Source organism: Watersipora subatra, chromosome 1 (assembly GCF_963576615.1).
Source record: "Watersipora subatra chromosome 1, tzWatSuba1.1, whole genome shotgun sequence".
NCBI lineage: Eukaryota > Metazoa > Bryozoa > Gymnolaemata > Cheilostomatida > Watersiporidae > Watersipora > Watersipora subatra.
Window position 1 is genome coordinate 61,647,987 of NC_088708.1, and position 144,179 is coordinate 61,792,165.

General features: G+C 32.2%; 2 protein-coding genes and 2 long non-coding RNA genes across 4 annotated transcripts; all 4 read right to left on the reverse strand.

Annotated features, from left to right (window-relative positions):
• Positions 1–3,561: 3,561 nt before the first annotated feature.
• LOC137394498 (receptor-type tyrosine-protein phosphatase epsilon-like) lies at positions 3,562–28,913 on the reverse strand. The gene is made up of 7 exons (XM_068081224.1): positions 28,818–28,913; positions 28,392–28,533; positions 8,250–8,372; positions 7,306–7,437; positions 6,223–6,359; positions 5,178–5,313; positions 3,562–4,421 (listed from the first exon to the last, which is right to left on the reverse strand). Exons 2-7 carry the CDS (start codon positions 28,458–28,460, stop codon positions 4,347–4,349), a joined length of 672 nt encoding a protein of 223 aa, XP_067937325.1. The 5' UTR covers positions 28,461–28,533; positions 28,818–28,913; the 3' UTR covers positions 3,562–4,346.
• On the reverse strand, positions 28,647–52,650 carry LOC137389968 (receptor-type tyrosine-protein phosphatase kappa-like). Its single transcript, XM_068076173.1, has 19 exons — positions 52,356–52,650; positions 49,498–49,610; positions 47,517–47,712; positions 46,991–47,359; positions 45,997–46,109; positions 45,016–45,211; positions 41,365–41,745; positions 41,006–41,126; positions 40,482–40,543; positions 39,728–39,921; positions 39,297–39,381; positions 36,661–36,734; positions 35,851–35,887; positions 34,144–34,241; positions 31,000–31,131; positions 29,854–29,993; positions 29,509–29,659; positions 28,818–28,922; positions 28,647–28,676 (listed from the first exon to the last, which is right to left on the reverse strand). Exons 1-19 carry the CDS (start codon positions 52,600–52,602, stop codon positions 28,647–28,649), a joined length of 2,844 nt encoding a protein of 947 aa, XP_067932274.1. The 5' UTR covers positions 52,603–52,650.
• A 188-nt stretch (positions 52,651–52,838) lies between these two features.
• LOC137394507 (uncharacterized) lies at positions 52,839–60,892 on the reverse strand. Its single transcript, XR_010978329.1, has 3 exons — positions 60,754–60,892; positions 54,164–54,276; positions 52,839–53,028 (listed from the first exon to the last, which is right to left on the reverse strand). It is a non-coding gene; the product is annotated as an uncharacterized lncRNA (long non-coding RNA).
• Positions 60,893–68,413: 7,521 nt separating this feature from the next.
• Positions 68,414–85,340, reverse strand: LOC137385803 (uncharacterized). Its single transcript, XR_010977803.1, has 3 exons — positions 85,234–85,340; positions 77,795–77,886; positions 68,414–68,504 (listed from the first exon to the last, which is right to left on the reverse strand). It is a non-coding gene; the product is annotated as an uncharacterized lncRNA (long non-coding RNA).
• Positions 85,341–144,179: the final 58,839 nt, after the last annotated feature.

Below are 144,179 nucleotides of genomic sequence, written 5' to 3' on the forward strand. Positions count from 1 at the left end.
AGTTCAGCTTTCGCGGCCTCAATACTTAATGAGGTAAAACATATTCATCAGAAATTGACAAAAACTAAAATATATAAATATTTTACATACTCTAGCCAAGTGAGGTCCCAAACCCATGACATGCCCAACCCACATGTAAGAAAAAATAGAAAATGCATACGAATAACCAAAAAGTGATTTTTTATTAGATGAGTTTAAATTAGTTTTTATTTCACAGATGTTCACTTTTCACAGGGTGGGACAAATCCTGATTAGCTGCAAAAATCGAGAGATTGCTGAAAAAGTGAATTATTGTATAGATGCAAAGGGCAGACTTACATACAAGGATGTTGCTGTTATAATGTTGAGTTTGAAATTACAAATTGAAATTTATGACATCCAGGCATCAGCAGAGTTATGCTGTAGAGAAGATAGGAGAATAGAGGTAAATCTATCTTTAACTTTGAGTCTCCTATATATATATACATATATATATATATATATATATATATATATATATATATATATATATATATATGTATATATATATATTTATATATATATACATGTATATATACATGTATATATATACATATATACTAAACTAAAGGTAATAGTTTTACTACTCATGAATCCATTTACTAATTAAAATTAATAAAATTATAATTTTTGCTATCACCAATCATATTTTCATAGCTTTTTTATCGTTTTACCTAGCTAAAGTATTTACTGCGAATCTTCTTGGGCAGCTTTAGCTACTAAATTAGATTCATGATTAGAATTTATGTTCACTTCTTACAAGTAGAAAGAGAAGAAAATCGATTGATCAATGCTTATCTTAACTCCCAGAAACAGAGCTTCGAATTGTTGGCTTGGCGTACTTATGCTTTTGTTAAACATTTATTCATTTTGTAATTTTCAACTCTCAATCTACATGTAGTTCCCAAATTGAAAGCTTTCAGTAAATACGCGTCACAACGACATAACAATGAATGACATATTGTTTCACATTACTATTACTGTTGTTTTACAAACTATTACATTTGTTTTATTGATTACAAGATGTTTATGTGTCGCGCCTGGGGGAGCAGTGGTATCAGTGTGAAAACTGGCATACATGGGAAAGAGAGACATGAATTTGTGCTGCACAAACCATGATATGTTTTGTTTGAGTTTCCTGCAGTAGAGTAATTTGTCTTATTACATGTATATGAGCTGAAACTATGTGAGTGATCAGGACTTGGATGAATGCTTTTAATAAAAACTTTCAACCAACAAAAGCAAAAACTTTAAGTTATGATTGTGCTCCTATTATATACTTGAGCTAATAAATTCTTCTGACAGCAACATTTGACAGAAATGTAATTATCAATGCACACATTTTTTCAATGTTGAGTTACCCTACAGGATAATATTATTCGATGGATTTAAAAAATTGCAAATTTGAAGGCAGAAACTACCGCGCATGCTTAAAATCAGTTAATAATTATAGTTGTTGGTTTTTTGAACATGATATGACATTGTGGAATATATGACAATGATGATTCTGATTTACCGTAGACATCATTATGGTATGTATATGTTTTGGTTTGCAGATACGTTTACATATAGAATAAAAAAGTAAAATACAAAGTAAAACACTAGCTATACGCATGTGAAGGTTTTGCACTCCTGTAAAGGATTATGCTGGCCTTTGCCCAGGCACGATCTAGCTTGCAATAAATGTAAGAGAATGAGTGTGGTTTTTCTTTTGTTTTTATTCTGAAGGAAATTCCATTAGTCGTGGAGCTGTGACTACTGCTCCGCTCTCCCGCCGAAAGCGCTCCTTACATCTACATGCAATTTACCCCTTCTGGATAATGGAACTGAGTAAGGAAATCATATAAAAGTGAGAATAAATAGAGTCGCTAACACGTTGGCGTAGTTATAATAAACTAACAAATTATTAGCGATACGATACGTAATAAAAGCGGCAAACACAACATGCAAAATATATACAAGTAGTTATAAGAATAATACGGTAATAGAAAGTCATGGCCCTGCGTCCACCACACACTCCTCTTCATTATAGATTGTGTCTAATTAAAACAAAATGGTGGAGCAACTAGCCTGGCCCAACTAGCCTACCAATCAATCATTTATCGTCAGCAGATAACAGATTACTGATGATGTATCTTTGTTCTGGCGCTACAGTCGCCTCTTTACACCATCTCCACCATCTCAAGCTATTTGAAAAATTTAACTCCACTCTGTATTTGAACGCCACTTCTATTTGACCTCCACTATAAAGGATGGATTGAAAAATAGAGCGCCATGGCATTCCATTAGAGGTTTTGCTGTATTTCCTGTGAATAAGCTCACTTCGGTGGTCACATCATATTTCTTGTGATCTGCTCACTTGACATTCTTCACTTGACCTTCTTACATTTAGTATTTCTATAGTTTAAATTCTAACACCTAATTTATCAGGGATAATGGCATCATATGCTAAATTCTAAATTTTGAGGCACAATTTTCTTCTAATTGGATGGACTTGTGCTCTCTTAAAGATTTAATGGCAGCACAAATGTTATTGCATTAATAACAGCGGATAGTGTTACAGGTTGGCATTTCAATAATAGTGTGGGTGATTTCAACCGAGTACCAAATTTTACCAACATTTTCAAGTTGTGAAAATGAAAAGAAAGATTTGTGATCTTTGCAAAATTGGATCGGAAACCGCTATGATGCTATATAACTATATTAAAATCTCATCTTCTGAACTACATGTAGGTTAGATAAAAACCATGTGTATTCACAATCTTTATTTCTAAAAGTGGAGCATGCTTCAAAAAGTTTTTAACGTTTGACTTCAGAGAATAGAAAATTTTTATGGACAGCTTTATAAACTTCTCAACTTTTGTAAAAGAAAATTTTTTTGCTAGAGCACTGCACAAGATGTATGCAAAAGTCAATCAGTGTGATTCTATAACCATATTTTCAAAATTAGGGCTGTTTGTATAAAAATTATATTTTTAGTATTTGTGCAAACTTCTTCAAGTATGCCTTATAATTACTGGTCATGTTGCGTAATCATAACGATGTAACAAGGTGATTAAAAAAACTGTATGTATAAGAATGGCAGCCAGCAGGAGCGCTTTTAGCACACATTCCCGCTGAGGCTAATCATAAGTATTGACATTCCTTAGTGTACGCCTGTTTGACTGAAATAATGACTGTCTTACGTCACTGTTTGATGATCGCATGACGGGTGTTTTTATCTTCTGAAAGGGTTTTATGTTCTTTTACAGTCAATATCATTGCTGAAAAGATAAATATTACAAGTAAATGTTGTAAATAGATGTGGTTTTAAAACACTGTCGGTTAACATTTCAAAACTACCAACCAGCAGTTATGCCTCCTATGTCATTAGTTGTTCTTTCTCACTAATACACATTTCTAGACTGCGCTCCACAAGGAACATACATGTACACATACAGATATCAGCCATCCATTGTTATCAACTTTATTCAGTTGGTGTAGCCATCACAGCCAAAGTAAACAGTTGGAATAAAATGTTTGAAAATAACAGTAAAGGGGTTACCAGAAATATGATAAGGTAGTTAGCTTTATTTTGCAAACAACTGCTCACAACTTGTAAGAAAGTTCTGAGTAGTGCAATTGATGTCACAATTACAGATGAAATGCACTACACATGCACCTCACCATCAACAACCACAGCAATCTAGTCATATTCACTGAGCTTGCATTAACAAATGTCTCAATCAGAAAAGTGAACTACTTAGAACTTAATTGGCACAAAACTGACACCAGTAACTTATGACATTTGACAGATTTCATAAGTAGAGAATGTTGTTCGATTTGTTATGCTTAATGTCATACTTCATGTTATGATGGTTAAATCACATCTATGGAAGTGGTTTTTACTAGAGCAACTAATTTTATATTAGTTACAATCCAAAGTCACCTACTTTCTCAAATATAGTTAACCACCATTGGTAATTATTGACACTACGAGTATGAGCATGACATGCATAGCTATATTTTAATTAATGTAAGACTACAAAAAGCATGTTATATAGTTGAACATTTAGATAGAAATCATAAATTACATAAGAACAAGTTTAGAAATTGCTAGTAAACATCGTAAAAGGATAATTGGCATAAATAGCAATATTTTATTCATGTTGCTGTTTTATATGCATATTCACTATTGGAAGTCAGGTCTGATTGTGAACATAATTATGACCATAAAACACAGCAACAATTTGTAGCAAATACGAAAAAGCAAAAGTGTACAATGGTGCCACATACAAGTGGAATAACAGTGCTTTGGCATCTATGAGCAGGTGCTAGATGTCATTATGTCATTTAAAGTTGGAGTACTCGCTGAACTCTGAGAGATAGGATGTAACAAACTCATGGAGGAGGTTGAAAGATGCCTGAAGTAAAGAAGAGCAACAGACATGAACGACAAGTCATTGAATTTTGCACTTCTGAGTCAGGATATTAAGCACAGGCTGGAGAGTGCAAAAATTGTTTTTGCGAGATCTAAATAAGTGTATTCCTATTCATACATTTAGCAGATTATTAATAAGACCAAATTAGCATACAGGCTATGATTAATAGGTCTTGCTTGAGATCAAATACTCATATTCAAGGTTATGCATTTAACACATTTTGAAAGTTCTTAAGGTAGTCAAGAATTATTTACTATGAGACCAGTGATAGGAATATAACTGACAACAATCTCAAGAATGTATTACAAGTACTGTACAACTTAAACTGTTAGAGAGATGAATTTACAATACAGCAAGTATCTCCTTGCGTGTCACCCTCAGGCAACTCCTAAACTAAAAGTTCATAATACGACAAAATAATTCATTATTACATATAATTTAGTTGAAGGTTTTTGAACCGGCCAATGATATTGGATACAAGTCACACAGTGGACCAACTAGTGTTTCCAATTAAAATCAATTTATGGGATCTCAATTATTTTTCAAAAACTTCCCTGAAAAATTATGTATTGGGAGATTAATTTGCTGAGATAAATCTAAAGGTTTTAGCGCAATTAGTTTTTTTCAGTTATAGAGTTGAAGTTCACCTTTTAATGCATGCAATCAAATATCGTTACGATAAGTTTTGTGTACAGCACTCTATTATCACATTAGGCACAAAATATATTTGGTACTCACAAAGTCATTTATGAACTCTGGTCGACTCCGCCGGGCCAACTTAACTTCCACAACGATATCTACTTCCTGTTCGATGCGAACCCTCAAAAAAAGATTCATGGCTACCACAAACAGGCCACTCAATCTGCTACCATTGCTAAAATACAAATTGATGAATCTGCTATTATGTAATAGAGATGGATGTTAACACTAGTAATAAATTGAAATGGTGAGAAAAAGTAAATTACTAGCATTGTTTAATGTTTAAGTAAGGAATGAACTAGTAAAATACCTGCACTGTATAGTAAGGAAGAAGGAATGAACTAGTAAAATACCTGCACTGTATAATAATGAGTAAGGATTGAACTAGTAAAATATCTGCACTATATAGCAATGGATAAGGAATGAACTAGTAAAATACCTGCACTGTATAGTAATGAATAAGGAATGAACTAGTAAAATACCTGCACTGTATAGTAATGAGTAAGGAGAGAACTAGTAAAATATCTGCACTGTATAGTAATGAGTAAGGAATGAACTAGTAAAATACATGCACTGTATAGTAATGAATAAGGAATGAACTAGTGAAATGCCTGCACTGTATAGTTATGAGTAAGGAATAAACTAGTAAAATATCTGCACTGTCTAGTAATGAATAAGGAATGAACTAGTAAAATACCTGCACTGTATAGTTATGAGTAAGGAATGAACTAGTAAAATACCTGCACTGTATAGTTATGAGTAAGGAATGAACTAGTAAAATACTTGCACTGTATAGTAATGAATAAGAATTGAATTAGTAAAATACCTGCACTGTATAGTTATGATTAAGGAATGAACTAGTAAAATACTTGCACTGTATAGTAATGAATAAGAAATGAATTAGTAAAATACCTGCACTGTATAGTTATGAATAAGGAATGAACTAGTAAAATACCTGCACTGTATAGTTATGAGTAAGGAATGAACTAGTAAAATACTTGCACTGTATAGTTATGAATAAGGAATGAACTAGTAAAATACCTGCACTCTATAGTTATGAGTAAGGATTGAACTAGTAAAATACCTGCACTGTATAGTCATAGTATATCGAGAAGAGGAAGCATATCTTTCAATCTTGCGACACAGGGTTAGTAGCTGGGTGGTGTTAGGCAACTCTCCATTTGGCAATTGCAACTCAATTAGCAGGACATCAAAATATTTCTGTAATCCCATTAAAGATAATAATTAATGGTACACAACAGGTATTAGAAAGAATTTAGGTGTTGTAACACATTATTATTATTATCAAACATTTAAGAGTGGAAAAGAAGGTGCCTAGTTTAGTCCAATATACTGGTTTAACCAGAGATAAACTTAAAATCTATGCAGAGTCAGTAAGAGTGAAGTGAGCTGCTCAAAGTATATTTGCACACACTAGAAATGTCAAACGAACATTCACAGTAGAAAGATCAAATTAAAATAAATGATAATGACAAAAAGAATTGCAAAAATCATGTGCTCATTGGTAGGTGAAAAATCTAAAAAACAAATAGAAAAGGTCATGGAATAATTGGTCAGGAAGGTGGAGGTACGGAGAGTAGTCAATAGAAAAGTGAATGGACAAGCTTTAAGTCAGTAAATAAATGAGAATGGTAGAATTCACGAAAAAAATAGTAGAATAGGTAAGAAATGGTTAGCAAATGAAATAAATAAACATTAGGGAGAGAGTAGTAAAAGATACAAATTAGGGAGGAGTTAATGAAGGAAATAGAAGTTGATGAAGATCCATAAACAATATAAAATGGACACCAGGAATTGTCAGCCCTTAACAGTAGTCTGATAACAGATCTAAAAGTGAGCAAATCTTTTGCAATGAAACTTGTGTCTAAACCGTCTTTATCATACCGGAAAGAAAGTTGTGAAAGAGTCATTAAGATTCTAGACCAAGATCTGTAATGTTTTTCAAAGTGGTATCTAGTTACAACTCTAACTTCTACAGTGTTAAAAAGAGCCAAGTTAAACATTATCATAGTGCCTGGTAGTTCAGGAGTAAAATTCGCAAGTTGTATACAACTGAAAGGTTGAAGTAGTGTTCTACAAGTCCGAGACTGCCCACAAACCCTAATTCCATAATACCATATCTCTATATGAATGCCAAAAACCTTACTCCTTGTTGTACAACACAGAGTTCTGTTTCTGAGCAGCCATCAGATCCTAAAATGCGGTGTACACATTGCACAGTTATGTCTCTGATAGCGGTCTGGGTTCCTGGTTCATATGGCCAGTATGCTTGCTCATCCTAAAAACAGGAGATGGTTTGATAACGTATGAAAAAGCTATTGTTCATGTTTATAAAAAGTAGAGTGTTATTTCACTCTTTCCCCATATCTAAATTTTAAAGTTTGTCTCTTTGAAGATTGATGATTGGCAATTATGATAAAAACTTGAAAAAATTACATACTTGGGAAAGTGACCAAAATAAGTAAAAGATGTCGTAACAAGTAAAGTATAGACCGTATTTAATATTTCACATAAAGTTTAAAAATGTAATTAAGTTGTTCATTGGAATCACTTTTAAGCGATGCAAGATGTTGGCACTGTGTGAAAAATTGACTGAATATCAAATTAACCTACTCTAATAACTATCAATTAACATCTTTTAGTAGAGATGATTTGAATTATAAAGAAAAAATTAAATTGTAAATTTATCTCCAAACCTGGTTATGATCTCCAAATATTCATCTCTACACCTGTTTATAGTCTCTAGATATTCATCTCTACACCTGTTTATAGTCTCTAGATATTCCTTTCTACACCTGTTCATACACGTTCAGTTTTAGTTCAGTGATGAAAAGAGAAATATATGATGTTTAGTCAGAGGAATAATTGTGAATCTATAAAGGAGTTTGTTTTATATTACTGGGTGAAGCATTTAAAAAGAGTAACGAGTAAATGCAATACTAACAATTATATGTGATAAGATGTCTGACCAGTTTAGTAAACATAGAACATTTATTATGTTTATTAGCGCAATAAACTCTACCATCATAGGGGCAGTTCAAGTGTGTTTACACCAGGCTCAATCACAAAACTATCTTTAAAAAGGTTCACCTCATTGTTGTTAAGGTGGACTATCACAGCAGACTCTCTCATGAGTAGCATATTCCAAAAGTCATGCTCTGTATGGGCGAGGGGTGTCTGTGTAACAATGAAACCAGACTTTGTATGGTAAACCTGTGATAAAAATGCCAGAAAATACATAACCACCAAATTTCATGCTGAGCTCATCTCATTTCGTGAAATGCATGAAGTTCAGATGAACACAACCACAATATAACAGAAAATGTGGGTTTTACACTATAATAATAATACCCTCTGTACATACAACAACATAGTGTAACACATAAAAGCATAGCGCAATGTGATGAACACATGCCTAGTACTTTGTGTGGTTTGCATGACCACAGTTGTATAGTTAGGAATGGGTGAGCCTATACAGATTAAAACTAATGATAAGTAAAATACTAAAATAAAAGAAATAAAATAGGCTTACCAATTCAGAGCCAGTAATAAAAACAATCAAACTTCAACTTACGTACCCCAACAAACAGTTTGATCAAAAGATATATAATTTGAACTAGCTAGAATTTAACCACACCCTCGTCATTATATACCATGAGCCGAATTTTGCTGTTTCAGTATGAAAGCTGTCTATTTTACCGCCTGTCTTGAATACTGCTTGGCAAAGAAAGTCTAGCAGATGTGCAGTATAATGTTGGACTACATTTTAAACTTAAAAAGCATCAAGCATCGTGGTTAAGTGCTTTACACCAAACCTATTCAGCAAAAAGAGAAGCTTTTTTGGGTTAAAACAAACTACATTATCACATTGTTTTTTGAATTACGTAAAATTTGAGCAATAAAAAGTGGAAAAAAAGTTGAGAGAATTTTTGCTATGACTGCTGAAAAAACTATGGCTCAAACATCCATCGAATAAACTGGAAATACCCAATAGTTATTGTCGATGGCCAATTTACACTCTAATTATCTTTGATAAAATACGGTATATAATAGACATGCTTGTTGTGGTGTAGGACATGATGACTGAAAATTGTGTTGTGCATAGTAGATTAGTATAACTTTTTATATTTTAATAGAATACATAACCTATTCTACCGTAACTTTACCCAAAATTCAGGTAGAATACAGGTGGCTACCAACATGTTAACACATTCCTAACCTTCCCAAAAGAAAGAGATTCATAAGAGATTTGGTGTGCTTTAGAAATTATATGGTTTCTTAATATGTAGTTGATGATATAAACTATTATAAAACTTGTTGAAAAGCTATTTTATAGTTTTGAAGTAAATTAACATTATTTAAAATATTTTTGATTGAAAAAAAATTGCTTCGAAATTCAAACAATTTGATTGTCACAGAACATTTCAGAACAGTTTGTGATGTAAAATCCTGATTAAACTGTATAAGAATCCATACACTAACTCCTAAAACTCTTCTATTAGTCAGCTATCAAGAAATTACAATGATACAGAAATTGACTTAACCGGAATTTTACAAAGGTTAAAGGTATGGCAACCTTGAACAGTAACAAATAAGAAAAGTAATTCTTTAAAGTGTATATTTTCACTATGTGGTAGGAGGCAAAAAAAATGAAGAAGTGTAAAAGAAAACTAATTACTAGAATAAAAGAAAAATCTACAATGAAATGAAGTACTCAGGGAAGCGTCAATAAAAGGTTGATAAAACCTGGGGAGATGTGATAGACGTTTGCAGCAACCTTATTTTTCAAGGTAAATGAAAACAAAATGAAAACAAGTATAAATTAGAGAGCAAAATCTGTAATAAAAACGCCAAAATCTACGCATTGAAGCACATTAATTTGTGTAACTTACAAGAATAGTGCGTATAGTAACTGTACTACAGAAAAAGCTGGTTGTAACATTTTGTAGCATTTTGTACAATATTCATGGTTGATAAAAATTGAGCTGGAAAAGGAATGTCTTCAAGAAATTTAGATATGAGGACAACCAGCAACACCAATCAATGGAAGCTTCAATAAACTTCAATATTTAAACAAGGTTTCCAGCTATTACATGCATATCAAGACATCTGTCTTTCTCCGAACTTTAATTAGGAAGAGAAAAACTTAGTTCCCGTGTTTGGATGTTATACAACATACAGACCACAGAAACATATACTGTATATACACAAGGTAGTCATTTACATTACAGCCACTAGACAGTACACAGACTAAAGAGTAATGTACTGTACATAGACCAGATACTCACTTCTATTTTAGCTACTATACAGTATACAGACTAAAGAGTAATATACTGCATGTAGCAAGAAGAATCACTTATATTACAGTTACTATACAGCATACGGACTAAAGAGTAATATACTGTATATAGACAAGGTAGTCACTTACATTACAGCAACTATACAGTATATAGACTAAAGAGTAATATACTGTATGGTGACAAAATAGTCACTTACATTACAGCTACCATACAGTATACAGACTAAAGAGTAATATACTGTATGTTGACAAAATTGTCACTTAGAATACCGCAACTGTACAGTATACAAACGAAAGAGTAATATACTGTATGTAGACAAGATAGTCACTTATACTTCAACTACTATACAGTATACAGACTAAAGAAATTTATACTGTATGTTGACCAAATAGTAATTTATATTACAGCTACTATACAGTGTACAGACTAAAAAGTAATATACTTTATGTAGACAAGATAGTCACTTATATTTCAACTACTATACAGTATACAGAATAAAGAGTGATATACTGTATGTAGACAAAATAGTATTTTATATTAAACCTACTATACAGTATATAGACTAAAGAGTAATATACTGGATGTAAACAAAAGAGTCACTTATAATACAGTTACTATAAACTATACTGACCTAAGAGTAATAAACTGTATATAGACAAGATAGTCACTTATATTTCAACGACTATACAGTATACAGACTAAAGAGTGACATACTGTATGTAGACAAATTAGTAATTTATATTGGCGCTACTATACAGTATCCAGACTAAAAAGTATTATACTGTATGTTGACAAGGTAGTCATTTATATTACACCTACTATACAGTATACAGACTAAAGAGTAATATACTGCACGTCGACAAACTAGTAATTTATATTACAGCTACTATAGAGTATACAGACTAAAAAGTAATATACTGTATGTAGACAAGATAGTCACTTATAATACCGAACCTATACAGTATACAAACGAAAAAGAAATATACTGTATGTAGACAAGATAGTCACTTATACTTCAACTACTATACAGTATACCGACTAAATAGTAATATACAGTATGTTGACAAAATAGTCACTTATATTACCGCTACTATACAGTATACAGACTAAAGAGTGACATACTGTATGTAGACAACATAGTAATTTATAATACTATAGAGTATACAGACTAAAAAGTAATATACTGTATGTAGACAAGATAGTAACTTATATTACAGCTACTATACAGTATACAAACTAAAGAGTAATATACTGTATGTAGACTACATAGTCACTTATATTTCAACTACTATACAGTATACAGACTAAAAAGTAATATACTGTATGTTGACAAATGAGTAATTTATATTACAGATACTATACAGTAGACAAACTAAAAAATAATATACTGTATGTAGACAAGATAGTCACTTATATTTCAACTACTATAAAATATACAGACTGAAGAGTGACATACTGTATGTAGACAAAATAGCAATTTATATTACTGCTACTATACAGTATACAGAAGAAAGATTATATGCTGTATGTAGACAAGATAGTCACTGATATTACAACTACTAAAGAGTATACAGACTAAAGAGTAATATACTGTATGTAAACAAGATAGCAACTTACATAACAGCTACTATACAGCATACAGGCAAAAGAGTAGTATACTGTATGTAAACAAGATAGTCACTTTTATTACAGCTACTATACAGTATACAAACTAAAGAATAATATACTGTATGTAGACTACATAGTCACTTATATTTCAACTACTAAACAGTATACAGACTAAAAAGTAAAATACTGTATGTTGACAAATAAGTAATTTATATTACAGGTACTATACAGTATACAAACTAAAAAGTAATATACTGCATGTAGACAAGATAGTCACTTATATTTCAACTACTATACAATATACAGACTGAAGAGGGACATACTGTATGTAGACAAAATAGCATTTTATATTACTGCTACTATACAGTATACAGACAAAAGATTATATACTGTATGTAGACAAGATAGTCACTCATATTACAACTACTAAACAGTATACAGACTAAAGAGTAATATACTGTATGTAAACAAGATAGTCAGTTATATTACAGCTACTATACAGTATACAGACTAAAGAGTAATATTTTGTCTACTGACTTGTCTACTGTATGTAGACAAGATAGTCACTTATATTTCAACTACTATACAATATACAGACTGAAGAGGGACATACTGTATGTAGAAAAAATAGCATTTTATATTACTGCTACTATACAGTATACAGACAAAAGATTATATACTGTATGTAGACAAGATAGTCACTTACATTACAGCTACTATATAGTAAACCGACTAACGAGTAATATATTGTATGTTGACAAAATAGGCACTTACATTACAACTACTATACAGTATATAGACTAAAGAGTAATATACTATACATAGAAAAAAATAGTCACTTACATTACAAATACTATACAGCATATGGACTAAAGAGTAATATACTGTATATAGACAAAATAGTCACTTACATTACAGCCCCTATACAGTACACAGACTAAAGATTAATATAATGTATATAGACAAGATAGTGACTTTTATTACAAATACTATACAGTACACACACTAAAGATTGATATACTGTATGTTGACAATATAGTAACTTAAATTACAGCTACTATACAGTATACAGACTAAAGAGTGACATACTGTATGTAGACAAAATAGTAATTTATATTACAGCTACCATACAGTATACAGACAATAGAGTAATATACTGTATATAGACAAGATAGTCACTTACATTACAGCTACTATACAATATATAGACTAAAGAGTAATATACTGTATACAGACAAAATAGTCACTTACATTACAGCCCCTATACAGTACACAGACTAAAGAGTGACATACTGTATGTAGACAAAATAGTAATTTATATTACAGCTACTATACAGTATACCAACTAAAGAGAAATATAATGTATAGAAGCAAGATAGTCACTTATATTACAAATATCATACAGTACACAGACTAAAGAGTGACATACTGTATGTAGACAAAATAGTAGTTTATCGTACGGCTACTATACAGTATACAGACTAATGAGTAATATACTGTATATAGACAAGATCGTCACTTACATTAAGGCTACTATACAGTATATAGACTAAAGAGTAATATACTGTGTATAGACAAAATAGTCACTTACATTACAGCCCCTATACAGTACACAGACTAAAGATTAATATAATGTATATAAACAAGATAGTCACTTATATTACAAGTACTGTACAGTACACAGACTAAAGAGTAATATACTGTATGTTGACAAGATAGTAACTTATATTACAGCTACTATACAGTATACAGACTAATGAGTGACATAATGTATATAGACAAGATAGTCACTCATATTACAACTACTATACAGCATACAGACTAAAAAGTGACATACTGTATGTAGACAAAATATTAATTTATCTTACAGCAACTATACAGTATACAGACTTGAAGTAATATACTGTATATAGACAAAATAGTCACTTACATAACAGCCCCTATACAGTACACAGACTAAAGAGTGACATACTGTATGTAAACAAAATAGTAAGTTATATTACAGCTACTATACAGTATACCGACTAAAGAGAAATATAATGTATATAAACAAGATAGTCATTTATATTACAAATACCAAACAGTACACAGACTAAAGAGTGACATACTGTATGTAGACAAAATAGTAATTTATATTACAGCTACTATACAGTATACAGGCTAAAGAGTAACATACTGTATATAAATAAGATAGTCACTTATATTACAACTACTATACACTATACCGACTAAAGAGTCATATACTGTATGTTGACAAAATAGTCACTTGTAATACCGCAACTATACAGTATACAAACTAAAGAGTAATATACTGTATGTAACCAAGATAGTCACTTACATCTCAACTACTATACAGTATACAGACTAAAGAGTGACATACTGTATGTAGACGAAATAGTAATTTATATTACATCTACTATACAGTATACAGACTAAAGAGTAATATACTGTATGTTGACAATATAGTAACTTATATTACAGATACTATACAGTACACAGACTAGAGAGTAATATACTGTATGTTGACATGACAGTCAGTTATATTACAACTACTATACAGTATACAGACTAAAGAGTAATATACTGCATGTTGACAAAATAGTCACTTTTAATACCGCAACTATGCAGTATACAAACTAAAGAGTAATATATTGTATGTAGACAAGATAGTCACTTATATAACAGCTTCTATACAGTATACAGACTAAAGAGTAATATACTGTATGTTGACAAAATAGTCACTTATATTACAGCTACTATACAGTATACAGACTAAAGAATAATATACTGTATGTAGACAAGATAGTCACTTATATTACAGCTACTATACAGTAAACAGACTAAAGAGTAATATACTGTATGTTGATATGACAGTCACTTATAACACCGCAACTATACAGTATACAAACTAAAGAGTAATATACTGTATGTTGACAAAATAGTCACTTATATTACAGCTACTATACAGTATACAGACTAAAGAATAATATACTGTATGTAGACAAGATAGTCACATATATAACAGCTTCTATACAGTATACAGACTAAAGAGTAATATACTGTATGTAGACAAGATAGTCACTTATATTTCAACTACTATACAATATACAGACTGAAGAGTGACATACCGTATGTAGACAAAATAGCATTTTATTTTACTGCTACTATACAGTATACAGACTAAAGATTATACCCTACAGGATGAAAATATTCGTTGGTCATAAAAATTCGCGATTTCGCGAACAGTCAATCCTGCGAATTATTAAATTCAGTGAATAATTAGTTCTATTTTTAATCACAAGAGGGAATAACTACTGCATCAAACTGAAAACTAATCGCTAGCCTAGTTTTTAATGTAAATATTAAACGTAATTGAGTTCCAAAACATTTTTAAAATCATTGCCTGAGCTTTGAGCTAACACCATTGGCAATGCATCACATTTATTTACAAAATTATTCGAGGTTGTCACAAGATATGCAGAATGGCGTCGTCGCGAAAATAGCCGCTAGGCAGAAGTACTAAACAAAGCCGAGTTCCAAAACTTCATTAAAATCAGGCTTCGAGCTTTATTGCCATTGCGTCAAACTTTACACAATTATTCCAAGGTTTTTACAAGTTATTCGGCATGACTTCAGCATAGCAAAAAAGCTCTCCTAGTCTTTTTACATTAGAATCAACTCCATCAATCACTAATACCAAAGTCAAGGACGATCATGATTCTGATCTGGACATTATGGTATGTATTTGGTTTGCAGTGCAGATACGTTTTTCCATAATCAACTGCATTAGTTAGTTCTTTTGTTTAAAAACTGATCGCTTTCATCTAATACTTCAGCTATTGTCTTTGTACTTCCTCAACACTCGTTATTATTTTTTTATTTTTGTGTTTACTGCGGATTGAGAATAAAACAACCTACTCTGATTACGAAAACTAGAGACAAGTAGTAATGTAATATTCATCAAGGCAGGAATATTGGCAGAGGCAACCAGTCAACCTAGACCCCTTTATCAACAACAACTCCTTGATATCGCTGTAGCAAACATGATCAAATTATATATTTTATTTCATGTATATATGTATTATAATTTATTAACAACTCGAGTGTACAAATAAAATGTTTCAAATACAAATAAAATTTTACAAACGATGAATGGATTAAATATAAACAGTTTAGTCCATATGGCGGTTGTCTAGCAATAAAATTAAACTGGTACTCTTGATATGTGAATACTAGCGTGTAAAGATGCTTTCTGACTATTTATTTTGGTAATAGCAGCTTTGTCGCTGTCACCGTCTTGGGTAGGTGTTGAAGGAGATTCTTTCGCTACTACATGGCTGGTAAGGAAGTTATCATCAGAGCTCTCCTCGTGGCGTACTATTGCAAAGTTCTGCCGGTTGGCCAAAGATTTGAGCTCGTAAAGGCAATTTTGTTCCTTTTTTAAAAACAGATATATTCTTCTCGTAAGTAGCTGCGGTCACTTCAACCTCAATATCCAGACCTCCCTGAATGATTTTTGGTCTTCTAAGAATGACATCTACCACCCTTGCAATCATTGTTCTTCGGTGTATGATGAAAAATCTCTCTCACACTAAAACAAATAATGAAGCAGTAGGGATGGAAAAAATTAGTATTGCGTTTTACCGAAGAGCTAAAGTAAAATTCAACTAATTTAGTACATGTAAAAAACTGATTACTTACCACAAGTTGTTGGCTTATCGAAGGCCTCCAAAGCGATAAATATTCGTGAAAACCTCTGGACGCAGCAAAAATTGTTTACTGTAGAATAGCAAGAACGCCTAGCAGTTGTAAGCTAAATATAACCCGTAACACGCGGTGTGCGCATGCGTATGAATATCTATTACTAGCCGCAATAGAGTTAACTTTTCCTAGAGAGTGGCAATTTTCTGCTGGGAATAAATTCATCCGCGAACATGCATGAAGAGAAAATTTTCGCGAAATATAACTCCGCGAATGAATTCATCCTGTAGGGTTTACTGTACGTAGACAAGATAGTCACTCACATTACAACTACTAAACAGTATACAGGCTAAAAAGTAATATACTGTTTGTAAACAAGATAGCAACTTATATTACAGCTACTATACAGTATACAAACTAAAGAGTAATATACTGTATGTAGACTACATAGTCACTTATATTTCAACTACTATACAGTATACAGACTAAAAAGTATTATACTGTATGTTGACAAAATAGTAATTTATATTAGAGGTACTATACAGTATACAAACTAAAAAGTAATATACTGTATGTAGACAAGATAGTAACTTATATTACCGCTACTATATATTATACCGACTAGAAAGTAATAAACTGGATATTGATGAGATAGTCACTTATATTACAACTAGTATACAGTATACAGACTAAAGAGTATTATACTGTATAATGACAAAGTAGTCATTTATATTACACCTACTATACAGTATACAGACTAAAGAGTAATATACTGCACGTTGACAACATAGTAATTTATATTACAGCTTCTATAGAGTATACAGACTAAAAATTAATATACTGTATGTAGACAAAATAGTCACTTATAATACCGCAACTATACAGTATACAAACAAAAGAGTAATATACTGTATGTAGACAAGATAGTCACTTATACTTCAACTACTATACAGTATACAGGCTAAAGAGTAATATACTGTATGTTGACAAAATAGTCACTTATATTACAGCTACTAGACAGAATACTGACTAAAGAGTGACATACTGTATGTAGACAACATAGTAAATTATATTACAGCTTTTATACAGTATATAGATTATAGAGTAGTATACTGTATGTAAACAAGATAGTCACATATATTATAGTTACTATATATTATACCGACTAAAAAGTAATAAACTGTATATAGACAAGACAGTCACTTATATTTCAACTACTATACAGTATACAGACTAAAAAGTAATATACTGCACGTTGACAAAGTAGTCATTTATATTACACCTACTATACAGTATACAGACTAAAAAGTAATATACTGCATGTTGACAAAATAGTAATTTATATTACAGGTACTATACGGTATACAAACTAAAAAGTAATATACTGTATGTAGACAAGATAGTCACTCACATTACAACTACTAAACAGTATATAGACTAAAAAGTAATATACTGTATGTAAGCAAGATAGTAACTTATATTACAGCAACTATACAGCATACAGGCAAAAGAATAATATACCGTGTGTTGAAACGATAGTAACTTATATTACTGCTACTACAAATTATACCGACTAAAAAGTAATAAACTGTATATAGACAATGTAGTCACTTATATTTCAACGACTATACAGTATACAGACTAAAGAGTGACATACTGTATGTAGACAAATTAGTAATTTATATTGGCGCTACTATAGAGTATACAGACTAAAGAGTATTATACTGTATGTTGACAAGGTAGTCATTTATATTACACCTACTATAGATTATACAGAATAAAGAGTAATATACTGCACGTTGACAACATAGTAATTGATATTACAGCTACTATACAGTATACAAACGAAAAAGAAATATACTGTATGTAGACAAGATAGTCACTTATACTTCAACTACTATACAGTATACAGGCTAAAAAGTAATATACTGTTTGTAGACAAGATAGTAACTTATATTACAGCTACTATACAGTATACAAACTAAAGAGTAATATACTGTATGTAGACTACATAGTCACTTATAATTCAACAACTATACAGTATACAGAATAAAAAGTAATATACTGTATGTTGACAAAATAGTAATTTATATTACAGGTACTATACAGTATACAAACTAAAAAGTAATATACTGTATGTAGACAAGATAGTAACTTATATTACCGCTACTATATATTATACCGACTAGAAAGTAATAAACTGGATATTGAAGAGATAGTCACTTATATTACAACTAGTATACAGTATACAGACTAAAGAGTATTATACTGTATAATGACAAAGTAGTCATTAATATTACACCTACTATACAGTATACAGACTAAAGAGTAATATACTGCACGTTGACAACATAGTAATTTATATTACAGCTACTATAGAGTATACAGACTAAAATGTAATATACTGTATGTAGACAAAATAGTCACTTATAATACCGCAACTATACAGTATACAAACGAAAGAGTAATATACTGTATGTAGACAAGATAGTCACTTATAGTTCAACTACTATACAGTATACAGGCTAAAGATTAATATACTGTATGTTGACAAAATAGTCACTTATATTACAGCTACTAGACAGAATACTGACTAAAGAATGACATACTGTATGTAGACAACATAGTAAATTATATTACAGCTTTTATACAGTATATAGATTATAGAGTAATATACTGTATGTAAACAAGAAAGTCACATATATTATAGTTACTATATATTATACCGACTAAAAAGTAGTAAACTGTATATAGACAAGATAGTCACTTATATTTCAACTACTATACAGTATACAGACTAAAAAGTAATATACTGCACGTTGACAAAGTAGTCATTTATATTACACCTACTATACAGTTTACAGACTAAAGAGTAATATACTGCACGTTGACAACATAGTAACTTATATTACAGCTACTATACAGTACAGAGACTAGAGAGTAATATACTGTATGTTGACATGACATTCAGTTATATTACAACTACTATACAGTATACAGACTAAAGAGGAATATACTACATGTTGACAAAATAGTCACTTTTAAAATCGCAACTATGCAGTATACAAACTAAAGTGTAATATATTGTATGTAGACAAGATAGTCACTTATATAACAGCTTCTATACAGTATACAGGCTAAAGAGTAATATACTGTATGTTGACAAAATAGTCACTTATATTACAGCTACTATACAGTATACAGACTAAAGAATAATATACTGTATGTAAACAAGATAGTCACTTATCTTACAGCTACTATACAGTAAACAGACTAAAGAGTAATATACTGTATGTTGACATGACAGTCACTTAAAACACCGCAACTATACAGTATACAAACTAAAGAGTAAGATATTGTAAGTAGACCAGATAGTCACATATATAACAGCTTCTATACAGTACACATACTAAAAAGTAATATACTGTATGTTGACAAAATAGTAATTTATATTACAGGTACTATACGGTATACAAACTAAAAAGTAATATACTGTATGTAGACAAGATAGTCACTCACATTACAACTACTAAACAGCATAAAGACTAAAGAGTAATATACTGTATGTAAACAAGATAGTAACTTATATTACAGCTGCTATACAGCGTACAGGCAAAAGAGTAATATACCGTGTGTTGAAACGATAGTAACTTATATTACTGCTACTACATATTATACCGACTAAAAAGTAATAAACTGTATATAGACAATATAGTCACTTATATTTCAACGACTATACAGTATACAGACTAAAGAGTGACATACTGTATGTAGACAAATTAGTAATTTATATAGGCGCTACTATAAAGTATACAGACTAAAGAGTATTATACTGTATGTTGACAAGGTAGTCACTTATAATACCGCAACTATACAGTATACAAACGAAAAAGAAATATACTGTATGTAGACAAGATAGTCACTTATACTTCAACTACTATACAGTATACAGGCTAAAAAGTAATATACTGTTTGTAGACAAGATAGCAACTTATCTTACAGCTACTATACAGTATACAAACTAAAGAGTAATATACTGTATGTAGACTACATAGTCACTTATTTTTCAACTACTATACAGTATACAGACTAAAAAGTAATATACTGTATGTTGACAAAATAGTAATTTATATTACAAGTACTATACGGTATACAAACTAAAAAATAATATACTGTATGTAGACAAGATAGTCACTCACATTACAACTACTAAACAGTATACAGACTAAAGAGTAATATACTGCACATTGACAACATAGTAACTTATATTACAGCTACTGCACAGTACAGAGACTAGAGAGTAATATACTGTATGTTGACATGACAGTCAGTTATATTACAACTACTATACAGTAAACAGACTAAAGAGTAATATACTGTATGTTGACATGACAGTCACTTAAAACACCGCAACTATACAGTATACAAACTAAAGAGCAATATATTGTATCTAGACCAGATAGTCACATATATAACAGCTTCTATACAGTACACATACTAAAGAGTAATATACTGTATGTTGACAAAATAGCCACTTATATTTCAACTACTATACATTATACAGACTAAAAAGTAATATACTGTATGTTGACAAAATAGTAATTTATATTACAGCTACTATATGGTATACAAACTAAAAAGTAATATACTGTATGTAGACAAGATAGTCACTCACATTACAACTACTAAACAGTATACAGACTAAAGAGTAATATACTGCACGTTGACAACATAGTAACTTATATTACAGCTACTATACAGTACAGAGACTAGAGAGTAATATACTGTATGTTGACATGACAGTCAGTTATATTACAACTACTATACAGTATACAGACTAAAGAGGAATATACTACATGTTGACAAAATAGTCACTTTTAAAATCGCAACTATGCAGTATACAAACTAAAGAGTAATATATTGTATGTAGACAAGATAGTCACTTATATAACACCTTCTATACAGTATACAGGCTGAAGAGTAATATACTGTATGTTGACAAAATAGTCACTTATATTACAGCTACTATACAGTATACAGACTAAAGAATAATATACTGTATGTAAACAAGATAGTCACTTATCTTACAGCTACTATACAGTAAACAGACTAAAGAGTAATATACTGTATGTTGACATGACAGTCACTTAAAACACCGCAACTATACAGTATACAAACTAAAGAGTAATATATTGTATGTAGACCAGATAGTCACATTTATAACAGCTTCTATACAGTACACATACTAAAGAGTAATACAGCTGCTATACAGCATACAGGCAAAAGAGTAATATACCGTGTGTTGAAACGATAGTAACTTATATTACTGCTACTACATATTATACAGACTAAAAAGTAATATACTGTATGTTGACAAAATAGTAATTTATATTACAGGTACTATACGGTATACAAACTAAAAAGTAATATACTGTATGTAGACAAGATAGTCACTCACATTACAACTACTAAACAGTATACAGACTAAAGAGTAATATACTGTATGTAAACAAGATAGTAACTTATATTACAGCTGCTATACAGCATACAGGCAAAAGAGTAATATACCGTGTGTTGAAACGATAGTAACTTATATTACTGCTACTACATATTATACCGACTAAAAAGTAATAAACTGTATATAGACAATATAGTCACTAATATTTCAACGACTATACAGTATACAGACTAAAGAGTGACATACTGTATGTAGACAAATTAGTAATTTATATAAGCGCTACTATAGAGTATACAGACTAAAGAGTATTATACTGTATGTTGACAAGGTAGTCACTTATAATACCGCAACTATACCGTATACAAACGAAAAAGAAATATACTGTATGTAGACAAGATAGTCACTTATACTTCAACTACTATACAGTATACAGGCTAAAAAGTAATATACTGTTTGTAGACAAGATAGCAACTTATATTACAGCTACTATACAGTATACAAACTAAAGAGTAATATACTGTATGTAGACTACATAGTCACTTATATTTCAACTACTATACAGTATACAGACTAAAAAGTAATATACTGTATGTTGACAAAATAGTAATTTATATTACAGGTAATATACAGTATACAAACTAAAAAGTAATATACTGTATGTAGACCAGATAGTAACTTATATTACCGCTACTATATATTATACCGACTAGAAAGTAATAAACTGGATATTGAAGAGATAGTCACTTATATTACAACTAGTATACAGTATACAGACTAAAGAGTATTATACTGTAAAATGACAAAGTAGTCTTTTATATTACACCTACTATACAGTATACAGACTAAAGAGTAATGCATTGCACGTTGACAACATAGTAATTTATATTACAGCTACTATAGAGTATACAGACTAAAATGTAATATACTGTATGTAGACAAAATAGTCACTTATAATACCGCAACTATACAGTATACAAACGAAAGAGTAATATACTGTATTTAGACAAGATAGTAACTTATAGTTCAACTACTATACAGTATACAAGCTAAAGAGTAATATACTGTATGTTGACAAAATAGTCACTTATATTACAGCTACTACACAGAATACTGACTAAAGAATGATATACTGTATGTAGACAACATAGTAAATTATATTACAGCTTTTATACAGTATATAGATTATAGAGTAATATACTGTATGTAAACAAGATAGTCACATATATTATAGTTACTATATATTATACCGACTAAAAAGTAATAAACTGTATATAGACAAGATAGTCACTTATATTTCAACTACTATACAGTATACAGACTAAAAAGTAATATACTGCTCGTTGACAAAGTAGTCATTTATATTACACCTACTATACAGTATACAGACTAAAGAGTAATATACTGCACGTTGACAACATAGTAACTTATATTACAGGTACTATACAGTAGAGAGACTAGAGAGTAATATACTGTATGTTGACATGACAGTCAGTTATATTACAACTACTATACAGTATACAGACTAAAGAGGAATATACTACATGTTGACAAAATAGTCACTTTTAAAACCGCAACTATGCAGTATACAAACTAAAGAGTAATATATTGTATGTAGACAAGATAGTCACTTATATAACAGCTTCTATACAGTATACAGACTAAAGAGTAATATATTGTATGTAGACAAGATAGTCACTTATATAACAGCTTCTATACAGTATACAGACTAAAGAGTAATATACTGTATGTTGACAAAATAGTCACTTATATTACAGCTACTATACAGTAAACAGACTAAAGAGTAATATACTGTATGTTGACATGACAGTCACTTAAAACACCGCAACTATACAGTATACAAACTAAAGAGTAATATATTGTATGTAGACCAGATAGTCACATATATAACAGCTTCTATACAGTACACATACTAAAGAGTAAGATACTGTATGTTGACAAAATAGCCACTTATATTTCAACTACTATAAAGTATACAGACTAAAAAGTAATATACCTTACGTTGACAAAATAGTAATTTATATTACATGTACTATACGGTATACAAACTAAAAAGTAATATACTGTATGTAGACAAGATAGTCACTCACATTACAACTACTAAACAGTATACAGACTAATGAGTAATATACTGTATGTAAACAAGATAGTAACTTATATTACAGCTGCTATACAGCATACAGGCAAAAGAGTAATATACCGTGTGTTGAAACGATAGTAACTTATATTACTGCTACTACATATTATACCGACTAAAAAGTAATAAACTGTATATAAACAATATAGTCACTTATATTTCAACGACTATACAGTATACAGACTAAAGAGTGACATTCTGTATGTAGACAAATTAGTAATTTATATAGGCGCTACTATAGAGTATACAGACTAAAGAGTATTATACTGTATGTTGACAAGGTAGTCATTTATATTACACCTACTATAGAGTATACAGACTAAAGAGTAATATACTGCACGTTGACAACATAGTAATTGATATTACAGCTACTATACAGTATACAAACGAAAAAGAAATATACTGTATGTAGACAAGATAGTCACTTATACTTCAACTACTATACAGTATACAGGCTAAAAAGTAATATACTGTTTGTAGACAAGATAGTAACTTATATTACAACTACTATACAGTATACAAACTAAAGAGTAATATACTGTATGTAGACTACATAGTCACTTATATTTCAACAACCATACAGTATACAGAATAAAAAGTAATATACTGTATGTTGACAAAATAGTAATTTATATTACAGGTACTATTCAGTATACAAACTAAAAAGTAATATACTGTATGTAGACAAGATAGTAACTTATATTATCGCTACTATGTATTATACCGACTAGAAAGTAATAAACTGGATATTGAAGAGATAGTCACTTATATTACAACTAGTATACAGTATACAGACTAAAGAGTATTATACTGTATAATGACAAAGTAGTCATTCATATTACACCTACTATACAGTATACAGACTAAAGAGTAATATACTGTATGTTGACAAAATAGTCACTTATATTTCAACTACTATACAGTATACAGACTAAAGAGTAATATACTGTATGTTGACATGACAGTCACTTAAAACACCGCAACTATACAGTATACAAACTAAAGAGTAATATATTGTATGTAGACCAGATAGTCACATATATAACAGCTTCTATACAGTACACATACTAAAGAGTAATATACTGTATGTTGACAAAATAGCCACTTATCTTTCAACTACTATACAGTATACAGACTAAAAAGTAATATACTGTATGTTGACAAAATAGTAATTTATATTACAGGTACTATACGGTATACAAACTAAAAAGTAATATACTGTATGTAGACAAGATAGTCACCCACATTACAACTACTAAACAGTATACAGACTAAAGAGTAATATAGTCACTTATATAACAGCTTCTATACAGTATACAGACTAAAGAGTAATATACTGTATGTTGACAAAATAGTCACTTATATTACAGCTACCATACAGTATACAGACTAAAAAGTAATATACGTTATGTTGACAAAATAGTAATTTATATTACAGGTACTATACGGTATACAAACTAAAAAGTAATATACTGTATATAGACAAAATATTCACTTATATTACAGCTACTATACAGTATACAGACTAAAGAGTAATATACTGTATGTAGACTAGATAGTCACTTATATTTCAACTACTATACAGTATACAGACTAAAGATTAATATACTGTACGTTGACAAGAAGCTCACTTTCATTACAACTGATAGCATTAATATATCCTGTTTTGTTAACCTGGCTCTCTGGCATCATAATTCTGTGAGACTCAACTGTAACAGAGTTCAGCAAACAGTCATCCAATCATGCAAACCCTCATCTAAATCGAGTTTACTAAAGTGTCTCTACCTGAACAACTATAGAGTTGTCTTATCAACTGCATTGCCATCCGCCTGGCTGATTGTATAATTTAGTAGAGGAATCATGTCAAAGTTCTGCAACAATCATGAACACTCTAACAACATTATACACTGCTCTAAACAGTGCAAACTATTTTGGCATCTTCTCTTATGGGGGCTTCAAATGTCTCGCACTTAACCTTTCAAGGTGCAGCTAAAAGAATTTCTCTTTAAATATGATACGCTATGATCAACATTTCGCGCCTATACATTCCCCTAAACTTGGAGTCATCCTCTTTATGTTACTTCCAATGACATAAGACTTATAATTAAATGACCCATGAACATACCAGTTATTATAAACTACTAATATTAGTGGTTTACAAAGATTTTAAGCTATAGTTTTAATGCTACCTACTGAGGCATACACTCACTGCAAATAAATCCCTCATTTGTTACAAAAACCGACGGCTATTCTTCTGCAGTTGTAAGGTGTGCTAAGTAGGAATCTGAATGTCTCGCGAGTACCCCATACGCTCATCCCCTTTAATTGAAAATTGAAAAGCGTACCTAGAGATGATAATCTTAAGTTACTGTCACACAACTTGATACATTAATACAAAAGTATTTAAAATAGAAAACCAATTAAAAGTAATAATAACTACGGCATATTTAAAACATGCTGTAGTAAAAATACCTTAAACTTTGGTTTTAGAGCCATTTGCCATTATTAATACCAGGACATGTTACAATGAATATTCCAAGCAGCAAATTAGGCTGGTAAACTTATGTGGTATTCGATAAAATTGTAAACTTTAATACTAGAAATGAGAATGCCAACTATCTTCTTTAGTATTTTTAGTACTGCTTAGCGTAACGTAAACACTCTTGGAATGAATTACATGTATTTACGTTGTAGGAATGGTTATAAACTGCTTCTTTTTTCAAGCATTTTTCAAAGTCAGCAAAACTATAAAGCAACAAGTTACAAGTGTATCATTTGCTCCACTAATGAAACCATTATATCAACGATCTATATATATTTTTTTCTCAAACTTTGTCATTTGTTTGCTGTCATGCGTTTGGATGAATCTGTCACCACTTGTCTGTCTGTGTTCAGCTATTAAAATCTTGGAATTACAATGTTGCAATTACAATTACAATGTTGTAATCCTATTGTCTACCCACAAGCCCATGAAAGATCTTACAATTTATCGCTCTTACTATATACTTCATACACCTTTTTACCGATTTTACTTGCTAAATGACGTAATAATTGAAACTATAAGCTCTATGAAGCACGATAGAGTTTCATAGAATTATTAATATAAACTCTATGAAATGCAATGCTTTTTCAGATTTGCGTGAACTTATATTTCCGGTTTTTCGTAAGGTTCAGTTTTTAAATCGGTGAAGGCCAATACTTTGCACGCGGACAATTGCATTATCTCGAGTAGGAATAGCCACTACATTCTTTTTCCGTTCGGTCAGACAAAGACAGACCGATATCTCATTTGTACCAGTATCGAGAGGTACCGGACCGGTATTGTCGCATTCAAAGTTTTGAATGATATCTTCTGCTAGAACAGTAACCTTTTTTTATACACAGAAATCTATGCACGGAATTTTTATTATTAGTTCAATCTACAAAATGTATTCAGGATTTCTATTTTGTTTTCTCAGTTCGTATTATTGCATCATTACCAAATCAGCTTTTATTTAAGTGTAATCGTAGCAAAACAGAATTAATTTAGCTATTAGTTGGTAATTATTTTACATTTAAACACTTTCATAGCTGTTTCATTTTGTTTCTTAATGTATTTGACCTGTACAAAACATTTTTCTCATGATATGAAGTTTGAAAGTTGGAATGGTAACTGCTGTTATATGTTAAATAAAAATAAGTTTTTTGTGTAAAGACTTTTATTACCCGGGCAACGCCAGGCATTCACCTAGTAACTTCTAAAAGTGAAAGTTTCTGGCTGACAGATACAGTTGATTTACATACGCAGTGGAAAATGGAAACTATTTCATAAACCTGCTATCAGTTCGGTCTACTAGCATACTCACTACTATGAACTTACATTACCGCTGAATAAAACACCAAGCATCATAGTAATAAACCGTTTGTGATGAAAAAATAATGTTAATTCTATTGGAAATAGAATACCTGAAAGCAAACAAACAGGGATGACATAGAACTACCATAGACAACCAACATAAGAGTTGACATACGTGGCAGCACGCTCTGGTCCCTATTTTGATGTCTGTTCTCGAGAGCCTTTCCTGCGGAGAACTGGTCATCAGTATTGGGAGAGCATGTAATCTTGCTTCTATCAAACATCAGTTCCAATGTGCACTTCTCCTTACCATTTCTCTGTGAGTGAAACAAGTTGCATGGATTGACCAGTCAAAATTTACATCTGCCTTATATGGTCATGCGCCGTCTAATGCAATGCACACTGACTCATTTTCAGGCTTTCGATTACCCTATATGCCAATGTGGCCCGCCTTTCTTTTCTGGAGTTGAAATTCACCATCACACACCTTGTCGTTAGAGTATTGTATATACGCCTATTCACTCACCACCTAAATCCACAATTTCTCACTATGAGAAGCAGCATTTGATATCAGTAAATAGGGTTCAGTTTGGAAACTTACATTCCTCCACTTGTCTAGTTTCTCATCAAATTGAGCACAAGTTACAGCCGTTTCTCCACAGACAAGAGCTTCTACCAGCACCTCATAGAGAAACGCATATTGCTCCTGAAACATACCCGCAGAGATATCCATAAATACACGATGCAAAAGCTAAATTATGCTAAAACAGTGAAACAGGATAGGCAACGAAATGAACATTCTAACTAATCATACAACATGATCTCTCAAACGTAAAATATTCTAGATGAATTTTGACATAAAATTCCCTGACCTACTACTGAACTTGACCAAGCTATAATAACAAATAGGATAAACAGTTGACAATTAACTATTTTTAACAAATATCATCTTTTGACCCTAAATCACTTTTAATTTGACTTAACCTTGATGCCTGAAACCACTTGTGAAACTCTCAAAGCTTCAACTGTGTTTTATGCACATTTAAATTTTACAAATGGTGGACATGTCGCTGTCTGAATGGCATTCTGGGTGATTACAGACCTAAAGACAGGAATGAAATGGGACATTTATGAAGGTTTGCACAAGGTAACTGGTCCTAATGTTGAATCATGTAGGCAGGTACTAATGCTGAAACTGACCAGAGGTGATCAATATATATCCCCACATTACCCCAAATGTTTTTCGACCATACTAAAAGAAATTGTCATCTCAGATCTCCGAAAAACCATACCACAGTTTTAATCAATTTAGGCCTCTGCAATCTCATTCTATGAACACAAGCCACCACATTCACTTTTGATTGTGATTTTTTAGGTTGGTTCATTGCCTCTTCAATCAGCAGATCTAGAGCAATGAATGTCCCAGTTCTTCCAACACCTGCACTAAAAGCAGATATATGAGTAGAATTACATTAGATTACATTAAGATCGCGGAGAGCGCCTTAGAAACAATTAAATGCTTTATTCTGAGGGTAAAAGGTTAAAAGCAGATCAAGTTCGTAAACTATTTTAGAAGCGGGGGACAGGAAGATATTGAGGATGGATACGCCTAGTAAAATACTAGTGCTCGTACTCACCTGCAGTGTACTATTGTAGGAGCTGCATTAATAGCCATTTCCTGTTTGACTCTGTGCCTGAAGTCCAGTAACCCAGCAGTAGTTGGAACTCCATGTTCAGGCCATGCGGTAAAGTGAAAAAGTCGGACTGCCCTTGTTCTCTAAAGACATAATTGCTCAGCATGTTAGGCTGTTGTACACCAAAATAAATTGTTGAATGTATTTTGCTTTGAGAAAAACATGATCTGTACGCTACTGATCTTCTGTCATTTTCTAGAACTTGAGACCTTTTTTAGACTTTTCGACTTCCCTTGTTGTAACCGTCATCTGAATCAATTTAGCTCCTTCTGATTAGTTTGGAAGCAGTTGTACCTACCTTTTCAATGTTTTGTTGTAATAATATTCATTGTACATAATTATACAACCTTAAAATGTCATGCAAGCACTCAATAAACATTCTCGCAGTGAGCCATTTCCTTTAGAAGGTATTCACAAAATGAAAAATTAACCTGTTTGAACTTGTAACCAGAATAAAAAATCCCAAACTGTAGCTCTATATAACTACAGTAGTTGTAAAAGATGAAAATGGCTGTACTGTTATCATTATACACCTATAGGCTCATCTAATCTTTCTGTTAGTTTTATTATGTAAAGGCAAGACATCACCGCTTATCAATTTGTCACTTTGAAATAGCAAGTGCTGTAAGTTATACTGAAACAATGATAAAGGTTAGAATGACAAACAAAATATAGTGTAAAGAAAAACTTTGGCAGAGACATTTGAGATAGACAAAAAATAAAGCAGTTTTCACCCTTGTGCAATTATTAGTCGTCTAGCACCAGACAACCTGTTACCCTAAATCAACTAAGTATATCAACCTAGAAGTCTCATTTTCACTCCTAAGCAATTACCTATATTTCTATTTTGGAAACATGTCATTGAACATATTCTGCAAAAAGTGGTAAGGATAAAGAAGTTTCAAAGGAATTATTATTGCTGTTTGTAAGGTAAATATTTCAATATATACTCGGCTCCATGAGGAGAGAAATATATATCAGGAATTCATTATTAGGCTAGAATTTACGTAAGCGCAAACAGTGAATGACCGAACACACTACGAGACACAGACTTAAGATGTAGTAGGGTAATGGACAGGTGGCACCTACTTCTCCAAAAGTGTATTCGAGTTTTCTGATTGTGTACTCAGCAAACCTTTGTTCTTCCACCAGCCTCACCTCAAACCTCCCAAATACTTCACAAGAAATCTCTCCCTCTGGGTAGTAGATAGAGCATTTGGCCTATTCCAGAAAGAAAAAACATATTACTCAATTACTCTCAATGGCTTGACACAAGTTGTCTCTAAACTGCAGCAAAGCAAAACTTATGAAGAAACACTCATCTAGTTTCATTCCATTTTTTATCAAGATACCTACATATATATATATAAATATATATATATATAAATATATATATAAATATCAGTGTTTATCTGTCATTCGTCTGTCAAGCTGTAGCCATAAAGTCTTATGAACTAAAAATGACCATCACAAGGATTTGAACTTGGAGCCTCCAGGTTGCTGTGCCACGAATTATTTGGCCACATACTTGTGCAGCGTTTGCAAAAATACCAGCACTCCTAGATCTTAGCTTGCGTGCCACCATTACTGATTACGAACCAAACTTCGCCTCATTTCTTTATTCAGGTCTACAGCTTTTAAATAATTTCTTTATTTGTTTTAATTAAAACTAGTTTTCTTTATAACCATCTTTAATCAGTTTCATTTAAAACATGGTTGTTTGTATAAATATAGCCGTTTCATTTAAAACATGGTTGTTTGTACAAATATTGCCATTTCATTTAAAACATGGTTGTTTGTATAAATATTGTCATTTCATTTAAAACATGGTTGTTTGTATGAATATTGCCATTTCATTTAAACCATGGTTGTTTGTATAAATATTGCCGTTTTATTTAAAACATGGTTGTTTGTATAAATATTGCCGTTTCATTTAAAACATGGTTGTTTGTATAAATATTGCCATTTCATTTAAAACATGGTTGTTTGTAAAAATAATGCCATTTCATTTAAAACATGGTTGTTTGTATGAATATTGCCGTTTCGTTTAAAACATGGTTGTTTGTATGAATATTGCCGTTTCATTTAAAACATGGTTGTTGGTATGAATATTGCCATTTCATTTGAAACATGGTTGTTTGTATGAATATTGGCGTGTCATTTAAAACATGGTTATTTGTATAAAAATATTGCCATTTCATTTAAAACATGGTTGTTTGTATGAATATAGCCGTTTCATTTAAAACATGGTTGTTTGTATAAATATTGCCATTTCATTTAAAACATGGTTGTTTGTATAAATATTGCCGTGTCATTTAAAACATGGTTGTTTGTATGAATATTGCCGTTTCATTTAAAACATGGTTGTTTGTATAAATATTGCCGTTTCATTTAAAACATGGTTGTTTGTATAAATATGGCCGTTTCATTTAAAACATGGTTGTTTGTAAAAATAATGCCATTTCATTTAAAACATGGTTGTTTGTATGAATATTGCCGTTTTATTTAAAACATGGTTGTTTGTATGAATATTGCCGTTTCATTTAAAACATGGTTGTTTGTATAAATATTGTCATTTCATTTAAAACATGGTTGTTTGTATGAATATTGCCATTTTATTTAAAACACGGTTGTTTGTATAAATATTGCCATTTCATTTAAAACATGGTTGTTTGTATAAATATTGCCATTTCATTTAAAACATGGTTGTTTGTATAAATATTGCCATTTCATTTAAAACATGGTTGTTTGTATAAATATTGCCGTTTCATTTAAAACATGGTTGTTTGTATAAATATTGCTGTTTAAAACATGGTTGTTTGTATAAATATTGCCATTTCATTTAAAACATGGTTGTTTGTATAAATATTGCCATTTCATTTAAAACATGGTTGTTTGTATAAATAATCCCGTTTCATTTAAAACATGGTTTTTTTTATAAATATTGCCATTTCATTTAAACCATGGTTGTTTGTATAAATATTCCCGTTTCATTTAAAACATGGTTTTTTTTTATAAATATTGCCATTTCATTTAAACCATGGTTGTTTGTATAAATATTGCCATTTCATTTAAAACATGGTTGTTTGTATAAATATTGCCATTTCATTTAAAACATGGTTGTTAGTATAAATATTCCCGTTTCATTTAAAACATGGTTTTTTTTATAAATATTGCCATTTCATTTAAACCATGGTTGTTTGTATAAATACTCCCGTTTCATTTAAAACATGGTTGTTTGTATAAATATTGCCATTTCATTTAAAACATGGTTGTTTGTATAAATATTCCCGTTTCATTTAAAACATGGTTGTTTGTATAAATATTGCTGTTTAAAACATGGTTGTTTGTATAAATATTGCCATTTTTTAATTTAATATGGGTATAGCACAATAACATACACAATTTCCTTTCCTAAAAAGATGAGTATCGAGTTCTTTGCGCTTGTTCATCATAAAAGCCCATAATAGAATTTGTTTTATGTATTCTTTCACACAATTTTTTTTCAAATTTCACGAATTTGTGATTTACATTATCTTTTCATTCGGCCACACCAAGAACATCGGTTACTCTCGCATGTCTCAGTGATGTATTTTATTCCGATACCTCATTTTTACATTTGTACCAGTATCGCTACATTCAAAATTTTATTGGATAGCTTCTACAGCAACAGTAATCATTTTTATTCGCACACTTCTACCTACTGATTATTACTATTAATTCATTTTGTATATTCATGATTTTTATTCAGTATCAAATATTTTTATTGCAATCATTTTAGTGGAAAAAACATGATCTATCCATTGTCTGCTAATTGTTTTATATTAAAACATATTTACCATTGTCTTATTTTTTCTGTTTAATTTTTGAACTGCGCAAAACATCTTTCTCATGATACAAAATTTTAAAGGATTTATATTTTAATATAACAAAATTCATATACAAAAATCAAGTCCTTTGAGATATTACACATTGTATGGAATTTTGGGGGTTGATATGTCTACTGAAGCCACCACTCTAAAAATGCATAAGGCGCCATTTGTTTATTTGATGGTGGTGTGGAAATGACAATAGTAGGTGTCAGCTAGCTTCAATACCTTCATATAAATGTTAGTATGGCAAATGCTGTCTGTTAAACAAAAATTAATTTTCCGTGCAAAAACCTTTTTTATTACGCATGCAACGCCAATTATTCATCTAATTAAAGCATATTCTGAAGGTCGTCTGTCGTACCTTGTTGGCCTCCACTGGATTCGTCAACATAACAATAGTAGAAGAATTGGTATCATGAATCATCCTCCACATGTCTTCAATAGTCTGGTCAATCGGACCTGGTAGGATGACCAGAGAATCCAATACATGCAAGAGGAACAACTACTAAAGTTAAGTACATAAACAAGCTTTTGAAACATTGATCAACATTTAAATTCAAGTGTTTGACAAATGTGTAAACACAATCACTCAAATAGGAGAAACAAATGTCATTGACTGCATATTCTGCTTTTGAGATAACATAATAATAGAGAGTGAGCGGAGTTACGACATCACATAGTTAACAAAAACACTACATCGACACCAATACAATAATATGTGGTTAGTACTACATTAGCTCATTGGTAACAATATAATAGTATATGGATACCAATACATTAGTGGTTAGTACTATATTAGCTCATTGGTAACAATATAATAGTATATGGATACCAATACAATAGTGGCTAGCACTATATTAGCTCATTGGTAACAATATAATAGTATATGGACACCAATACAATAGTGGTTAGTACTATATTAGCTCATTGGTAACAATATAATAGTATATGGACACCAATACATAGTGGCTAGTACTACATTAGCTCATTGGTAACAATATAATAGTATATGGACACCAATGCAATAGTGGCTAGTACTATATTAGCTCATTGGTAACAATATAATAGTATACGGACACCAATACAATAGTGACTAGTACTACATTAGCTCATTGGTAACAATATAATAGTATATGGACACCAATACAATAGTGGTTAGTACTATATTAGCTCATTGGTAACAATATAATAGTATATGGACACCAATACATAGTGGCTAGTACTACATTAACTCATTGGTAACAATATAATAGTATATGGACACCAATACAATAGTGACTAGTACTACAAAAACTCATTGGTAACAATATAATAGTATATGGACACCAATACAATAGTGGTTAGTACTATATTAGCTCATTGGTAACAATATAATAGTATATGGATACCAATACAATAGTGGCTAGCACTACATTAGCTTATTGGTAACAATATAATAGTATATGGACGCCAATACAATAGTGGTTAGTACTATATTAGCTCATTGGTAACAATATAATAGTATATGGACACCAATACAATAACACGTGGTTAGTACTACATTAGCTCATTGGTAATAATAATATAGTATTTGGATACCGATACAATAGTGGCTAACACTAAATTAGCTCATTGGTAACAATATAATACTATACGGACACCGATGCAATAGTGGCTAGTACTACATTAGCTCCTTGGTAACAATATAATAGTATATGGACACCGATGCAATAGTGGCTAGCACTATATTAGCTCCTTGGTAACAATATAATAATATACGGACACCAATGTAATTATGGCTGCCATTAAAAAGAAAGCACTTGATGAATGGAACCAATACATTGAGTTTATATACAAAATAATACGAAAAAAATAGTTTTTTATTTCGAACAATTCGTTTTTCAAACAGGCTTTTGGAATGTATTATGGTCGAAAATGAAGGTTTGACTGTAGAATGAATGCGAGTCAATATCATATTATTGAGTTCATGAGAATGCTTTGTAAGAGGTAAAATGTCAAATATGATATGTGTGACATATGTGCAAACATATATGAGAAAGAATTATATTGCTTAAAATTGATAGGGTACCTTGGCATGCTATGAATTTATTTCTCTTCTTGGCATCCTGCAATCATATAGAGATGGTTGATAGCTTTAAGTTAGCAGAAAACTATGGCATACATTAAAGCAGATCTAGAAATTATGTCACCTCTACTGTTAGGAGGGCGCAACTCTAGAGAGAAACTGTCACCGTTTTGAAAGGGTCCAATCAAAAGGCTTATAAATAAAAATAATCACAGAAATATACTAAAACTATAATATTTCACACTCACTGTTTCTATTTACAGTTCATGAGGAGATGACAATGTAGCTTTGGAGGCTTTTTATGACAAAACATAGGATATAATATAAAACATTGATAATCAAAAACGCTTGAGCAGATCATGAAATCTGATATAATGGCAGGTTTTTAGTAGCAACGGATGAAGCAGAATCAACGAGTATGGAAAACTGTGTAATGAATTAAACAGTTTCTGCAAGGGTACAGTAAAAGTACAGAAACTATCATGGTACAGTTTTTATATCATACTAATGTAGAGCAAAAATATTACAGAGTTTATAAGCTTTCTGCATATCTTACATAGGTTTGGTGGTTTAAAAAGGCTGTAATGACACGTTTCGGCAAGGTTCATACTACTTGGTAGTTATATCAGATTTTATGAACCCACAACTACTTGTATTGTGTAGGAATGCGCTCATCTCTCTTCATCTGTGAAGTCTCAGTAAAGGCATAAAAACCAGGTTATGAAATTGTATGAGCTATCTGCTCAGCCCTAATAAGTTATTAGAAAAGCTGGCCATATAAGGATAGTGAGCTTTAATAGTCTACCATAATACCTTAATGTAGTTAGCGTTGATATAATCTGTGTCTGAGTCATTGGCTATAGTCAGCTTTACTCTAGTAGTGTCAGCTGTAACACATAGCAATAAAATGATGTTTTACCATGTCAGAGATAGAGTCCTGAGTGACTAAACAATTCAAAACAAATAGAGAAGGTGAATATGAAAATAGTTCTCATAGAATTTCAGCTCAGTATTATGGATTACCCAAGTACGCATATATACAGTCTAACATCTACTAATGATTACCTCAACATATGAAGTCTCCAACATAAGATGTAAAATATGAGCAAATACATATATGTGGTTCCATACCGGCAGTAATTCCAACTTAAAAGGTTTGAAAACCCTGGAACTATTACAATGTCTTGAGTGAAAAAAAATTAGTAAAAACTTATGGCGTGAAAATATGTAAATAGCAAAAACATATATGATTTGTTAAAACTTAACCAAGTTTAATTTAGAATAGAGTACGCAGAATATTTAGCTCTAAAGTCACATATCATTGAGAAAAAACCTCTGTTCACATGTCTCTTAGGTGAAGCACCAAAGAAAAAATATCAATTTAATTTTAGATACGGCTTTTGTTTTACTGTGATGCTTAACTACCCGCAGCATTTATGAAGGTGTTGTAAATGGTCTCTGAGCTGTGAAATAACATTGTGCAGAGGTTGAACTGCGTGCTACAGGAAGAAGGTAGTGAGAAGAAACGAATGGCAAACCAGTTGTTCGACAAACATAAAAACTCAAGCAGACCTTTGACATGAAAAGCACACAAGCATTGCATCGAAAAACATTGTCTCGTTCTACATCGAAGTATCCAAGGCTACTAATACTCTTTGCACATTCATGACAGGTGGCACATAGGGATCACACTTGTTTAACAACGATACCAGGGTGCTAAATGCAAGACATGCAACTTTTTCACTTTTCTTTAGACAACAAAAGTCTCAAGGTATTCCCATATTTGCAAACTGTGTAGTCGCAATGGAACCTGGATATTATTGGCTATGCAGCTCCAAAACCATTACTATTATACAAGTTGAATATATGTGCTCATTACATCTCAAAGTGGCTAGTTCTCTTAGTGTGGAGGAGTGAAGGGTCACACGAGATCCTTTACATTAGTGCTATGGTTATTCTGACACACAAGCCCCGAGATATAAAAACACGCTCTCACATTAAACTGGTTAATAGCGATGAGTAGATCAGTATAAACCATTTCATAGTTATGTCAGTAGTAGGACAACTAACAATAATGTTGGTTAGACTATATCTAGTCTTAAAACCAACAGCCACTGTGCTCTGCACTGGTATTTTATTTCAAGTGATTCACCCGAGTGGGAGTGTCCAAAAAAATCGAAGAAAGATCGGAGTTCATAACTAGTGACAACCAACTCGTGCAATAAACCTACTAAACACTCAAACGTGATAAAATTACATTTAACTATAGAGAGATAACACACAAATAAAAACTTCACATGCTACACAGCCCAGCGTTGTTACTAGTCATATTGCTGAAAACAAAAGTTAAACAGGAATAAATTCGACCAGATAAATAATAGACTGAACATGACCTCAAGGATGAACTTATACACAATTTTAGTAGATTCTATTAGAAAGTATCGGTACTTTTCTATGATTCACAGTTGTTTTTTATGTTTGAGGGATTCTGACTGGCAGGATGTTTCAAGATTAAAACCAACAAAACTTGATCACAATTCAAACGCTCAGGAGAAAAATCCATGTGAAATAATGTCACTTCTTGTTATCATTGCGATAGTTAATATTGGCTGTTGCATTCATGTTGCAGCATTATGAGTCTCTATTCTGTCGGTCTCTTTACAACTATAGACATCATTCTCACACTTTCACTTCATCTGAGGGTTCTAACCGTGATAAGGTTTTATCTATCTTGATCTTAAGATATCCTGGCAATCAGACCAACTCAAATATCAAAAACAATCACAAATGATGTAAATATACTGATGTGTTCTGATGAAGTTTACTAAAATTTTGTGAAGTTCATCTTTAAAATATGAAATAAAATGTGTCAGCTTGAATCAAATTAAAGTTGAAAAATTTTAGCTGAGCAGATGTGTAAGCTATTACATTCTGAATAAATACCCTGTGATGGATAGACATTAAAATGAACACACAGCAAGAACATCACATAGAAGGATAACAGAATGTCTAAAATAAAACCAAAAACCTGGTAAAACTAGTATTACAGGGTAGGTCACTCTAAATAGAAATAACAGAGTAGGTATATGAAGAGATGGGACTGATGTGGAAAGTAAAACTAGAGAGAGTAAGATATAAAAGTAGCCATGGAAGAGAGAGATATCAGCATTACTAAATTAAGTATGACAGTCACACATTACAGAATATAATGGTTAACTAATATGTTGCACCATTGAACAAGAATGAGCAAACTCACCAGAACCATATGCATATACAAGTCTGTAACGGTAGAAGCAATTTCTACGTTCAAGATGAGAAGTAACATAAAATATGGTATACACAGTGGGGAAAGCCATGGTGACAAAAATCATGGGTTCAAGCAATGCTATATGATGTCACGCATATACATGTTTAGTAATCAAAGAGGATACGGAAAAATATAGACTCACGTGCCATGATGTTTTTAAATCGATTCTTTTTCACATTCTCAGTCTTTTTCCCATCGTTACAGGCCATATTTGGATGGCCTATTTGCTAAAAGAAAAAACCTGTGTTAATCCGGTACTTCGGATAAAAAAAAACTTACAAATGACCTATAAATATCAAATGGGCAAAACTCTCTTGGTAATAAAAATATATTCGATCAGACTTGATTACATGCTGTTGAGTTAAATCGACATTAGAAGGGTATAGTAAATGTATTTAGTATGTTCTTTTGTTGTCTAGATAGGAATAATTTTGAGTTACACTCATCTGTGAACCTCAAGTACATTTGAAGTGACATATAAAATCTGACATTAACATGGCAGATATCAATTAACCCTTATTATCATGTTAAGGTATATTTGAAAACTTTGTTTAAAAGTCCCACACGACTTACTGAAAATTCATCATTAAACGGGGAGTCAGGGTTGCCTTCCTTAGCCTGCTGAACCACCAGGTGAAGTTCAGAGACAAGGATAGGAGGGGTATTGGGAGTCCCTAAACCAACAATGGCATAGAGATTCTTATCCTCATTAGTATGAAGTAGAGGCTCAGCAGCTTCTTCTTCAATATGACGGGACCGCCTCATAGCTGTAAAACAGTGCAATCATTAAACAGTCTAAGTTCCATATATCAAGGTGGTCATCCGCTATATCATACCCATAAAAGTTCTTTCAGAGCTGAAAAATATATCGTTCAAAACAATAATGTAATAATTGCTTTGTTTTACAGCTAATTGGTGTTGAGCGTTTCTGTATTCACAATACAAATCTCTCCAGAGAGTCAGTTATTTTGGCAAGTGAGTTTTCACATAAAGGCTATGATTGAAGACTGTTAACACACATTTGTGCCCCAATTTGACTAAAAATAATAACTCTATACAAGCCTAAGAGTTGGTTAACATTCTGAACTTTGAACTAACAAAAGAGTGATCCTTTACACAGGTTATACAGGCCTTATCTATTGCTTTACCATTACGACAGGGCAGCAAACTCCGAGTTACCACAAATTATGATGGCTATTTACTCAGTCAGATACTGCATCATTGCCAGAAATAAATAAGATAAAAGACAAATGACAAAGATTCTTCAGTGAAACTAATTATATAAATAACAGGTAACAACAGGTAATAATAGAAACTCAGCACTCACCATTGGCCGAGCTCATTTCTAGGCCAGTATGTTGCGCCCCAACTGCTTTTTCACTTCCTTTTCTAATATAAAACAGCAAAAGTTTTATAAAATTGCAGCTAGTTGATTAAATCAATATAATAATAGATTGATGTTAAGGAGGGTTGCATAATAATTTGAATGCATGACACATTTTGCCAACATCAGATGTGCATCATGTTTATGTACAGCAGCGCTGACATACAGTGCCTATTGTGTAATACCATCAGATACACAGCAGCGCTGACATACAGTGCTTATTGTGTAATACCATCAGATACACAGCAGCGCTGACATATAGTGCTTATTGTGTAATACCATCAGATACACAGCAATACCAATAGTTCACAATTCATTTTTGGCTGAAGCATAGGCAGTCGAGTGACCTAATGTAGCATGTAAACAAGTATTACAACAGCATGTGAAAACTGGTATACATCTCAAAACTGAATATTAAAAGAAGAGCAGAGAGAACTTATCATTTTATATCAGATTAATCAACCTACCTTGAGCGCTTCCGGAGAAGCAAAACAACTAGAATGACAGCAATAAGTAGAATAATGGCAAAACCTCCGCCTGTGCCTCCAATAAGAACTGCATTTTGAAATGAATTTGCAGGTGGAGCAACTAAAAATTAACAACAAATGATAACAACTTAATAATGATACTTGTTTACATCTGAAGCAAAAACCGGTTTCAGTAAGATCTACTCGCTTGATGCAAACATTTTAAAGACTGATACAAGAAAAGTTCTAGAAACTGTAAGGAATAGTTGATGCAGCTGTAACACATTTTTGCACACTGCTGCTGACTGTTGATAGTACAGTATTGTATATAGTTAACCATACCAAAGGTAAAAACCCACCTATTTCAATCTGCCAGTAGGGAGACGTAGTAAAATCAGCTACCTCTTCAGTAACTGGTTTTAATCCAATATAGAACGTATAGCTGCCAAACTGTAAAGGCTTGTTTATGTAGCTGCCATATGTGTTTTTATCTCCTATTGTGAATATATTGGACCAGCTTGAAACGGGTAACTCTGCTGTAATGTAGTAGTCCTCATTGGTCTCTATGTCAGCACTGCTCAGCTCCCTCTTGACCCTGGATTTCTTCTGAACAGCTATTAACAAACTCTCATATCCTGGAGGTGATTGGCGGTTGAGAGTAGGAGGTTGTGTCGGTAGGGTTAGAGTTACTAGTGTGTCATGAACTACTGGCTTTTGCTCAGAGAAGCTCCAATCAATTGCTAAAATTACAAAATGTCCCGACACCTGATAAAATATGTGAGAGTTCTGTGTATAGTATTTTTACACGGATCTGAAGAACTAACCACAAGATTTGAAGTATGTAAATCAGTGCACACTCTAAATCACTTTTGTATTTTCAGATGAGAAAATTTCAATAAATAGATGTAACTTATGTTGTGCAGTAATACTGGCTATCATGTGATGAACTGAGTAGCAAATTTTTTTTTCTTAAACAGGTCAATCGGACTGGCTTGGCAAGATAACATCAACTGGTTCAACAGAAAAGTAAACAACTTAACTCTATTTATGCCTTGGAGAGCGAATCTATTGTTAGAAGGTCATTCAGGACAATGGCCATCAGAGCATGTGTCATTGGATGGGAACTTTATAGTAGGCACAAGGGTGGATGAGCATCAAATCTGACAATCCAGTGTAAAAGCTTGTCCCACCTATGCCTTTGACTAAGGACTCGCGCTGAGCTAGCTAACGCACTAAATGTGCCTTTGCACCAAAATCTTCTTTGTTAAAAATGGTAAAGGTTTATTGTAGAAAAAAATAATATACAGTCTTGTAATGCATATACAATTGTAGTGTACTCTGATAGCTGCTGATATAAGAATATACAGTCTTGTAATGCATATACAATTGTAGTGGACTCTGATAGCTGCTGATATAAGAATATACAGTCTTGTGATGCATATACAATTGTAGTGGACTCTGATAGCTGCTGATATAAGAATATATAGTCTTGTAATGCATATACAATTGTAGTGGACTCTGATAGCTGCTGATATAAGAATATACAGTCTTGTAATGCATATACAATTGTAGTGGACTCTGATAGCTGCTGATATAAGAATATATAGTCTTGTAATGCATATACAATTGTAGTGGACTCTGATAGCTGCTGATATAAGATTATACAGTCTTGTAATGCATATACAATTGTAGTGGACTCTGATAGCTGCTGATATAAGAATATACAGTCTTGTGATGCATATACAATTGTAGTGGACTCTGATAGCTGCTGATATAAGAATATACAGTCTTGTGATGCTTATACAATTGTAGTGGACTCTGATAGCTGCTGATATAAGATTATACAGTCTTGTAATGCATATACAATTGTAGTGGACTCTGATAGCTGCTGATATAAGAGTATACAGTCTTGTAATGCATATACAATTGTAGTGGACTCTGATAGCTGCTGATATAAGAATATACAGTCTTGTGATGCTTATACAATTGTAGTGGACTCTGATAGCTGCTGATATAAGATTATACAGTCTTGTAATGCATATACAATTGTAGTGGACTCTGATAGCTGCTGATATAAGAATATACAGTCTTGTAATGCTTATACAATTGTAGTGGACTCTGATAGCTGCTGATATAAGAATATATAGTCTTGTAATGCATATACAATTGTAGTAGACTCTGATAGCTGCTGATATAAGAATATACAGTCTTGTGATGCATATACAATTGTAGTGGACTCTGATAGCTGCTGATATAAGAATATACAGTCTTGTGATGCTTATACAATTGTAGTGGACTCTGATAGCTGCTGATATAAGATTATACAGTCTTGTAATGCATATACAATTGTAGTGGACTCTGATAGCTGCTGATATAAGAGTATACAGTCTTGTAATGCATATACAATTGTAGTGGACTCTGATAGCTGCTGATATAAGAATATACAGTCTTGTGATGCTTATACAATTGTAGTGGACTCTGATAGCTGCTGATATAAGATTATACAGTCTTGTAATGCATATACAATTGTAGTGGACTCTGATAGCTGCTGATATAAGAATATATAGTCTTGTAATGCATATACAATTGTAGTAGACTCTGATAGCTGCTGATATAAGAATATACAGTCTTGTAATGCATATACAATTGTAGTGTACTCTGATAGCTGCTGATATAAGAATATACAGTCTTGTAATGCATATACAATTGTAGTGGACTCTGATAGCTGCTGATATAAGAATATACAGTCTTGTAATGCATATACAATTGTAGTGGACTCTGATAGCTGCTGATATAAGAATATACAGTCTTGTAATGCATATACAATTGTAGTGGACTCTGATAGTTGCTGATATAAGAATATACAGTCTTGTAATGCATATACAATTGTAGTGGACTCTGATAGCTGCTGATATAAGAATATACAGTCTTGTAATGCATATACAATTGTAGTGGACTCTGATAGCTGCTGATATAAGAATATATAGTCTTGTAATGCATATACAATTGTAGTAGACTCTGATAGCTGCTGATATAAGAATATACAGTCTTGTAATGCATATACAATTGTAGTGGACTCTGATAGCTGCTGATATAAGAATATACAGTCTTGTAATGCATATACAATTGTAGTGGACTCTGATAGCTGCTGATATAAGAGTATACAGTCTTGTAATGCATATACAATTGTAGTGTACTCTGATAGCTGCTGATATAAGATTATACAGTCTTGTAATGCATATACAATTGTAGTGGACTCTGATAGCTGCTGATTTAAGAATATATAGTCTTGTAATGCATATACAATTGTAGTGGACTCTGATAGCTGCTGATTTAAGAAAAAGAACCGTAGTCAAAGAACAAACAATGACAGTTTCGTTTTAGTGTTTGATTTGTGTTGTATTTGTTTGACTATAACAGTAGAATATTGAGTGTATTGATGTTAAATTGTGCTCAAAAAGTTATATAGACTTTATTTTTTGTATATCGTATTAACGGTAGTACTGGGCTTTACCCAAAACATGAACTATGGTTGGCACAGCCTCGAGTTAGTTTTATCTGTGTCGGGGCAAGTTTGACCAGAGTTTTACCTGGTAGTGACTGTAGATATAAGGAGCCCAAATTCTATGGATGGCAGTTGTGTTTTGGACCTTGGTACAATGAATACACATATTCTAGTCACAACAAACAGTCTTATTCACTGAACCTGATTACCCGAAAACTACTTGGACTTGGCCCGTTATCTGTTTCAAGGACACAGAACCAAACTACGTTAGATTAGTAGGGTCATTGTTCGGACTGCATAAGTGGACTTGGTAGTCAGCATAATTGATAGTAAAATGTGGTAATCGATCGGAAGCAGCTTTGAAGGAAGCTCTCCTGTCGACCATTACACAACGCAAGAGTGTGCACGCATTCAAGTTACCTAATTTTTAAAAACTGCATGAAAAGCGTTTTTGTGTAAAATTATTTAATATTGTTTTATATATGAAGTACATAGTAAATTTTACCTGCTGGTTTAGTCCAAAAGACAGTATATCCAGACCACTGTCTATATCCATTTGACAAATGTGCTCTCACATGACAACTGTACTGAACTTGGGGAGATAGTGATGTGACATTTGCTGACAAGTTATTTTCAGTCACATACAAACTTGCACGGTTAGCAGCAGGATTGTATGTACTGTTTCTGATGAAACATAAAATCTGTCAAATATATTACCAAACTCACAAATGGAGAAGTGGCACTAAATTTAGCGGAAAGCAAGCAACAAGAGTAAAACTTGAAAACAACCTTAGGTTTCTATCATTAATTTAAAAATAATATACTAACACTGCAAGGAAGGTGAGCATTTCTTCTACTCATGTCAAATATTGATGAACTTATAATTTTCTCTCACAACTGACCAAAATTTATCGAATAACCAGCCTACAGTAAAAAAACAACCTGACCTGGTAAATAGAAGTATTGCTCTAGACTAGCAATATACAGTAAGTAAGGTAAATTTCTGTAGTAATAAACAGATGACGTACATCATGCAAACTTGTGCTAGCTTGAAAACTTTAAAGGTTGACTTGCAACAAAACTCCCATTACAGTTATTTGGTATCAAAATATTCACCATGTCTTACTATGCTGTGTTGTAGGTGTAAAATATGAGAAAACGTGATTACATGCTCTTGAAAGCTCAAAAATGAACAGTTAATCGCAGCCATCACGAAAATGACGTAGGTTAGAATCCCTTTATTTCAATGGTATACTCAACTCGACGCGGTTATTGTTTTGACACGTTATGTTATCACGTGAATTGAAAGGCTAATAAAAGGCTAAATATAAAACGTCTCGTAGCACTAGATAAGGAAACGCTTTTATAAATATTAACTTGGTTTAACATGGGTAAATGACAATTCTAAAGCTGTGAGAGTAAGTTCATATAAAACACAATAAGATGAATAAATCTGAGAGACCTATGGTACTAAAAATGGCCCTACCTCATAGCCAATGACAGAATAGTTTCTCTTTAGCTGATCAGGTTTTGTCCACTTCAAAAGTGCTGAGTCTGAACTTCTTAATGTTACAGGTGCTATCAAACGTTCTGTAGGGACTAGCCAACACAAAAAATAGCAAGAATGACAGTCCTCGCAAGTGTACAAATAATTTTTATAAAGGGTTTGCTAATGGAAATGTTTAAAATTCTCCCCATAGTATTGTTATGGCAGAGCACCATGACTAAGGCCGTAACGATCAACCTCCTGACCATCATGGTCACAGAGCCGGGCCTTCCGGCCACAGGTGAAGGCTCGGTCACTAAGAAGACCGTAATAAAAACCGAATGCTGAGCAAAGGAAAAGGGGCGGAGCCTAAAAAGAAAGAAACGATATAAAAGTAGCACAAAACGATCGTTAAGGCAGAGTTGTATGCACACACTCTTCATGTTTACATATGGTTTATGATCAATCTTACATGTACACTGATGTATATTATTTATTTCAGTATGTATTTCATAAGAGTTTAAAACTCAGAGTTGTTGCTTGACTGTCTTGTGGAGAGTAAATGAGACCAGAAGTTTCCTTTATTGTATTTTAAATCTTTGCTTGCTGAATAAAGACAATTGGGTTTCGTAATGACAAAAATACAACAAAAACTAGCAAGAAATATAGTTGCTACATAGTACGTGAGTATGCTAAAATATAAATTATGTTTAAACAAAAGGCATTTACTACTTTTCCAAAAATACATTAATTTAATTATTTCTCAGCTGATTAAAAACAATTGGCTACCTGATAAACTTTCCCAGAACTTTGTTTTGGAACCAAGTCATCGTTTGCCCAATAACTGCATTTTCTAAAACCTTAGGATCGCGATCATGGTTTTCAATTTGACATGGACACATACATGTTTATCTACATTATATCTGCCAGCAATTAGGTAAAACAACGCTATCTAAAGAAATAGCAAGCCATATGAAAATTTATACATACTAACCTATCTCTACCTGCCAGTTGAAAGATGAAGTAAAATCAACCGGCTTCTCGGTAACTGGCTTTAGTCCAATATAGAATGTGTAGTTGCCCAGATGTAGAGGTCTGTTCACGTATCCACCATATGTAATGTTGTCTCCAACTGTAAACTTATCAGAGAGTACAGTAACAGGAAGCTCTGCTGTGATGTATGAGTCATCGTGGGTTTCTATGTCAGTGCTAGTAAGTTTACTACTGATGCTAGAAGACATCTGAGCAGCTATTAACAAACTCTCATATCCTGATAGTGAGTCAGGGTAAGTAACCTTTGGTAGAGGTAAGGTTACTAGCTTTTCATTAACTACTAGCTCTTCAGAGAAACTCCACTCAACTTCTAAAAGAAAAACCGTGATTACTTAAAAATAGCATTTCCTAATTTAAACTTTGCTCTATCAGTCTCTAAGGATCTTTAGGCTACAAACTATAGCAACGAAGCAGCTAATATAACTTATCAGCAGATGCATAACTGACACAGCTAACGACAAGCTTACCTGCTGGTTTAGTCCAGAAGGTGATAGGTATTGATGATCTTCCATATCCCTGTGATAAAACAGCCCGTACATAGCATCCGTACTGTACTTGAGGGTTGAGTGATGTGAGAGTTTTTGAGAGTAGACGTGTGTTAAAATAAAGAGGATATCTTGTCTCTGAAGGATTGTACGTTCTGCTGTGAATTTCACATTTTACCTACAACAAAATGTGAATACATATATAATGTAACACATGGGCTATGTATACAATAGTTGTGTATATAAACAGCAGATAAGAGTGAACTGGTTATTGGTACACAATAAGAATAAAAACGAAACATCAAAAAGTAAATAAATATGTAGACTAAAATAATAATGGGAAATACTTACAAGATAAAAATGTCAAGGCCATCACTAAAAAGGCTAGATCAATTAATCAAGCTTATGATAGATTAATCACATGGCTGTTAGTAGAAAGTATGCACATTATGCTTAACAAATGTCATTGCATATGGTTGACCCAGTCGAAATGTGAAAATTCACACTTAAATGACTTGTCTATAAATAGTCTCTATTTAATGATGTTTATTATACCAAAGAAGATAAAAAATATGGAAGAAAGTTCGTTGATCCAGCTTTCTATAACATCTTACCATTCAGAATATCATGTGAATGACTACGAATATGTGAGTCTTTTTGAAAACTAATACAATACGAAACTTGAGAGCTAGCAAACTCTTTTGTATATAAAACTAGCGGATTGTCCAGCGTTGCACGGATATTAAAAATCAGCTTATAAACAGTGACAGGTAATGTAGTTGCCTGCCACTTCTCATTAGCCTGGCACACTGCCAATGGCTAAGTTGAGTAAGTTAGTAACCTATTGCTAAACTTACTAATAGGAGCCGTGAGAGCAAGCATAAAATGACATTTCTCATCGACATAGTGACATATATAACTCAAAGAATCCATGAATCTTGTGCAGCTCACTGGTTTAGTGTATCGTCTGAGGAATTGGAGGTTCCAAGATCAAATATTTTGTGCTAAGGGTTCTTCGTTCCAAGATTTTAATAGTTATAGCTGGACAAACTGATCCACAAACACGCAAACTTTGGGATTATATAGATTATTTGTCATTTTTCAAGTTGTTAAATGCAAAATTTGAGAATTTGTTCCATAATATAAAAAAACATGTGACATTTACTAGAAGCTATATTTTCAAGCATCTGAAATGAAAGCTTCAAGTTATGATTGTGCTTCTGTTATATACTTGAGCTAATAAATTCTTCTGACAGCAACATTTGACAGAGATTAAATTATCAATGGACACATTTTTTAAACATTGAATTACCTTACAGAATAATATTATTCAATGAAGTTGAAAAATCACAAATTCGTGGGTAGACAACTCCAGGAATGGTTAAAATAGTTGTTGGCTTTTTAAAAAAAGAGAACTATTATCTAAAGCTAAAAGCTAGTCACCAGGCGTAGTCAGTAAACATAGTTGAGTTCCAAATACTGTTGTAACCATCTCAGAGGGTTGGAGTTCTACCTATTGCCAAGGCATCACAATTCTTTACAAAATTATTCAATGCTGTCACAATTTCTTCAAAATTCAGCAAGTCGTCAAAAGTCGCTCTTGCAGTTATGAAATCACCTCCAAAAACTTCTAATACTGAAGTTGATGACATTGAGAATGATGATTCTGATTTAGAGATTACGCTATGTATATGATTTAATTTGCAGATACGTTTACGTATAGAATAAAAATGTCATATAGAAAGTTGAAAAAGTGCTATCCGCATGTGAAGATTTTGCACTCTTGCTTGATGGATTCATTGATTAATTTATTCGCCAATGTGTTCCTCCGTGAATAATGGTCCACGGAAATGCAAGAAAATACATCTTCTAAAAAGTATATCGCCGTAAATAATATTGCCTAAACTTGTATAAACAATCAAAGAAGATATCAATAAAGGCAATTTATTATTGAGGTTATTACCTGGTAATTTATGATTGGATAGTGAACATCTGTCCATGTCGGAGCTGTCCATGTTAATAGTGCTGTTGTGCTACCCCTAGCGTGCACAGACAGTTCTGTAGGTTCAGCAGGAACTATAGTAGAATGATAAGATGATCAGTGCAGTGCTTATTTATGTATTAAGTTTTAAAGCAAGTTTAAACTATACTGAAATTATTTTCAATTTTTAACTCCCAGAATTAAAAAAAATGCTACAATTGCTCTAGCTTTGCTATTAATAAATGCTCAACTGTTAACATGATTCACAAATTTGGTCTTATTAATATAATTGTCAGAAACTGACATTACTTTTAAAGAATATAGTTTTGCTTCAAACAAATCTTTATGAAGAGCTGAGAATACTTTCTACCACACACAAGTAAACAGTTGTCACCCTTATCATACCAACTACTTCGGGAAAACGAAGCAAAACAGTCACAATTTTAAACCTAGAGCTGACATGGGTCAGCTGTCACTCACATATCTACATTTTTATTAGTTATTGTCTGTCTATCTATTCGTCGATTTGCTTTATCAGTCACAAAGCACAGCAAATATAAATTGGCACCCCGGTTCTCACTGAAAATTAGGATCTTGAGGAAAGTTTAGGCTGGGCAAATATTTGGGGTTGTCCTCTTGTGCCTTCAAGACAATTCCAAAAAAGTCGAGATTATAATTATAAACCTTTAGATAGTTTACAAGTTGTCATTACAGCAAGTTACTTGCACGCATATGAAGTGCCCATTCATAACACATTGCCTTAGTTTCCGTGAAACTCCGACAAGGCCAAATTAAATACTAGCTATGCCACAAATGAAATTTTGATGGTGATATCAACTAGTTCAGCAATGGAAAATACTTTAGGTTAGAAGGCAGTGAAGATGATTTTAGAAACCCAAAAAATTTTGACATGGGCAACACAGGGAAACTGAAACTTGTAGCGCAGAAGCTAATCAGCTCTGAATACATGTATTTAAATAGTTTTAATTTAGCTCCTGCAATCAAAACCTCATCATTTGTCTCAAAAGCAATCAGCAAGGACAGGTCAAAAATGGTTGGGACGGTCTGCTCCTCCGTCCCAGCTGGAAAAAACCCTGATTGGCACAATTATTTCCTAAAGCAATCAAACAAAGCAGGCCAAAAACGGTTGGGGGGTCTGCCCTCCGCCCCAACTAAAAGACAATTATTCTGAGGCTTTCAAAAGGTGTATCATGTGGTCGATTAGCTCAGTTGGGTAGAGCATCAGTCTAATAATCTGAATGACATGGATTCAAGTGTCATATTGGCCAAAGCTTTAGTTGTCTTATTAATTCCATATACAGAATTTAGCAAAAATGTTGGAACATTTGAAACAACTGCTATTGTTACGCAAAAATAATCAGCTTTGACATTCATACAGCACTTTGTCATTTCTAATCATTCCATAGTGAAGTGAAAGTCACTTTTTAGTTACGACTAATTCCTTAAACGAATATCAAATGAAGCTGAATTTAGATAAAAATTAATAATACTGGAATTACAATAGAAATTTTAATCAGTCTAATGAGATCCACTCATTTCAATGAATCAAATATACATAGGGTAAAGTATTTGTCATTCATTAACTACAAAAGCTTATAAATTGAGAGGGCAGTAGCAGTCATTTAGTTTGTTGACTATCAAAACACAAATGAAAATCTCCTAACAATGAGTAATTTTATTGAGCAAGAACCTACTGCCCATTTAAAATAGATCAAAACTTTCTTCACAAATTCTACTGTTATACTTTTTTGTTCAACTTGAAACAAAACATTAAATATGCATTAAAATATAGAACTATAGCACCGGAATATAAAAACATGAAAAGAAACAAGAACACCTCATTATCTGACTCGGAAAACCTGACAATCATTCACTGAAGAGCCCAAAAACAATGTAGGAACATGTATAAAAGTTATGAGTACAGTAAAAGTGTCACAAAATGACTGTTTTGTATGATGAGCGTTCAAGTGTTGAAATAATATAAGATGCCCGTAATATTTTTTCGTTAAAATTAAATAAAATTCAAATGTTACTCAACTTGGCCAACTTTTAGAATTATACATGGGGTAATAGACCAAAATAAATATTGTTTTAAGTGGAAAAAATCAGCTTTTGTATTTTACTAAATCGGTTCAAACTAGAAAAGCTTTTATTTTACTTTTTGTACCAATTATGGGCTTATTCAAAAATAGCGAAATGCCTAAAAAGACATCAATGCAGTATTTAGCATTAGATTTTTTGGTTACAAAAAGAGAATAGTTACTCAACTAGAATAAGTTGAAACAATGTTAGGTGTGCGCAATTTTCCATACACAAGCATGTTGAACAATATTACATTAAACTGAAATATAAATACGTAGACCTAGCTGCCACAGCTTTAAAAACTGCACAGCAATTAGTTTTCAACAATAACAACATTGCAATAAGATTGTTTGTAATAGTGGCAGCAAGTACTCTGTACCTGAACCTGTCCGATAATAATCAGTAGTAAAACGTAATAAAGTTCACAAATCGACCAAAAGATTGGCCATCATATCTTAAACAATATTTAGTAAACAGAGAAATGGTTCATTTTAGATAATGAATAAAAAATAATTCATCTGTTGAAAAGTCTGTTTACAGACTGACTGGAATAATACAATGATTAAATGTGTTTGACTACCTTATCTTATTGACAAGGGTATGTTCAAGTTGGGGTACAAGTTATACTTGTTCTTTTCATGCTAAGTGCTAATGAAAGCACTTAGCATGAAAAGCATAAGTTTGTAATAGAACCAGAACTAGGCATAGCAATGACAAAATCCTATATGCATACTAACCTATCTCTACCTGCCAGTTGAGAGATGAAGTAAAATCAACCACTTCCTCGGTAACTGGCTTTAGTCCAATGTAGAATGTATAGCTGCCCAGATGTAGTGGTCTGTTCACGTATCCACCATATGTATTATCATCTCCAACTGTGAACTTATCAGCATGTTTACTAACAGAAAGCTGTGCAGTGATGTATGAGTCATCACTGGTCTCTATGTCAGAGCTGGTAAGTTTACTACTGATGCTAGAGGACATTTGAACAGCTATCAGTATACCCTCATACCCTGCTAGTAAGTAGAAGGAAGTAACTGTTGGTAGGGTTAGAGTCACCGACCTGTCACTAACTGTTGGCCTTTCAAAGGAGCTCCACTTAACGCCTGAAAAAGTCACGCAAGACGGAGCAAATCAGAATGCTGGATAAACCTCTAGTTACTCTACCAATGTCAGTCTAATAATTTACAACTATATATATAGAGACTTACTGTCTGGTTTAGTCCAAAATAGGACAGGACTAGACTGCTTTCCATACCCTTGTGATGTGTTTGCCTTTACGTAACATCTGTATTGTACTTGAGGGGACAGTGATTCAAGGGTTATTGAGGATTCATATGTTTTTACACTTGTTTCAGAATCTATTACAGCCCAGGGATAAAATGTATTATCTATGCCCTGACATGATATCTACAATAGAATGTGAGTGCATGTAAAACAGACATATATTGTGTGTATATTAATTATGGATATCTATTAAAAGTAAGATATTGCTGTAAGGCTATTAACATGAATTATACTTGTATGTTAATAACTGAATTCAGCCTGTTTAAACAACAATAAGCAGAAACAGCGTTTTTTCAGCACAGTGTTTCCGAGTTCAATTCCGGGGCGAAGTAGTTTTTTGTTCCTAACCCTAGCAAGTGCTGCAAGTGTATTTTATCTCTATAACTAGACATACAACAGTCTAACAAACAAACACTTGATTTATATTATAAAAAAACGAGCTCCGTTTGAGTTATCTTCTTTGTACCATATACTATTTTGAAGTATTTCTGTTACAAACAACATTTATTTCCATGAACTGTTTAGGCGGTAAGCTTAGAAAATTGTGCACCTCTGATAGGAGACATGAACTCCAAATTTTCTGTGTTGCTCACATCTCTAACAAAAATCAATTAAAAAGCTATAAAAATGCTTTATGTTTGAGAGATCTTCGTGATTCCAACAACTTCTGAAAATCACAAGCTCATGAAGTACGCTTTCTCGAAATTGTCTCAGTGTTCCCTTGACTAATAATCGATGTTCACTTCATTCAGTATGTTTCATGCGTATGGCTAGTCGAACTTCTAATTAATTTGATGTATTTAAAGGCAAACTATGGGGACACCACAGTCTAATGATAATGTAGCTGCACCCACAAATTTATTGGTTAGCAACATCATATTTTTGTTAAGTAAAAATAGGTTTTTCATATTTTAAGATTCAAATAATTTACTTTGAGTCTGCAGTCTTGACACACTCTATAGCAGCACGGGATTCCACTAACAAAAGTGACCGCAAAAATTGTAACAAAGACTTTACCCAATGTCTCAGCAGACTTGCTTGGAGGTGGATGATAAACACAGACAGGTTAGGATTAAGTGTAGTTCTACTAAAACAGCAACCTGATGATAAATACCATCATCAAAGCCTTACAGACTTATGAGTTAACAGAGCGTCTAGTGTTCTAAATGAGCCTTTTGGGTATTTGAAAATATGACCAAAGAACCGGATCAGACCATTTATGAGTATAAGTAATAGTGTTTCAAATAAAATTAGTTACCCCATATTCTGTAATAGGATTAGTAGGGTCTGTCCATATTGGAGGAATCCAAGTCAGTGTGACTGAGCTACTGTTTCGAGCTTGTACAGACAGTCCCGTAGGAGCACCAGGAACTAAGATAGAGTATCATATATGAGTAGTAAAAAGAATGATTCTCATACATCTGTATAAACAACTTTAACAATGACATAAATAATGGCTCATTACTAGTATGTTGTTAACTTCAACAAAGTTTTGACAGCCATATAAGATGGTCTATAATGGTCGCAGCTGCTACAAAAGACAAATTCTGTAAGGGTTCGCTTAAAGTTATACAGCTGGGAAAATTATTATTATAATGACTATATTGTATAAAAACATATATTACAAAAAACCGTTGTATAGCGCACCTCCGGGTTATGACGACCCTGGTTTACGATTATTTAGCCTTACGATGTGGAATATGATAGTTTTTCAATTCCTCCTTAAAGCATTTTTTTACTATTCGACATCGACGAAAAATGTCTCTGGAAATTCAAATTTAGCGGTCGGTATGCTGACTACATCAGAGTATTGAAATTTCCAAGATGCTAATCGCCAAAACCACTCCCACATTGCCTGAAAGAAATATGATGCTCACACTCTTAGTTCAGCATTCTTTGTACTTCGTGAGTGCTTGATATTGTGTGAAACGAAAATTATTGAAAAGTAAGTGAAAGTGAAAATTTATTGTGCACTTTAGCTCTTAATATAACATATATTATAATTTTTAATTCATTATTTGAATATAACTAACTATATAACTATCTATATAACTTTAATTCATTATATGAATATAACTATTGTATATAACTACCTATATAATTTTAATTCATTATATGAATAAAACTACTGTATATAACTACCTATATAACTTTAATTCATTATATGAATATAACTACTCTATATAACTACCTATATAACTTTGATTTATTATATGAATATAACTACTCTATAAAACTACCTATATAACTTTAATTTATTATATGAATATAACTACTGTATATAACTACCTATATAACCTTAATTCATTATATGAATATAACTACTGTATATAACTACCTATATAATTTTAATTCATTATATGAATAAAACTACTGTATATAACTACCTATATAACCTTAATTCATTATACGAATATAACTACTGTATATAACTACCTATATAATTTTAATTCATTATATGAATATAACTACTCTATATAACTATACCTATATAACTTTAATTCATTATATGAATATAACTACCTATATAACTACCTATATAACTTTAATTCATTATATGAATATAACTACTGTATATAACTACCTATATAACTTTAATTCATTATATGAATATAACTACTGTATATAACTACCTATATAACTTTAATTTATTATATGATTATAACTACTGTATATAACTACCTATATTACTTTAGTTCATTATATGAAAATAAATACTGTAGATAACTACCTATATGACTTTAATTCATTATACGAATATAACTACTCTATATAACTACCTATATAACTTTAATTCATTATACGAATATAACTACTGTATATAACTACCTATATAACTTTAAATCATTATATGAATATAACTACTGTATATAACTACCTATATAACTTTAAATCATTATATGAATATAACTACTGTATATAACTACCTATATAACTTTAATTCATTATATGAATATAACTACTGTATATAACTACCTACATGACTTTAATTCATTATATGAATATAACTACTGTATATAACTACTTATATAACTTTAATTCATTATACGAATATAACTACTGTATATAACTACCTATATAACTTTAATTCATTATACGAATATAACTACTGTATATAACTACCTATATAACTTTAATTTACTATATGAATATAACTACTCTATATAACTACCTATATAACTTTAAGTCATTATATGAATATAACTACTGTATATAACTACCTACACGACTTGAATTCATTATATGAATATAACTACCTATATAACTACCTATATAACTTTAATTCATTATACGAATATAACTACTGTATATAACTACCTATATAACTTTAATTCATTATACGAATAAAACTACTGTATATAACTACCTATATAACTTTAATTCATTATACGAATATAACTACTGTATATAACTACCTATATAACTTTAATTTATTATATGAATATAACTACTGTATATAACTACCTACATGACTTTAATTCATTATACGAATATAACTACTCTATATAACTACCTATATAACATTAATTCATTATATGAATATAACTACTGTATATAACTACCTATATAACTTTAATTTATTATATGAGTATAACTAGCTATATAGCTACCTACATGACTTTAATTCATTATATGAATATTACTACCTATATAATTACCTATATAACTTTAATTCATTATATGAATATAACTACTGTATATAACTACCTATATAACTTTAATTCATTATATGAATATAACTACTCTATATAACTACCTATATAACTTTAATTCATTATATGAATATAAATACTGTATATAACAACCTATACAACTTTAATTCATTATATGAATATAACTACCTATATAACTACCTATATAACTTTAATTCATTATATGAATATAACTACTGTATATAACTACCTATATAACTTTAATTCATTATATGAATATAACTACTCTATATAACTACCTATATAACATTAATTCATTATATGAATATAACTACTGTATATAACTACCTATATAACTTTAATTTATTATATGAGTATAACTAGCTATATAACTACCTATATAACTTTAATTCATTATACGAATATAACTACTGTATATAACTACCTATATAACTTTAATTCATTATACGAATATAACTACTGTATATAACTACCTATATAACTTTAATTCATTATACGAATATAACTACTGTATATAACTACCTATATAACTTTAATTTATTATATGAATATAACTACTGTATATAACTACCTATATAACTTTAATTCATTATACGAATATAACTACTGTATATAACTACCTATATAACTTTAATTCATTATACGAATATAACTACTGTATATAACTACCTATATAACTTTAATTTATTATATGAATATAACTACTGTATATAACAACCTATACAACTTTAATTCATTATATGAATATAACTACCTATATAATTACCTATATAACTTTAATTCATTATATGAATATAACTACTGTATATAACTACCTATATAACTTTAATTCATTATATGAATATAACTACTCTATATAACTACCTATATAACTTTAATTCATTATATGAATATAAATACTGTATATAACAACCTATACAACTTTAATTCATTATATGAATATAACTACCTATATAACTACCTATATAACCTTAATTCATTATATGAATATAACTACTGTATATAACTACCTATATAACTTTAATTTATTATATGAGTATAACTAGCTATATAACTACCTATATAACTTTAATTCATTATACGAATATAACTACTGTATATAACTACCTATATAACTTTAATTCATTATACGAATATAACTACTGTATATAACTACCTATATAACTTTAATTCATTATACGAATATAACTACTGTATATAACTACCTATATAACTTTAATTTATTATATGAATATACCTACTGTATATAACAACCTATACAACTTTAATTCATTATATGAATATAACTACCTATATAACTACCTATATAACTTTAATTCATTATATGAATATAACTACTGTATATAACTACCTACACGACTTTAATTCATTATATGAATATAACTACCTATATAACTACCTATATAACTTTAATTCATTATATGAATATAACTACTGTATATAACTACCTATATAACTTTAATTCATTATATGAATATAACTACCTATATAACTACCTATATAAATTTAATTCATTATACGAATATAACTACTGTATATAACTACCTATATAACTTTAATTCATTATACGAATATAACTACTGTATATAACTACCTATATAACTTTAATTCATTATACGAATATAACTACTGTATATAACTACCTATATAACTTTAATTTATTATATGAATATAACTACTGTATATAACTACCGATATAACTTTAATTTATTATATGAGTATAACTACCTATATAACTACCTATATAACTTTAATTCATTATATGAATATAACTACCTATATAACTTTAATTTATTATACAAATATAACTACCTATATAACTACCTATATAACTTTAATTCATTATATGAATATAACTACTGTATATAACTACCTACATGACTTTAATTCATTATACGAATATAACTACTCTATATAACTACCTATATAACATTAATTCATTATATGAATATAACTACTGTATATAACTACCTATATAACTTTAATTTATTATATGAGTATAACTAGCTATATAACTACCTACATGACTTTAATTCATTATATGAATATTACTACCTATATAATTACCTATATAACTTTAATTCATTATATGAATATAACTACTGTATATAACTACCTATATAACTTTAATTCATTATATGAATATAACTACTCTATATAACTACCTATACAACTTTAATTCATTATATGAATATAAATACTGTATATAACAACCTATACAACTTTAATTCATTATATGAATATAACAATTGTATACAACTACCTATATAACTTTAATTCATTATATGAATATAACTACTGTATATAACTACCTATATAACTTTAATTCATTATATGAATATAACTACTCTATATAACTACCTATATAACATTAATTCATTATATGAATATAACTACTGTATATAACTACCTATATAACTTTAATTTATTATATGAGTATAACTAGCTATATAACTACCTACATGACTTTAATTCATTATATGAATATTACTACCTATATAATTACCTATATAACTTTAATTCATTATATGAATATAACTACTGTATATAACTACCTATATAACTTTAATTCATTATATGAATATAACTACTGTATATAACTACCTATATAACTTTAATTCATTATATGAATATAAATACTGTATATAACAACCTATACAACTTTAATTCATTATATGAATATAACTACCTATATAACTACCTATATAACTTTAATTCACTATATGAATATAACTACTGTATATAACTACCTATATAACTTTAATTCATTATATGAATATAACTACTTTCTATAACTACCTACATCACTTTAATTTATTATATGAATATAACTACCTATATAACTACCTATATAACTTTATGTCATTATATGAATACAACTACCTATATAACTACCTATATAACATTAATTCATAATATGAATATAACTACTGTATATAACTACCTATACAACTTTAATTTATTATATGAGTATAACTACCTATATAACTACCTATATAACATTAATTCATTATATGAATATTACTACTGTATATAACTACCTATATAACTTTAATTTATTATATGAGTATAACTAGCTATATAACTACCTACATGACTTTAATTCATTATATGAATATTACTACCTATATAATTACCTATATAACTTTAATTCATTATATGAATATAACTACTGTATATAACTACCTATATAACTTTAGTTCATTATATGAGTATAACTACCTATATAACTACCTATATAACTTTAATTTATTATATGAGTATAACTACCTATATAACTACATATATAACTTTAATTTATTATATGAGTATAACTACTTATATAACTACCTATATAACTTTAATTCATTATATGAATATAACTATTGTATATAACTACCTATATAACTTTAATTTATTATATGAATATAACTACCTATATAACTACCTATATAACTTTAATTCATTATACGAAATTATTCGATAGTCACAAGTCCTGAGATTTATAACGACGTTGAAGGAAGAAGGAAGAACCATAAGCAGATCATAACTACTAAATACACCAACATTATTGAAGGTAACTATAGTTACTAAGGTTAATATACTATTATGTTACTAATTTTTAACATGTACCGTACGTATGTAAATTTTTGATGTTTTCACCAGGGTGTGTTTGCATTAGATAATTGCTATGGGTTTCTATACTCCTCTATATGATATATTCGTTTTAATATGTCAATAACGGAATGAATTTATGTCATATAAAGGGGTCCACTGTATTACAGAGTGATTGTGTACTACTTGTAAGTACTTAATAAATTATTGTTCGAGTAAATTACCTTATAGAATGTACTCACACAGGTATTGTGATCTATTTGCATGTAGAAAAGCTGAATTATTAAATACTAGCAGCTGGCAGTCTTATCTACAATGTGTAATAAGTAATACGTATCTCCACAATTATTCTTAAATTTGGATTGGTGATCGAGTCACACATATGGTAGCGCGATTGACTTCAAATATAAATGCCTAGGTTCAATTTCCGTAGGTACGTATATATTATTTCCTAACAGCCTCAGCGTAGTTTCGGACCGATGGACGGACATAAAGTATTATTATAGCAAATATTGTATTCTTACCAATGAATAATTTGAAATTGGTAATATTGCAATGAGGGTACTTCACATAAACTAACCTATCGCGACCTGCCATTCGGCCGATGATGTAAAATCAACCACCTCTTCCGTAACAGGTTTCAGTCCAATGTAGAATGTATAGTTGCCCAGATGTAGAGGTATGTTCACGAATCCACCATACTCATTATTGTCTCCGACTGTGAACTTATCAGAGCGTCCACTAACAGGAAGCTCAGCTGTGATGTATGAGTCATCACTGGTCTTTATGTCAGAGCTAGTAAGTTTACTACTGATGGTAGAGGACAACTGAACAGCTATCAGTATACTCTCATATCCTGCTAGTAAGTGAAGGTGAGTAGCTGTTGGTAAGGTTAGAGTTACCGACCTTTCACTAACTGTTGGCCTTTCAAAGGAGCTCCACCTAACGCCTGAAATAGTCACACAAAACTGAGTAAATCAGAATGATGGATAAACCTTTAGTTAACTACAAATGTCAGTCTAATATTTCTCAACTAGAAACTTACTGTATGGTTTAGTCCAAAAAATGATAGGACTAGACTGTTCTCCATATCTTTGTAATGTGTTTGCCTTTACATAGCATCTGTACTGTACTTGAGGGAACAGTGATGTAAGGGTGATTGAGGATTCATGTGTTGTTTCACTTGGTGCAGAATCTATTCCAGACCAGGGATAGTATGTATTATTTATGACCTCACATGATATCTACAATAGAATGTAAGCGCATGTAAGGTACCAGACATATATTGTACGTATATTAGTTATGGATATGTATCAAAAGCAGGGCTAGGTAAGAATAACAAGAAACATGATTGATATCCAAAGTGAGTAAAATATAGCTGTAAGGTTGTTAACATGGGTTGTTATACGTTAATAACAGAATTTAGCCTGTTTGAACAGCCGTAAGCAGAACCAGTATTTTTCTAGGCCAAAAGGTCAGCTAAGAGTGAATAGAAAAATCTTAAAATACTGCGTTTCAAACAAATTTAAAAAAACCATAACAATTTGATAAATGAGACATCAACTCACTCATATACAGTTTCAATTAATTAATTACAAATATTATCAAAAACATGATAAAGTATACTTTAAGCATTTAAACAACAAATGGATGGTTCAATCTTTATCCATTTTCATTGGTTATTTTTATCAATTGTTGCAAATCATTTGGTACAATTGCTCAATAATATATATATATATATTATATATATACTTTTTTTCAAAGTTGGTATGTGTGTCATTCCAGCTATAGCTATTAAAATCTTTGAATAAAGAAGCCATATTGCAGAAGATTTAATTTCGGATCCTTCGGTTCGCCAGTCCAACGCCTTACCAATTCAGCCACACAAGCTTGATGTATGCATTAGGCGATATATGTCGCTAAACGGGAGCAAATACGCTATCGCTCTCTGTCATGTCGTAATGTGATGGCGTAATGTTATGAGAAGCGGTAGCTCTTATTAGTAAGCTTACTCAAATTATCAATTGGTAATGTGCCAGGCTAATAGCAAGTGGCAGGCAACTCTCATCACCTCTATTTGTTTATAAGCTTATTTTTAATACCCAGGCAATGTCGGGTAGCACAGCTAGTCTATATATATATATATATATATATATATATATATTTCTCAAAGTTTGTGGGTATGTGTGTAGCTCCATCTATAGCTATTAAAATATTGAAATAAAAACTCTATATTGCAGAAGATTTGATCTCGAACCCTCCGCTTCACCAGTTCATGGTTTACCAATTCAGCCACATCAGCTTGATGTATTCAATAGGTGATATATGTCGCTATATGGGAGCAAATACGCTACCGCTTTCTGTTATGACGTAACGTGAGGGTGCAACAGCATGGATAGTGGTAGCTTTTATTAGTAAGCTTACGCCAATTATCCACTGGCAATGTGCCAGGCTAATGGCAAGTGACAGGCAACTCTCATTACCTCTCATTGTTTATAAGCTGATTTTTAATAATCGGGCAACGCCGGGTAGCTCAGCTAGTATGCATATAGTTAATAAGTTGTAATAGCCAATTCGTCAATATTGTAAACATTACCATGGTTTGGTTATCATTTTACTATTCTATCTAGCATGAGGTTAATAAGGAATACCCAAACAACCTTTTGTAAAAATATACTAAATTATAAAATATCAAATTTATAACAGATAGTTGTGAACAAAATTATATAAAAAATAATTATTAGGAAAAAATTTTAAAGAAAATTTGGAATAATTTGTCTCAATATGTAAACATGTATTATAGTTCTTTGTCAATGCTCCTTCAGTCAACAGAAAATATATTGGTTGTTGTTATGATTAACAATACATAAAAACAGTGTTGTTAGTATCTTTATAACATTGTTGCATATTCTTTATTCTATATCTCTATTAAGCAGATATTTGTAGACACGACTGAGTAAAATAGCAATGAAGGCTTTTATCATAAATTAATCACCTGGTATCTTGTGATTGGCCTGTCAGCATCTGTCAGTATAGGGGGAGTCCATGTCAATCGTACAGATGTACTTGTCCTGTTGTCCACAGACAGTCCCGTAGGGGCAGCAGGAGCTATTGTAGATTAACAAGAATAGGTTGATGAGAGATTGCTGACTCAGCAATTTCTACATCTTATTGACAATGTGAAATGCTATGCTATTATTATATATATATATATCATAGAGCTACTTCTTACAGTGAGGTTATAATATGTTTTAAAGGTACATCAAATGTCATAGCCAAAATACATGTAAACGCTCCAACATCATGACAATTATTAGGATTTTATTAAAGATTCTCCAAAATTATTTCATGACCAAATATTGATATTATTTTTAAGAAAACATGACAGATGAGCTTTAAAAAATTCACTAAGTTGTCTCTGCCCTCAATTGATTGACTCTTGGTTTGTAGGTGTACTATGTCCTATCAACTCAAAAATTTTACTATTATATTCCAATAGTGCTTACATAAGAAGCTAGGGCTAAATTATATTTGTAGAAACGATAAAACTTTGACTGTTTCCACACTTGGACTAAATTAAAAAGTGCCAGACTTTCATATTTGTAAAGGACAAAAATGCTGGTTCAAGAAATTTCTAAATGCAGTAATGAATTGCACAACAGTAAATGTCCTAAAACTATTAACCAGAAGTCATGATAATAAAAACAATGACAATAATAATTATTATTATATTATTATAATTTTCCATTTTTTCTCCACCTACCTAATAGACAGAGAAGAAAACATATTGGACGCAGAAAGACATGACATTGTGTAGACTATGCGGAGAAAAGGAAGAAACTTTATTCTATATTTTATGTGAATGCGGTAACTCAACTAACAACAACAGTACTGGGATACTCTATAAAGTTATACTTGAAATAACATTCCAAGAAAACATTTTCATAATGTTCTACAAACGTTATCTGGTGATCACTATTGCATTAGGTTACAACGATGTGGCAGGAATATTTTGCGGAATGTTGTACAAAAATATTATGTTACAGGAATAAACTTTGCTAGTGTTGTCATAACGTTGTTAGAGAACATTGTTATTGAATGTCCCAGCATTATTCCATAAAAGCTACTTTGGAATGTTTGAGCATAAATGTGCATATAAAATTGACATGGGAATGTAATGTTATGGTGCAACATCATATTTAACTTCAAATGAATATCTAGGTATTGTTACAGGAAAGTTACTTTAGAATATTGAAGTGTAAACATCCATACAACATTGACTTACAGCGTAAAGGAAACATCATGGTGTAACATAATTTTCATCTTTAACTGCATGTTATAGTAATATTATAGGAAATCTATTTTTAATGTTTAAAAATCTGTTACCTGTAAGAGAATCTGTTTGAGAATCCAAGTCACTACTATATGGATGTACCATAAAACAGTGACTCGCCATGTAAAGAGAACATTATTGTGCAACATCAATTCTGGAAGAAGAGCTGACCAAACCCTATGTTGACAAGAAAGAAATTTCAAAAGTGCAATTTGCTGCACTGCTGGGATTGGCTAGAATACTAAAGAAGGTCTTAGATCTCCCAGGTTAGTTGTTCTGACCCGAGTTCCAAAGTTACCAACTACAGCTTAAACCTATGTTACATTGACTTACAATGTTAATGTTACTGAATGTCACAGTAATATTACGGAAAATCTATTTTAATGTTCAAAAATTTGTTTCCTGTTTGAGAATCGGTTTGAGAATCTAAGTCACTGTTATATGGATGTACCTACCTTATAACAATGACTTGCATTGTAAAGAGAACATTATCGTGCAACATTATTTTTACATGAATCGTATAAAAATGTTCTGACGATGTTTTTCCTATAATGTAGTTAAATACCAATTACTTTTGCTAATTAACTGGCTCTTTTAGAACTGCTCTCGATAGCTTAATAAATACACTGGCGACAAATCTTTAGGAAAACAAGTTAACTTTAGTTGTACTACTTTCGCCAGAAACATAGTATCTTTTTCGGAAGTTGTCACTCTTTGATAATGAAAAACTATTTTAAATTGGATGAAATGAAGCAAATTGAAAGTTTTATTTATGTTTTATTACAAATATAGTAACAAGCAAAATATATTTAAGCAAAATAATTTAGGACAAATTATGTTAATTTTAACTGATTTATAAAAAGACAAATAAAGGTCATTAAAAATGTCAATTTTTGCACTTCATTAAAAACTAGGTTTCAATGAAGGTAAACTTCATTGAAACTGCATTATTAACTAGGTTCCATTAGTGCTTTTGTTATGGATCACAAGGGATTTTTATAGCTATACGCGTGTCTTAACTGTGTTTTATATTATTATTCTTGTTGTTATATTACGCTACCATTTGTGCATTTACTAACAGTACAACTTGAGGAAGAAATGCTGTGGGAAGATTATGCTAGGCACATTATAGTAATGTTGTATTTAATTCACTAGAGGAGAATTTTGTGAAACGTAATCAGAATGGTTAAAAGTGTCTGCGCATTTACATCCTAATTACAACCCACTTGCTGTATGTTCTGCACGTAGCATTTAGCGTTCCTGGCATGTTAGCTAATATCTTTAAAGTAACATCATGGAAGGAATTTTTGTGGAATCTTATGTAACATTCTTCCACTATTGTGGGAATGTTGTAAGAGACCATTTGCTGAGCGATCTAGCAACGGATTTCCCACAACGGTGCTGGGGCGTTAAAAGGTAACTACAAATTATCTTGTGACAACGATGCAATGAAACGTCTCTGGAATTTTTCAAAATATCCCTGAAATGTTCTAAGAATATAAAATTTTTCAATGGGAAGATAGCGGCAACGACGCACAAGAAATATATGGGAAATGAAACCCACACTATCTAGATAGTGTGGGTTCAAAACATCTATGAAGTGGTACGACTACCAGACAAAAACGGTCTTAGAGAATGGGAAAGCAAAATTATTATGAGATGAGCATTCAAAGAGATCATGTGACACAAGCTAGAAGACCAGATATAATATTGAAAGACATGGAGCTAGACCACTCATGGCTGATCAATGTCGCTGACCATGTCAATGACAATGATGCAATGAAACGTCTCTGGAATTTTCGGAAAATCCCTGAAAGGTTCTAGGAATATAAAATTGTTAAATGGCAAGATAGCGGCAGCAGTGCACAAGAAATGACACAATGGAGTAGCAAGGATAGTGCACTAGGACCTATTTAGATAGTTTGGGTTCAAAACATCTACAAAATAATGTACGGCCACCAGACAAAAACGGTCTTAGAGAATGAGAAAGCAAACTTATTATGGGATGAGCATTCAAAGAGATCATGTGACACAGGCTAGAAGACCAGAGATAGTATTGAAGGACAAGGAGCTAAACCACTCATGGCTGATTTATATGGCTGTACCAGGAGATGTGAGAGTAGCTTAAAAGACAAAGAACAGGAAAAGGTGGATAAGTGTGAAGAAAAGGAAGAAGTAAGAAAAGGTGGAAAGAGTTGAAGGAAGATCCAGAAGACAGCTGTGCTGATTGTGCCTATAGTGGTTGAGAATTAGGTGCCCCACCATTATCTTAGTTGGGGCATTAAGTGCAGTTAAAAATCTGGAAGAAGAGCTGATCAAATCTATTGTTGACAAGAAAGAAATTTCAAAAGTGCAATTTGCTGCACTGCTGAGATCGGCTAAAATACTAAAGAAGGCTTTAGATCTCCCAGGTTAGTTGTTCTGACCGAGTTCCAAAGATACCAACAACAGTTTAAAACCATGCTGAGCTAACTAATAATAATAATAATAACAATAATAATAAGGCATAGACTGAGCTTGAATTCTTCAGGAAACGAAGGCAAGCTGCTGCAATAATAAGACACCACTCACAATTGAAGGTTACTATGACATCAGGCCAAGGTAGATTATGTAGTAGGGGAGGGTGGGGCAGGTTGCAACAAAAAATGCGTTTTTGGGTATAACAATTTCCTAAATATTGGAATATAATGTAGATAATCATAAAGGATGCAGAGATATGTTTTACATGTGCGCCAAATGCCAATTCTGCTGGTTGTATGCTTTGGAAAATATCACATAAGTACTAATTGCATAATTGGTGTGTCAACGTGACCCGGTAGAGAGTACGTTGAAACACCCTATGGAGCACGTTGAAACATCCTTAGTTTTCATAGCAAATTTTAGTTTTAGAATTGTGTTTTCTTGAATTTATGTTCAGCCAAACAATTCAAATTTCTACTAATTATTTGGGCAAGAAAAACTTGAAAAGAGTTTGCTATGAGCTTCAAAACACTGTGTACAACAAAAACAACAGTAAAACAAAACATATATATACATGGGTTGATATAAAGGTCAAACTTTTCTTTCTATATGTTAGCATTTGCAGTTATGATAGCAATATTGTCCAGAAATTTATGGATTCATCCTGGGGACTAACTTTTAGCTACGTCATAGAGGTTTGCATCAAACAGCAGTTTCAAAGCTACTTGAGCTGTTCTCCCTATAGGAAAAGCGGGACAAGTTGAGACATGTTGCAACTTAATTGTCCCTTATTTTTATCATTAAAACGTGTTTCAACTTGCCCCATACCCTTTGTGTTTCAGCGTGCCCCAAATGACTCTGAGTAACCCAAAGGTCATCCCAACTCAGGATGATGGAACATCATGAAGTTGGTGGATGCATTGTAAAGAGAACATGTCTATAGCTGCCTCCACTGAGTTAATATGATATGATGTACAAAGAAGATATGCAATTCTTTAAATTTGGATATAAAAATAAAAAGGGCAAAAAATTACCAATAAATTTTACAAAACCATGGCTCACCTAGATTGATGTTCTTTTTATTTGATGCAATCAAGATATCTCATAAGATGACCTAGAACGCTCTTTAGCTAGTGAGGTAAGAATTTAAAATGATGTAAACATGCAAAAGATTTGAGGAGTGTTTCAATGTGCCCGCGTTGCATTGTGCCCCACTCTCCATTAAGTGATTTTAAAAAGAATTAAGTTTGACTAACAACAACTGTAAATGTTAGGGAGTCCCAGTCAATAATGCTGTCGCACTAGTATTAACAAGCACACAACTATTACCTTTACATAAGGTAGAGGACATTTGTGGATGTACATGTACATCTGAGGACAATGAATTGAAAAATTCATGAATATAGTGTACTTAGCAAGTTATTGTGAGGATCACTTACCTTGATTAGCAGCAACTGTTGATGTTGGGAGAATCCCAGGCGATGATTGTGTTGTGGTTGGACTACCATTTTCATATGAGTTCATGAGTGCAGCAGCAACTATGGTAAAATTAAATGAATGATAAGAACAGAGATTGTTTGTGTGCATGTTTCATTTTGACCCAAAAGTCGCGAATAATTTATAAGCGCAACAAGCATGAAATAACGTCCTACGTTGCCTTAAGCTTCAATTCAGGAAATGATAGAAATACAACAAATGTTATGAATATACTGTAAAACCTCTATTTGAACACCACCTTTATTTGAATGCCACCTCTAACAGAACCCAACTATAGAAAGAGGGTTAAATATACAGCGCCAACCTTTAATTAAATGCCACCCCTATTTGCCCACTAATTTGACATTATTTGATCTTTATAAACCCGTAATAAACAGTGATCAGTAAAATAGGGTCTATAAAAGGGTAGTAATAATAACTAATATTGTTATTATAATAATTATAACAATACTTACAACAATGTAACTTACTAATAACGTTATATCAATTACAATTAATTCTTTTGTTGTTGCTACAGAGGTTGCCATGGTTTTAGTGACAGTGTACCTGAGAAGAGCGATTGTCACATTCATCAGAGCTAAACTCTGATTCGAAGTCAGTAAGGTCTAAATCTGAACCATTGTTTTCAGATTAGTCCATAGTGTTGTTTACAATCTGTCGTGAAACCTTTTACGCTTGCTAAGTTTTGATGAATGTTAAGAAAACTCACCAGGAACACCGTATGAGGTGATAGCAGCTATTTTTATGGCATATCGAAGTTCATTTTCTAACAAACCTTTCCTTTTAATTTACTTCTACAAACGGTTACTTTTTAAGCATTAAAAGTGACACCATAGTAATAATTAATAACTAGATCTGGCTAATATTAACAGCTTGTTTAACTAGGTCAGACACTTCAACGTAAATGAAACACAGTTTAACAAAAATGCTGAGGTTGAAGCCATTAATGTCGGTCCACCCGAAGAAGAGTGCAAAATATAGGCGAAATTAGCATCGCTCCGCTCGAAAAAGGGTTACATTTCTTTTCCCAAAATTCTGACGAGCAAGTCAAAAAATACAGCGTCAATCGATATTAGAACAGCACCTTTAATAAAATTTTACTATAGGGAAAAGGTTGGCATGCGTCATGGCATTCAAATACAGGTTTTACGGTATTTAAATTAAATACTAAAATTTTAAGATGAAATTGTAAAATTAGTCTAGCATGAATAACTAGCAATTGTAAACACTGTCTTAAAGATGTGATTGCGTCAAAAAAGTCGATCCAATGAAATTAAGACCAATACAAGGCTAAAACATCAGCAATGATTTGATGTCACTTTTGTTTTTATAGACTAAACCTGTCCAGGATATGAGCGTTTGAATGAAATCATTTTTTGAAACGCTCAGATTCGAGCGGGTGCGTTATTCGTGATGTATAATAATGATACACGTGAAAAGAGTCCACGAGCGATAAATATAAGATCTCTTCTTTAGCCAATCATCAGCCCGAAATTTTTATATAGGTCATAATAAATTATATCACTAGTTAAACGCGTTGTCTGTGATCTCGAAGTTAGGGACTTAACTCAATTACCGGATCGTGAAGCGATATCGATATTTACTGAATTAATTGACATCGTTAATTTACTGAATTATTGGATCGACTCGTTTTATTGACGAACAACAGAATTGTAAAAATGCTCCCAGCTCCTGCGAAAATGACTCATAGTTTTCTGAGCATCAGGTGGTTAAAGTTTGTGGCAGACAGCTTATGGTTAGAGCTGACAGGTGTCAGCAGCGTCATGCAGCAGAGGAAGATAGGAGAATAGAGGTACATTTATCTTTAACTTAGAGTCTCTTATATATATATTTATATATATATATAGGAGACTGCTATATATATATACATGTATATATATATATATATTTATATATATATATATATATATATATATATATATATATATATATATATATATATATATATACAGTGAAACTCGGATAACTCAAACTTCAAGGGACCGAGCAAAAGTGTTCGAATTATCAGAGCGTTCAAGTTATCAGAGCACTGTCACAAGTCCATGTATTTATTTATTTATTAGTAGATACATGTACATATACAAACTATAATATAAATCAAAAGCACAAATGGCTTGTTTCAAATTAAATGCTTCTAATGTAAAGTCGAAAATGTTTTTATCAAAAAGTATAGAGATTTTTCTATCACTTGAAATTGGTTTGTTGTTTGAGGTGGTGTTATTGCCAGGACATTTTTTAGATTGAACATTGGCAAAACTTTATTGTTGCTGAAATGCTCAAAAGAAAAGACATCTTTTTCTTTTGAGCGTTTTACCCTCGATCAATTTTGCCGATTTTTCTTGAAGTTTATGCAAAGATTACCTTACTTTACCTGGGATTCGTTAAGAGCAACACTCCGAGGCAGTTCAATTAAAAGTTTTATGAGGTTTTATGGTACATTGTATATCACTCACGCTTTTTGAATGGATACTTATTGAATGTACACACGTATTCTGGGTTTAGGTCAAACGATGAATAGTTTTTTTTAGCTAAGACAACGTATACGTTTAATTACAACAATTTTTAAGAAGTTTTAAACATTCAACATTCCGATGTTGATTCAACACGGAATCAACGTTGGAAAACTATTCATCACGGGCTAGCCGGGTCACGCATTCAAGGATTTTCGCCACGCAAATACAAAACAAAAACAACATGCTGTTTTTGTTTTGTATGTGCGTGGCGAAAATCCTTGTGCGTGTGACCCGGCTAGCCCATGCTATTCATCGTATAGCAGTATAAATCAAATTTCACCAAACCTTTAGAAAAGTTGTTGACAAAAATATTTTGCCGATGGAGGTAATAACGACGCTTATGAATTATGAAAAGTTGAGGTTTACCTCTATGGTTTGGAAAAAAGTGATTTTCTAAAGCGATAGCAACCGTTTCGGTAGCCGTTGGGCAAAAAACAGTTCAAATTAACAGTGTTGAGTTTGAGTTATATAGAGCCATTTATCATTGCGTGGGAACGGACCAAGCAAATCCATTCCAGTTAACCATGTGTTCGCTATATCCAAGGGCGAGTTATCCATGTTTCACTGTATATATATATACATGTATATATATATATATATTTATAAATATATACTGTTGTGTTTACGTTCAGTATATATATATCTGACGAGTATATAAATATACTGATATATATATATATATATATATATATATATATATCAGTATATATACATGTATATCTGTTGTAAACAAACAGTATGTATATATACTGTAGTGTTTACATTCAGATTATATTTTCCTGTTTGAGACTATAATGTAACTTTCTGTGCACGAGTCTGTGATACCGATGCACAGTGAGTTCTTGCTACAAAATAAACGATGTGGATTGTTAAATTGACGGCTTCTTAATTAATCTGTAGCATCTAGCAATATAATGGCTTAAATGGATGAACAAAGGTTAAATATACTAAAGGTAATAATTTTAATACTCATGAATACTTTTACTAATTGATAAAATTATAATTTTTTGCTATCACCAATCATCGTTTAATAACTTTTCTTATCGTTTCACCAAGCTATGTTTGCTTAAAGTTGTCTTTGGCAGTTTTAACTAGTAAATTAGATTTATGATTAGAATTTATGTTCACTTCTCACTTGTAGAAAGTGAGGAAAATCAATTGATCAATGCTCATCTTCAACTCCCAGAAACAAGGCTTCGAATTGTTGGCTTGGCGTACTTTTATGCTTTTGTTTAACATTTATTCATTTTAAAAAATACACTCGCAATCTATCTAACTCCCAAATTAAAAACGTTCAGTAGATACGCAGTAGAACGACATATCTATAAATGATATATATTTATGACATTTGTTTGATTGATTACAGGATGTTTATGTGACGGCACCAGCGGAGCAGTTGCCTCTGTCTGAAAACTGCCATAAATGGGAAAGAGAGACACGAATGTGTGCTGCACAAACCATGATATGTTTGGTTTGAGTTTGGTGCAGTAGAACAATTTGTCCTATTATATGAGATGAAACTATATGTATATGAGTGGCTACGACTTGGATGGATGTCTTTAATAAAAACTTTATGCCAAGATTAAATTTCTTTGGCTTGTAAAAATTATATAATATAACAATATTGTTGAGGATGATGCAAAATATGATTTGCAGAACATATTGAATACATTATAGCCTCGTTGCCACCTGTGTTAAAATCCTGTCTGATAGATGGATGAAGTGTAATCAGAGCTGTATTGACAGGTACTTTTGCATAGCTCAACTCAATTCCAACGGACCAAATATTAAGAGCTCAAACAATTTTATGCTCTGCTACCAAGTAAAAACAGGTGAGTCCACAATCCGCCAACCAGGTGTAAGAATGGCTTTATTAACCCTTGCCAGAATCGGTGAGTTAATTGATTTCAAAGAAATGAATTTTGTTTTACATTGACCCTTTTGATCAACTCATAAAACCATTTTTTTTGTACTTGAATCAGCTAATCAATTGTGACCAGTAAATTCTTTTCTACAAATTGATACTAATAATGACTAGATAACGTTGACTATACATGAATTTTTTAGGGATGCTGTTGGCTTTGCCATATATTCGCACATATTCGTTTCAAAGATGCGGCTTGCTAATTTTATTTAGTAACTAGTTTCCAGGGTGGGTAGCAATTGAGAACTTCGCTGATACAACGGCCGCAATGAAATAAGTTAACTCCACGACCTAATTACCTAATTACCTAATTACCTAATTACCTAATTACCTAATTACCGTAAACTGGCAGAATCGTAGTCAGTAGGCAGTAGGCAGTAGGCAGTAACAATGTAGGCCTATCTGTAGCTAGATTTAACACCATATTTTAGCAATCATGAGCAAATACAAAATAAAATATATGCCAATAGAGCCGGGTAGGACTGAACTTTTATCGCAATAGCCAGAGTGAATACGAGAGATAGAGACTGGCTGTCTCACCATATACATCATCTGGAATTGGACACATCTTTTTTTCTGAGCGTTTTTACCGCGATCAACTTTTGTCGATTTTAATCTTCAAATATCTTGACAATGAGATCGCTTAAAACAACCACTAATATTTCAACTGATAGAAAAAAAATTGATACTTTCTGTTAAAATCAACTAAAATTTGACGTAATCACATCTTTAATTTTACAAATTTGTAATTATTGATCTAAAACAGAAAAAGTTCATAATCCAATGCTAGATAGCATTGGATTATGAACTTTTTTTGTTTTTTTCTGCTATCCCATCCCAAGTCCCAGGGATCTTAAAAGCGAATCACTAAGCTTCTTTTTTTATTTGAAATATAATGAAAAATCTCATATGAGGTGAATAGATTTTAAATGTGCTTATCCTGTTTTATAGGCAGGTTTTTGTGTTAAACATCTGGTCAAATACTCAATCGCAGCGAACACACCAAACACTCTGGGGCCAGACTAGTCTGTACCTATGAATAAGTTGAATGATAAAAATAGATAGCTAGTTCACTTTTAACATGCCCATCCTTCTAATGTGTGCATGACTAGGTGACTAAAATTTCAAGGTCAAACCAGAAAGGCACACCTTTCTATCTGGCAAACCAATTAGATATAATGGTGGTGGACAAGGAGAACAAGAGGGCTACTATAATAGATATAGCAGTACCCAATGACTATAATATAACCAGCAAAGAAAAAGAAAAGGTAGACAAACATCTCCCTCTTGGAGAAGAGATTGAAAAATGCTGGAATGTAAGAACAACTGTAATTCCAGTAGTCATTAGGGCACTGGGCGAAATAACACCGGCGCATAAAATTTGGCTTGCCCAAATACCAACAACAATCAACTCAGATGAGTTGCAAACAAGTGCGCTATTGGGAACAGCTAAGATCTTGAGGCGAGTGCTCAAACTCCCAGGTCTCTGGTAGGAGACCCGAGTTAGAGCAGAATTTACCACCCATACGGGGTATTCGGGTTGAGGAAACAATTTTATATATATACACGTATATATAAAATAAATAAATAAATATATATATATATTGAAGTAGATTGATGATTGTATAATTTGTTGCCAATGGAAACAGGCCAATTCACCTCGTCGTCCCCTCATCTCACGTTTTGAAACCATTTTACGGACACTCGTGCAAAAATGTCAGCAAAAACTTACTAATGTGTTTAAAAAAATATAGAGTCATCCTTATGTTGGGTAAAAACTTCTTATTAAGTAGCTCAAAGGAACACTCTAGTACCCACTGTACTAGTTCCACATAAAAATAATAATTATTGATGGACATTGTTGAATTATACAATGAACAGTTAGGGAAGTAGATGTGGATCTCAAAATAAGTTTACTCTGTGAACAATATTGCTGGGTGAAACATTTCAAAAAGAGTAGCTAACGAGTAGCTACAATACTAACAACTACACGTACTATGTCTGAACAATTAGCGAAAAAAGGTGACTTTCAGGATGAAATTCTTTAACCCATTCAGGCCTGTTCTCGGTTATTACGGGAAGAGTTGTGTTCTCCTAGGGCCTGATCCCGGATGCTCCGGGCTAAATTTTGATTCCTTCTATTGCTTAGATGTTTAGGTAGATCAGTTTTATTTATTCACCAAACGAAGTTTAAGAACCTGGGCAACATTTTGATACCAAATATGTGATTGTACAATAGATTTTTAACTAACAAATTACGGGATAGATATTAACTGTTCTGAAAATTTGTTGATCGTCGTTTTGGAAAAAGTTTAGTAGAACATCTTAAGTGAATCAGCTCAGAGGAAGAAAATAGCAACAAAAGTAATGTTCAAGAAGAAATTGAGAACTTGATCATAGAAGAAGGTAAGTTTTATCTGGTTATATATAGAATTTTACCAAAAAAATGATAAAAAGCTGAAAGTTTTGTTCTGAATTTCGAACAAATTATATTCTAACAGTGTAAGAAATGGATTTTTTTATGATACACATTATTATAACATTTTCAATCGAATAAAATTTAGATTTTTAGAACTCACCACTTGGTTACACTCTAATAAATAATAATTTCATGATTTTCTTGTAGAACTACAAGAACTACCAAAGCCAAGAAAATACTGCATCAATTAATTTATAATGAGAGCAAATGTGCATGTGTAGTTGGCATCAAATAACTCTCAATGTCTCGTCATTTTTTATGAGTACATTTTATATATATATTTTTTTTTTATACATATACATGTATAAAATATTTCTTTTTCGTGCATTTTCATTTTTACTGCATTTTCTACAGTATATTTTACTGTATTTTTACATATATTTTCCTTGCTGGTGATTGTCTGTTAGCTGGTAACTTATTATCTTGTTTAATGCATAATATATCCATAATAACCTCTGTAGTGCATTTCAATATAGATTAGCAATTAAGCTGCTCGATTATGTAATTGATAAAACTGTCAGCGACGTAGTGTTAGTTAGAAGCTTTTAACACTTGTTTTATTACTTGGAATTGAAAAATCTTTCTTTTGATTTGCTGCTGATAAAGCTCCTAATCAATCTAACATAGTCCAACAATGTCACTTCCAAAAAACTGCTTGATAGCTGCTTTGAAACATAAAAATTCACTTTGATCAAAAATATTTCTCGCGGAAGTATTATAAATTGTGGTTAGTAGAATTTGTAAAGCTACAGAGATATTTATATCAAATTGTAGCCTGGAAAGTTTCTGTTAAACTGCAAAAAACAAATCAAGATTATTTTGAAAAGTACTGTAGTAATACTCAATTTCATGTTGCTCCATTTTAATTATAAGGCTACTGAAAAATTAATTAGGCTTGGGGGCAGTCAGCCGATAACTAATTAGTACTGAATGGGTTAAAATTAAAGGAGAAACCATTTTACACAGATAAACTCGTAACACTTTAATACTGACAACATAAAATCGTTTATCGAATAAAGGAACAATAGATAATTGACTACCTAAAATTGAATATAGCTATACATAAGTTCAATGACCATATATGGAACCAATAGTACAATTATCAGCTGTATTGATACACAGTAGACCAGTTAGCATAGTCACTCCAACTACCAACACCTACTACAGTCAAACATGGATAACTCGAACTTCACGGGACCGAGCAAAAGTGTTCGAATTATCAGAGCGTTCAAGTTATCAGAGCACTGTCACAAGTCCATGTATTTACTTATTTATTAGTAGATACATGTACATATACAAACTATAATATAAATCAAAAGCACAAATGGCTTGTTTCAAATTAAATGCTTCTAATGTAAAGTTTAAAACGTTTTTACCAAAAAGTATAGAGATTTTTCTATCACTTGAGATTGGTTTGTTGTTTGAGGTGATGTTATTGCCAGGACGTTTTTTAGATTGACATTGGCAAAACTTGATCGTTGTTGAAATGCTCAAAAAAAGACATCTTTTTCTTTTGAGCGTTTTAACCACGATCAATTTTGCCAATTTTTCTTGAAGTTTATGCAAAGATTACCTTACTTTACCTGGGATTCGTTAAGAGCAACACTCCGGGCGGTTCAATTAAAAGTTTTACGAGGTTTTACGGTACATTGTATATCACTCACGCTTTTTGAATGGATACTTATTGAATGTACACATGTATTCTGCGTTTAGGTCAAGCGATAAATAGATTTTTTTAGCTAAGACAACGTATACGTTTAATTACAACAATTTTAAGACGTTTTAAACATTCAACATTCCGACGTTGATTCAACACGGAATCAACGTCGGAAAACTATTCATCACGGGCTAGCCGGGTCACGCACTCAAGGATTTTCGCCACGCACATACAAAACAAAAACAACATGCTGTTTTTGTTTTGTATGTGCTTGGCAAAAATCCTTGCGCGCGTGACCCGGCTAGCCCGTGCTATTCATCGTATAGCAGTATAAATCAAATTTCACCAAACCTTTAGAAAAGTCGTTGACAAAAATATTTTGCCGATGGTGGTAATAACGACGCTTATGAATTATGAAAAGATGAGGTTTACCTCTATGGCTTTGAATAAAGTGATTTTCTAAAGCGATAACAACCGTTTCGGTAGCCGTTGGGCAAAAAAACAGTTTGAATTAACAGTGTTGAGTTCGAGTTATCTATAGCAATTTATCATTACGTGGGAACGGACCAAAGAAACCGTTCGAATTAACCATGTGTTCGAGCGATCCGTGGGCGAGTTATCCATGTTTGACTGTACCATAAAAATGGTAAATACTGACCACATGATTGGACAATCAGATGGCCTAAAACATAAAGTAACAAAATGATATAAGACAAGCAAATACTGTAGGATCTTACCACCAGAGACAGCTGGGAGAAGAGATAACAATAACCACAACATAGTTCTTTGGATAGAGGGCACCTTCAGATAAGGAAGTTTAGGGATAAACCTGGAAATCAAAGATGATATCGGTGTGCAAAGTAGACATTGTTGATTAACACAACTGGTAGATTCATATATCAGGGTCCTCTTCAGTTCACCTAGTATGTTGAGTTGCGGTTCAATTTTAAAGTTTGCTCTACACAGAGTGTGCGATGTATATTTGTTGCCGAACTATACCAGGTTGGTGACTGTCTATAAGCATACTTTGGTAGAAAATAGATCACCGGTACATACTTAACATGCACTGCCTTTTAGCTAGAACCAGATGATATGAACATCAAAAAGAATGTCATATAAGGAATAAAGCAACATTCGGTATTTTGGTTAAAATTCAGTTTAGAAAAACTTCATTTTGTATTTATAAGTTTGTCTGTAAGAAAAAATTCAAAATAGAGGAGACACTCCGATAGCGTATACAGCCATACTTCTACATACGACTGCCTCAACATATGAGTTCTCCAACATACGAGTGCCCAACATATGAGTGCCCCAACATGCAAGAAACTCGAGATACGAGCTGACTTCCTAGCAAATTTCTTCCTTGAGATACAAGTAATCTTTGAGATACAATCATACAGCCGGTTGTCGATGGCCACTACATTACATGGCCAAGTATGCGAGAGGCCGTTTTGGAAAACAGCATCGCTCGGTCTTTCTTCTCAAATCAGTTTGGCAATTTGAACAAAAGTTTTTAAAAGGTTGGCTAACAGTTATCTAGTCAACATATAGCAAAAACCGCTTAACCAGAAACCAATACTGAAAGAATGCGGCAATAAAATTAAAATTCAGCTTCAAGTGTGTGTTTAGTAACCTAAATTCATTGAAGCTAATTTCATTGTTTCTATTACGTAGGGTCACAAGTTTAGTGGACCAAACGCGTTGCTCTCAAGTCTCTCTCAGACAGTCGTTATCCACAATGTCTGCCTCGAAGGTAAAAACTCCATACAGTAGTATACATAACGATGTTACATATTATTGCAGATCATAACAACTAAATAGGTATTGTTAGTACTGAATTACAATTAAAAACATGTTTTTCCACCGTAATATCCTGTTTAGGTGATGTTTTCATATTATGGTAACGGCTTAATTTGTACTTAGTGATTTTAGATAGGAACTAGTGCCATGAGACGCTAATAAATTGACTTACAGATCAGTCACAGAACGCATTAAGCTCGGATGTCAAGGTACGACTGTACTTTCTATAATGTAAATTCCGCATAACGCAAATAATTTATGTGAAGTTCTTGCTTCGCACTACGTAAAGAATTCCATATAACGTAAAGAATTTAAGTAAAATTCTTGCTTCGCACTACATAAAAAATTCCATATAACATAAAGGGTCAAAACAGAGCAAGTTCTCAAATGTGATTTGAATAATGAGAATCTCACACCTAGCCTTAAAAATATCGGTTTCTCTCTTACTGCATTTGGGAGAAAAAAAGCACTATAAGGCTCGCTCTTCTATGCATATATATACTAGCACCTAGACAATCTTTTAGTACTTGGGAGAGAAAACGCTTTATAAGGCTCGATTTATTACGTATATATATTGGTACCCAATCAATCTAGTTCACCATTAGAGATCGTTTAGAGACCATTAGAAAGAGGTGATCTAGTGGTGCAGTCGTTGGAGTGTCGATTTACCAAGCTGAATGTCACAAGTTTTAGTCAGTCTCATCAAAAGTTATCTCTTATCCTAATATCAAGCACTGCTCTTAATACTTATCGTAAAGATATATTTTAGTTTCACTTTATTTTAGCCGTATATAATATTTGGCAATATTTCTTCTTTGCAGAAGAGACCTTGCTGTCTAGAAACAAATCAATAAAAAATGATGCAAATTAACTCATTCGCACCCGACTAATTTACAGGCGATTAGCCCCAAATAACGCACATTTTTCAGAAAGTTGCCATAGTTCAAATTACTACTACAAGAAACAGATTTGAGGTAGTTTACTCATTCAAGTTGCGCAAGAACCAGCCAAGTCTCTTCTTTCAAATGATTTTACATTCATATAAGCAACTCATATCTCTTTCATGTACATGTAGATCTGTGTCTCAAAGATGATAGTTTTAGAAAATTTTCGATTTTGAAAAATTGCTATTTAGTATTTACTGAAACAAGGTTAGACTTGTACCATAAAAACTGCAAAATATACAAAATTTGACTAAAATTACTCATTTGTTACATAAAATATACAGTTATGAATATTATTTATACATATACAGTTAGTCATGAACATGAAAATTATTAAACTCTAATTTTGAATTTTGAATAGCTAATCTACATGCCAATATAACTCAAATAAACTGTCATAAACATGTTTCAAATAATAACAATATGTTCAATAACTCTGTTCTTGGCTTTTAAAAATTATATACAGCCCTGAGAATCAATATGATGCTATCGAAAGTAAAGGATAACTTTAGGCTGACTACGGCTGACGCCTAAAAAGTGTATCTTTATTCGAGCATAACGATTCAATTTGACCGAATTTAAAGTTAGTAAGAACTTTGAAACAGTAAAAATAATGCTTTGATTTGATTTATGCAATCTTTCACTGTCTTACCACTCCTCCATCTGCATATTTATTACCACTCCTCAATCTGCATATTTACTTCTGGAGTTTAAAAAAATTTAACGAACGATAAAGTTTTAAGTCCCCATGATGATTTCCGGTTTAGGTAGATGTTAATATGGGTGTACTATTTTGGTCATAAATATTACCGAATACATCATTGAATTTTTTCTTTCTAACTAATCAAAAATTGTCTTCTATAATTTAAAAATAGCGATACAATGAGTAGGTAAATTTCAGAGGCGAGACAACTCGCGTCGGGTGCGAATGAGTTAACATCGCAGGTGTGCGCTCCCTTTAATTTACTGTAAAATTACTGTAGTCATGAGCAATAAACTGAGTGAAATTGATTAGAAAAAGTAACAAAACTTGTCAATACAAACTAGAGTTGCCCCGATTTTGGTATCAGTGCCGATATGGGTGTTTAGTATCTGGATCGGACAATCTTTACTTTAAAAATCTGAAACTTCAGATACTTTTCAAAGTTCAACTATTTACCAGAAAATAGTATTTTAGCTACACTAATAAAGATCACTAACTGCAAGTTCCTTACTCTTACCTAATGAATTCCGGACCTGCCACACTATTTATTTCATGTCCATAGCCTGATCAACATCAACACAGATGAGAAGCCTTTGCTTTAGACAGGAAGTAATCAAAAAGTGTGATATTTCCTAATTACAGCTATGGGATTTATTAAAGCCATTCACGACCAAGGTAACAAAAAAGGTACAGTAAGTAAGAATGCAGTATAATATTTTTATTTACTTGCATTATGAAAGCAATTTGAGCAGACGATCCATAAAGTTATCTATCTCTCTGTTAATCCTGACGATACATAGTTTGGTAGGTTGTCCTCCTTTGGTTTGATTGTGTTGTGATGGTAATCTGTTTTTTCTTCTATTTTATTTATTTATACATCAACTTTTGAAGTTTATTTAAATAATTATGGCCCTAGAAATCAGTTAATGAACAAATTCTCTGTGAGTAAACTATTGCAGGGCTTACTATAAATTAAAAACCCGCCGTTTGTATGTAAGTGCTGCTGCGTTGTTATCTCAGTTTAAAAGCCAGTAAATATAACTGAGTGAGTTTTATTCATTTTTTAAACATCCAGAACTTAAATGTACTGTAAAGGTCCAAACACACTAGGCGATTTTATTGCGAGTGTCATGAGAAGGGCGGAGATATCGCTGGCATGTGCATAAACACACTTGAGCGATTCACTAGCAAACGATATAATGGGCACGCTCACAAACTGCCGATAAAATTCCATATCATTAGCTTCTTCGGAGTTGTTAATAAATTTAGGTAAGTCAATATGGCGCCGTCTAGGCGACAACGTAAACAACTTCCGCATTTGTTATTAAACCTATTTCACTTTCACGGATTGTGCGCTGCCTACACTTCAACAAGACATAAGAAAAAACGATTATTGTATTTTTAACTGTAATATTGTTATGATTTTTATACATATTTTATTTTGTAGTGGTGTTTATATTTAATATAGTAAACATTTACCGTTCTTAAGATGGTCAACCTGCGCAACGATTGACTCCAAATGTTGGTTTTCAACTCGGATTTTTTGTAATTTTTGTTTGTTATGGTGCACAGGACTGGAAGTGCTATTATTAAATTTATGAACAATTCAGTGTTTGTTCTGAAGATGTTTCAATCGTAACAAAATAGCAAATTGTCGCTGCTGTACGTTGGTGAACATCGATAAGAAATTATTACCAGCCATAAAATTGCATTTTGGTAAAAACCAACCATTCGAAATGCATCTCGCTAACGATAAAGTTGTGTAGAGAAAGTCTAGCATTATCGCTCTGCATGAGCATGCTGAGTGAATTTTAGCGCAGATTAGCACCACGCAGCGCGATATCGCTCTAAATATCGCCTAGTGTGTTTTCACTTTTAACAGCATTAATTCTATCACTTCTAATGCACTTATATTTGCTGTAAGATTTGTCATTGATTTGCCAAGATTGTCTACTTTCATAAATAAATGAATACAAATAAATGCATTAATTTTATATTTTCAACACAAAAGACCTGAATTGGTATCTGAATATGATTAATTTTCAATATAAATCGGTGGATCGGTATCTGAATTGCCTGTCGAACTTAGAATCGGGGCATAGCTAATTCAAACCATTAATACTACAGTTACTGCGCAGTCTTTAAATTAACAAAGTTAGGTCTAGTTTTTCCTTTTAGAAGAGCCAAAGGAGTAAGTTTGGGAATATCCTAGAACGGATTAAGCAATTTGAAAGCCCCCAGGTATTTGTTTGTATGACATAAAATCCCTGTCAATTAAACGCTCCCAAAATAGATTGTTTACCTTTATTTACTAATCGAAAAAACTATCTACGGCACTGATATAGCAAATAAGCTAGAGCAGATCGTAATTCACAGTTGATGGCGGTAATAGCTCTATCTTGTCAGACACAATGTTCGATCAAGGTTTTACAAACAAAATGAAGTTTTTTACCATATAGGATTACCCAACTAAGGAACACACACTCCATATAACAATAGTAGCTATTAATAGAATGTAGGCTCATAATACAATCAACTGTCAATGGAGAATAGAACAATTTGAAAACTAGTTTGTTCAATAAAGTTCTTTGGGAAACATTTTAAACAGAGTAACTATTAACACTAAAACACTAACAAATAAATGTGAAATGAGGTTTGAACAGCTAGAAGAGTATCAGTGAATTTAAAACGTGACTCGTGTAATATTCCTGAAATGAGTTAATGTAGGTAGGGTAAACAGTACAACAATAACAATTAGATGTAACATGATGTCTGAACAGTCAGAGGAGGATAGGTGAATCTTAAGTTCAGTTTGCTTAATAATACTGAAAAAACATTCTGAACAGAGTAACCAGTAATGCTACAACACTAACAATTAGCTATTATTTATGAAAAGTCATAGAAGTAGCCTATTGGTGATTTTACTAACAACACAACGACACTACCATTTTGGCAGTAACTACAGCACATCGACCTTTCAGCTATACTTATTAGCATAGTTAATAGGTCTATGCTACACCACATGCGATAAGATGTGATACGAAATCTGGGTGTACGTTGTACATTATACACACAGACACGCATGACTTCTTGAACATATATGAGAGTACAAGTTGATATATGGATTAATGTATCAACCTGTTTTGTCATTGTACGCACAACAAATCCTTGAACAAGTTTAGAAACAAAATGAAGTTTTCCACCATGTAGGATTTCCCAACTAAGGTATGCAAACTCCACATAACAATGGTAGCTATTAATAGAATGTAGGCTCATAATACAATCACCTGTCAATGGAGAATAGATGAATTTGAAAAGAAGTTTGATCAATAGTACTGAGGATACATTTTGAACAGAGTAACTATTAATACTACAACAGCTACAAACAGCTAGAAGAGTGTCAGTGAACCTAAAATGTAATTTGTTTAATATTCCTGAAAGGAGTTAAATTAGGCAGAGTAACCAGTATAACAATAACAATTAGATGTAACATGATGTCTGAACAGTCAGAGGAGGATAGGTGAATCTGAAGTTCAGTTTGCCTAATAATACTGAAGAAACATTCTGAACAGAGTAACCAGTAATGCTACAACACTAACAATTAGCTGTGATTTATGAAAAGTCAGAGAAGTAGCCTATTAATGATTTTAACAACAACACAACTACACAACGATTGTGGCAATAGCTATAACACATGCAATAAGATGTGATACGAAGTCTGGGAGTACATTGTATGTTATACACACAGACATGCATGACTTCTTGAACATATATGAGAGTACAAGTTGATATGTGGATTGATGTATCAATCTGTTTTGTCATTGTACGTGCAACAAACCCTTGAACAGATATGTGAGTAGAAGTTAGTATATGGATTGATACCAAACTTCATTGTAAACATAAACAACCATGACTACATTACATATATTGGAACAAAGTTGGCACATAGATCCATGTATCAATATTCAATGTACACTTGAACTTGGATGACTCTCCTGAACATAGATAAAAATACAAGTTGATTGATTTATTAAACCTTATAGACATCGGTGCAAAGTTATGATGTCAGCATGGCATGTATATATGTCCAGGAAACTCTAACCAATTTATTAAATTATCGTTCTTTAGCAAAGTAGCAATATTGTTGTCTATTATGTTAATACTGTTGCCATTAACTACAGCAGTTGCCTTAATTGGATAAATTATTGCGAAAGAGTTGTAGTCAGAGTCATCTCTTGTGAAGTACTGCACTATACCAAATATTGTATTAAATTTCGAGCAAGAGTCTTCATTTTATTACGCTATTTATTCAGTCACCTAGATGTTGATCCTAGAACTCTTTCTATAGCCTTCTAGTACAGTTTCCACCTCAAATTAGTAATTAGTCTTTTAACTGAAATGAATGTAAATGCAAGAAGCTAACATGCATGAAACCTTTGTTCATAAATGAGCTTGTTTATTTTGATGCAGATTATAGTAGCTATATGAACTAAAACAGTTAAACCTCGTTTTAAGATCACGTCACGCGGATAAAACAGTCCTTCTTTACTTTTCAAACGTAACAGACACAAAGACGGTGTCTGTTTCTTATATCATTACTCTAGCCCACGGCACACAACCCAGTAAACTGACACGGCACATCACAGAGTGTAATGCATAGTATTTTGTGAACCATGAGCAACCTCCCGAATCTGAGTTGCTCAAGTTTAGTTTGACTAATATAACCTACCTTGAAGTTCAGTCGAAAAGAGTAATAATCCATCAAGTCAGAATTATCAGCAGTCTAAATACATGTAATATAGCCCCGTTACCAGTAGATCGTCTGCGCAAGTTGCCAGCGTATGGGAAAGTAGTAACACCACGCTACCTGTTTCACTTCCTCAGTTCAACACATTTATTGAATTCTCTAATGGATTCTCTAATGTTATATCCCAAGACGGCCGTATTTCAAGATTTACCGGAGAAAACGTTTATACTTGTGAAAGATATTATTTGATAGTTTTTGATAAGTTAAAGATTTTAACAATAATTTTCTGTGTGCTTATTAAATAAATTAAAAGTTTTTTTAGATATTTTATACTAGCTAAGTTAAACTTGTTATGATAAAAATCTAACTCTAAAAAAGATTTTGACACACTTTTCCTTCTGTTGGTCAAAGCTTACGAAGTTACTCAACAGTGAACTAGTCATAATTGTGATTTTTTGTGACAAGCTCATCAACTGATTACACTAGCAGGCTTATGTTTATCCGTGCTAAATATGTTGTCATTTCCATTCGGTTTCTGCGGTAGGTTTGTGGCCTGACTGACGTCTTCAGTAAAAATAATTAAATCTCCTTGCATTGATCTTCTAAAAGCTTGAAAATGCTAGGCTAGCCAAGTCATATAGACTGGTTTAACACGAAATGTAGAGGGAAAAAACCATGATATTTGAAATGGTAGTCATAGCTGAAGAATCATGCCACATTTATGCCCTATATTGATCTTACTATATACGCCGATAGACACTCATGGGCAAAGGAATTCCACTCTTGTGCAATTCAGTCTGACACACAGTTTTAAAATCCACAGGTACACAGGAATGTATTGTAACTCCACGAACTTCATTGATAAGGTCATCTAACTTAGAGCACACTCATGATCAGAATCCATACCTGAAACAAAGAAGTTCTGAATCATGAGCTCCTCTCTAACACTAAGTCATAATGAAATGTCTTCTAGAATATCAATAGCAAAATAGGATAAGTAATAGTTGTGTGGTTTTACAGTAAACAGTTGTTACTCAATTTGATATTTAATTGCAAAACATATGACCTAATAATACCTGGCAGCTACTATTAGGTGTCAATGATGTCCTTGACTTAACATTGTACTTACACCTAACAAACTACACCTAGCCAAAGTTTGTGTTTGGTAGCCTTGGTTTGGAATAAGTTTCCAGATTTATTTATTCTTACACTGTTTCACCCTTTCAAAGCTCCTGGAATGGCAAGCATGTGACTTTTACACTGATAGCGATAAGTAATGCACGCGCCATATTGGAGAGTTAATCGTTTAAAGCTAAAGTTCACTGGGCTGGTAAGGCGAGCGATGCCAATGATACCCTTAAATCCAGTGGATACATCTGTTGATAAGAAATGAAAATTATATAGAGCCCATATAGAGTTGTCTGCCTATTGTTGAAACCATTGAACTTAAAATCCATGGAATGGCAATCAAATGACTTTTACAATGATAGTGATACGTAAGCATGCGCCATATTGGAGAGCTAATCGTATACTAGTTCCGTTTGTAAGCAAACAGTGAAAAATGACAGAAACATACATGTTGAATAGTTATTTTCCATTTGGGTGTCAACGACAACTCCTCTTACACAACATTTAAAGTACCTGATAGAAGAAAACCTATTTATAACAGATGGAGTAGGATATAATAAATGATAAGTGGATGTAAAATAGGTTTTAGTAGACCATATTATTCATACAAACTGTTGTATTACAGATGCATAAACCCAGCAAATGATATATTCAGGCAAATAACAACTGTTCCATTATATTACAGACTATATTACAGATGCATAAACCATAATGGAGAAACCTAGCACATGAAGTAGTTCGATAAAAACAACACATATAAATGTACTGCGAAAACAGAAACTGTTTTCAAGACTTAAGTGATAATAGCTTATGAATGTATGATATGTATAACACAGTATCTGCAAAAGATGGAACAAACTACTGCAACAACTAAACGGAAATTAAAAACAGTTGTAATAGAGGATAATAAAAATAATGCAAACAAGAAACTGCAGGAAGTAGTGTAATCAGATGATTAAACCTATTGAAAAGAGATCTGTATATCACTGGATATTGAGCCAAGGTGCATGAGAGTTTTTTAGAACTAAATCAGATTAGAAATAGCAGTACAACAACAGCTACAGATGAATATTAAAGTGATTACATTGTTACTGGCTTTTAAAAAAGTACTGATTTAGTATTCTTATGCCGCAAAAAATGCACCTTGCAATTTGAATCTACGATTTTTAGCATAATGACGTCGTTGGAGATCATAAAACGACTGAATGAGGTTTCTCATCAATGAAGCACAGCGGTTGGATATGCCATCTGCTATGTCCATAAGGTGTTTGTCAAGGCATAGCACATCACTAGATCCTACACTACTGATAACATACACAGCACAATGGAATGGATCTGGCTTTGCATTAATACGAAAGTATCGATCTGCAGCTAGAAGGATCCGGATGACACCGTCTGATGGACGCACAACTCCTCCATTGTTTTGTAGCTCAAGTAGAGTATAGAGATGTCGGTACTGGATGCTTGACTTAGTGTTAACCAGCGATTGATGGCAAGTGTCACATGACAGCACTTTAGTTAGCTTTCACACAATGTAGCCAGCTATATAGGCTATATTGTCACCTAAAAGAGAAGTTTTGACGTCTGAAATCATCGTGGCTCCACAAACTGATCAACTTCTGGTTTAGCCTGTATCATGAGAATCTCATATTGAGCAGTAACATTACCTGGCTTACCAACATCTGATTCTGCACCACATCTGCTGATAAGTTTGCGAAAGGTAGCCTTAAACTGAGTAGCAGTAGGATTATTATTCCGACCACCTAAACAAGAGCATCAATTATAACAATTACATAAAATCAACAAAAATGAATGTCTTATTCACATAGAACATAGCGCACTTAAGATACAACAATACAGCTATGATCATTTACCTATGATCATTTACCTATGATCATAAAATACCTGTTTTATTTTCAGAATCATGACTACAGCTGAAAGCTGTAGTCATGATTCTGAAAATAAAATAGGCCTAAATGCTACCATATCGCTATGTAAAATGAAAATGTGGCAATTTTCACTAGAAGTCATTTACACACATCTTAGGCACAACGCTTAATAGAAATTGATTTATCAAGCATGCAAAATGGATTGCATCCATGAGATTATTTCAACAGAAATGACAGCAAACAAATTGCAGAAATCCTGCAAAGAAGTACTTACCATTGCCACAGATGCATCTCTAGAGACACTCATATCAAAATCTTCTGCTAAGCTGCAGACATCATAATCATAAGCACTTGCAGTGGCAGCTGCCGCTGTTTGAGAGCTGTTTGAGGTTTTTGAAAGAAATTTAGATACATCTACTTTAAATTGAACAACCTAGCAGCACTGTGCTTGACAATATTGTTTTGAATTCAATCATTGAAAGCACTATTCAACATTGAAGATAAATCTTTAAATGTCTCGTTAGTGTAAACAGTGTGGGCACAGCATTTGGTTTCAGTCGAACATTTTGGCCTGGTTTGTCAAAACATGGATCATTGAAATGTTCGCTACAGACAAGTGGCCAAGGACCAGGCTTATTCACTCTTCTGTAGTTGCTATACCATGGTGAATAACGAGAGTTCTCAGTTAGACCAACTTTGTTTGGAAATCTAGAAAGTAAAATGGAACTGTAGTAATTACCAACAGTAGTAATAGCAGTAGAATTATTACACTTACCTCCTTACGGCTAGCTAGCTAGCTATATCCAGGTACAACAATAAATAATATTATAGGCACTACAGAAATTTTTTTCAAACATTCATTTAGAAATAATGTGATGGTTTGTAGTGCCTAAATACTATAATAAAAATTTATAATTTAAATAATAAAAAACCTTTGTTCTAGAAGGAGGAAAAAGTTCACTCACTAGCTTATAAATTCATCTAATCACTGACAACATACAGTCACACTCCCACACTCAGCAGAGACACTATTCGACTCTCACACACCCACTGACTAGTGTAATAGAACTAACTAGTGGTAGCACTAACTAGTAACCTACTAACTACTAGTAGTAGTAGTAATAGTAGACTTTAGCAGTAGCAATAGAAATAGAACTAGCAGTAGAAATGACTCACTTGCGAACTGTTATGCCCTTTTCTTTTGAAAGTGCATTCCTGCGGTTTTTACAGTTGATGTAATAGCACTGTGCACCTACATCCTTCTGTCTCTCGCATAAATTACTAGTAGTAGTCTCAGTAATCTGTCTCTTCGATGTAGTGGTGTACTCGCGATCATCCATAACTGTTAAATGAGAAACTAAATTTCTTTTCTCAGATTGAACACAATAAATTTTACCCATGATTAACTGAACATGGCGCTAGCAGATTTCGCTCTCTCCAATGACTTTGGCCATTCCAGGGGTTTTGAGTTTAATGGTTTCACCTATCTCATTGATAAATGACTTTGGCAATATAATCACATAAAAGTATTCAAGACAACAAAGCCGTTGGTTGCCATGGCGCATACCAGCTTTGCTATTTGATATTAGTTTAGAAAACAGTTATTGGTAGTGAAAATTATAGCCGTTAGCAAGCTTATTTCGTTAGTGAATTGACAAGGTTTAACAAGATAATATTACATGTCTCGTTCTTCGACAACATAAAATTATTTATTAATATGCCTGATGATTCATGGCATTTGAAAAATTGTTTGGTTGGGTTTACTATGAGTGAATGGTCTAGTAAAGCAGAAATTTATCCAAACAACTCGGCATAGGCTGTACAATTTCATAGGATATCAATACAAACAAAGCAAGCTGAATTGCAAGCTTCTTAAAAAATATTATGACATGTCAATATGTAATCAAATTGTATCTACAAATTCTTGGTTTATGTTCTGTGCTATAATGTGAGTAGCTTTGAGAATGATATACACAAGTAGAGATTTAGCTTCTTGAGTGTCATATAGACACATAAGAGTTTATTAAACTGTGTTCTCTGTTGTTTAAAAATAGCATTGCTCCTCGTTAGGACCAGACCACTTCAACTCTACAAGTTATGTGAGTGTTTAGCAGAGGTAGGTTCCTTCTTTACTACCAGCGTATATAACTGCATGTATATATGCTGGTAGTAGAGCCTGCACCTGCTGGTTCCGCGCCTTGAATAGCCTTGCTATTGCGCACAGGGACCTCATCATCACCTTCCCTGGAGGGACATTTTTTCTTATTTCTTTTGTCCTTTTATACTATAAGAAACACTCTTCATATTATTTTTTGTAGTTATATTATAGATGAAAATAAACAAACAAAACAAACCTGTGTACCCTCTGGAGATGCATAGAAATACCAACCTTCCAATATCTGACCCTTTAACAACAGCTTTTCTAAAGCAATTTATTCTTGAAGAATGATATTCTTCGAAGGTAATCAGCTGCCACAAACTATATTCAAAACAATGCATGTTACTTACTCTTATCACAATCTAAATCAGTTTTTAGTTAGTTTAAATTCATAATAAATCAAGTAAACTATTAAAATTCATAACTACAAAGCTTTGAAACATTGATAACATCTAAAAGAAATTATGCACATTGAACATCATTAGTGATAAACAACCAGGAAAGGTTTACTACCGTGTCGAATGCTCAGTGCAGTTTGTCAATTAGCAAACCAACTGTGATTTCAGAATGATAATCATCTGAAGTTCATAAAATCTGGTTACCTATGATGATTGTTTGAAAGCCTGCTTATTTATTTTTTGAAAAGGATATCAGCTCTCACAAAGGATATCTTCAAAGCATGAACTTGTGAACTAGTCACAAATACAATAGAAATTAAAACCAAAAATGTCCATAAATTCATGTACTATTCTGTTTTCCTTTCAGCTATTGTGAACTATCTCACGTTTATTAGTTTATTCCTATTTTCAGTGAATTCCGTTTGCCGTGTTACATTTTCCGAGGTGCACGCTACAAGAAAAAACATGCTAGAAGTAAAAGGTTATGAGATAGATAACTTTATTTGGATCAAGAGTGAGTTTTCCCACAAAACGATTGTTAAGTACGGTTGGGCACAAGTAAAGCAGGTCCATGAGGAGCATGAAATCTTGTCATTATAACTGTTGAAACTTTTACTGTTCTGGACAAGGTATTATTTTGGTGACCTTTGTCTAAAGATGAACTTACACAAAATTTGAGTAGATTTTATCAAAAAGTATCCGCATTTTTGTATCATTTGCGATTGTTTTTAATATTTGAGATGGTCTGACTGCCAGAATGTTTCAAGATTAAAATCAACATAACTTGATCGCAGTTGAAACACTTAAAAGGAAAATACACACAGAAATTACGTCACTATTTGTGTGGCTGCCTGTCTCTCTCATTATTGATATCAGCTGTTGTGTTCAAGTTGCAGAGTTACACATCTCTATTCTGTCGGTCACTTTGTCTAAGTACAACTATAGACGCTATAATTACACTTTACTTTAATTTGAATGATTTAATTGTGATCAAGTTTTATTGGTTTTCATCTTGAAACATCCTGGCATGCAGATCACCTCAAAAATTAAAATTTATCGCTAATTATAAAAAATACCGAAAATTTCTGATAAAATCCACTAAACATTTTGTGCAAATTCATGTTTAAAATAGACTAGTATTGGTGGCTGTTTTGTTCATAAAAATTGTAGACGAAAAACTGGGTGGGCTTTAGAAGTCTTTACTGTAGAGCCACCTACAGATTGACAACCATTTATTTGGCCCCTCTATTCATATGGATCCTTTACAATAGCCACACAAGATAACAAAAGAAAACCTTGCAAACATGAAGCATTGAGCACTCAAGTAAAAAGTTTTCATAACCAGTTAGCAAATCAGTTCCTGGTAGAGAGGTCTTGAATGTATGGTCCATGATATCATAACAGTCATTAAAACAAACTTTATCCCGACTATAATTGTTAGTTCATTGTCATGTCACATATTTCTTGTGATGACCATCGCTAAATATTTCAAAGCTATTTCAGATGGCTGTCAATCAATACATGCAATAATATATCAATAATTCGATGAATGAAACCCCAGTAATGTTTAATATAGTTTTGGTATTTAACGTATTTGGGTATAGATATAAAGATTTTTATATTTTATTATATATGCAAATTTAAACCACAACTCACAAAATACCATAAAACCTCTATTTTAGCGCCACTTTTGTTTGAACGCCACCTCTATTTGACCGCCACTATAGGATAAGGATATCGACTAGTTCAGTAGCGCAGAGGATTTTTGGTCAGCAGACACTGTGGAAGGTATTGAACAACCAGAAAATGAAATGGTTCTATACAACAGCAACAATTCCAGAATGCAACCTGCCGAGCAAACGATGCAGATATTTTTGTTTCTGCATGTATTGTAATTATGGTTTGTTTATGTCACTTGTTCTTGAATATATATTTGTAGCATTTGCTAGATTATTATTATATAGTTTACAAATTTGCAGACTTACAGTATCTTATTTGATAACATCATAGCGGCTATCTAAACTCGGCTTACAATGGGTCGACGCCCATAACTCTTCTTCAATCGCACATAGAAAACCAGTTTTGGTCCCAAACTGTAGCAAACATATCAATGGGTGCAATGAGTTTTAATGCAACATTGTTAAATATAGTTATAAAATAAAAATATTATGCCTTTAAATTTAGACCAAAATAAAAAAATTTGAAGCTCCAAAAGATGCAACACAGGCTATAAGACCATCGTAGGTTAACTGTAAACAATATATATCAACTGATAGAGATATTTCTCAGCTTTCCAATGTATATTTATTTAGAGATCTACCACAAGTTGGAGGTAAGTTATAGCATATTTGTCGCACCCAAAAAGGGTTAATGTAGTGGCATTCGAAGGGGAGTGCAAAATGTAGGTGACATTCGCTTCTCCTGTAAATGAGTTACATTTAGCTTCCAAAATTCTAACGTTCTAACGAACTCCTTGAAAAATACAACGACATCCTCTATTTGAATGTCACCTCTGATAAACCCCCACTACAAGAGAAGGTTTGAAAAATACAGTGCTATGGTGTTCAAATAGTGGTTTTGCTGTATCTCTGCTCTGAGTCAGAGCACAAATGTAAAAACTTGTACTTTTTTACGATATGCACTCATATGCCCTCGCATGAAATATTGGCCATCAGCAATCAAAACATTATTTTTTACATTTCAACATTCCAATGGCCAGAACAGAGCATACAGTCACACTATATCTTGAAATACATTCATCTGGTCAGCTTGCTTTTCTTGTGTCTCATGAGATCTTTGGTATCAGCAGGCCTACTGTTAGGCACAAGATTATCCATATGTAAATCTTAGCTAATACCCAACCTTATAGACTACCTAGACTACCTTAGGCTATATTTCCCTCACGTTCAATGTGCTGCTCTGTTAATTTATCAGGTCATGAGCAGATCTGGAAGTTCAAGCTTTACTTCTACTCCCATTTTCAGCAATGGGTCTGTCAGGAAAATAGGTCAATTCAGTTTCCTTATTGAAGATACCGACTAATTCATTAGGCTGTATTTATCATTAATATATGTAGCTCTTTTAGCTAGCATCAATAGCAAGAGGGACATTACAAGAATAGTGGCAACTATGAGAAGTATGAATATTCTAGTGTTGTAAATAATAGCACCATAATACAGCATATAGTGGTAAACAGGAGCAGTCTAGAAACTGATAATGTTGATAATAAGAGCAAGAGTTGTCACCCTTGATTATTATTGAACCATATCATTCGTATGTATAGGAATATTCTGTTCTCATGACAGAGTATATGCTAGCATTTTGCCTCAAATACCTGTCTAATGGAAACACAAATATACCTAAGTGCACCAACATCTTCCTATGACTGCACTGCCAACAGGGCCTCTACAGATGATGGTCGCTCTATGCAATTGGAATAGCATTAGAAATCTGATGTAATAATGTTGCCAAGTAACAAACCCTAAAAATATATGTGTAGAGGAACATGCAGAAAAATAGAAAAAAGTGGACATCTAAAGATATGAGCTAACAGTACTAAGGACTGTTCATTCCATTGTTTTGATACTCTGCCAGTATTTCTTTGTCTATATGTGTCATCTTTGTATCATTATTTCGTGGTCGATCAGATGGTTACACAAAAATGGCTACACAAAAAAGCTAATTTAGCAAGATGATTGCATCTTAGTATTTTTTACCATAAATTATGGGTACCCCATGTAGTAAGGACTCTGAGAGCACTTGCGTAACAGTAATTAAATTGCGCAAAAAATGAAGTAATACGAAACTTACTCTATTATCTCTGGCATGCAACTTCTAATTCAATTACATCAGCAAAGTTATTAAAAAGTAATCTTTAGATGTGGTCAGCCACCCACTATACATATCACCTGTCAGTGTTTGTCTTCTGACTTATGAGGTTTATCTCTAATTTAACTGAGTACCCTATATGTGCAACAACTGTTCCTACTGTTTAGTATGTAAATGTATATCTTTAATTATGTGTGTAACTAGTAAATACCCACAGCGAATCATGGCAGTTTCAAGTTCTTAGAAAATCCTGCTGTACAATACTATAAAGTCTATGTATCTGAATAAACCCGTGTACGCAGTCATTCCTAAATGAAGATGGTCATACAAGATGCTTATGCTACATTTAGTACCAATAGCACATGTTTGCAAACCATTTGGTAACCTGAATTGAGGTGAAGACAACCAACTCAACAACGAGTAGTCTCCATCCATAGTTAGTATTACTAAGTAGTCTCATGGAGAGGTTACAAGGGAGTAAACTCCACAACACTTTCATCATACTGCCTCATTCTCAGCTTGAGCCATAAGATAGTACAAAACAGCTGTACTAGAAACACTCCGTCTTTTCTTTGTACAAAACAGTATATTTTGGTAGATCTATTAGCCATAACTATGCTCGTTTTATCTTTACCCAAAAATGTAAGAAAAAAAAGATAATCCGATGTCGTCTTCTTACTTAAAGGTTTACTTGCAACAAAATTCACATTACAGTTATCTGGTATCAAAAGGTTTACCATGCCTTACTCTGCTGTGTTGTAAATGCAAAATATGTGGAAATCTGAATACAAGCTCATAAAAGCTAAAAAACGAACAGTTAATTGCGGCCATCATAAAACCGTCGTAGATTCGAATCTCTTTATTTTGATGATATACTCAACTCGACCTGGTTATTGTTTTGACACGTTATGTTATCACGTGAAATGAAAGGCCAATAGAAAGCTCAATATAAAATGCCTCGAAGCACTAGTTTATGACAAACCCTTCGGGTTCTACCGGAAAGCCCTCATTAAATATAGATGCTCGCTACTTTACAGTTTTGTTTCAGCTTGGTCTAATCATCTAGTTGTAATCTGATCATTTGACTCATTAATACTCCTGCACGCACTTATTCCAATGCGTTTCCGTGAGACAAAAAAGTTTTTTTTTTGTTCGCATCTACATGTATCAAGTGTTAAAAATGTGTAAAATTACAGGCCCTAAGGACTTGATTTTTTTATGTCTATTCTTTTAAGAATGGATCATCCTAAAAAAATTTACATGTTGTGAGCCATTTATGTCCATTGGCTATGGGAAAAAACCAATTCAACCCGATTTTAAATAAAAATCGAACTTGAAAACAACAACTACTATAAAAGTTTAAAACAGAAATAACTTTAAATGTCAATAATGTTAATAACTGCCAGATTATGTCACAAATCTTGAAAATTTGGCTGAACAGTTTATTGGTCTATTAGCGTACTTTAGCTTCAGCTTGCAACAAACCAAAATTAAGTTACAGTGTATATATAATCTTCACTGACTATAATGAAATCCACTTATGATAATTACTTATTAACAGCTACTATAGCGAAGTGGATTTTTAGTGTGGACACTCAGTGATTATGTTGCTGATGATTGAGGTAACCCTTTTATTCACACGCTGTAGACTGGGCTACCTCAGTGAACTGACATCACACATGTCTGCTAGTAAGAATTACGAGACATGTAAGATCTCTTCACAAGATCATATCAATCGATTTACACATTTAATATCAGCACTTTACAACTCATCATTGGCCCTACATCCACTATGCCATCAATTGTTTCTCATGCTCTGACCATATGACCATGTCATGATACTTGTAGACTGGATTAGTACGAGCACTAGAAAACTGTAAAAAGAACGTGCATGTGAACATAACTTCCTGAGGGCAAGAGAAATTTGAACAAAGTTTAATGCATCCAGTTTGTGTATGAGGGAAGAGAGATTCAATGCTCAATCAATGAACCTCTTAGCTCCAGCTTAGTGACTCATTGCAAGTGCAAAGCCTGAATAAAGCAATCAGTTTCTCAAAGAGTATTTACACTAATTGATAAAATACTGAAAGCTTTATACGCTAGCACTTTTAAGGAACGCAAATGTCATAAACAATGTAAACAACAAATGCAGTTAATAATGGAGTGATGCAGGCTGTTGTTGATGAAAATCTAACTGTTGAAGCAGCCAATAAAAGTACAACATACTCAAGAAAAGCCAATCATGATAGCCCTAAGATGCTTGCACACAAAAGTCAGCAACCCAAAACTATGATGAGGTTATGATCCCACGACCAAACACGAGCGAAGCAATTGTTTGGGAGATTTATGATAAATGCATATGTGCACACAACTCACGAAACTTATTCATCAACGGACATCGCAAACCCTTGTACCAAAATCTCATCAAGGAATTTAAACCATTTTTCTATGGAGTCGTTTAAGTATAATAACGATACAAAACACATATAAACCTGTTTAAATATGTTACCAACTCTTTATTATTCGTAGAAAATTTCCTAAACCTTACCCATCGGATTGGATTACACATAAACAGACAGATTAATTTGGCCTGAAATCGTTATTAAAACTTGACAGGCCTTATTTTTATCAAAATTAAGACCGGCAAATGAAACGCCGAGCAACGGAGAATAGAACCATTAAGTCGTGTGCATTTCACGAAAAAAAAATGTGCACATTTCACCAGTCTATAGTATTGTCGAATTGCCGAAGGTTTCTGTAGCTAACGTAGAAGTACTGAAAAAGCAATCGCTTTTTTTGCCGATTTCAAAGTGACTGACTTTTTGGACATTTATGAGTACTTTGGAATTCCAACTGATGTCCAAAGCAGTGAAAGTAAAGGAAATGACGATGATATTTTTAACGATTCTTACGAGATTATTACAATATTCAAGTATAAGAACAATTATTCGATTTTATAAGATTTAATTATAAGAATAAGCATTCGAATTTACAAGATCGAAGTATATAGTGACCGATGTTGGGAAATACGTTACTGTTATTATTTTTTCTAAATAGTTTTGTTAAATAGATTTTCAAAAAATCTATAAAAATATCCCAACTTCTTGATATTGTTAGCTACGACGTTTTGAAATGTAAGCAAAATTGTGCATTGGTTTTTTATTATTACTGTATTATACTATATTAATAATATTGGTTATTCTAATAATATCAGTTCACTTTACTTCTAATATTGCATTTCTCCTATTGCAGCGGGAGAGATATAAACATAGAATCTTTTCCTTTCATTATTGCTGTTTGTTGTACATTATAATACCCAGTACATTACAGCTACCATTGCAGTTATCCTGTTGCACTGCAGTGCCATTTGACTGCTAATATTGCATTTCTCAACCATCAGTTCCCTTTCCTTTTTCCAGTATCACTTTGGTCGTGGGCTGTATGACAGTGGAATTTCTAGTATTATAAATATTATTCTTAGCTCCTTTAACAATCTAATATCCGTTCTCCTAACATAGAAAAGTATTTTAAACACTTTATGTTAAACTATTTACTTGTTTGATTGATACTTGCATGACATAATTTGAAAAAGCTTTTATTTGAAATGCCAGTATTCAGACCAAGAAATTTGTGACTGGAGTTGATACAGTTGATACACAAATAACTTGGACAGTAACAATGATGTAGTATACCTCCCTTTCACAATGACAATGTCATGGTATGAACTAAACACATTAGATTAAGCACAATGAGTACAGCAGACACCAACGATTCACATAATAGTCTACGCTGAGACAGCGCACTATTGTAGATTTCCTACTCTGTCTCTTCTCTGAGTTGGAAACTAATCATGATAATTATTCTACCAAAACAGACAGAATATTGAGCAGGTTGTTATATATGTATTGTATTACTACTGATATATTGGCACGTTGTACTGCTCTGGAATGCTTGCAATAAAAATATAAACGTTTAACTATAAAATCAGTCCAAAAATATCACTATTTATAAATTGCACACATCTTGTTTCAAAGCAGCATTTTCTAAGATTAATACTTTGCTGTGGTATGCAGCAGCCTTGTTAGTGCTGGTTAATTTGGTTTGTGCTTATAACAATGTGAAAAGTTGGAGCAAGTGGTTTGTGCTAATAGCCTTTGTGAAAAGTTGGAGCAGGTGGTTAATACTACCAGCCATGATGAAGAGTTATATGGGTTTTGCGGATGCTGGATGGCTCAGCTCATCTGTGGCTGATAGAAGGACATGAACACTGTCAATATTAATCTCAGCATTCCCTGACAAGGTACAGGATGGTATGTGCCTAAGTGATAGAGAGCAGTTTACGTTAACCTTTATAAAAAGAGTTCAAGGCAGTAATACAAGACGAAAGTATGGTCAGACCAAAGTATTGCCCGCAAGTACATTAGACAATCCTATAACAGATATCTCCTATAACGTAAATTCTAGATAATGTAAAAATTTATGTAGTTTTTGCTTTGTACTACTTAAAAAATTCCAGATGACGTAAAGTGGCAAGTAGAGGCAACTTCTCAAGTTTGATTTAAATGGTAACATATCTCGCCGCAATTGTGCAACAAAAATGACATACAAATAGAGTTATATTTTAGATACAACTTCCATGTTACTACAACTTCCACAACAATCAGTGCTACCTATGCTGTTGTGCTACCTAGCATACCTGTATAGTGCTACAGGTATGCTGCGTGATTGCTAATAAATGGTGTACGTACTTGAAGGTGACCGATTTGGGTAGGTGTTACAGTGTCGGTCTACCAATCTGAATGTCACGAGTTAAGAGTATTGCCAAAAGTTATCTTCTACTTTAATCTTGACCCCTGGATACAGATAGACGACGAACAGGTATGTACAGCTCTTTTTGTTGTAAAAATATTTTATTGTTTTGCTTTGTTGTAGACGTATAAAATGTGCTGTGAGTTTAACTTTGAAGAATAGACTGTGCTGTCTAAAAACATAAAAAGATCGTTGTAAATGGACATCGAATATGTGCATTCCCTGTCAACTTATTGTAAAATTACCGCAATCAAAGTCTATAAAACCAGTGAAATTGATCAGAAAAAGGAGAAAATTGTTGATGCAAACTAATAATATTACAGTTCCGATACAGCCAACACATTAAAAATTTCAGTCTAGTTTTTTCATGCTGTATGGCCAAAGGAGTCAATTTGGAAAGATCTCGGAACGGATTAGGCTATTTACATGCATTTTATTGTTCGTATAATGTAAAATCCTTATATCGTAAACGTTTCTGGAATGGATTATTTACGTTGTAGGACCATTTACTGAATGATTATACCTCGACATACAAGTGCCCTAATATACGAGAAAATTTGAGATATGTGCAAAATTTCTAGCAAGTTTCTGCTTTGAGATACAAAAAACATTGAAACATGAGAATATGAGCCGATTCTTGATGCGGCCACTAAATGGTCAAGTATGTGAGAGGCTGCTTTTGAGAACAGCATCACTTGGTCTTTCTCTTTGAATCAGTTTGAAAAAAGACCAGCTAACAGTCATAGCGAAAGTGAGACACAAGGTCCAAAGCTGAAAAAAAGATAAGGCAAAAGCTAAGATGAAGACAAAATAGAGGCGCAAACACATTAGGTGATATTTACTATGATAATTTGCTGCGCAGTGTCAATCTACGCTGGATTACACTGGTTGAACTGATGCTGAGCAATAATGCTAGACTCGCTCGATCAGAGCTTTCTCGCACAGGAGGTGCATTTTTTATTGGTTGTTTTTTCCTCAGAATGCAATATTCTGGCTGCTAATTATTTCGTATCAATGTTTAACAACAAATATCGACAACATTTTGATATTTTGTTACTATTGAAACATCATCCAAATGAACACTGAATTGTTCATATATTTAATAAGAGCGTACCCAGTCCTGTATATATGACACAACACACAAATATCACAAAGATATCCAGTTAAAAACTAACGTTTGGGGTCAAGCGTTGTAAAAGTTTATCATGTTAAAAATGGTAAATAGTTATTATATTAAAGATTAAAAACTACTATAAAGTAAATTATATATAAAGTTATTAATATTATTGTTAAAAATTTAAGAATCATTTTTCATGTCTTCTTGTAGTGTGCAATTCATGAAAGTGAAATAGGCCTAATAAAGGAAACAGAGTTTGTTTACGCCGTTGTCTAGAAGGCGCCATATTTAATTAAATTTATTAACAACTCCGAAAAAACTGTTGATACAGCATTTTATTGGCTGTTTGCAAACATGCCCGCGTTATCGCTCACTGGTGAATCGCCCAATTGTGTCTGGGCACACGTCAGCGAACTCTCTGCGCTCCTCATGACGCCCGCGATAGTATCGCCTAGAGTGTGTATGTGTCTTTAAGAGGCAAGTTTTAAGCGCATACTTAGTAAGCTAAATTCATTTCAGTTGAATTCAAAGTTTATGCTATATTACGTAGCGTTATGTAGATTTCAGAAGATTGACTAATGAGCTCCTTTCCAGAATGCATTACGCTCATATGTCAAAATTTGACTGTACAGTAATACCTCGCTACTTAGCAGCTCAGCTTTCGCGGCCCCAATACTTTATGAGGTAAAACATATTCATTAGAAATTGAAAAAAACTAAAATATATAAATATTTTACATACTCTGGCCAAGTGAGATCCCAAACCCATGACATGCCAAACCCACATGTAAGAAAAAGTGAAAAATGCATACGAATAACCAAAAAGTGATTTTTTATTAAATGAGTTTATTAGTTTTTATTTCACAGATGTTTACTTTTCACAGGGTGGGACAAATCCCGATTAACTGCAAAAAATGAGGGATTGCTGAAAAAGTGAATTACTGCATAGATGCAAAGGGCAGACTTACATACAAGAATGTTGCTGTTATAATGTTGAGTTTGAAATTACAAATTGAAATTTATGACGACCAAGCGTCAGCAGAGTTATGCTGTAGAGGAAGATTGGAGAATGGAGGTAAATCTATCTTTAATTTTGAGTCTCCTATATATATATATATATATATATATATATATATATATATATATATATATATATATATATATATATATGTATATATATATATGTATATATATATGCTAAACTAAAGGTAATAGTTTTTCTACTCAAAAATCCATTTACTAATTAATAAAATTATAATTTTTGCTATCACCAATCATTGTTTTATAGTTTTTTGTCGTTTCATCTAGCTAAAGTATTTACTCGGAATTTTCTTGGGCAGCTTTAGCTACTAAGTTATATTTATGATTAGAATTTATGTTCACTTCTCGCGAGTAAAAAGGAAAGAAAATCAATTGATCAATGCTTATCTTTAACTCCCAGAAACAGAGCTTCGAATTTTTGGCTTGGCATACTTATGCTTTTGTTAAACATTTATTCATTTTGTAATTTTAAACTCTCAATCTACATGTAGCTCCCAAATTGAAAGCTTTCAGTAAATATGCGTTACAACGACAACAATTAATGACATATTGTTTCACATTACTATTACTAGTGTTTTACAAACTATTACATTTGTTTTATTGATTACAAGATGTTTATGTGGCGCGCCCGAGGGGGGGGAGGGTGCAGTGGCATCAGTGTGAAAACTGGCATACATGGGAAAGAGAGACACGAATGTGTGCTGCACAAACCATGATATTTTTTGTTTGAGTTTACTGCAGTAGAGTAATTTGTCTTATTACATGTATATGAGCTGAAACTATGTGAGTGGCTAGGACTTGTATGTAAGTTTTTAATAAAAACTTTCAAGCAACTAAAACAAAAACTTTAAGGTATGATTGTGCTTCTATTATATACTTGAGCTAATAAATTCTTCTGACAGCAAAATTTGACAAAAATTAAATTATCAATGCACACATTTTTTCAACATTGAATTACCCTACATGATAATATTATTTGACGGATTTAAAAAATTGCAAATTCGAAGGCAGATACTACCTAGCATGCTTGAAAACAGTTAATAATTAGAGTTGTTGGTTTTTGAAAATGATGATAATATGGAATATATGACAATGATGATTCTGATTTACTGCAGACATCATTATGGTATGTATCTGTTTTGAATAAAAAAAGTCAACTAGGCCTACAAAGTAAAACATGTGCTATATGCATGTGAAGGTTTTGCACTCTTGTAAAGGATTCTGCTGGCCTTTAATCAGGCAGATCTAGTTTGCAATAAATGTTGCATGTAAGAGAATGAGTGTGGTTTTTCTTTCATTTTTATTCTGAAGGAAATTCCATTAGTCGTGAAACTTGCGACTACTGCTCTGCTCTCCCACTGAAAGCGCTCCCTATATATACATGCATTTTACCCGTTCTGGATAATGGAACTGAGTAGGAAATCATATAAAAGTAAGAATAAATAGAGTCGTTAACACGTTGGCATGGTTATAGTCAAACTAACAAATTATTAGCGATACGATGCGTAATAAAAGCGACAAACACAACATGCAAAATATATACGAGTAGTTATAAGAAAAATACGGTAACAGAAAGTCATGGCCTGGCGTCCACCACACACTCCTCTTCATTAGAGATTGTGTCTAATTCAAACAAAATGGTGGAGCAACTAGCCTGGCCCAACTAGCCTACTAATCAATCGTTTATCGTCAGCAGATAACAGATTACTGATGATGTATCCTTGTTCTGGCGCTTCAGTCGCCTCTTTACATCATCTCCACCATCTCAAGCTATTTGAAAAATTTAACTTCAGCCAATATTTGAACGCCACTTCTATTTGACCGCCACTATAAAGGATGGATTGAAAAATAGAGCGCCATGGCATTCCATTAGAGGTTTTGCTGTATTTCCTGTGAATAAGCTCACTCCTGTGGTCACATCATATTTTTTGTGATTTGCTCTCTTGACATTTTTCACTTGACCTTCTTAAATTAGTATTTCTATAGTTTGAAGTTTAACACATCTGCTCTATTTTCTCAGTAATAATGAGATACAACTTTCTTCTAATTGGATGGACTTGGGCTCTCTTAAAGATTTAATGGCAGCACAAATGTTATTGCATTAATAACAGCGGATAGTGTTACAGGTTGGCATTTCAATAATAGTGTGGGCGATTTCAACTGAGTACCAAATTTTACCAACATTTTCAAGTTGTGAAAATGAAAAGAAAGATTTGTGATCTTTGCAAAATATGGATCGACAACTGCTATGATGCTATATAACTATATTAAAATCTCTTGTCTTCTGAACTACATGTAGGTTATATAAAAACCATGCGTATTCACAATCTTTATTTCTAAAAGTGGAGCATGTTTCAAAAAGTTTTTAATATTTGACTTCAGAGAATAGAAAATTTTTACGGACAGCTTTATAAACTTTTCAATTTTTGTGAAAGAAAATTTTTTTGCTAGAGCACTGCACAAAATGTATGCAAAAGCCAATCAGTGTGATTCTATAACCATTGTTTCAAAATTAGGGCTGTTCATATAAATATGATATTTTTAGTATTTGTGCAAACTTCTTCAAGTATGCCTTATAATTACTGGTCATGTTGCGTAATAATAACAATGTAGCAAGGTGATTAAAAAAATTTTATGTATAAAAATGGCAGCCAGCAGGAGCACTTTTGGCACACATTCTCGCTGAGGCTAATCATAAGCATTGACATTCCTTATTGTACGCCTGTTTGACTGAAATAGTGACTGTCTTACGTCACTGTTTGATGATCGCATGACGGGTGTTTTTATCTTCTAAAAGGGTTTTATGTTCTTTTAAAGTCAATATCATTGCTGAAAAGATAAATATTGTAAGTAAATTGTTGTAAATAGATGTGGTTTTAAAACACTGTCGGTTAACATTTCAAAACTACCAACCAGCAGTTACGCCTCCTATGTCATTAGTTGTTCTTTCTCACTAATACACATTTGTAGACTGTACTCCACAAGGAACATACATGTACACATACATATATCAGCTATCCATTGCTATCAACTTTATTCAGTTGGTGTAGCCATCACAGCCAAAGTAAACAGTTGGAATAAAATGTTTGAAAATAACAGTAAAGGGGTTACCAGAAATATGCTATAGCAGTTAGCTTTATTGTGCAAACAACTGCTCACAACTTGTGAGAAAGTTCTGAGTAGTGCAATTGATGTCACAATTACAGATGAAATGCACTACACATGTACCTCACCATCAACAACCACAGCAATCTAATCATATTCACTGAGCTTGCATTAACAAATGTCTCAATCAGAAAAGTGAACTACTTAGAACTTAATTGGCACAAAACTGACACCAGTAATTTATGACATTTGACAGATTTCATAAGTAGAGAATGTTGTTCGATTTGTTATGCTTAATGTCATACTTCATGTTATGATGGTTAAATCACATCTATGGAAGTGGTTTTTACTGGAACAACTAATTTTATATTAGTTACAATCAAAAGTCACCTACTTTCTCAAATATAGTTAGACACCATTGGTAATTATTGACACTACGAGTATGAGCATGACATGCGGAGCTATATTTTAATTAATGTAAGACTACAAAAAGCATTTTATATAGTTGAACATTTAGATAGAAATCATAAATTACATAAGAACAAATTTAGAAATTGCTAGTAAACATCGTAAAAGGATAATTGGCATAAATAGCAATATTTTATTCATGTTGCTGTTTCATATGCATATTCACTATTGGAAGTCAGTTCTGATTGTGAACATAATTATGACCATAAAACACAGCAACAATTTGTAGCAAATACGAAAAAGCAAAAGTGTACAATGGTGCCACATACAAGTGGAATAACAGTGCTTTGGCATCTATGAGCAGGTGCTAGATGTCATTATGTCATTTAAAGTTGGAGTACTCGCTGAACTCTGAGAGATAGGATGTAACAAACTCATGGAGGAGGTTGAAAGATGCCTGAAGTAAAGAAGAGCAACAGACATGAACGACAAGTCATTGAATTTTGCACTTCTGAGTCAGGATATTAAGCACAGGCTGGAGAGTGCAAAAATTGTTTTTGCGAGATCTAAATAAGTGTATTCCTATTCATACATTTAGCAGATTATTAATAAGACCAAATTAGCATACAGGCTATGATTAATAGGTCTTGCTTGAGATCAAATACTCATATTCAAGGTTATGCATTTAACACATTTTGAAAGTTCTTAAGGTAGTCAAGAATTATTTACTATGAGACCAGTGATAGGAATATAACTGACAACAATCTCAAGAATGTATTACAAGTACTGTACAACTTAAACTGTTAGAGAGATGAATTTACAATACAGCAAGTATCTCCTTGCGTGTCACCCTCAGGCAACTCCTAAATTAAAGTTCATAGTACAACAAAATAATTCATTATTACATATAATTTAGTTGAAGGTTTTTGAACCGGCCAATGATATTGGATACAAGTCACACAGTGGACCAACTAGTGTTTCCAATTGAAATCAATTTATGGGATCTCAATTATTTTGCAAAAACTTCCCTGAAAAATTATGTATTGGGGGATTAATTTGCTGAGATAAATCTAAAGGTTTTAGCGCAATTAGTTTTTTTCAGTTATAGAGTTGAAGTTCACCTTTTAATGCATGCAATCAAATATCGTTACGATAAGTTTTGTGTACAGCACTCTATTATCACATTAGGCACATAATATATTTGGTACTCACAAAGTCATTTATGAACTGTGGTCGACTCCGCCGGGCCAGCTTAACTTCCACAACGATATCTACTTCCTGTTCAATGCGAACCCTCAAAAAAAGATTCATGGCTACCACAAACAGGCCACTCAATCTGCTACCATTGCTAAAATACAAATTGATGAATCTGCTATTATGTAATGGAGATGGATGTTAACACTAGTAATAAATTGAAATGGAGAGAAAAAGTAAATTACTAGCATTGTTTAATGTTTAAGTAAGGAATGAGCTAGTAAAATACCTGCACTGTATAGTAAGGAGTAAGGAATGAACTAGTAAAATACCTGCACTGTATAGTAATGAGTAAGGAATGAACTAGTAAAATATCTGCACTGTATAGCAATGGATAAGGAATGAACTAGTAAAATACCTGCACTGTATAGTAATGAGTAAGGAATGAACTAGTAAAATACCTGCACTGTATAGTTATGAGTAAGGAATGAACTAGTAAAATATCTGCACTGTCTAGTAATGAATAAGGAATGAACTAGTAAAATACCTGCTCTGTATAGTTATGAGTAAGGAATGAACTAGTAAAATACCTGCACTGTATAGTTATGAGTAAGGAATGAACTAGTAAAATACTTGCACTGTATAGTTATGAGTAAGGAATGGACTAGTAGAATACCTGCACGCTATAGTAATGAGTAAGCAATGAACTAGTGAAATACCTACACTGTATAGTTATGAGTAAGGAATGAACTAGTAAAATACCTGCACTGTATAGTTATGAGTAAGGAATGAACTAGTAAAATACCTGCACTGTATAGTAATGAGTAAGGAATGAACTAGTAAAATACCTGCACTGTATAGTAATGAGTAAGGAATGAACTAGTAAAATATCTGCACTGTATAGCAATGGATAAGGAATGAACTAGTAAAATACCTGCACTGTATAGTAATGAGTAAGGAATGAACTAGTAAAATACCTGCACTGTATAGTTATGAGTAAGGAATGAACTAGTAAAATATCTGCACTGTCTAGTAATGAATAAGGAATGAACTAGTAAAATACCTGCTCTGTATAGTAATGAATAAGGAATGAACTAGTGAAATGCCTGCACTGTATAGTAATGAGTAAGGAATGAACTAGTAAAATACCTGCACTGTATAGTTATGAGTAAGGAATGGACTAGTAGAATACCTGCACGCTATAGTAATGAGTAAGCAATGAACTAGTGAAATACCTACACTGTATAGTTATGAGTAAGGAATGAACTAGTAAAATACCTGCACTGTATAGTTATGAGTAAGGAATGAACTAGTAAAATACCTGCACTGTATAGTAATGAATAAGGAATGAACTAGTAAAATACCTGCACTGTATAGTAATGAGTAAGGAATGAACTAGTAAAATATCTGCACTGTCTAGTAATGAATAAGGAATGAACTAGTAAAATACTTGCACTGTATAGTAATGAGTAAGGAATGAACTAGTAAAATATCTGCACTGTATAGTTATGAGTAAGGAATGAACTAGTAAAATATCTGCACTGTCTAGTAATGAATAAGGAATGAACTAGTAAAATATCTGCACTGTATAGTAATGAATAAGGAATGAACTAGTAAAATATCTGCACTGTATAGTAATGAATAAGGAATGAACTAGTAAAATATCTGCACTGTCTAGTAATGAATAAGGAATGAACTAGTAAAATATCTGCACTGTATAGTAATGAGTAAGGAATGAACTAGTAAAATATCTGCACTGTCTAGTAATGAATAAGGAATGAACTAGTAAAATACTTGCACTGTATAGTAATGAGTAAGGAATGAACTAGTAAAATATCTGCACTGTATAGTTATGAGTAAGGAATGAACTAGTAAAATACATGCACTGTATAGTAATGAGTAAGGAATGAACTAGTAAAATACCTGCACTGTATAGTAATGAATAAGGAATGAACTAGTAAAATACCTGCACTGTATAGTAATGAGAAAGGAATGAACTAGTAAAATACCTGCACTGTATAGTAATGAGTAAGGAATGAACTAGTAAAATACTTGCACTGTATAGTAATGAGTAAGGAATGAACTAGTAAAATATCTGCACTGTATAGTTATGAGTAAGGAATGAACTAGTAAAATATCTGCACTGTCTAGTAATGAATAAGGAATGAACTAGTAAAATACTTGCACTGTATAGTAATGAGTAAGGAATGAACTAGTAAAATATCTGCACTGTATAGTTATGAGTAAGGAATGAACTAGTAAAATATCTGCACTGTCTAGTAATGAATAAGGAATGAACTAGTAAAATATCTGCACTGTATAGTAATGAATAAGGAATGAACTAGTAAAATATCTGCACTGTATAGTAATGAATAAGAAATGAACTAGTAAAATACCTGCACTGTATAGTAATGAGTAAGGAATGAACTAGTAAAATACCTGCACTGTATAGTTATGAGTAAGGAATGAACTAGTAAAATATCTGCACTGTCTAGTAATGAATAAGGAATGAACTAGTAAAATACTTGCACTGTATAGTAATGAGTAAGGAATGAACTAGTAAAATATCTGCACTGTATAGTTATGAGTAAGGAATGAACTAGTAAAATATCTGCACTGTCTAGTAATGAATAAGGAATGAACTAGTAAAATATCTGCACTGTATAGTAATGAATAAGGAATGAACTAGTAAAATATCTGCACTGTATAGTAATGAATAAGAAATGAACTAGTAAAATACCTGCACTGTAAAGTTACAAATAAGGAATGAACTAGTAAAATAACTGCACTGTATAGTAATGAGTAAGGAATGAACTAGTAAAATACCTGCACTGTATAGTAATGAGTAAGGAATGAACTAGTAAAATACCTGCACTGTATAGTAATGAATAAGGAATGAACTAGTAAAATACCTGCACTGTATAGTAATGAGAAAGGAATGAACTAGTAAAATACCTGCACTGTATAGTAATGAGTAAGGAATGAACTAGTAAAATACTTGCACTGTATAGTAATGAGTAAGGAATGAACTAGTAAAATATCTGCACTGTATAGTTATGAGTAAGGAATGAACTAGTAAAATATCTGCACTGTCTAGTAATGAATAAGGAATGAACTAGTAAAATACTTGCACTGTATAGTAATGAATAAGGAATGAACTAGTAAAATATCTGCACTGTATAGTAATGAATAAGAAATGAACTAGTAAAATACCTGCACTGTATAGTAATGAGTAAGGAATGAACTAGTAAAATACCTGCACTGTATAGTTATGAGTAAGGAATGAACTAGTAAAATATCTGCACTGTCTAGTAATGAATAAGGAATGAACTAGTAAAATACTTGCACTGTATAGTAATGAGTAAGGAATGAACTAGTAAAATACCTACACTGTATAGTAATGAGTAAGGAATGAACTAGTAAAATACCTGCACTGTATAGTTATGAGTAAGGAATGAACTAGTAAAATAACTGCACTGTATAGTTATGAGCAAGGAATGAACTAGTAAAATACCTGCACTGTCTAGTAATGAGTAAGGAATGAACTAGTAAAATACCTGCACTGTATAGTTATGAGTAAGGAATGAACTAGTAAAATATCTGCACTGTATAGTTATGAGTAAGGAATGAACTAGTAAAATACCTGCACTGTATAGTAATGAGTAAGGAATGAACTAGTAAAATACTTGCACTGTATAGTAATGAGTAAGGAATGAACTAGTAAAATATCTGCACTGTATAGTTATGAGTAAGGAATGAACTAGTAAAATATCTGCACTGTCTAGTAATGAATAAGGAATGAACTAGTAAAATACCTGCACTGTATAGTAATGAGAAAGGAATGAACTAGTAAAATACCTGCACTGTATAGTAATGAGTAAGGAATGAACTAGTAAAATACTTGCACTGTATAGTAATGAGTAAGGAATGAACTAGTAAAATATCTGCACTGTATAGTTATGAGTAAGGAATGAACTAGTAAAATATCTGCACTGTCTAGTAATGAATAAGGAATGAACTAGTAAAATACTTGCACTGTATAGTAATGAGTAAGGAATGAACTAGTAAAATATCTGCACTGTATAGTTATGAGTAAGGAATGAACTAGTAAAATATCTGCACTGTCTAGTAATGAATAAGGAATGAACTAGTAAAATATCTGCACTGTATAGTAATGAATAAGAAATGAACTAGTAAAATACCTGCACTGTAAAGTTACAAATAAGGAATGAACTAGTAAAATAACTGCACTGTATAGTTATGAGCAAGGAATGAACTAGTAAAATACCTGCACTGTAAAGTTACAAATAAGGAATGAACTAGTAAAATAACTGCACTGTATAGTTATGAGCAAGGAATGAACTAGTAAAATATCTGCACTGTATAGTAATGAATAAGAAATGAACTAGTAAAATACCTGCACTGTAAAGTTACAAATAAGGAATGAACTAGTAAAATAACTGCACTGTATAGTTATGAGCAAGGAATGAACTAGTAAAATATCTGCACTGTCTAGTAATGAATAAGGAATGAACTAGTAAAATATCTGCACTGTATAGTAATGAATAAGAAATGAACTAGTAAAATTCCTGCACTGTATAGTAATGAATAAGGAATGAACTAGTAAAATATCTGCACTGTATAGTAATGAATAAGAAATGAACTAGTAAAATACCTGCACTGTAAAGTTACAAATAAGGAATGAACTAGTAAAATAACTGCACTGTATAGTTATGAGCAAGGAATGAACTAGTAAAATACCTGCACTGTCTAGTAATGAGTAAGGAATGAACTAGTAAAATACCTGCACTGTATAGTTATGAGTAAGGAATGAACTAGTAAAATATCTGCACTGTATAGTTATGAGTAAGGAATGAACTAGTAAAATATCTGCACTGTCTAGTAATGAATAAGGAATGAACTAGTAAAATATCTGCACTGTATAGTAATGGATAAGGAATGAACTAGTAAAATATCTGCACTGTATAGTTATGAGTAAGGAATGAACTAGTAAAATATCTGCACTGTATAGTTATGAGTAAGGAATGAACTAGTAAAATATCTGCACTGTCTAGTAATGAATAAGGAATGAACTAGTAAAATATCTGCACTGTATAGTAATGGATAAGGAATGAACTAGTAAAATAACTGCACTGTATAGTTATGAGCAAGGAATGAACTAGTAAAATACCTGCACTGTCTAGTAATGAGTAAGGAATGAACTAGTAAAATACCTGCACTGTATAGTTATGAGTAAGGAATGAACTAGTAAAATGCCTGCACTGTATAGTAATGAGTAAGGAATGAACTAGTAAAATACCTGCACTGTGTAGTTATGAATAGGAATTGAACTAGTAAAATACCTGCACTGTATAGTTATGAGTAAGGAATGAACTAGTAAAATATCTGCACTGTATAGTAATCAGTACGGAATGAACTAGTAAATTACCTGCACTGTATAGTTATGAATAAGAATTGAACTAGTGAAATACCTGCACTGTATAGTTATGAGTAAGGAATGAACTAGTAAAATATCTGCACTGTATAGTAATTGGTAAGGAATGAACGAGTAAAATACTTGCACTGTATTATTATGAGTAAGGTATGAACTAATAAAATACCTGCACTGTATAGTAATGAGTAAGGAATGAATTAGTAAAATACCTGCACAGTATAATAATGAGAAAAAAGGATGAACTAGTAAAACATCTGCACTGTATAGTAGTGAATTAGGAATAAACTAGTAAACTACCTGCAATGTATAGTAATGAGTAAGGAATGAACTAGTGAAATACCTGCACTGTATAGTTACGAATAAGGAATGAACTAGTAAAATACCTGCACTGTATAGTAATGAGTAAGGAATGAACTAGTAAAATACCTGCACTGTATAGTAATGAGCAAGGAATGAACTAGTAAAATACCTGCACTGTATAGTGATGAGTAAGGTTTGAACTAGTAAAATATGTGCACTGTATAGTAATCAGTACGGAATGAACTACTAAAATACCTGCACTGTATAGTTATGAGTTAGGAATGAACCAGTAAAATACCTACACTGTATAGTTATGATTAAGGAATGAACTAGTAAAATACTTTCACTGTATAGTAATGAATAAGAAATGAATTAGTAAAATACCTGCACTGTATAGTTATGAATAAGGAATGAACTAGTAAAATACCTGCACTGTATAGTTATGAGTAAGGAATGAACTAGTAAAATACTTGCACTGTATAGTAATGAATAAGAATTGAATTAGTAAAATACCTGCACTGTATAGTTATGAATAAGGAATGAACTAGTAAAATACCTGCACTGTATAGTTATAAATAAGGAATGAACTAGTAAAATATCTGCACTGTATAGTAATGAGTAAGGAATGAACTAGTAAAATACCTGCACTGTATAGTTATGAGTAAGGAATGAACTAGTAAAATACTTGCACTGTATAGTAATGAGTAAGGAATGAACTAGTAAAATACTCGCACTGTGTAGTTATAAATAAGGAATGAGCTAGTAAAATACCTGCACTCTATAGTTATGAGTAAGGATTGAACTAGTAAAATACCTGCACTGTATAGTCATAGTATATCGAGAAGAGGAAGCATATCTTTCAATCTTGCGACACAGGGTTAGTAGCTGGGTGGTGTTAGGCAACTCTCCATTTGGCAATTGCAACTCAATTAGCAAGACATCAAAATATTTCTGTAATTCCATTAAAGATAATAATTAATGGTACACAACAGGTATTAGAAAGAATTTAGGTGTTGTAACACATTATTATTATTATGACACATTTAAGAGTGGAAAAGAAGGTGCCTAGTTTAGTCCAATATACTGGTTTAACCAGAGATAAACTTAAAATCTATGCAGAGTCAGTAAGAGTGAAGTGAGCTGCTCAAAGTATATTTGCACACACTAGAAATGTCAAACGAACATTCACAGTAGAAAGATCAAATTAAAATAAACGATAATGACAAAAAGAAATGCAAAAATCATGCGCTCATTGGTAGGTGAAAAATCTAAAAAACAAATAAAAAAGGTCATGGAATAATTGGTCAGGAAGGTGGAGGTACGGAGAGTAGTCAGTAGAAAAGTGAATGGACAAGCTCTAAGTCAGTAAATAAAGAGAATGGTAGAATTCACGGAAAAAATAGTAGAATAGGTAAGAAATGGCTAGCAAATAAAATAAATAAACATGAGGGAGAGAGTAGTAAAAGATACAAACTAGGGAGGAGTTAATGAAGGAAATAGAAGTTGATGAAGATCCATAAACAATATAAAATGGACACCAGGAATTGTCAGCCCTTAACAGTAGTCTGATAACAGATCTAAAAGTGAGCAAATCTTTTGCAATGAAAGTCGTGTCTAAACCGTCTTTATCATACCGGAAAGAAAGTTGTGAAAGAGTCATTAAGATTCTAGACCAAGATCTGTAATGTTTTTCAAAGTGGTACCTACTTACAACTCTAACTTCTACAGTGTTAAAAAGAGCCAAGTTAAACATTATCATAGTGCCTGGTAGTTCAGGAGTAAAATTCGCAAGTTGTATACAACTGAAAGGTTGAAGTAGTGTTCTACAAGTCCGAGACTGCCCACAAACCCTAATTCCATAATACCATATCTCTATATGAATGCCAAGAAGCTTACTCCTTGTTGTACAACACAGAGTTCTGTTTCTGAGCAGCCATCAGATCCTAAAATGCAGTGTAAACATTGCACAGTTATGTCTCTGATAGCGGTCTGGGTTCCTGGTTCATATGGCCAGTATGCTTGCTCATCCTAAAAACAGGAGATGATTTGATAACATATGAAAAAGCTATTGTTCATGTTTATAAAAAGTAGAGTGTTATTTCACTCTTTCCCCATATCTAAATTTTAAAGTTTGTCTCTTTGAAGATTGATGATTGGCAATTATGATAAAAACTTGAAAAAATTACATACTTGGGATAGTGACCAAAATAAGTAAAAGATGTCGTAACAAGTAAAGTATAGACCGTATTTAATATTTCACATAAAGTTTAAAAATGTAATTAAGTTGTTCATTGGAATCACTTTTAAGTGATCCAAGATGTTGGCACTGTGTGAAAAATTGACTGAATATCAAATTAACCTACTCTAATAACTATCATTAACATCTTTTAGTAGAGATGATTTGAATTATAAAAAAAAAATTAAATTGTGAATTTATCTCTAAACCTGGTTATGATCTCCAAATATTCATCTCTACACCTGTTTATAGTCTCTAGATATTCATCTCTACACCTGTTTATAGTCTCTAGATATTCCTTTCTACACCTGTTTATACACGTTCAGTTTTAGTTCAGTGATGAAAAGAGAAATATATGATGTTTAGTCAGAGGAATAATTGTGAATCTATAAAGGAGTTTGTTTTATATTACTGGGTGAAGCATTTAAAAAGAGTAACGAGTAATTACAATACTAACAATTATATGTGATAAGATGTCTGACCAGTTTATTAAACATAGAACATTTAATATGTTTATTAGCGCAATAAACTCTACCATCATAGGGGCAGTTCAAGTGTGTTTACACCAGGCTCAATCACAAAACTATCTTTAAAAAGGTTCACCTCATTGTTGTTAAGGTGGACTATCACAGCAGACTCTCTCATGAGTAGCATATTCCAAAAGTCATGCTCTGTATGGGCGAGGGGTGTCTGTGTAACAATGAAACCAGACTTTGTATGGTAAACCTGTGATAAAAATGCCAGAAAATACATACCCACCAAATTTCATGCTGAGCTCATCTCATTTCGTGAAATGCATGAAGTTCAGATGAACACAACCACAATATAACAGAAGATGTGGGTTTTACACTATAATAATAATACCCTCTGTACATACAACAACATAGTGTAACACATAAAAGCATAGCGCAATGTGATGAACACATGCCTAGTACTTTGTGTGGTTTGCATGACCACAGTTGTATAGTTAGGAATGGGTGAGCCTATACAGATTAAAACTAATGATAAGTAAAATACTAAAATAAAAGAAATAAAATAGGCCTACCAATTCAGAGCCAGTAATAAAAAACAACCAAACTTCAACTTACGTACCCCAACAAACAGTTTGATCAAAAGATATATAATTTGAACTAGCTAGAATTTAACCACACCCTCGTCATTATATACCATGAGCCAATTTTTGCTGTTTCAGTATGAAAGCTGTCTATTTTACCGCCTGTATTGAATACTGCTTGGCAAAGAAATTCTAGCAGGTGTGCAGTATAATGCTGGACTACATTTTAAACTTAAAAAGCATCAAGCATTGTGGTTAAGTGCTTTGGACCATACCTATTCATCAAAAAGAGAAGCTTTTTTGGGTTAAAACAAACTACATTATCACATTGTTTTTTGAATTACGTAAAATTTGAGCAATAAAAAGTGAAAAGAAGTTGAGAGAATTTTTGCTATGACTGCTGAAAAAACTATGGCTCAAACATCCATCGAATAAACTGGAAATACCCAATAGTTATTGTCGATGGCCAATTTACACTCTCATTATCTTTGATAAAATAAGGTATATAACAGACATGCTTGTTGTGGTGTAGGACATGATGACTGAAAATTGTGTTGTGCATAGTGGATTAGTATAACTTTTTATATTTTAATAGAATACATAACCTATTCTACCGTAACTTTACTCAAAATTCAGGTAGAATACGGGTGGCTACCGACATGTTAACACATTCCTAACCTTCCCAAAAGAAAGAGATTTATAAGAGATTTGGTGTGCTTTATAAATTATATGGTTTCTTAATATGTAGTTGATGATATAAACTATTATAAACTTGTTGAAAAGCTATTTTATAGCTTTGAAGTAAATGAACATTATTTAAAATATTTTTGATTGAAAAAAAATTGCTTCGAAATTCAAACAATTTGATTGTCACACAAAATTTCAGAACAGTTTGTGATGTAAAATCCTGATTAAACTGTATAAGCATCCATACACTAACTCCTAAAACTCTTCTATTAGTCAGCTATCAAGAAATTACAATGATACAGAAATTGACTTAACCGGATTTTTACAAAGGTTAAAGGTATGGCAACCTTGAACGGTAACAAATAAGAAAAGTAATTCTTTAAAGTGTATATTTTCACTATGTGGTAGGAGGCAAAAAAAATGAAGAAGTGTAAAAGAAAACTAATTACTAGAATAAAAGAAAAATCTACAATGAAATGAAGTACTCAGGGAAGCGTCAATAAAAGGTTGATAAAACCTGGGGAGATGTGATAGACTTTTGCAGCAACCTTATTTTTCAAGGTAAATGAAAACAAAATGAAAACAAGTATAAATTAGAGAGCAAAATCTGTAATATAATAGTCACTTACATTACAGCCACTAGACAGTACACAGACTAAAGAGTAATGTACTGTACATAGACCAGATACTCACTTCTATTTTAGCTACTATACAGTATACAGACTAAAGAGTAATATACTGCATGTAGCCAGAATAATCACTTATATTACAGTTATAATACAGCATACGGACTAAAGAGTAATATACTGTATATAGACAAGGTAGTCACTTACATTACAGCAACTATACAGTATATAGACTAAAGAGTAATATACTGTATGGTGACAAAATAGTCACTTACATTACGGCTACTATACAGTATACAGACTAAAGAGTAATATACTGTATGTTGACATGACAGACACTTGTAATACAACTACTATACAGTATACATACTAAAGAGTAATATACTGTATGTTGACAAAATTGTCACTTAGAATACCGCAACTGTACAGTATACAAACGAAAGAGTAATATACTGTATGTAGACAAGATAGTCACTTATACCTCAGCTACTATACAGTATACAGACTAAAGAAATTTATACTGTATGTTGACAAAATAGTAATTTATATTACAGCTACTATACAGTGTACAGACTAAAAAGTAATATACTTTATGTAGACAAGATAGTCACTTATATTTCAACTACTATACAGTATACAGAATAAAGAGTGATATACTGTATGTAGACAAAATAGTATTTTATATTAGACCTGCTATACAGTATATAGACTAAAGAGTAATATACTGTATGTAAACAAAAGAGTCACTTATAATACAGTTACTATATACTATACTGACCTAAGAGTAATAAACTGTATATAGACAAGATAGTCACTTATATTTCAACGACTATACAGTATACAGACTAAAGAGTGACATACTGTATGTAGACAAATTAGTAATTTATATTACACCTACTATACAGTATACAGACTAAAGAGTAATATACTGCACGTCGACAAACTAGTAATTTATATTACAGCTACTATAGAGTATACAGACTAAAAAGTAATATACTGTATGTAGACAAGATAGTCACTTATAATACCGACACTATACAGTATACAAACGAAAAAGAAATATACTGTATGTAGACAAGATAATCACTTATACTTCAACTACTACACAGTATACAGACTAAAGAGTAATATACTGTATGATGACAAAATAGTCACTTATATTACCGCTACTATACAGTATACAGACTAAAGAGTGACATACTGTATGTAGACAACATAGTAATTTATATTACAATAGAGTATACAGACTAAAAAGTAATATACTGTATGTAGACAAGATAGTAACTTATATTACAGCTACTATACAGTATACAAACTAAAGAGTAATATACTGTATGTAGACTACATAGTCACTTATATTTCAACTACTATACAGTATACAGACTAAAAAGTAATATACTGTATGTTGATAAAAAAGTAATTTATATTACAGGTACTATACAGGATACAAACTAAAGAGGAATATACTGTATGTAGACAAGATAGTAACTTATATTACAGCTACTATACAGTATACAGACTAAAAAGTAATATACTGTATATAGACAATATAGTCACTTATAATACCGACACTATACAGTATACAAACGAAAAAGAAATATACTGTATGTAGACAAGATAATCACTTATACTTCAACTACTACACAGTATACAGACTAAAGAGTAATATACTGTATGATGACAAAATAGTCACTTATATTACCGCTACTATACAGTATACAGACTAAAGAGTGACATACTGTATGTAGACAAAAGAGCAATTTATATTACTGCTACTAAACAGTATACAGACTAAAGAGTAATATACTGTATGTAAACAAGGTAGTCACTCATATTACAACTACTATACAGTATACAGACTAAAGAGTAATATACTGTATATAGACAAGATAGTCACTTACATTACAGCTACGATATAGTAAACCAACTAACGAGTAATATACTGTATGTTGACAATATAGGCACTTACAGTACAGCTTCTATACAGTATATAGACTAAACAGTAATATACTATATATAGACAAAATAGTCACTTACATTACAAATACTATACAGCATATGGAATAAAGAGTAATATACTGTATATAGACAAAATAGTCACTTACATTACAGCCCCTATACAGTACACATACTAAAGATTAATATAATGTATATAGACAAGATAGTCCCTTACATTACAAATACTGTACAGTATACATACTAAAGAGTAATATACTGTATGTTGACAAGATAGTAACTGATATTACAGCTACTATACAGTATACCGACTAATGAGTGACATACTGTATGTAGACAAAATAGTAATTTATATTACAGGTACTATACAGTATACCGGCTAAAGAAAAATATAATGTATATAGACCAGATAGTCACTGATATTACAACTACTATACAGCATGCAGACTAAAAAGTGACATACTGTATTGAGACAAAATAGTAATTTATATTACAGCAACTATACAGTATACAGACTTGAAGTAATATACTATATATAGACAAAATAGTCACTTACATTGCAGACCCTATACAGTACACAGACTAAAGAGTGACATACTGTATGTAGACAAAATAGTAATTTATTTTACAGCTACTATACAGTATACCGGCTAAAGAGAAATACACTGTATAATGTATATAAACAAGATAGTCACTTATATTACAAATACATTACAGTACACAGACTAAAGAGTGACATACTGTATGTAGACAAAATAGTAATTTATTTTACAGCTACTATACAGTATACCGGCTAAAGAGAAATACACTGTATAATGTATATAAACAAGATAGTCACTTATATTACAAATACATTACAGTACACATACTAAAGAGTGACATACTGTATGTAGACAAAAGAGCAATTTATACTACTGCTCCTATACAGTACACAGACTAAAGATTAATATAATGTATATAGACAAGATAGGCACTTATATTACAAATACTGTACAGTACACAGACTAAAGAGTAATATACTGTATGTTGATAAGATAGTAACTGATATTACAGCTACTATACAGGATACTGACTAATGGGTGACATACTGTATGTAGACAAAATAGTAATTTATATTACAGCTACCATACAGTATACAGACAATAGAGCAATATACTGTATGTAGACGACATAATCACTTATATTTCAACTACTATAAAGTATACAGACTAAAAAGTAATATACTGTATGTTGACAAAATAGTACTTTATATTACAGGTACTATACCGTATACAAACTAAAAAGTATTACATTTTATGTAGACAAGATAGTCAATTATATTTACACTACTATACAATATACAGACTAAAGAGTGACATACTGTATGTAGACAAAAGAGCAATTTATATTACTGCTACTAAACAGTATACATACTAAAGAGTAATATACTGTATGTAGACAAGATAGTCACTTATATTACAGCTACCATACAGTATATAGACTAAAGAGTAATATACTGTATAAAGACAATATAGTCACTTACATTACAGCCCCTATTCAGTACACAGACTAAAGAGTGACATACTGTATGTAGACAAATTAGTAATTTATATTACAGCTACTATTCAGTATACCAACTAAAGAGAAATATAATGTATAGAAGCAAGATAGTCACTTATATTACAAATACCATACAGTACACAGACTAAAGAGTGACATACTGTATGTAGACAAAATAGTAATTTATCGTACAGCTACTATACAGTATACAGACTGAAGAGTAATATACTGTATATAGACAAGATCGTCACTTACATTACAGCTACTATACAGTATATAAACTAAAGAGTGATATACTGTATATAGACAAACTAGTCACTTGCATTACAGCCCCTATACAGTACACAGACAGAAGATTAATATAATGTATATAAACAAGATCGTCACTTATATTACAAGTACTGTACAGTACAGTACACAGACTAAAGAGTAATATACTGTATGTTGATAAGATAGTAACATATATTACAGCTACTGTACAGTATACAGACTAATGAGTGACATAATGTATATAGACAAGATAGTCACTCATATTACAACTACTATACAGCATACAGACTAAAAAGTGACATACTGTATGTAGACAAAATATTAATTTATATTACAGCAACTATACAATATACAGACTTGAAGTAATATACTGTATATAGACAAAATAGTCACTTACATTACAGCCCCTATACAGTACACAGACTAAAGAGTGACATACTGTATGTAAACAAGATAGTAAGTTATGTTACAGCTACTATACAGTATACCGACTAAAGAGAAATATAATGTATATAAACAAGATAGTCACTTATATTACAAATAACATACAGTACACAGACTAAAGAGTGACATACTGTATGTAGACAAAATAGTAATTTATATTACAGCTACTATACAGTATACAGGCTAAAGAGAAACATACTGTATATAAATAAGATAGTCACTTATATTACAACTATTATGCACTATACCGACTAAAGAGTGATATACTGTATGTTGACAAAATTGTCACTTGTAATACCGCAACTATACAGTATACAAACTAAAGAGTAATATACTGTATGTAACCAAGATAGTCACTTACATTTCAACTACTATACAGTATACAGACTAAAGAGTGACATACTGTATGTAGACGAAATAGTAATTTATATTACAGCTACTATACAGTACAGAGACTAGAGAGTAATATACTGTACGTTGACATGACAGTCAGTTATATTACAACTACTATACAGTATATAGATTAAAGAGTAATATACTGCATGTTGACAAAATAGTCACTGTTAATACCGCAACTATGCAGTATACAAACTAAAGAGTAATATATTGTATGTAGACAAGATAGTCACTTATATAACAGCTTCTATACAGTATACAGACTAAAGAGTTATATACTGTATGTAGACAAGATAGTCACTTATATTACAGCTACTATACAGTAAACAGACTAAAGAGTAATATACTGTATGTTGACATGACAGTCACTTATAACACCGCAACTATACAGTATACAAACTAAAGAGTAATATATTGTATGTAGACCAGATAGTCACATATATAACAGCTTCTATACAGTATACAGACTAAAGAGTAATATACTGTATGTTGACAAAATAGTCACTTATATTTCAACTACTATACAGTATACAGACTAAAAAGTAATATACTGTATGTTGGCAAAATAGTAATTTATATTACAGGTACTATACGGTATACAAACTAAAAAGTAATATACCGTATGTGGACAAGATAGTCACTCACATTACAACTACTAAACAGTATACAGACTAAAGAGTAATATACTGTATGTAAACAAGATAGTAACTTATATTACAGCTACTATACAGCATACAGGCAAAAGAGTAATATACTGTATATAGACAATATAGTCACTTATATTTCAACGACTATACAGTATACAGACTAAAGAGTGACATACTGTATGTAGACAAATTAGTAATTTATATAGGCGCTACTATAGAGTATACAGACTAAAGAGTATTATACTGTATGTTGACAAGGTAGTCATTTATATTACACCTACTATACAGTATACAGACTAAAGAGTAATATACTGCCCGTTGACAACATAGTAATTGATATTACAGCTACTATAGAGTAAACAGACTAAAAAGTAATATACTGTATGTAGACAAGATAGTCACTTATACTTCAACTACTATACAGTATACAGGCTAAAAAGTAATATACTGTATGTAGACAAGATAGTAACTTATATTACAGCTACTATACAGTATATAGACTAAAGAGTAATATACTGTATGTAGACTACATAGTCACTTATATTTCAACTACTATACAGTATACAGACTAAAATGTATTGTACTGTATGTTGACAAAATAGTAATTTATATTACAATAGAGTATACAGACTAAAAAGTAATATACTGTATGTAGACAAGATAGTAACTTATATTACAGCTACTATACAGTATACAAACTAAAGAGTAATATACTGTATGTAGACTACATAGTCACTTATATTTCAACTACTATACAGTATACAGACTAAAAAGTAATATACTGTATGTTGATAAAAAAGTAATTTATATTACAGGTACTATACAGGATACAAACTAAAGAGGAATATACTGTATGTAGACAAGATAGTAACTTATATTACAGCTACTATACAGTATACAGACTAAAAAGTAATATACTGTATATAGACAATATAGTCACTTATAATACCGACACTATACAGTATACAAACGAAAAAGAAATATACTGTATGTAGACAAGATAATCACTTATACTTCAACTACTACACAGTATACAGACTAAAGAGTAATATACTGTATGATGACAAAATAGTCACTTATATTACCGCTACTATACAGTATACAGACTAAAGAGTGACATACTGTATGTAGACAAAAGAGCAATTTATATTACTGCTACTAAACAGTATACAGACTAAAGAGTAATATACTGTATGTAAACAAGGTAGTCACTCATATTACAACTACTATACAGTATACAGACTAAAGAGTAATATACTGTATATAGACAAGATAGTCACTTACATTACAGCTACGATATAGTAAACCAACTAACGAGTAATATACTGTATGTTGACAATATAGGCACTTACAGTACAGCTTCTATACAGTATATAGACTAAACAGTAATATACTATATATAGACAAAATAGTCACTTACATTACAAATACTATACAGCATATGGAATAAAGAGTAATATACTGTATATAGACAAAATAGTCACTTACATTACAGCCCCTATACAGTACACATACTAAAGATTAATATAATGTATATAGACAAGATAGTCCCTTACATTACAAATACTGTACAGTATACATACTAAAGAGTAATATACTGTATGTTGACAAGATAGTAACTGATATTACAGCTACTATACAGTATACCGACTAATGAGTGACATACTGTATGTAGACAAAATAGTAATTTATATTACAGGTACTATACAGTATACCGGCTAAAGAAAAATATAATGTATATAGACCAGATAGTCACTGATATTACAACTACTATACAGCATGCAGACTAAAAAGTGACATACTGTATTGAGACAAAATAGTAATTTATATTACAGCAACTATACAGTATACAGACTTGAAGTAATATACTATATATAGACAAAATAGTCACTTACATTGCAGACCCTATACAGTACACAGACTAAAGAGTGACATACTGTATGTAGACAAAATAGTAATTTATTTTACAGCTACTATACAGTATACCGGCTAAAGAGAAATACACTGTATAATGTATATAAACAAGATAGTCACTTATATTACAAATACATTACAGTACACAGACTAAAGAGTGACATACTGTATGTAGACAAAATAGTAATTTATTTTACAGCTACTATACAGTATACCGGCTAAAGAGAAATACACTGTATAATGTATATAAACAAGATAGTCACTTATATTACAAATACATTACAGTACACATACTAAAGAGTGACATACTGTATGTAGACAAAAGAGCAATTTATACTACTGCTCCTATACAGTACACAGACTAAAGATTAATATAATGTATATAGACAAGATAGGCACTTATATTACAAATACTGTACAGTACACAGACTAAAGAGTAATATACTGTATGTTGATAAGATAGTAACTGATATTACAGCTACTATACAGGATACTGACTAATGGGTGACATACTGTATGTAGACAAAATAGTAATTTATATTACAGCTACCATACAGTATACAGACAATAGAGCAATATACTGTATGTAGACGACATAATCACTTATATTTCAACTACTATAAAGTATACAGACTAAAAAGTAATATACTGTATGTTGACAAAATAGTACTTTATATTACAGGTACTATACCGTATACAAACTAAAAAGTATTACATTTTATGTAGACAAGATAGTCAATTATATTTACACTACTATACAATATACAGACTAAAGAGTGACATACTGTATGTAGACAAAAGAGCAATTTATATTACTGCTACTAAACAGTATACATACTAAAGAGTAATATACTGTATGTAGACAAGATAGTCACTTATATTACAGCTACCATACAGTATATAGACTAAAGAGTAATATACTGTATAAAGACAATATAGTCACTTACATTACAGCCCCTATTCAGTACACAGACTAAAGAGTGACATACTGTATGTAGACAAATTAGTAATTTATATTACAGCTACTATTCAGTATACCAACTAAAGAGAAATATAATGTATAGAAGCAAGATAGTCACTTATATTACAAATACCATACAGTACACAGACTAAAGAGTGACATACTGTATGTAGACAAAATAGTAATTTATCGTACAGCTACTATACAGTATACAGACTGAAGAGTAATATACTGTATATAGACAAGATCGTCACTTACATTACAGCTACTATACAGTATATAAACTAAAGAGTGATATACTGTATATAGACAAACTAGTCACTTGCATTACAGCCCCTATACAGTACACAGACAGAAGATTAATATAATGTATATAAACAAGATCGTCACTTATATTACAAGTACTGTACAGTACAGTACACAGACTAAAGAGTAATATACTGTATGTTGATAAGATAGTAACATATATTACAGCTACTGTACAGTATACAGACTAATGAGTGACATAATGTATATAGACAAGATAGTCACTCATATTACAACTACTATACAGCATACAGACTAAAAAGTGACATACTGTATGTAGACAAAATATTAATTTATATTACAGCAACTATACAATATACAGACTTGAAGTAATATACTGTATATAGACAAAATAGTCACTTACATTACAGCCCCTATACAGTACACAGACTAAAGAGTGACATACTGTATGTAAACAAGATAGTAAGTTATGTTACAGCTACTATACAGTATACCGACTAAAGAGAAATATAATGTATATAAACAAGATAGTCACTTATATTACAAATAACATACAGTACACAGACTAAAGAGTGACATACTGTATGTAGACAAAATAGTAATTTATATTACAGCTACTATACAGTATACAGGCTAAAGAGAAACATACTGTATATAAATAAGATAGTCACTTATATTACAACTATTATGCACTATACCGACTAAAGAGTGATATACTGTATGTTGACAAAATTGTCACTTGTAATACCGCAACTATACAGTATACAAACTAAAGAGTAATATACTGTATGTAACCAAGATAGTCACTTACATTTCAACTACTATACAGTATACAGACTAAAGAGTGACATACTGTATGTAGACGAAATAGTAATTTATATTACAGCTACTATACAGTACAGAGACTAGAGAGTAATATACTGTACGTTGACATGACAGTCAGTTATATTACAACTACTATACAGTATATAGATTAAAGAGTAATATACTGCATGTTGACAAAATAGTCACTGTTAATACCGCAACTATGCAGTATACAAACTAAAGAGTAATATATTGTATGTAGACAAGATAGTCACTTATATAACAGCTTCTATACAGTATACAGACTAAAGAGTTATATACTGTATGTAGACAAGATAGTCACTTATATTACAGCTACTATACAGTAAACAGACTAAAGAGTAATATACTGTATGTTGACATGACAGTCACTTATAACACCGCAACTATACAGTATACAAACTAAAGAGTAATATATTGTATGTAGACCAGATAGTCACATATATAACAGCTTCTATACAGTATACAGACTAAAGAGTAATATACTGTATGTTGACAAAATAGTCACTTATATTTCAACTACTATACAGTATACAGACTAAAAAGTAATATACTGTATGTTGGCAAAATAGTAATTTATATTACAGGTACTATACGGTATACAAACTAAAAAGTAATATACCGTATGTGGACAAGATAGTCACTCACATTACAACTACTAAACAGTATACAGACTAAAGAGTAATATACTGTATGTAAACAAGATAGTAACTTATATTACAGCTACTATACAGCATACAGGCAAAAGAGTAATATACTGTATATAGACAATATAGTCACTTATATTTCAACGACTATACAGTATACAGACTAAAGAGTGACATACTGTATGTAGACAAATTAGTAATTTATATAGGCGCTACTATAGAGTATACAGACTAAAGAGTATTATACTGTATGTTGACAAGGTAGTCATTTATATTACACCTACTATACAGTATACAGACTAAAGAGTAATATACTGCCCGTTGACAACATAGTAATTGATATTACAGCTACTATAGAGTAAACAGACTAAAAAGTAATATACTGTATGTAGACAAGATAGTCACTTATACTTCAACTACTATACAGTATACAGGCTAAAAAGTAATATACTGTATGTAGACAAGATAGTAACTTATATTACAGCTACTATACAGTATATAGACTAAAGAGTAATATACTGTATGTAGACTACATAGTCACTTATATTTCAACTACTATACAGTATACAGACTAAAATGTATTGTACTGTATGTTGACAAAATAGTAATTTATATTACAGGTACTATACAGTATACAAACTAAAAAGTAATATACTGTATATAGACAAGATAGTAACTTACATTACAGCTACTATTCAGTATACAGACTAAAGAGTAATATACTGTATGTAACCAAGATAGTCACTTACATTTCAACTACTATACAGTATACAGACTAAAGAGTGACATACTGTATGTAGACGAAATAGTAATTTATATTACAGCTACTATACAGTATACAGACTAAAGAGTAATATACTGTATGTTGACAAAATAGTCACTTATATTACAGCTACTAGACAGTATACTGACTAAAGAGTGACATACTGTATGTAGACAACATAGTCACTTATATTATAGTTACTATATATTATACCGACTAAAAAGTAATAAAATGTATATAGACAAGATAGTCACTTATATTTCAACTACTATACAGTATACAGACTAAAGAGTAATATACTGCACGTTGACAAAGTAGTCATTTATATTACACCTACTATAGAGTATACAGACTAAAAAGTAATATACTGTATGTAGACAAGATAGTAATTTATATTACAGCTACTATACAGTATACAAACTAAAGAGCAATATACTGTATGTAGACGACATATTCACTTATATTTCAACTACTATAAAGTATACAGACTAAAAAGTAATATACTGTATGTTGACAAAATAGTAATTTATATTACAGGTACTATACCGTATACAAACTAAAAAGTATTACATTTTATGTAGACAAGATAGTCAATTATATTTACACTACTATACAATATACAGACTAAAGAGTGACATACTGTATGTAGACAAAAGAGCAATTTATATTACTGCTACTAAACAGTATACATACTAAAGAGTAATATACTGTATGTAGACAAGATAGTCACTCATATTACAACTACTAAACAGTATATACAGACTAAAGAGTAATATACTGTATGTTCACAAGATAGTCACTTATGTTACAGCTACTATACAGTATACAAACTAAAGAGTAATATAATGTATGTAGACTAGATAGTCACTTACATGTATATTTCAACTACTATACAGTATACAGACTAAAGAGTAATATACTGTATGTTGACAAAATATTAATTTATATTACTGTTACTGTACAGCATACACCCTAAAGAGTAATATACTGTATATAGACAAAATAGTCACTTACATTACAGACCCTATACAGTATACAGACTAAAGAGTGACATACTGTATGTAGACAAAATAGTATTTTATATTACAGCTACTATGCAGTATATAAACTAAAGAGTAATATATTGTATGTAAACAAGATAGTCACTTCTATTCCAGCTACTATATATTATTCTGATTAAAGAATAATACACTGTGTATAGACAAGGTAGTCACTTATATTACAGCTACTATACAGTAAACAGACTAAAGAGTAATATACTGTATGTTGACATGACAGTCACTTATAACACCGCAACTATACAGTATACAAACTAAAGAGTAATATATTGTATGTAGACCAGATAGTCACATATATAACAGCTTCTATACAGTATACAAACTAAAGAGGAATATACTGTATGTAGACTAGATAGTCACTTATATTTCAACTACTATACAGTATACAGACTAAAAAGTAATATACTGTATCTTGACAAAATAGTAATTTATATTACAGCTACTATACAGTATACAGACTAAAGAGTGATATAATGTAAAAAGACAAGATAGTCACTTATATTACAGCTACTATACAGTATACAGACTAAAGAGTAATATAGTATATATAGACAAAAAGCTCACTTACATCACAACTGATAGCATTAATATATCCTGTTTTGTTAATCTGGCTCTCTGGCAACATAATTCTGTGAGACTCAACTGTAACAGAGTTCAGCAAACAGTCATCCAATCATGCAAACCCTCATCTAAATCGAGTTTACTAAAGTGTCTCTACCTGAACAACTATAGAGTTGTCTTATCAACTGCATTGCCATCCGCCTGGCTTATTGTATAATTTAGTAGAGGAATCATGTCAAAGTTCTGCAACAATCATGAACACTCTAACAACATTATACACTGCGCTAAACAGTGCAAACTATTTTGGCATCTTCTCTTATGGGGGCTTCAAATGTCTCGCACTTAACCTTTCAATGTGCAGCTAAAATAATTTATCTTTAAATATGATACGCGATGATCAACATTTCGCGCCTATACATTCCCCTAAACTTGGAGTCATCATCTTTATGTTACTTCCAATGACATAAGACTTATAATTAAATGACCCATGAACATACCAGTTATTATAAACTACTAATATTAGTGGTTTACAAAGATTTTAAGCTATAGTTTTAATGCTACCTACTGAGGCATACACTCACTGCAAATAAACCCCTCATTTGTTACAAAAATCGACGGCTATTCTTCTGCAGTTGTAAGGTGTGCTAAGTAGGAATCTGATTGTCTCGCGAGTACCCCATACGCTCATCCCCTTTTAATTGGAAATTGAAAAGCGTACCTAGAGATGATAATCTTAAGTTACTGTCACACAACTTGATACATTAATACAAAAGTATTTAAAATAGAAAACCAATTAAAGGTAATAATAACTACGGCATATTTAAAACATGCTGTAGTAAAAATACCTTAAACTTTGGTTTTAGAGCCATTTGCCATTATTAATACCAGGACATGTTACAATGAATATTCCAAGCAGCAAATTAGGCTGGTAAACTTATGTGGTATTCGATAAAATGGTAAACTTTAATACTAGAAATGAGAATGCCAACTATCTTCTTTAGTATTTTTAGTACTGCTTAGCGTAACGTAAACACTCTTGGAATGAATTACATGTATTTACATTGTAGGGATGGTTATAAACTGCTTCTTTTTTCAAGCATTTTTCAAAGTCAGCAAAACTATAAAGCAACAAGTTACAAGTGTATCATTTGCTCCACTAATGAAACCATTATATCAACCATCTATATATATTTTTTTCTCAAACTTTGTCATCTGTTTGCTGTCATGCGTTTGGATGAATCTGTCACCACTTGTCTGTCTGTGTTCAGCTATTAAAATCTTGGAATTACAATGTTGCAATTACAATTACAATCTTGTAATCCTATTGTCTACCCACAAGCCCATGAAAGATCTTACAATTTATCGCTCTTACTATATACTTCATACACCTTTTTCCCGATTTTACTTGCTAAATGGCGTAATAATTGAAACTATAAGCTCTATGAAGCATGATAGAGTTGCATAGAATTATTAATATAAACTCTATGAAATGCAATGCTTTTTCAGATTTTCGTGAACTTATATTTCCGGTTTTTCGTATGGTTCAGTTTTTAAATCGGTGAAGGCCAATACTTTGCACGCGGACAATTGCATTATCTCGAGTAGGAATAGCCACTACATTCTTTTTCCGTTTGGTCAGACAAAGACAAACCGATATCTCATTTGCACCAGTATCGTGAGGTACCGGACCGGTATCGTCGCATTAAAAGTTTTGAATGATATCTTCTGCTAGAACAGTAACCTTTTTTTATACACAGAAATCTATGCACGGAATTTTTATTATTAGTTCAATCTACAAAATGTATTCAGGATTTCTATTTTGTTTTCTCAGTTCGTATTATTGCATCATTACCAAATCAGCTTTTATTTAAGTGTAATCGTAGCAAAACAGAATTAATTTAGCTATTAGTTGGTAATTATTTTATATTTAAACACTTTCATAGCTGTTTCATTTGTTTCTTAATTTATTTGACCTGCATAAAACATTTTCCTCATGATATGAAGTTTGAAAGTTGCAGTTGTTTGACAAAGTTTAAAAACCTTTACAGTTGTTTTCTTTTTTCTCTTAATTATTTAAATTGCAAAAAACACTTTTCTCATAATATGAAGTTTGAAAGTTGGAGTGGTAACTGCTGTTATATGTTAAACAAAAATAAGTTTTTTGTGTAAAGACTTTTATTACCCGGGCAACGCCAGGCATTCACCTAGTAACTTCTAAAAGTGAAAGTTTCTTGCTGACAGATACAGTTGATTTACATACGCAGTGGAAAATGGAAACTATTTCATAAACCTGCTATCAGTTCGGTCTACTAGCATACTCACTACTATGAACTTACATTACCGCTGAATAAAACACCAAGCATCATAGTAATAAACCGCTTGTGATGAAAAAATAATGTTAATTCTATTGGAAATAGAATACCTGAAAGCAAACAAACAGGGATGACATAGAACTACCATAGACAACTAACATAAGAGTTGACATACGTGGCAGCACGCTCTGGTCCCTATTTCGATGTCTGTTCTCGAGAGCCTTTCCTGCGGAGAACTGGTCATCAGTATTGGGAGAGCATGTAATCTTGCTTCTATCAAACATCAGTTCCAATGTGCACTTCTCCTTACCATTTCTCTGTGAGTGAAACAAGTTGCATGGATTGACCAGTCAAAATTTACATCTGCCTTATATGGTCATACGCCGTCTAATGCAATGCACACTGACTCATTTTCAGGCTTTCGATTACCCTATATGCCAATGTGGCCCGCCTTTCTTTTCTGGAGTTGAAATTCACCATCACACACTTTGTCGTTAGAGTATTGTATATACGCCTATTCACTCACCACCTAAATCCACAATCTCTCACTATGGGAAGCAGCATTTGTTATCAGTAAATAGGGTTCAGTTTGGAAACTTACATTCCTCCATTTGTCTAGTTTCTCATCAAATTGAGCACAAGTTACAGCCGTTTCTCCACAGACAAGAGCTTCTACCAGCACCTCATAGAGAAACGCATATTGCTCCTGAAACATACCCGCAGAGATATCCATAAATACACGATGCAAAAGCTAACTTATGCTAAAACAGTGAAACAGGATAGGCAACGAAATGAACATTCTAACTAATCATACAACAGGATCTCTCAAACGTAAAATATTCTAGATGAATTTTGACATAAAATTCCCTGACCTACTACTGAACTTGACCAAGCTATAATAACAAATAGGATAAACAGTTGACAATTAACTATTTTTAACAAATATCATCTTTTGACCCTAAATCACTTTTAATTTGACTTAACCTTGATGCCTGAAACCACTTGTAAAACTCTCAAAGCTTCAACTGTGTTTTATGCACATTTAAATTTTACAAATGGTGGACATGTCGCTGTCTGAATGGCATTCTGGGTAATTACAGACCTAAAGACAGGAATGAAATGCGACATTTATGAAGGTTTGCACAAGGTAACTGGTCCTAATGTTGAATCATGTAGGCAGGTACTAATGCTGAAACTGACCAGAGGTGATCAATATATATCCCCACATTACCCCAAATGTTTTTCGACCATACTAAAAGAAATTGTCATCTCAGATCTCCGAAAAATCATACCACAGTTTTAATCATTTTAGGCCTCTGCAATCTCATTCTATGAACACAAGCCACCACATTCACTTTTGATTGTGATTTTTTAGGTTGGTTCATTGCCTCTTCAATCAGCAGATCTAGAGCAATGAATGTCCCAGTTCTTCCAACACCTGCACTAAAAGCAGATATATGAGTAGAATTACATTAGATTACATTAAGATCGCGGAGAGCGCCTTAGAAATAATTAAATGCTTTATTCTGAGGGTAAAAGGTTAAAAGCAGATCAAGTTCGTAAACTATTTTAGAAGCGGGGGACAGGAAGATATTGAGGATGGATACACCTATTAAAATACTAGTGCTCGTACTCACCTGCAGTGTACTATTGTAGGAGCTGCATTAATAGCCATTTCCTGTTTGACTCTGTGCCTGAAGTCCAGTAACCCAGCAGTAGTTGGAACTCCATGTTCAGGCCATGCGGTAAAGTGAAAAAGTCGGACTGCCCTTGTTCTCTAAAAACATAATTGCTCAGCATGTTAGGCTGTTGTACACCAAAAGAAATTGTTGAATGTATTTTGCTTTGAGAAAAACATGATCTGTACGCTACTGATCTTCTGTCATTTTCTAGAACTTGATACCTTTTTTAGACTTCCCTTGTTGTAACCGTCATCTGAATCTATTTAGCTCCTTCTGATTAGTTTGGAAGCAGTTGTACCTACCTTTTCAATGTTTTGTTGTAATAATATTCATTGTGCATAATTATACAACCTTAAAATGTCATGCAAGCACTCAATAAACATTGTCGCAGTGAGCCATTTCCTTTAGAAGGTATTCACAAAATGAAAAATTAACCTGTTTGAACTTGTAACCAGAATAAAAAACCCCAAACTGTAGCTCTATATAACTACAGTAGTTGTAAAAGATGAAAATGGCTGTACTGTTATCATTATACACCTATAGACTCATCTAATCTTTCTGTTAGTTTTATTATGTAAAGGCAAGACATCACCGCTTATCAATTTGCCACTTTGAAATAGCAAGTGCTGTAAGTTATACTGAAACAATGATAAAGGTTAGAATGACAAACAAAATATAGCGTAAAGAAAAGCTTTGGCAGAGACACTTGAGATAGACATAAAATAAATCAGTTTGCATCCTTGTGCAATTATTAGTCGTCTAGCACCAGACAACCTGTTACCCTAAATCAACTAAGTATATCAACCTAGAAGTCTCATTTTCACTCCTAAGCAATTACCTATATTTCTATTTTGGAAACATGTCATTGAACATATTCTGCAAAAAGTGGTAAGGATAAAGAAGTTTCAAAGGAATTATTATTGCTGTTTGTAAGGTAAATATTTCGATATATACTCGGCTCCATGAGAAAAGAAATATATATCAGGAATTCATTATTAGGCTAGAATTTACGTAAGCGCGAACAGTGAACGACCGAACACACTACGAGACACAGACTTAAGATGTAGTAGGGGAATGGACAGGTGGCACCTACTTCTCCAAAAGTGTACTCGAGTTTTCTGATGGTGTACTCAGCAAATCTTTGTTCTTCCACCAGCCTCACCTCAAACCTCCCAAATACTTCACAAGAAATCTCTCCCTCTGGATAGTAGATAGAGCATTTGGCCTATTCCAGAAAGAAAAAACATATTACTCAATTACTCTCAATGGCTTGACACAAGTTGTCTCTAAACTGCAGCAAAGCAAAACTTATGAAGAAACACTCATCTAGTTTAATTCCATTTTTTATCAAGATACCTACATATATATATATAAATATATATATATAAATATATACATAAATATCAGTGTTTATCTGTCATTCGTCTGTCAAGCTGTAGCCATAAAGTCTTATGAACTAAAAATGACCATCACAAGGATTTGAACTTGGAGCCTCCAGGTTGCTGTGCCATGAATTATTTGGCCACATACTTGTGCAGCGCTTGCAAAAATACTAGCACTCCTGGATCTTAGCTTGCAATGGCCACAATTATTGATAATGAACAAAACTTTACCTCTTTTTTTTATCTACAGCTTTTACATAATTTATTTATTTTAATTAAAACTAGTTTTCTTTATAACTATATTTAATCAGTTTCATTTAAAACATGGTTGTTTGTATAAATGATGCCATTTCATTTAAAACATGGTTGTTTGTATAAATAATGCCATTTCATTTAAAACATGGTTGTTTGTATAAATATTGCCATTTCATTTAAAACATGGTTGTTTGTATAAATATTGCCATTTCATTTAAAACATGGTTGTTTGTATAAATATTGCTGTTTCATTTAAAACATGGTTGTTTGTATAAATATTGCCATTTCATTTAAAACATGGTTGTTTGTAAAAATAATGCCATTTCATTTAAAACATGGTTGTTTGTATAAATATTGCCATTTCATTTAAAACATGGATGTTTGTATAAATATTCCCGTTTCATTTAAAACATGGTTGTTTGTATAAATATTGCCATTTCATTTAAAACATGGTTGTTTGTATAAATATTCCCGTTTCATTTAAAACATGGTTGTTTGTATAAATATTGCTGTTTAAAACATGGTTGTTTGTATAAATATTGCCATTTTTTAATTTAATATGGGTATAGCACAATAACATACACAATTTCCTTTCCTAAACAGATGAGTATCGAGTTATTTGCGCTTGTTCATCATAAAAGCCCATAATAGAATTTGTTTTATGTATTCTTTCACACAATTTTTTTCAAATTCCACGAATTTGTGATTTACATTATCTTTTCATTTGGCCACACCAAGAACATCGGTTACTCTCGCATGTCTCAATGATGTATTTTATTCCGATACCTCATTTTTACATTTGTACCAGTATCGCTACATTCAAAATTTCATTGGATAGCTTCTACAGCAACAGTAATCATTTTTATTCGCACACTTCTACCTACTGATTATTACTATTAATTCATTTTGTATATTCATGATTTTTATTCAGTATCAAATATTTTTATTGCAATCATTTTAGTAGAAAAAACATGATCTATCCATTGCCTGCTAATTGTTTTATATTAAAACATATTTACCATTGTCTTATTTTGTCTGTATATTTTTTGAACTGCGCAAAACATCTTTTTTTATGATACAAAATTTTAAAGGAATTATATTTTAATATAACAAAATTCATATACAAAAATCAAGTCTTTTGAGATATTACACATTGTATGGAATTTTGGGGGTTGATATGTCTACTGAAGCCACCAATTTAAAAATGCATAAGGCGCCATTTGTTTATTTGATGGTGGTGTGGAAATGACAATAGTTGGTGTCAGCTAGCTTCAATACCTTCATATAAATGTTAGTATGGCAAATGCTGTATGTTAAATAAAAATTAATTTTCCGTGCAAAAACCTTTTTTATTACGCATGCAACGCCAATTATTCATCTAATTAAAGCATATTCTGAAGGTCGTCTGTCGTACCTTGTTGGCCTCCACTGGATTCGTCAACATAACAATAGTAGAAGAATTGGTATCATGAATCATCCTCCACATGTCTTCAATAGTCCGGTCAATCGGACCTGGTAGGATGACCAGAGAAGCCAATACATGCAAGAGGAACAACTACTAAAGTTAAGTACATAAACAAGCTTTTGAAACATTGATCAACATTTAAATTCAAGTGTTTGACAAATGTGTAAACACAATCACTTAAATAGGAGAAACAAATGTCATTGACTGCATATTCTGCTTTTGAGATAACATAATAATAGAGAGTGAGCGGAGTTACGACATCACATAGTTAACAAAAACACTACATCGATACCAATACAATAATATGTGGTTAGTACTACATTAGCTCATTGGTAACAATATAATATTATATGGATACCAATACAATAGTGGCTAGCACTACATTAGCTTATTGGTAACAATATAATAGTATATGGACACCAATACAATAGTGGCTAGTACTATATTAGCTCATTGGTAACAATATAATAGTATATGGATACCAATACAATAGTGGCTAGTACTATATTAGCTCATTGGTAACAATATAATAGTATATGGACATCAATACAATAGTGGTTAGTACTACATTAGCTTATTGGTAACAATATAATAGTATATGGACACCAATACGATAGTGGCTAGCACTATATTTGCTCATTGGTAACAATATAATAGTATATGGATACCAATACAATAGTGGCTAGTACTATATTAGCTCATTGGTAACAATATAATAGTATATGGATACCAATACAATAGTGGCTAGTACTATATTAGCTCATTGGTAACAATATAATAGTATGTGGACACCAATACAATAGTGGCTAGCACTATATTAGCTCCTTGGTAACAATATAATAGTATACGGACACCAATGTAATTATGGCTGCCATTAAAAAGAAAGCACTTGATGAATGGAACCAATACATGTAGTTTATATACAAAATAATACGAAAAAAATAGTTTTTTATTTAGAACAATTCGTTTTTCAAACAGGCTTTTGGAATGTATTATGGTCGAAAATGAAGGTTTGACTGTAGAATGAATGCGAGTCAATATCATATTATTGAGTTCATGAGAATGCTTTATAAGAGGTAAAATGTCAAATATGATATGTGTGACATATGTGCAAACATATATGAGAAAGAATTATATTGCTTAAAATTGATAGGGTACCTTGGCATGCTATGAATTTATTTCTCTTCTTGGCATCCTGCAATCATATAGAGATGGTTGATAGCTTTAAGTTAGCAGAAAACTATGGCATACATTAAAGCAAATCTAGAAATTATGTCACCTCTACTGTTAGGAGGGCGCAACTCTAGAGAGAAACTGTCACCGTTTTGAAAGGGTCCAATCAAAAGGCTTATAAATAAAAATAATCACAGAAATATACTAAAACTATAATATTTCACACTCACTGTTTCTATTTACAGTTCATGAGGAGATGACAATGTAGCTTTGGAGGCTTTTTATGACAAAACATAGGATATAATATAAAACATTGATAATCAAAAACGCTTGAGCAGATCATGAAATCTGATATAATGGCAGTATTAGTAGCAACGGATGAAGCAGAATCAACGAGTACAGAAAGCTGTGTAAGGAATTAAACAGTTTCTGCAAGGGTACAGTAAAAGTAAAGAAACTATCATGGTACAGTTTTTATATCATACTAATGTAGAGCAAAAATATTACAGAGTTTATAAGCTTTCTGCATATCTTACATAGGTTTGGTGGTTTAAAAAGGCTGTAATGACACGTTTCGGCAAGGTTCATACTACTTGGTAGTTATATCAGATTTTATGAACCCACAACTACTTGTATTGTGTAGGAATGCGCTCATCTCTCTTCATCTGTGAAGTCTCAGTAAAGGCATAAAAACCAGGTTATGAAATTGTATGAGCTATCTGCTCATCCCTAATAAGTTATTAGAAAAGCTGGCCATATAAGGATAGTGAGCTTTAATAGTCTACCATAATACCTTAATGTAGTTAGCGTTGATATAATCTGTGTCTGAGTCATTGGCTATAGTCAGCTTTACTCTAGTAGTGTCAGCTGTAACACATAGCAATAAAATGATGTTTTACCATGTCAGAGATAGAGTCCTGAGTGACTAAACAATTCAAAACAAGTAGAGAAGGTGAATATGAAAATAGTTCTCATAGAATTTCAGCTCAGTATTATGGATTACCCAAGTACGCGTATATACAGTCTAACATCTACTAAGGATTACCTCAACATATGAAGTCTCCAACATAAGATGTAAAATATGAGCAAATACATATATGTGGTTCCATACCGGCAGTAATTCCAACTTAGAAGGTTTGAAAACCAGGAATTATTACAATGTCCTAAGTGAAAATAAATTAGTAAAAACTTATGGCGTGAAAATATGTAAATAGCAAAAACATATATGATTTGTTAAAACTTAACCAAGTTTAATTTAGAATAGAGTACGCAGAATATTTAGCTATAAAGTCACATATCATTGAGAAAAAAACCTCTGTTCACATGTCTCTTAGGTGAAGTACCAAAGAAAAAATATCAATTTAATTTTAGATACGGCTTTTGTTTTACTGTGATGCTTAACTACCCGCAGCATTTATGAAGGTGTTGTAAATGATCTCTGAGCTGTGAAATAACATTGTGCAGAGGTTGAACTGCGTGCTACAGGAAGAAGGTAGTGAGAAGAAACAAATGGCAAACCAGTTCTTCGACAAACATAAAAACTCAAGCAGACCTTTGACATGAAAAGCACGCAAGCATTGCATCAGAAAACATTGCCTCGTTCTACATCAAAGTATCCAAGGCTACTCAATACTCTTCGCACAATCATGACAGGTGGCACATGGGAATCACACTTGTTTAACAACGATACCAGGGTGCTAAATACAAGACATGCAACTTTTTCATTTTTCTTTAGACAACTAAAGTCTCAAGGTATTCCCATATTTGCAAACTGTGTAGTCGCAATGGAACCTGGATATTATTGGCTATGCAGCTCCAAAACCATTACTATTATACAAGTTGAATATATGTGCTCATTACATCTCAAAGTGGCTAGTTCTCTTAGTGTGGAGGAGTGAAGGGTCACACGAGATCCTTTACATTAGTGCTATGGTTATTCTGACACACAAGCCCCGAGATATAAAAACACGCTCTCACATTAAACTGGTTAATAGCGATGAGTAGATCAGTATAAACCATTTTATAGTTATGTCAGTAGTAGGACAACTAACAATAATGTTGGTTAGACTATATCTAGTCTCAAAATCAACAGCCACTGTGCTCTGCACTGGTATTTTACTACAAATGATTCACCAGAGTTGGAGTGTCCAAAAAAATTGAAGAAAGGTCAGAGTTTACAACCAGTGACAACCAACTGGTCCAATAAGCCTACTAAACACTCAAACGTGAGATAATTACATTTAACTATAGAGAGATAACATACAAATAAAAAAATTCACAGCTTCACATGCTACACAGCCAGCATTGTTACTAGTCATATTGCTTAAAACAAAAGTAAAACAGGAATAAATTCGACCAGATAAATAATAGACTGAACATTACCTCAAGGGTGAACTTATACAGAAATTTAATAGATTTTTTCAAAAAAGTATCGGTACTTTTCTATCATTCGCAGTTGTTTTTTATGTTTGAGGTGATCTGACTGGCAAGATCATTTAAGATTGAAACCAACAAAACTTGATCCCAATTCAAATGTTTGAGAGAAAAATCCGTGTGAAATAATGTCACTACTTGTTATCATTGCGATAGTTAATATTGGCTATTGCATTCACGTTGCAGCATTATGAGTCTCTATTCTGTCGGTCTCTTTACAACTATAGACATCATTATCGCACTTTTACTTCATCTGAGTGTTCTAACCGTGATTAAGTTTTATCTACCTTAATCTTAAAATATCCTGGTAATCAGACCAACTCAAATATCAAAAACAATCACAAATGATGTAAAGATACTGATATGTTCTGATGAAATTTACTAAAATTTTGGGAAGTTCATCTTTAAAATATGAAATAAAATGTGTAAGCTTGAATCAAATTAAAGTTGAAAAATTTTAGCTGAGCAGATGTGAAAGTTATTACATTCTGAATAAATACGCTGTGATGAATAGACATTAAAATTAACACACAGCAAGAACATCACATAGAAGGATAACAGAATGCCTAAGATAAAATCAAAAACCTGGTAAAACTAGCATTACAGGGTAGGTCACTCCAAATAGAAATAACAAAGAAGGCATATGAAGAAATGGGACTGATATGGAAAGTAAAACTAAAGAGAGTAAGATATACAAGTAGTCATAGAGGAGAGAGATATCAGCATTACTAAATTAAGTATGACAGTCACACATAACAGAAGATAATGGTTAACTAATATGTTGCACCATTGAACAAGAATGTGCAAACTCACCAGAACTATATGCATATACAAGTCTGTAACGGTAGGTGCAATTGCTAAGTTCAAGATGAGAAGTAACATAAAGTATGATGTACACAGCCAGGAAAACCATGGTGACAAAGATCATGGGTTCAAGCAATGCTATATGATGTCACGCATATACATGTTTAGTAATCAAAGAGGATACGGAAAAATATGGACTCACGTGCCATGATGTTTTTAAATCGATTCTTGTTCACATTCTCAGTCTTTCTCCCATCGTTACAGGCCATCTTTGGATGGCCTACATGTATTTGCTAAAAGAAAAAACCTGTGTTAATCCGGTACTTCGGATAAAAAAACTTACAAATGACCTATAAAACTCAAATGGGCAAAACTCTCTTGGTAATAAAAATATAGTCAATCAGACTTGATTACAAGCTGTTGAGTTAAATCGGCATTAGAGGGGAATTGTAAATGTATTTAATATGTTCTTTTGTTGTCTAGATAGGAATAATTTTGAGTTACACTCATCTGTGAACCTCAAGTACATTTGAAGCAACATATAAAATCTGACATTAACATGGCAGGTATCAATTAATCTTTATTATCATGTTGAGGTATATTTGAAAACTTTGTCTAAAAGTCCCACACGGCTTACTGAATATTCATCTTGAAACGGGGAGTCAGGGTTGTCTTCCTTAGCCTGCTGAACCATCAGGTGAAGTTCAGAGACAAGGATAGGAGGGGTATTGGGAGTCCCTAAACCAACATTGGCATAGAGATTCTTATCCTCATTAGCATGAAGTAAGGGTTCAGCAGCTTCTTCTTCAATATGGCGGGACCGCCTCATTATAGCTGTAAAAATGTGCAATCAATAAACAGTCGAAGTTCCATATATCAAGGTGGTCGTCTGCTATATCATACTCATAAAAGTTCTTCCAGAGCTCAAAAATATATTGTTCAAAACAATAATGTAATAATTGCTTTGTTTTACAGCTAATTGGTGTTGAGTATTTCTGTATTCACAATACAGATCTCTCCAGAGAGTCAGTTATTTTGGCAAGTGAGTTTTCACATAAAGACTATGATTGAAGACTGTTAACACACATTTGTGCACCAACTTGACTAAAAATAATAACTCTAAACAAGCCTAAGAGTTGGTTAACACTCTGAATTTTGAACTAACAAAAGAGTAAAAATTTATGCAGGTTATACAGGTCTTATCTATTGCTTTACCATTACCACAGTACAGAAAACACCGAGTTACCACAAATTATGGTAGTTATTTACTCAGTCAGATACTGCATCATTGCCAGAAATAAATAAGATAAAAGACAAATGACAAAGATTCTTCAGTGAAACTAATTATATAAATAACAGGTAACAACAGGTAATAATAGAAACTCAGCACTTACCATTGGCAGAGCTCATTTCTAGACCAGTATGTTGCGCCCCAACTGCTTTTTCACTTCCTTTCCTAATATAATATAAAACAGCAAAAGTTTGATAAAATTGCAGCTAGTTGATTAAATAAATATAATAATAATAGATTGACGTTAATGAGGGTTGCATTATAGTTTGAATGCATCACACATTTTGCCAACATCACATGCACATCATGTTTATGTACAACAGCACTGACATACAGTGCCTATTGTGTAATACCATCAGATACAAAGCAGCGCTGACACAAAGTGCCTATTGTGTAATACCATCAGATACAAAGCAGCCCTGACACACAGTGCCTATTGTGTAATACCATCAGATACACAGCAGCGCTAACACACAGTGACTATTGTGTAATACCATCATAATCAGATACACAGCAACACCAATAGTTTACAATTCATTTTTGACCGAAGCAGAGGCAGTAGGGTGGTCTAATGTAGCATGTAAACAAGTATTACAACAGCATGTAAAAACTGGTATACATCTTAAAAATGAATATCAAATGAAGAGCAGAGAAAACTTATCATTTTATATCAGATTAATCAACCTACCTTGAGCGCTTCCGGAGAAGCAAAACAACTAGAATGAAAGCAATAAGCAGAGTAATGGCAAGACCTCCACCTGTGCCTCCAATGAGAACTGCACTTTGAAATGGATTTCCAGTTGGAGCCACTAAAAATTAACAACAAATTATAACAACCTGATAATAATACTTGTTTACATCTAAAGCAAAAATTGGCTTCTGTAAGATCTACTCTCTTGATGCAAACCTCTTAAAGACTGATACAAGAAAAGTTCTAGAAACTGTAAGGAATAGTTGATGCAGCTGTAACATATTTGTGCACACTGCTGCTGACTGTTGATAGTACGGTATTACATATAGTTACCTATACCAAAGGTAAATACCCACCTATTTCAATCTGCCAGGAAGGAGACGTAGTAAAATCAACTACATCTTCAGTAACTGGTTTTAATCCAATATAAAATGTATAGTTGCCAGACTGTAAAGGCTTGTTTACGTAGCTGCCATATGTATTTTTGTCTCCTATTGTGAATATATTGGACAAGCTTGAAACGGGTAACTCTGCTGTAATGTAGTAGTCCTCATTGGTCTCTATGTCAGCACTGCTCAGCTCCCTATTTACCCTGGATTTCTTCTGCACGGCTATTAACAAACTATCATATCCTGGAGGTGATTGGCGGTTGAGAGGTGTTGGTAGGGTTAGAGTTACTAGTGTGTCATTAACTACTGGCTTTTGCTCAGAGAAGCTCCAATCAATTGCTAAAATTATAAAATGTCCCGACACCTGATAAAATATGTGAGAGCTCTGTGTATAGTATTTTTACACGGATCTGAAAAACTAACAACAAGATTTGAAGTACATGTATGTAAATCAGTGCACACTCTAAATCAGTTTTGTGTTTTCAGATCAGAAAATTTCAACAGATAGATGTAACATATTTTGTGTGGTCATACTAGCTATCATGTGATGAACTGAGTAGCAAATTTTTTGCTTAAACAGGTCAATCAGACTGGCTTGCGTAGATAACATCAACTGGTTCAACAGAAAATTAAACAATTTAACTCTATTTATGCTTTGGATAGCAGGGGCGGATCTACTGTTACGCACATGGTGCAAATGCACCACCATATGGCAAAATTAAAAAAAAAAGATTTAAATCCATCAAAAATTGAGTAAATTACAATTCATTTCCCTGAGAACTTGCTTTGGGAGGAAATGAACAAAAACGGCCTAGTAGAGCTCGTTATAACGAACCAGTTTTAATAACATTGACCTGAATTTGTTTAGCTTCTAAACAAATGAGAGTGGTCCCAATAAACATCCTTAATTGAGCCACAACTTTTTTGAAAGAAGTACTACAAGCAACTTTAAAAACAAAATGTCTCAAAGAAAGGTCACAAACGAACTTTGGATCATTTTTTTCGACAACAAAACAACGATTCAAAAAAGTATGCCCCAACATGTCTGTTTTATAATAGCATTGTCATGTAGCTAATACTACGAAACATTTTTTATGGTGGTTTGCAGAAATGATGGCTTATTTCTGCACAGCCAAACCAAATGGCTGTTGAGGTTTTATGATTGATTTTGTCTTGATTTTATTTTATTGCATAAATGTTTGTTAACTTTCTGTTTACATATAATCTTGATATACATAGTATAAGGAGCATTATAAAACACAAATTTAGTTAATCATATCTAACGTCAAATTTTACCTCTAAACTTGTTGTTTGCTGCATATAAATGATTACAATTTTTTGGGCTCAAACACA

What these genes read in the sequence shown, in the direction of transcription:
- LOC137389968 (XM_068076173.1), bottom strand. Translation starts at nt 52,602, where the DNA reads ATGTCCTCTAGCATCAGTAGTAAACTTACCAGCTCTGACATAGAGACC. An exon ending in CAACTGGCAGGTAGAGATAG is followed by an intron (nt 46,110 to 46,990) that starts GTTAGTATGTAT and finishes TGTGTTGGCTAG; the next exon opens with TCCCTACAGAACGTTTGATA. An exon ending in CTTTTGGACTAAACCAGCAG is followed by an intron (nt 41,746 to 45,015) that starts GTAAAATTTACT and finishes TTGTAATTTTAG; the next exon opens with CAATTGATTGGAGCTTCTCT.
- LOC137394498 (XM_068081224.1), bottom strand. Translation starts at nt 28,460, where the DNA reads ATGACCAGTTCTCCGCAGGAAAGGCTCTCGAGAACAGACATCAAAATA. An exon ending in ACTATGACTATACAGTGCAG is followed by an intron (nt 5,314 to 6,222) that starts GTATTTTACTAG and finishes TTTGTATTTTAG; the next exon opens with CAATGGTAGCAGATTGAGTG. An exon ending in CAGAGTTCATAAATGACTTT is followed by an intron (nt 4,422 to 5,177) that starts GTGAGTACCAAA and finishes TCTTTACTTCAG; the next exon opens with GCATCTTTCAACCTCCTCCA.